The sequence below is a fragment of the Camelus dromedarius genome, chromosome 2 (assembly GCF_036321535.1).
Source record: "Camelus dromedarius isolate mCamDro1 chromosome 2, mCamDro1.pat, whole genome shotgun sequence".
Taxonomy (NCBI): Eukaryota; Metazoa; Chordata; class Mammalia; order Artiodactyla; family Camelidae; genus Camelus; species Camelus dromedarius.
This window is the reverse complement of record NC_087437.1, coordinates 112,908,444-113,052,622: the sequence shown is the minus strand read 5'-3', so window position 1 is coordinate 113,052,622 and position 144,179 is coordinate 112,908,444. Positions and strand designations below refer to the sequence as shown.

The window sequence follows — 144,179 nt, the reverse complement described above, 5'->3', positions numbered from 1 at the left end:
TCCTATATTAATTTCTCTCTCAATTCCATAATCCAGCTACATACATCTGTTACTCAACTCCATTAAAAGCTTTGGTCCAATGACCCCCCAGATATCTCTTTTCCGCTACTTTCATTCTCTTCACCTTCCATTTTATCCTGCTTAGATTCAATACTCTAGTCCTCCAATTACTCTCTTCCAAATACTATATATTCCTTTCCTCTTCTATCCTTACATCCCACTCATCTAGCAAATTCCAGCCCTGGATGAATAGCAACATCCATCTTCTCCATGTCTGCTCCCAGCCAGCAGAGCACTGATGGAGGCAAATCCCACCCCTGCATGAACCCACCTCAGCTGTGCCCTCAGGACTGCATGACCATCAAAGCTTCTATGTGCTCCTCTGGTCAGCTTAGGCTCCAATTTCACACAATTTGTACTCCAAATCTTCTCCAATCTCACCATGTCTGCAACCACCTCTCCTCCCTTCACTCTGTGCAAGAGCCTTGCCTTCTATCTCACTGAGAAAAGAGAGCCAATTGCTTGCCACCAAATCTATAAACATATATTCCTGAGTTTGTCCCTAACTCTCCATCCTCTTGCTAAGTGTCAGTTTCTTCACCGATGCTCTCTGTCTCTCTTGCTGCTCATCTTCTCGGGGTCTTATGCCCTCAATTTTCCTGTCTCTGGACTATTTCTTCCATCTCTTCTCTGCTGTAGATCCTTCCCATCAGTACTTAAATGCCCTAGATTCTGCACCTCTTTAAAAAGAAAGAAAAGAGAAAGGGGGAAAAGGAAAGGAAAAGGAGAGGAGAGGAGAGGAAAGAAGATAAAAAAGAAAGGAAAGGAAAGGGAGAAATGAAATGAAAAGAGAAGAGAAAACAAAAGAAAAGAAAAAAAAGAGGCATCTCCCATCATGGCCACACTTATTGGAAATGTCTGTCTCTCACCTCCCATTTATTCCTCATCTCCTTCCCTGGCTTTCATCCCATCATTTCAATGAAACCATTTCTGATAAAGTCACCAATTACTTCCATTTTAAACAGAATGACCACATTTAGGGCCTCTTCTTTCTTGACCCCAAGCATCACCAGAAGTGGTTGATGACTCCCTCCTTCCTGAAATATAGACTCCCATTGGCTCCTTCACACCATTTTCCTTTCCTGTTTTTCTGGCTTCCCTTCCTTGGTCTCCTTGGGGGTCCTTCTTCCTCTGCATAACTATTATATGTTCTAGTTCTTTAAGGCTCCATTCTAGGTTCTCTTTTTTCCTCCCTCTACTCTCTTTTCCTGGATAATCTCATCTATTTCCACCTCTGTAAATGTCATGTAAGTGCTGATTCATTTTATCTGCAAAGATATAAAACATCAATGGCCATTTCTCTTGCATTATGTAAGCATCCTGGATTGATACAGCAGTGCCATGGTTATGGAGGCCCAGGCTCTTTCTGTCTTGTTGCTCTGCCACTCCCAGTATATTGCATTCATCTGCATAGTCCTAGATAACTCCATGCCTATATTCTAGCCTTCAGGAGGCAGGAAGGGAGCAGGGAGCAGATAGATCCCTTCCTTCTAAAGATATTACTCAGAAGTTGCATGTGTCACTTTTGCAAACATCTCATTGGCCAGAACTTCAACAAATAGCCATGCTTGGATCCAAGGAGGACTGAGAACTATAGGCTTTATTCTGGGTGGCCACATGCCCTTCTAAACCTCTCTCGGTGTGGAAGAAGGCAAAAACCAATACTGAGAGAAAACTAGCAGAATCGGCCACAGGGATCAACTAGATTTGCCAACTTTTTATTTTATCAAATAAGAACATTTTTTAAAAACTACCACTCATTGCCATTGTTTCATAAAAGAGGACACATTTAATGCCAAAACTGGAGAAGATATAATCTCAGAATAGAGAACAGTCTTAAATTAAATGACTTTAGATTTATGGAAGAAAGCACTGTATCAGCCTCATTTTTCTCATTCCCCCTTGAAAGTCATCCATTTTTCTCCTGACTGGAATTGGGAGCCGTGACTGAGGTGTGGCTGGTAAAGCATTGTCAGAATCCTCTTCATCTCCCTAGTTCACCCTTATTTATCAAGACGGCTGTGATTGGCCCCAGTGTGATTTGACTCCCAGCTCCCACCTAGTACTGATATGGAAATCCAAGCTTCCAACTACCCCATCAAGTTCCTTCCCATCGCCAAATGCCCAAGGGGACCCAGGTCCTATGTAGTTGGGTTCACGGCTGTGGCTGAAGAACCTAATCCCATTGCAAGACCCTCCATTATATCAGGGGTCCCCAGGAAGTTCAGCCACTCCTGAAGGGTGCTCCAGGCCAGGGAGTCTCCCCAGCAGAGGCAATGATGTCTGTTTCCTTGTGGCCAATTTTGAAAGGTCACACCTGTCCTAACAGCATGCCCTCTTTCTGCCTCACACCCCTTCCACGTAAAACCAGTCCCCAGGAGACTGGTCCAAGGACTCTTGAGGGACACTGGGCAGTGTCATCTATCAATGGCCATGTCTATCACAAAAAGACTCAATGTTTTGTCTTGATTTCCCTTAAAGTGAGTCTCTCCGGAGACCTCTGCTCCTCTCTTTGGTCAGGAGTTGTCTCCACCCCAGGTCCTCCAAGATTTTTCTAGGAGGCCTGCAAGCCTGTCCCCATATCTCGGAGTCCCCTAGACAGTCATACAGATTAGGTCATGGAACAGAAGGAAAGCTGCAGGGCTGAGAAGTGGCTCCCACTCAGGGAAGTGGTAGAAAGACCCCTGCACCCCTTTTCTGCTCCTGCAATTGCAGGGAATACTCTGAGGGGTTCAGGGCACGCTCTCGGCTGTCTTGTTGGAAAGGAAGCCTTGGAAGAGTTGGTTTTCTGACATTTTTTGTGTGTTCTGCCTTTTGAAAATGAAATACTTCACTCACACACAGAGACCTTCACGGCATATTCCCGAATCTAAAAAACTTACATGATTTTTATCAAGAAATTCCCCCTGCTGCCTTTTTTTTTTTTCATTGGGACATTGATGAGTCTGAATCCCAGAATTTCAGGCAGGAGGAGGCTTAGAGAGTGTAAGATCCTGTGGCTTTGTTTTATGGTTGAGGAAACTGAGGCTCAGAGAGACAGAATGACTGCTGGGTCCGGGTCACACCACTGCACCCTCGGTAGGGTACACCGTGGGAGGGTGGAGGGCTGCTCTGAGAAACAGGGGCCAGGCCTGAAGGATTTGACGCTTCACCCCAGTGCGTTCAAGGTCACCTGCCCGCGGCCCCTGCAGTTCGGAGCCCCTGCTTGCCCTCTGTGCCGAATGGCTCTGACACCCAGAGAGGAACTGCACAGGAAGCTCTCACAGGAGGGCTCTTCGAGCTTCTCCAAGAGGAATTTTCTCCTGTTTACAGCAGGATGCACCCCAGGGGCAACGCCAACAGGGTTTGCTTGTTTGTTTACTTTAACCAAGAAGGGAAATTAGTGGCAGAAGAATATTTTGATAATGAATGGAAAGTTAGTCATGACATTTTTGAGGGGAGAAAATATAAATAAACTTTTTTTTAATGAGAGCTGTCTCAACAGACGGTAGAAGGGATGCGTGAGTCTCAGCCAATTGGAAGAGATGTTTAGGGTGCTTGGGGTGCCGACTGTGGGCTTCTGCTTCCCCTGTGCATGTAGTATAAGCCTCTGAGGGCAGGGAGGGTGAGGCGTGTGTGTGTATGTGTGTGTGTGTGCGCGCGCTGTGTGTGATCTCCTAAGGCAATCATTGTTAATGGAAAGGTTTTTAAATATTTGCAAACGGATCTCAGAACTCTGCAGAACACAAAGGTATCTGTTTCAAAACAACCTGGGAGTATTTGGTGTCTGCTTGGGGCTGGTAAATTTCCACTGTAGGCAACGCTGGCCAGCTTTTCATTCCAGCCCAACTCACTTCAAGTGGCATGATTTGATTAAGCATTTCTTCACTTTTAATTGCGTGCCAAGGCCCCAGGGCATCATCTGTTGGGTGGCCCCGAGTGGGCTGAGTGGGGGCGGAAAGACATGTCCGTCCAGAAAGGCTTGTGCCCTTATTCTCCAGTGTAATTCCACTCGGTACCTGGCAAGACTTCCTGTTATTATGAACGGGCCTGTTTTGGCTGATGGTGGTTCTCTACAGTTCAAGGTGAGGCACATCCAGGGGAGAGCCTGTATCCAAGGAGCTCTTGGCTGCACCAAAAGGTGGGAGGGCATCGCACTGCATTTGGCTGAACTCCACCCACCACCTGGGAAATTACATCCCTGTGCTGCCCACTTGCAAACTCGAATACCACAGTATTTTAGAAAAAGGGTTGTTTAATAATATCAAAAAAAATCTTAACCTCTAAGCACAGTCTACGCCTCTGTAAAATGAGGTAATGATACCACTTCATGGGGTTGAAGTGGGTGTTAGAAACATTGCAGATCAAGTCCTGGAACACGGTGAAATTGCAAATCATATTTATAGGTGGCACCCTTGATTGTCACAGAATCTATTACCCCCATCATCCTTCTTTAAAAAACTCCTGCTTTGTCCATACATCCACCCCACTCCCAGGTACCCCCGGCAGGACCTCAGGGAGACCCTCCATTTCCGATGGCCAGTAATTTCATCAGGATGAGCCTGAGACACAAGGATGGCCAAAAGACATGGACCTGTAGGCGGAGGTAGGGTGAGGCAAGAGTTGGAATGTCCTCTCTCCTAAGAGAAAGCCACCGAAGAGAGTCTCCCTCATTCCCCAGGGTGTTATTTCTCAAGTTGATGCCACCGTCTTGAAACCAAGATGAGGCCGACTTCAAGGATGGCAAGGCATAGAGAAGGAAAGAGACTGGGTCCTGGAGGGCAATATCATTAGGCCAGATGTCTAACCAACCTCAAATCCCATTGCCCCTCGTTTGTCAACACCCCCACCGCCCGGAGTGGTACCCCAGGCTACTTACAGTCCCCAGACAAGGGAGACATTGCAAACCAAAGACACTCAACATGATTGGTCTTCTCTAAATCTTCTCTGGCTGGAAATCTTCTTTGCCACCCGCCTTGTGAGCCATTCCCCCAGGAGCGAGCCATCTGTCTGCTGATGAGCAGTGATTGGTTCATCTTCACAAACCGGAGGCCAAAGGGATGACGTGCACAGGATGGGAGGTTTTTCTGAACTTTCCCGGAAGAGTGGAAGCCATGAGGAATGGAAGTGACAAGGGCAGCAGAGGTGGGGAAGGCTGGCTCAAGAGAGGAGAATGTAAAGGACATTTCATCTCAGAGATGATTTGCACAATAACAACAATGCTTTGAGTCTTCAGATGCTACTCCTGGGGGTCCTAAGAAGCTGTGGGGGTTTGTGGGGCTTTGGCATTATAAGTACTCTACCCACTGGGAGGCTCTGACCGCAAATAACAGAAACCCGAACTGGAACCAGCAGCCTCAATACAGGAATGTACTATCTTCTATAATAAAAACTCCCTGGAGGGGAGCTTTGGGGCCATTTGAATTAGCAGTTCAAGGATGTCAACAAGGACCCAGATCTTTTCCTCTCTCTGCTTCCCATGTAGGCTTCATTCTCTGGTATCAACACGGCTGTAGGAATTCTAAGCATTTTCATAATGACCTCCACCAAGAAAACAGCTGGCTTTGCATTCCATGCCACTCAAGGACTGCTGACTAACGATGGAAGGGCTTTGAAGGAGGATAAAATCCAAGGTCCCAGTACCCAAAGCGACATTTAGGCCCAGGGAGACATTTTAGAGGCCATGAAAAGACAGCCTGCAGCCAGCCACCAAGGACAAAGAAGGAGGCTTGGTCACACGGTGGCCTGCTCGGAATTTGGAAACAATCGTTCCATATTTTGGAGTGTTCACTGTAACCTCTATTCCAGATTACTAGAAAAGTGGCCAGATTTGAGGGGCTCTGATAGCAAGACGCTTTAGAAGCAATGCAGGCAGCCGTAGAGCAAACCTTGCCCGGAGCCCCGGTCTCCCTCAGACTCTGTGGGATGACAGTGGTCCTTGCCTCTGCTGATGGAGCCTTTGGCAAGGAGGCACATCTGCCTTCAGCACTCCGCCAGTGTTTCTCAGCCTCTCTGTCTCAAGACCCTCTGCTGAAAGACACCCACTGGTCAAGGAAAAGACAGGCGTGACTGTAAGTCAAACTGCTTTTTCAAAAAAATTATCCAGAAGTTTCCAGAAAAATTGAGAAGAATATTTGCAACGGCTATGACAAAGGTTTGATACCCTTATTTTATCATGAACAGTTTTATCAATTTTTTTAAACAAACGCGCACAACTTATAGCATATAAAGACATACAAAGCCACTATGCACTGATAATAAAAAAGTAGTTATAAAGCAAGACACATTTGTTTCTCTTTTTTTTTTTTTTCTGTTTTGTTTGGTTTTTTCCTTGATAAAATGGTAAAGAAATAGCACACAGTGGCAAGGGAAGTGCCTTTGGGACTATTATGCACTGCTAATGGCAATAAAACTCAGGCAACCTTTCCAGAGGTCAGTCCAGCAAAATAGAGCAAAAAGATTTAAAAATGTATGTACATGAACTTTGAACCAGCAATTCCACATCCAAAAATATATTCTGAGGATATAGGTGTGTGAGACACTACTGTCTACTCGAGAATATTCAACATAGCATAGCTTTTGACATTCAAATGTTGGAAATTACCAAAATGTCTAATGAAATTTGAATTAGCCAAATGGATAACGGTACATTCATTCCAGAATCCACAGAACCAAAAAATAATACGAAAGAAGAATTCATTAGAGGGGCAATGTCAAGTTAAAAGAGAAAGTTACGAATCATTAAGGTTATTGTAAATTTTCATAAATATTTGCATGGTATAACTTCATGTCATCTTTACTTTCAAGCATTCTGCACACAGTCTGCACACAAGAGAGACAGTCAAAGTATTTAACAACTGGTTTTCATGAATGACGTGCCATCACCCCAAATACAGGCTCTGGGATTATTTTTATTAACTACTTTGTGTATCAACTATCCCCACACAAAGTAGTTTTATCAAATTATTTAAGTACTTAATTAATTACTTTGCATTATTTAATTATAACTAAATCATTCAACTGTTCAAATAAATAGTATTATTTAATTACCCACGTATTAGTAACTTCACTAACTTCTTTGTGTGCTTTCATATTTTCAACTTTTTTATACTGAAAATAATTTACTTATCAAAAAGCAATAATACAGTTAAATTAAAAAGTTCGATGTTTGGGTATTTTTCATCCACTGTCCTTTATGCAGCCCTCCCAGCCTCTGATCCGTGTCTGTTCTCCATTTGGAATCCCAAAAGCTACTCAAGCAACTGTGTTTCTCAAAAGCCATCAGAATCTGAACTTAACATCAGTAACTAGATGTTTGCCCTTGACAGAGTGTCAGACGGTAACATCCCTGCACACCTGGGGGTGCCAAGCAGAGGGGACAAATTTGGAAGCCTCTTAATGTCCTGCTTATTGGGCAATGCTCCCAGCGTTGATAACAGAATAAATCGCGGTCACAGTTCTGAAAAGCAATCCAACCCCGTCCATCAAAAGGTGTTTTGTTTGTTCGTTTGTTTTTCTTGAAGTAGTCAATTTACAATGTTGTGCTAATTTCTGGTATAGAGCATTACAGTATAGGGATTTATTTATACCATAATATATATACATATTCCTTTTCATATTCTTTTTCACTGTAGGCCATACAAGGTATGTGTTACACACTACATCAAAGCTTTAAGTGCACAAAACATGGACTCAGCATTTACCCTGCAGATTGGCTCATACCCTTACAGAATGGTGTCTGCATAATATACTCCCTAGAGTGTTTTTGGAAATAGCAAAAGCATGGGAAATAAATCCAATGTCTATTAATAGAGGCTCATTAATATATGGGAAATCCACTACAGTTGCCAAAAACGTAAAGTAAAACTACATGTATCCAAAATGTATCAATAAATAAAAAATTTAAATCTGCAGAACAGGTATACTTGATCCCATTTGTGTCAAAAGGGGAAAAAAAAAGAAAAAAAAACCTGTATCTGCAAATATAACATCTCTGGAAAGGTCCATAAGAAGTGGGACTTAAGGGACTCCGGGGAGGGAGGGGTGACTGGTTGGGGCTCTTTTTCTTTCCACTTCACAGCCTTTTGCAGTATTTTAACTTTTTGTCATGAGTAACCATAGTTTTTAAAGATCTGCCTCCTGACATCTGAGGACAGGACAGGCATAGACAAAACAGCAGACACAGGCCGCTGAGCCAGGCAAGGGCTCTCAAGTCTGGGTCAGTAATTTACATGTCAGGGTCTTGCCCACAGAGTGATTTCCATTTTAGAAGTCAAGGTCATCTCAGGGCAGTGCTTCTCAAACTTTTCCACAGAAGTACCCCCGATGACAAAACAGAACAAACACGTAACCTCAGGGGATGAAGGAAACTGGCCCAAACCTCTGCCTCAAGCAAAATTTCTTTCATATTCAAACTACCTTAAAATTTCAAGCAAATTTTGACTTGATTTTACTCCACAATAGAGTCATCTTTGGCTTATTGTAAAAATTAATTTTCTCTGTATGACTGAAACATGATGCTAGACCCCAGAAATTGATACAACATTGTAAATTGACTATGCTCAATAAAAAAAAAGAATGCAAGTGTTTTTTTAAAAAAAAGTTTTCTCTTTGAATCTTATTTGTGGAATTCTGGTCACTATCTTGGTAAATTCTTAACTTCCATTTTAAATGGATAAAAATTCTAAATAAAATTTAAGAAGAAAAAAAAAATGTATCCCTAGCCAGGAAAGTGAAATTGCTAATGGGAACTCAAGATGAAGGGCTCATGGAAAAGCAGGCTTTGATAGAGGCTGGGGGATGGGGAGTTTCAAATGTAATGTTCACATGAAAAGAGTCTGGATCTGACTCTAGAGGCCAAGGAGTGAGAACTGATCTAAATCATGGGCCGGGAGTCACAAACACTGCTCTAGACTTGAAATACGAAAAGGATTAGAAACATTCTACCCACCAGTCTGCAAAGTGACGAGGAAGCTGGTCATCTGCTTGGATTTTGGGGGAGAAGATGAGAAAGCAGAAATCCAGGTCAGCACTGGGAGCGGAAGTAAGTTCCCACCCTGCCTAGCCCAGTGGCCTCAAGCCACAACATCAATGTCAAAAGTAGTTGAGCACCAGAGAAATTCGCAAGGGCTCTGGGAGAACAAAACGCGAAACTGTTCGGTGGAGGTGGTCTTCAAACCCAGGAAACTGGGGCTTAAACTATTCAAATATAAGCCACACTGAAGATAAACTGAAATAAAAAAACTGCATGAGAAAATGGACCAGAATGAGGGAAAATCACAGATGCAATAAATGAGAAAAATTGTATATCAAAAACCAAATATAATAGGATGGTATAAATGAGATACTTAACACTTTTAAAAATATAAGAGAGGAAATAAACTATAGGAACAGAACGAAAATAGAACAGAGATATTGCTAAAGGACCAAATGGAAGTTTGAGAAAGGAAACACAAACTTTCTATACGAAAATGCAATTGATATGATCAAAGTTGCTATAGACGAGAGCACTGGTGGACTGGAAGATTAAAGGAAATTACCCAACACCCTTCAAAAAAATTAATAAAGGGATGGAAAATATGAGAGAGAAGTTAAGAAACATGAACAATTGAGTGGGAAAGCACAAAATGTATCTAAAATGAGTTCCAATACAGAAAAGAAAAATTGGGTGATATTCAAAGAGGTAATGGCTGAGAATTTTTCACTATCAAAGTAAGATATGAACCCATAGTTAAAGAACTATATGGAAATCTGGAAAGGATCATTAAAATAGATGCATAGCTATCATAGTGAAACTACAGAATACCAAAGACAAAGAGAAAAATATATCTTCAAAGCTCTGCAGGGCAAGTGGGGAAAAATTTACCAAGGTTAAAGGAGAACTAAAACTATGTAATGCATTCAAAAGAATCGTGAACATCTTCTTTTCAAGTGACCACAGAACCAACCTCAAAATTTCCAAAAAACAAAAACAGAACAGACAACATTCTTTAATGACAATGTAGAAATGAATGTCAAAAATCCAAAAGCCAAAAGCCCTAAGTAGCTGGAAAATGTTAAACATTCTTTCAAATAAATGTTGAATCAAAGAAAAAATACAAACTGATATTGCAGAATGGCAGAAGGTGACACCACAGAAGAGACGTCATCAGTTCCCATGGCGGTATGGTTAAAGCAGTGCTTATAGACTTTTATTAGTACAGAAAAAATAAAAGGAAATGAATGAAGCAACATAAAAATAAGTTACAAAAAATTAAATTGAAGGATACAATAGCTGAAGGAACAAATTAATAAAGTCATAATGTAATGATCATCAAACAAGATTGTAGAACTAATTAACAAAATCAAAAGCTGTTTCTTTGAGAAACAAAGTAACAATAAAGTATATAAGCTTATGGTTAATAACATCAAGAGGAAGGAAGAGCAAATATATAAAATGAGATTAAATGAATCCAAATAACCAGAGAAACCACGGAAATCAAGCAAATCATATTAAAAGTAGTTTGTCCAAGGTTATAAAAATAAATTTTCAAGTACATTTGAAAAGATGAAAAGGGCAGTGTTCTAGAACTGAGAGCTCCAATACAGTAGCTACCAGCTACATGTGGAAATTGAGCATTTAAACGTGGCTAGTTTACGTTGAGATGTCTTGTAAGGGTAAAATGCACACTGGACTTCGGTAATTCAATAGGGATTGCACTGAATCTGTAGATTGCCTTGGGAAGTATGGCCATTTTAACAGTACTGATTCTTCCAATCCAAGAATATGGCACATCTTTCCATCCACATCATCTTCAGTTTCTTTCATCATGTCTTACCGTTTTCGAAGTACATGTCTTTTGCCTCCTTAAGTAGGTTTTTTCTAGGTATTTTATTCTTTTTGGTGTGATGGTAAATGGGATTGTTTCCTTAATTACTCTTTCTGCTATTTCTTTGTTAGTGTATAGAAATGCAACAGATTTATGCATATTAATTTTGTATCCTGCAACTTTACCAAATTCAGTCATGAGCTCTGGTTTTCTGGTAGTATCTTTAGAATTTTCTAGGTATAGTATCATGTCATCTACAAACAGCGACAGTTTTACTATTTCTTTTCCAGCTTGGATTCCTTTTCTTTCTTTTCCTTTTCTGATGGCTGTGACTAGGACTTCCAAAACTATGTTGAATAAAAGTGGTGAGAGTGGGCATCCTTGTCTTGTTCCTGATCTTAGAGGAAATACTTCCAGTTTCTCACTGTTGAGTATGATGTTAGCCATGGGTTTGTCACATATGGCCTTGATTATGTTGAGGTATGTTCTCTCTGTGTCCACTTTCTGGAGAGTTTTATCACAAACGGACACTGAATTTTATCAAAAAGATTTTTCTGCATCTATTGAGATGATCATGTGGTTTTTATTCTTTGATTTGTTGATGTGGTGCATCACACTGATTGATTCTGCAAGGAAAAGTCCTTGCACCCCTTGGATAAATCCCACTTCACTATGGTGTATGAGCTTTTTAATGTATTGTTGGATTCCGTTTGCTAGTATTTTGTTGAGAATTTTTGCATGTATGTTCATCAGTGATATTGGCCTGCAATTTTCCTTTTTGTGATACCTTTGGGGGGGTTGTTTGTTTGTTTGTTTGTTTGTTTTTATCAGGATGCTGCTGGCCTCATAGAATGTGTTCCTTCCTCTGCAATTTTTTGGAATAGTTTCAGAAGGATAGGTATTAACTCCTCTAAATCTTGGGTAGAATTTGCTTGTGAAGCCATCTGGTCCTGAACTTTTGCTTGTAGGGAGTTTTTAAATTACTGATTCAAGTTCAGTACTAGTAATCGATCTTCATATTTTCTATTTCTTCCTGGTTTTGTCTTGGGAGATTGTACTTATGAATTCATCTATTTCTTCTAGTTTGTCCATTTTATCAGTGTATAGTTGCTCATAGTAGTCTCTTAAGATCCTTTCCATTTCTGTGATGTTGGTTGTAACTTGTCCTTTTTCATTTTTGATTTTACTGATTTGGGCCCTCTCTCTTTTCCTCTTGATAAATCTGGTTTATCAATTTCGTTTATCTTTTAAAAAAAAAAACAGCCTTTAGTTTCACTGAGCTTGTCTATTTTTTTGTCTCCATTTCATGTATTTCTGCTCTGATCTTTATGATTTCTTTCCTTCTACTAACTTTGGGTTTTGTTTGTTCTTCTTTCTCTAGTTGCTTTACATATAAGGTTACGTTGCTCTTTGAGATCTTTCTTGTTTCCTGAGGTAAGTTTGTATAGCTATAAAACTGCCTCTTACAACTTATCTTGCTGTATCCCATATGGTTTGGGTCATTGTGTTTTCATTTTCATTTGTCTCTAGGTATTTTTTGAATTTCTCTTTGACTTCTTCAGTGATTCATTGGTTTTTTAGTAGTATATTGTTTAGCTTCCATGTGTTTGTGTTTTTTGCAGTTTTTTTTTCTTGTAGTTGATTTCTAATCTCATAGCATTATGGTGGGAAAAGATGCTTGATGTGATTTCAGTTTTCTTAAATTTACCAAGATTTGTTTTGTGGCCCAGCATTTGATCTGTTCTGGAGAATGTTCTGTGTGCACTTGAAAAGAATGTGTCTTCTGCTACTTTTGGATGGAATGCTCTATAAATATCAGTAAGCCCATCTGGTCTAATGTGTCCTTTAAGGCCTATGTTTCCCTATTGATTTTCTGTCTGGATGATCTGTCCATTGATGTAAGTGGGGTGTTAAAGTCTCCAGTTATTATTGTGTTACTGTGAAATTCTCCTTTTATGTCTGTTAACACCTGCCTTCTATATATATATATAGTGCTCCTATATTGGGTGCATATGTGTTTACAATTATTGTAACTTCTTCCTGGATTGATCCCTTGATCATTATGTGGTATCCTTCTTTGTCTCTTGTAACAGTATTTTAAAGTCTATTTTGTCTAAGTATTGCTATTCTAGCTTTCCTTTGATTTTTATTCGCATGGAGTACCTTTTTCCATCCCTCAACTAGCTTTTTAATTGTACTTTTTTGTGTGCAGATTCTAATGTATATATTGCATATATACACATGCATAAATACATTCATAAATTCATCTACTTGTACAGTTTATGTTTGTGCATTCATATACACTTCAGTTTTGTGCACTTTTACTATCAATAAAAATGTTAACAAATATATTAGCAAACAGAGTTTATCAGGAGATAAAAATTATAATGTACATCATGACCAAATAGAGCCTATTCCAGGAATACAAGGATGATACAGCATTAGGAAATTCACTTAATTCTACGGAGAAAATTATGTAGTCACCTCAATATATATTCAAACAGAATTTTGACAATATTTGACAATTCATTCTTGATTTTTCAAAGCCAATAGCACAGGAATAGACATAGCTTTAAGCTACATATAACCTCAAAACCAAATGTGTGCCTAATTAAGAAATACTAGAAGCTTTTACCCATAAACCAGAAATGAAACAAATATTTGCTCACTATCACACTCATGCTATTTAATTTTGTACCAGCAGTAGTAGCCAATACAATTAGAAATAGTAGAATTGAAGGTATAAAAGTTGAGCAAAAAGACATAAAACTATCACTATTTACAGGTGATTTGCTTTATAATTTGAAACCCCAAAAGAAATGAGTGAAAACTACTGCAGTCAATATGAGAATTCAATTGAATATCTAAAATTAATATACAGAAATCAATAGCTTTTGTTTATACAAGCAAAATCAGTTAGGCAATATAATGGAAGAAAAACCCTCATTTACAGTAAAAAAAAAAATAAAATATTTAAAATAAGCTTAAAAGATACATGCAAGACCTACATAACCTTTTAAATATTCATAAAAGAAAGAGAGGGATTTCATAAATGAGAAGACATACCATGTTCTTGGATAAGTAGACAACTTTATGTCAATTTCCCTTACCTTATAAATGTTAATTAATAAGTATTATCTCAATAAATATATTTTAAAAATTTTTATCTATACAAGGTGATTCTAAGTTTCACATGGAAAAATAAACAAGAATAACCCAGATAATTCTGATTTTAAAAAATAAGAAAGAATAGTTATACTATATATTAAAGTACACTTAAAATCTTCAATAATTAAAACATTGTCAGAGTAGAATATGATTTGTCAGACTGACATAGCACACAATTGAAAATCCTGAAAAATACCCAATTACATATGGAAATGTTGTTCAAGATAAAGGTGACATCTCAGATACATGGGGAAAAGATGGACTATTCAAAAAGTGGTATTGATAAATATTTTTAAGATAGTCTTCATATCTACAGGAGAATAAATTCCAACTGTATCAAACATTTGGACATAAAAAGAAAAAATAAAAATACTAAAGCAGAAATGGGAAATGAGGGATGTCTTGCTATGACTTAAAATCTAGAAGCCACAAAATAAATGGTTCACAATTTCAACTACATGGAAATCAAAAACTTATGCATGGCAGGAACCAAACTAATGTTTAAGAACACCCCAATGCAAAGTTATTAAGTAAAACAAAACTATACATAACTCATACCATAAAGGGCTAATTTCTAGAATATTGTATAAAAAGCTCCTGCAAATTGATGACACAAAAGACCAAAAAACAAATAGAAACATGGGCATGAGTGTGGACAGTTACAGGAAATATACTTGGTTCTTAAACATACAAAATATGCTCAAAGTCAATCACAGTAAGAAATATAAAATTAAAACCACATTGATTTTTTTTTTAAATTTTATCAGAAATGGCAAAAATTCAAAAGTTTGAAAGCAAATGCTGTTGGTGGGCTGTGGAAACACAGGCAGTCTCCCTCCTACGTTGCTCCTGGAAGCAGAAATTGGCATACCCCCCACGGAGAGTAATTTGGCAACATCTGTCCACATTAGAGATGCAGTTACCCTTTGACTCAGCACTTTCACTTTTAGGAATTTACCTTCTGCATAAACATAATCGTGTGCTACATGAAGAACTACAAAGTTCTCCATGGCTACGTTGTTTGAAAGCAAAAGATTGCAAAGACTTAAATGTCCATCTACAAGGGATTGTTTGGGCACATTTTGGATAGTCACCATCAGTGAAGAAGAATGATGACACACTTCATGTACCAAGATAGAAAGATCTCCAAGACATACTGTTAACTGAATAGAACAAGGTAGAAAACGCTGGCTGGATCGTGTACTACCAAGCAAGTGGAAAAGGTGTGGAGAGCTGAGTGAGAGTATACATTCAATTTGCTTGTATGTGCGAAAAGAAGGCAGGAGGAAGAGTGGGGTAGAAGGAGGAGAAGAATCTCTAGAAAGATAAACAAATTAATAACAGCGGCTACCTCTTGATGGGGAGGGCTAAGTTCTGAGCAAATGGGAAAGAACACTTTCCACTGTGTACTGTTTTATAATTGTTGATTTTTTGAACCATATGTTATATCACTTATTCAAAACGTTAAATAAGTAAAACGTTTGCCTCTGAGAAGGAAGTAGAGGACAGTGGCCCCTCTGCCCCTGTCTGGTGGCCGCAGGAGCAGCCAGGCTCCCACTGGGTTGAGGAATGAGCATGCATGGTTGTCTTGGTTTCACAGAGCCAGCCCCGGTGTGTGCAGCTGACTCTCTGGAAGGTTTCAGAACTTGTTCAGACCTGTCCAGGGAGGTCAAGAGTGATTCTAGAGCGAGAAGCCCAGGGTGGAGACACCCTGCAGTGATGAACCTTGCGAATTCAGAATGGAGCCCCTGCCCCCTAAGCTAGGAGGGAAGTGCCTGGGCGGCCTCTGAGGGGCCATCACCAGTGTGTTTTAGAGCTAGCTGCCGGGAAGGAGCGCTGGGCCACCTGGCCAGTTCTGCAGAGGGCTGTGCGTGGCAAGGCATTGTGGCATTTTCTGAACTGGCCTCATCAGATTTCTCTATCCCTGATCACCCTTCTTGCCCGTGAGACGCCTCAGACAAGATTACAAAAGCAAGGAGGGTCAGAGACCTGGAAAGGAGACTGGCCCGTCAGCAGAATGCAGCTGCCCCCAGGCCCTTGGCCCAGGACCCAGCACTGGCCTAGTTAAAGATGTGAGGCTGCAGCCTGGACACCGGATTCCATTTTGTAATTTCCCGAGGGGGCATTCCATCCAGCTGCCAGCATATTCATTTACTACCTTGGGAGGCCTTGTCTCACTGTGTGGCTGGAGGACCGTCCCAGCAGCCCCACCTGTGGGCTGGCAACACTGGCCAGGGTGTGAGGGCTGCCAGGGCCTGCAGGCCTCCCTGACCAGGAGGGAGGGGACTCTCTGCTTCTCAACTTCAGGCAGTCCTTTCATCCACAAAGCATTGCTGGCACCTGCTAAGATCCTGACACAATCCCGGGGTGCCCCTGGGGTTCCAAAGCCCCCAGCTTCCTCCTGTTTCCAGGCCCCTCCGCACAATTTAGCAAGTGTGAGAAACTATCTTGTCTTGGTCACCGCTTCCTTTTTTGCAGCTACACTTCATTCCCAATAAGACTGTGGCCTCCTTGAAGCATGGACCTGTGTTCTACTTGCTTGTGTCCCCCAGAGACCTCAGAATGCTCTCCGACACAGCAAAGCTTTTGATAAATGCTTGCTGGTGGCTTCCCAGCGTCCAAGTTAGAAATAAAGTTGCAATGCAGTCAGTCAAGACTCAAGGTGGCTCCTCAGCACTGCTGTCCCATGACTGTCCAGAATCCTCACCTTCAAAGCCTTACCAGCCTTTCCTAACCCCTGCTCCCCACCTCCACCCCGCGTCCAGCCTGACCTTGTCCACATCACTCACTCCCCTCCAGGGACCATGCCTGTTCCTCCTCCAGGGAGAGCCACTGTCCCACCTCAGGCCCTTAGCACAGTCTGGTACCCCCCCCCCCCCGGAATGTTCTTCCCCCAGAAATCCATAGGGCTCACCCCCTCACCTCCTTGTCAGGCCTCTGCTCAAAGCCCACCTTCTCAATGAAGTCTCTCTTCCTTACTCTGTTCAAAATCGCTTCCCTCTCCCTCTTTCCTGCTTTAGTTTTCTACACATCACTTGTCACCACCTAAAATACTCTTCAGTTCTCTGATTTATTTTATTATCTGTCTCCCTCGTGACAATGGTAGCTTCCCAAGAGCAGGGATTGTTGTGTATCCGCAAGCACGAAGCAGGTGTTCAGTATACCTACTGAATGCAGTATATACATTAATACAGTACATTAATACATGTATTGGTTAACTGATGTAGCCATGACTCTTTGTCAAAGTTAATCCAACTAAAAACCATGTATATTGCTTATGCATGTGGATTAAAAAACACTTCCATATATTTCTTGACAAACAGTTTTATAGACATGATTTCATTTTACTTTAGTCTCAGGAATTGTTATTATTTGGATTTTCCAGAGGTAAAATAAGACTCGGGGAACTTAGGAGATTTTCCAGGACCTTCAGCTGGTCGCTAGCAGACCTGGGACGGCCAGGTCTTTGTCACCTTAAGCTTAGCTTGGCTCACTTATCTCAGGCTTTTGGACCCCGGGTGGCCCCTTCTCTCCTTTCTGTTCTGTGGATATCTCCTTTCAGAACAAAAACCTGTATTTCCTCCTTTCCCCGCTCTTTCCCCCTCCGCCCAGACAGCTGAGGCCCGTCACCCCTCCCCTTCCAGCCCCAGAAGAAGCCACTGTGGCGGGTTTGGGCAGAGGCCTCTTGGGCAAGGTTGCATTCTAATTTTTGGACTCTGTTCACTAGGTCTTTTACATTGCGAGGAGCAGAAACAGATCTGGATCTTCTGAAATAATGGGGATTTATTGCAATAATTCACGTGGAGTTAAGAAAGACAGGGATCTGGTAACACAGTGCAGCTTCATGGAAACGCAGCGGCATGCCCACCACCCTCACCCCGGGGCTGGAACACAGGCTCCCAGGCGCCTCCCCTTTCTCTGTCTGGCTAACTCCTATCCTTCCATCTCGGATCTGCATCCCCGCCTCCCAGGCAGTGGCAGACTAGCAAAATGTCTCTCCTTTTTGGCCCTGGAATTTTCTGTGCATCTCTGGGTCGAGGCTCTGATCCTATTGCAGATCTGGGTCTCCCTCTGCACCTTCATTACACTCACACCTTGCTAACCCCCTAACCCTTTGTTCTCTAGGATCCACCGGTCACTTCTAAAAGGGCACCGTAGTTCACGGGTGGATAGATCTTGAAAGGTGCCCCATTCATTCATTGTACGAACTCTGATGGGGTTGCAAAGCCTGGAGGGATAACTTGGGGGACAATTCCGAACAGGACTTATATCTTGGGTGGGCAGGCCGAGGGCTGGGGACAGCGGTTTACAACACACACACATACACACACACATACACACCCGCAGTAGGGGGAAATGCCATCATAACCCCCTCTCCGAGCAAAGACTCAGACGTGGCTGAAAGTATCTCTCGCAGAGGTGGGAAGAACAAGAGGAAAAAAAGACAGCTCCTGCACGGTGACTCGGGTGCACGCGGCCCGAAGCCGAGCGGCTTTGCGGGGCTCCCGCCGCCGCGGGCTGGGCTCGGGAGCTGGGGACCAGGGCTGCGGAAGGCGGAGCGCGCGCCGCCGCCAGGGGCCGCCGCAGACGCCCGCTCGGCGCGTGGAATTTTCCACCGCCCAGCCGGGCTTGCACAATTGCTTCTCATTGGCCGAGCGGGGGTGTCTGTCCCCGCTTGGGGACGGAGATTAGATTAGCCTGGGAGCCCTCCTCAGTGGGCTTGGCAGGGTTCTGATTAATCAGGTCAGCGGGGCCAGGGAGGGGAGTGGAGGGAGGGTGGGAGCCAGGAGGAGCCCGCGTCTGTTTTCAAACCCAGCTAAGCCCGGCCTTTGGATGTCACCTTTCTACACAGAAAACGCTCCAATGAGCCGGGAACAGTCGAGGGTATAGATTAGAATTTGCCTCTTCATAGTAAAATTCCCCTAGAAACCGTTGGAAAATAAGATTCCTGATGCCCAAGTCCTGCTCCCTCCTCCATTCCTCGTCCCCTCCCCCATTTGGTCTCTCTGTCTGGCCCCTGCATTTAACCCTTTGAGCAGCAATGCCATCCACAGATTCTATTTTGACAGTGACTTTCGCAGACTCCCCAATCCAATCAGAGCTTCAGAACCGAATAGGTTTCCACGCACCCCCTTCCCCAAGAATCAGTCAGAAAATTACCCACAGTGAAATACAGAAACAAGGAGAGTGGCTCTTTTCTGTCTGTTGGAGAATCAGCATAAACTCACACTGACGTTAAAATGCTTAGCAGGACTTGGGAGACAGTCGCTGTGCTCAGAAAGATTGTCCGCATAATGGAATTTATGTGTGAGCTCATCGTGTTGATTTATGATTAAAACACTCCTTTGGTTTTATTTTCTCCTGAAGTTTCTGGCGTTAGGAAGCTCCTTTTTGAGAGTTATTGTTAAATCTGCCACAAAGGCAGGCTCTGGCCCTCAATGGATGTTTGGTGGGTGAATGAATGATGTTCCCTGAGGTCAGGGTCCTTAGAATGACAGTAGGATGAGCTTCTGGGTCCTAGTGCTGGCTCTGTCATTTACTTGTCATGTGACCTCAGACAGCTCAATTTCTTTGAGCCTCAGATTCCTTGTTTTTAAAATGGTGCTAGTAGGTGCCTTAAAAAGTTAAACAGAGAATTATCATATGACTCAGCTCTTCCACTCCAAGGTGCGTACCGAAAAGAAGTGAAAACAGGTACTCAAAACAGATGCTTGTACTAGAACTGCTGTATTAATCACAGCAGGCAAAAGGAAACAACCCAAGTGCCCATCAATGGATGAACACATCAGCAAAATGCAGGGGACTATCCATACAACGAAAAATTACTCTGCCATAAAAAGAAGTTCATCCCTCTACAACAGGGATGAACCTTGAAAACATTACAGTAAGAGAAAGAAGCCAGACACAAAAAGCCACATACTGTACGATTCCATTCATACGACATAGCAGGATAGGTCAATCCAGAGACAGAAAGCAGTCGGTCTCCATGGGCTGGGGGAGCAACGGAAAGGAAACTGCTTAATGAGTACAGGGCTTTCTTGGGGGGGGGGGGGGGGATGAAAATATTATGGAACTAGATAGAAGTAGGTGGTGGTTGTGTGGACCAAAAAAAATGTTGCCTGCCATTTCAGTAAACATTCAGTAATATTGCCCACCATTCTGGTAAACAGGATACTGGCTCTTAGCTAGACAGTTAAGATGCATATCAAAGGGATAATTTGGATGAGCCCAGACTCTTGCATCTTCTCATACATAGAAAAGCACTAAAGTCATTAACCAGAGATGTATTTTTTTTGTGATTTAGCAGTAAGCTTTTGGGGGGGTGGTAATTAGGTTTGTTTGTTTTAATGGAGGTACTGGGGATTGATCCAGGACCTCCTGCATGCTAGGCATGCACTCTACCCCTGAGCTACACACCACACCTTAGCAGTAACCTTTCAATTCTCCACTACTTGTTTTTGTTTTGGGTTTTTTTCAGCAACAACTCCTACATATCCTGGCTCCTCCCTTATCTCTTGAGAACAGCCGCTCATCTGAGAGGCTGTCTCCCGAGCTATAGTCTCAGTAAGTTCCCCAAATAAATCAAAATCTGTAACTTTTAGGTTGCTCTTTTGTTTTTGTCTTTTTTTTTTTTTTTTTTTCATTCCAACAGTTTTGCAACATTGTGAATGTACTAAATGCCATGGAAATATTCACTTCCAGATGGATAGTTTTATGTTATATGAATTTCACCTTAATACAAAAAAACGTGGGGCTAATATAAAAATACCCGACTGGGGATTAAATGTGACCTCTGTGGAGAGATGTTTGAGCAAGTTCAACACTTCTTTTTTGATTCCGTCTCCCTGATTCCCTGGGCCACGTGGACCCTTGAGAACAGGGGACTTCATGATGGTGATCTGAGCCCCAGCGCCAGAGGTCTGTTTTGCAGGCAGGAGAGACTCAAGTGACTATGAAAATCACCAAAAAGCGGAGTGGTAGGATTGGAGTGTTTAAAAATCTTGATACAGATTCCTTGGAGTAACAACCACAGAAACGGTGCTGTGACTTGCCACTCAGACTGGGAGCCAGGCAGCTGGGGTTGCCAGCTCCACCACCCTCCACGCGTGGGACCTCCAGCCAAAATTCTTGCCAAGAGTCAGTTTTCTCATCCAAACAATGGGGTTTATTGAAGTACTTACCGCATAGGGCTGCTGTCATAATTCAGCTAATTGACGCATATGCTGGAAATACAGTATATTCTCAACAAATGTTAGCCAGTGTTTTATTAAGGAGAAGGTAAACAATGACCAAGAAACATTGGCGGCATGGGCTCTGTTGGGGGGCTGATGGGGTGAGGAAGACAAGGGGCCACTGTAAGCATTTAAAGCCAAAGGGGGACTTTGAAGTTGTTTCTGAAGGTGCTTTAAGCAATTTGCAACACTGCAGAGTGGGATGGGGTAGGGGAAATTGGGGGACAGAGGACAATGACAGGAAGGGAGAGAAGTTGCACATCAAAATGATTATTCCGAAAATTAAGAAGGAGGAGCTGTCAGATGCTGGGAGTGGCTCAGAGGAGGAGACAACACAGAAATTCAGCAGTCTCCACAGGGCGTAGGACTGGATTGCTTTTGTAGTAACTGTGAAAGGGGGACAGAAATTTTGTCCCTTGCAACATGGTGTTTGGAAAGTCCAGCTCTCAAAGCAGAATCTGCTGTGCCAAGCAGACACCCTCAGAGGAAAACCGCTAATGAACTAGACTTAGTAGAGACCCACCACGCAGGCGTCCCTGAACCCCGTGTCTCATTTCCACCTGAGTTGAAAGTCCCATCATGAGAGTGAATCTTTCTGCAAATCAGCCTTTAGCAGCAAAAGGGAGGGCTGCACGGTGCAGAATTTAATAGGAATTGAGATATTTGATGATTATCTATGGTGAGCCTGACTTAGTTTCTGAAATATTGGACATCATCCATATCATCCTGCTGCCGTCCCTGTAACTGGAGGCCTCCTGCTCTCTCAGTCCTCGGCGATGTGCCAAGGTGAGATTCCAGGAGCCGCAGATGAAGTGCGGGTTTGTGATACAGCTCTCTGCATGGTCAGCCTGGGTCCCCAAAGCCCAGTTCCCCCCATGGGGTACAGGTTCTCCAGAGAGAACAGGTCCCCAAGCCCCAGAAGTACGTGACATTTGGGCCTTGTTGGAAAGCACTGTCTTCAGACCATCTTCAGTCTTTCATGGGTCGACTGAAAAAAAAAAAAAAATCACAACCTAAAAGTTGAATTATGTTTTATTCGGGAAACTTACTGAGACTACAGCCCGGGAGACAGCCTCTCAGATGGCTCTGAGCGACTGTTTCAAAGAGGTAAGGGAGGAGCCAGGATGTATAGGAGTGGTTGCTGGAAAAAACCAAGTAGTGAAACATCAAAAGATTATTGCTAATCACAAAAAACCAGACATCTCCAGCTAATGATTTTAGTGCTTTTCTATGTGTGGGCAGATGTGAATCTGGGCTCATTCAAATTATCTCTTTGATATGCATCTTAACCAGCAGGGCCAGTATCCTGTTTTTCTCCATCCTGAATCCCCTCAGGGTGCACCACTGGGGGTGGCTGCAGTGGCTGATGGCTTGCTGACTGCCAAAGTTCATTGTTTACCAGAGTGGCAGGCAGCACTCTTTGTTTACTGAAATGGCAGGCAACGTGGTTTTTTTTTTTTTTTTGGTCCACACATTGATAAGAATAGAGATAGAGATAACAAGCGTATCAAATCAATACCACAGCTTAAACTTAAACAATGTTATCTGTCAATTATTTCTCAATAAAGCCAGAACAAAGATGCAGATATAGATATACACAGTTAACTGTTAACAGTACATAGTTACTGGATTCTATGAAGGGCTGAATATAAAAAAGACGAGGTGTCTGCTACTAGAAATCATTCGAAACTACAGTTCTACATGATCATGCTTGTTTTATATCTCCCCTGCCACCACCCAGCCGTCTCCCTTCCCTCTCCACTCCTACCCACACGCCTCTAACATTGATGGTAAAACACTTTGCCTGGGATGGCAGGAAACTCACAGTGAAATGTACTGAGCAATTAAGCATATTCAGTGCTTTGGAGTCATAACTGATTTCAAGCATATCTTATTTTTTAAATATAAGTAATACATGTTTATTGTAGAAATTTAAAAAACACAAGTAAGCAAGAAAAAAATTAAGCCCTCCAATATTGCCACTCAGAAATTATTACCCTTAAAGTTTAAAATTCCAATTTATATTGCTTTAATAGTACTCGCAGGCGTGTACGTGTACACACACGCATCCGGAAGACCAGCTGAGGATGAACTTGGGGCCCCCCATGAGCTCTCGTGGGCGTGGAGAGAGCTAAGGGGTTTACGCTAGGTGCATGGAGGCATAGGGTCAGGCAGCACTGCAGCAAATGAAGAGGTCAGCAGGACCGCTGGCAAGGCAGCCTACCCCTGAACTGCAGCTCAGCCCCCAGGGAACAGCCCCTGTTCATCTTCCCCCTTCTTTGCAGAAAGCAGCTGACCCCGCCCAGCACAGGACCAAGGCAGGTGTTTGCAGCAAAGGGAGGCATGCATCTGGGGCAGAACACTTTGAGGTACCAGCAGCAAGAGTGGAGGCTGGGACCATCCCCACACACCTCAGCACGTGATGGAAACCAAGAGGCCAGAGAGAGAATTTGAGGGCATTATGCAAATAAGGGCCACCAGCCAGGGGAATTTGAGTAATTACAATTAATGTGACTTCATTTTTTCCAAAGACTGGTGAAGCCTGGGAAAATTAGCACATATATATACACACACACATATATATAAGTACTTAAATATAAAATTTGTTCATACCCTAATTTGATAAGTAAACTGTTTTCTTTGCTTAACAAGATCTCATATTTTTTTCATGTAGAGAAAGAACTACGATAATTGTTTTCAACACTAGAGACCAGTGAAGGTGTTTCAGGGCCCCCATGAAAGGGACAGTAGATTTTGCAGATGGGAGAAGGTGTGAGTTGCCACAGAGTCTACTTTTACAGTTCTGTATACTAGGATTCTACAAAAGACTGAATATTAAAAGCAGGAGGTTTCTGCTACTAGAAATAACTTGAAACCACAGTTCGACATGATTTTTTATGCCATGTGAAATCTCACTGTGTGGATAAATGATCGTGTATTAACCAGACCTCTATTTTTGGACATTTAGGTTGCACAGAAGTTAGGAGTTGTGTTCAGATGCAGATATCACACTCCTGAGACACCATGACTTAAACAAATTAGGATTTTATTTTTCTCATACAATGAAAAATCTGGAAAGAGGCAGTGCAAACATCAGATTAGCAGGTAATGGATCTCCAACATCCCATCAGTTCCAGGCAGGATAAAAAGGGAGAGAGGGGGGCAGAGGTCATAGGTCAGAAGGGATCTGGTAACTGAGTTGATTTTCCTCACAAAGAGCTTTCCTGGAGATGCATCTGAATGACTTCTCCTTACATTTCATTGTCCACCCCTTTTTTCAAAGAGTCCAGAAAACATTTTTAGCTAAGTACCTTACTCCTCCCCCAAACTGGGGTTCTGTTACTGTGGAAGAAGGTTAGAACAACAATTAAACCCTTATCTCAAAATCCTTGAAGCTACATCACAACCTAAATTTTAACAAGATCACAGCACAGAAATAAAATTGTTCCTTTAAAGACACCTCAGCAGTATGTAATAAAAAAGTCACAAAAATATTGATATAATCTCTCACTATTTTGGATCTTTGTTATTTTAATAACTAAAATGTTTTCATGATTGTTTTTCTGAATTGCTTAAAAATGTTTTTAAACGATGGAGTCATCTTGTTTCCATTCTTATCAGTGTGACATGAATGCTTTAGAGAAGGGCTTCTTAAATTTTAATGTGTGTACAAATTACCTGGGATCTTATTAAAATGCAGATTCTGATGCAGCAGGATTGGGGTCGGCCTCGAATCTGCATTTCTAAGAGGCTCCCAGATGACACTTGCTAGTCCACAGACCTGGCTTTGAGTAGCAAGTTCCTAGTCGCCCCACCAGTGCGATTTCATCATCAGACAGAACACGTCTGTATTGTTTTTTAAATTTTTTATTGAAGTGTAGTTGATTGACAGTGTTAGTTCCAGGTGTACAGCAAAGTGATTCAGTTATACATATACATGCTTCTTTTTCTTTTCAGATTCTTTTCTGTTATATGTTATTACAAGAAATTGAATATAGTTCCCTGTGCTATACAGTAGGTCCTTGTTGTTTACCTATTTTAAATATAGTAATGTGTGTCGTTAATCCCTGGCCCCTAATTTATCCCTCTCCACCCTTTCCCCTTCGGTAACCATGGTTTGTTTTCTATGTCTGTGAGTCTATTTCTGGTTTGTAAATAGAATTTGTATCATTTTTTTTTTAGATTCCACATAGAAGTGATATCATATAATGTCTTTCTCTCTCTGAAATACTTCACTTAATATGATCATCTCTAGGTCCATCCATGTTGCTGCAAATGGCATTATTTCATTCTTTCTTTTTTATGGCTGAGTAATATTCCTGTGTGTGTGTGTGTGTGTGTGTGTGTGTGTGTGTGTGTGTGTGTGTGTGTGTGTGTGTATTTCACATCTTCTTTACCCAGTCATCTATTGATGGACATTGAGGTTGTTTCCATGTCTTGGCTATTGTAAATAGTGCTGCTATGAACACTGGGGTGCATATCTCTTTTTGAGTTATAGTTTTCTCTAGATATATGTCCAGGAGTAGGATTACTGAATCACAAGATAAGTCTAGTTTTAGTTCTTTAAGGAACCTGTGTACTGTCCTCCATAATGGCTGCACCAATTTACATTCCCACCAACAGTATAGGAGGGTTCCTTTATCTCCACACCCTCTCCAGCATTGATTATTTGTAGACTTCTAAATGATGGCCATTCTGACTGGTGTGAGGTGATACCTCGTTTTAGTTCTGATTTGCATTTCTCTAATGCTTAGCCATACTGAGCTTTTCATATGAGAGCACATCTGCATCGTTGAGTGAGAAGGGCTCTCTTCCCTGAACACAGAGGAGGGTCAGGACCAAACATCCCCAGTGAGGATTTGGTCCCCAAGCCAAATGTATACCCTTATGCTGCTGCAGAGAAATAACTCAATTCAGTGAGACTTCTGAGTGACCTGGGAGGTCCCTGAGAAAAGTGAGGGCTTCCTTATACACATGAAAGTCTGAGCTGCCAGTGGGGAGAGATAAGAAAGTCAGCTCCTCTGCATCTCTTGTCCAAACAGAGACCCAGAGACTGGAACAGCCCAGGTCAGAAACCAGGAGCTGCTCTGGGCCCTTGGGGCCGGTGGCAGGACATGGGGGGCGGGGCTGACTGTTAAAATGCTGATTTGAGCCTGGTTCCCTTCATTCCGCACCCACACCCATTTCCAGCTGGTAGCCAAGCTTCACACTTCCCTGCCTCCGGGATTTGGGCCAGCTGAGATTCTTCCCTGCTTTTGTAAAAGCTAAATCCCTGGATGAGATTATGCCAAGGGCCTGGAGGGTGAGAGAAGGGAGAATAAGTGGGGAGAAGCACTCCAGAGCGGGTAGTGTAAGGAGGAACTGGGGAGTCTGGACCCCAGAGGACCTGTAGGGCCCCCAGAGGCGTGGCCCCAGGCGCCTCTCTCCAGATCGCAGTCCTGCAGATGCAGCTGAACCACAGGGTCTGAAGGACCCCGTGCCCAGGCAGTGCGGGGGTAGGGAGAACGGGGTGGGACCCGGGCATTTGAGGGGAATCACCTCTGTTTATACTCTGTCTCCTGAAGCCTACTTTGCTGGATCCTAAGACAGCCACACCAGCTTTCCATGTATGCTTTGAGTTTGCGTCTTCCATAAATACCCTTTTCATCAATGAGAAACCAGAATATGGGCGAGAAAATCTCCCTAGATTAGAAGTTGAGGTCACGGGACTGCAGTTCCCATGGTTACTGAAAACCTTGAGTGCCCAGCCAGGTGATCGGTGCCGGCAGCCTTTCAACCTGGGAAGAGGGTGTGTGTGTGTGTGTGTGTGTGTGGTGTCCGCTTCCAGGTGGGCTCAGCCCACTCCATGCCCGTTTCCCTAACGGGACAGAAATAGTGAAACCCCATCCCAGGAACGTGAACGCTCTTCAGTGGCCCCCAGCCCACACCGAGGAGTGTCATAGCACCACTCGCAGAGAGAAGAGACCCAGACATCCCAGAAAACACAGCTGAGAGATAGCTTTTGTGTCTCTAGGTCAGGAGTTCCTGGCTCTGGCACCTTAGAAGCACCCACCTGAGAAGACTTTTTAAATGCTAATGCCCAGGCCCCATTCTCAGGTGATTCTATTTCATTGATCTGAAGTGGGACTGGGCATCTGAACTTTTTAAGGTGATTTCCATTTGAATCAATATTTTTGAAGGCCAGCTAAGTTAATCTAATGTTTGATCAGACTGCTTTGCAGACTGCAAATATTCCAGAAGGGAGCCAGGTAGAAAGTCACCAGTTTTATACAGTCAGGTATTTGTCACTCTGTGGCATTACCAATGACACCAGGGTTGGCTGGCTTGAAGGACAACGCTACTAAGATGTCACGTGACCAGGCAGAGCCAGGACGCATCCAGCGCACCCGGCCTCCTTGGGAACAGCATCGATACTGCAGCTCCCTGCGGGAGAAGATCGTGGCTACAAAGCACGGAACAGGAGCCCTGCCTGCCCCTCAGCAAATAATTAGGGCTGACCTGCAGCATTACTTGATATCCACCTCCAAGGTCAATGAGAATGAATAGGTGTCTCTGCTCAGTTTCTTCCCCCAGAGCAAATGTTTCAGTCATCTCCCTTTCACCCTCCATTCAGAGTACACTGTCCGGCACTTCTGAGTCACTCTGAAAACAAGCCTGTATGTGGATATCGTGGAAATAAAGCCATTTCCATGAGACGTAGTATTTCTTGTTCAACACTGCTTACGAGAGCTTACTAAACCGGCAGAGAAAAAAACCGAGCGATTTTCAAAGTATAAAAAACTACCCATTATCCATTGTAGAGACACTGGTGGAAGTCAGGAGCTTTTGGCTTCAGGCAGAACTAGGGACTTTGAGGCTCATTTTTCAAATGGAAAGTGCTCTTTTCTTCTGTGCTGCTCACAGCGCCCAGTTCTTGCTAGGAAGACCGAACCAGACCTTTTGAAAATGATATTGTTCTAGGACTGAATGACTGGGAGAGACAGAGAAGGTTTTCAGTCCAAGGATGAGAACTTTTGTATCCTTAGCCAAACTGAATCCCACCCACTTTTCCAGTCCAAGGATCCCATCCCTGCCTTCACTGTCCCCTGGTGCCAACTTGCTAGGTATCATTAATTAAAACCAAAGCTTCCTGCTTATAGGCACCAGGCCCCACCTGCTGCCCCATCTTTGCAATACTGATCCTAGGCCTTCCTCCCCAGCCATCCTTCTCTGCCACCAACTCCTTGGCTCCCGCAGAATGGAGGCAGGTGTGTGAGGGGTGACAGGCCCCCGGGGGGTGCACCATTCCCCTCTCCATTTTCTGCAGAAGCGTCAACATGAACGTGCTTGGGGTGGGAGGCTGGAGAAAGGGGGAGGGTCAGAGGGTCACGCAGGGGTCGTGCAGCTGCTGAAGCCCAGAAGAAAATTCCCCTCTGCCACTGAGAAATGGCAGTAGAAGGTCACAGCCGCCGCCCCCTGAACTTCTGACCACTTGATAAAGGCGGCTGAAGATGAAGAACATTCCTTCACCAATCTTGCCTTCACTTTTGATGAACAGTTAGGACACAGGTTCAAAATTTAATAGCTCAACTGTTGTCTTGGACTGCCAGCCAGCGTGGACATTGTAAAGGCAAGAGAGGGTGGGAAGAATGTGATTTCTTCTTCACCCCAAGTGGCTTTATAAAACAGAAGGCCTTGAGAGGGAACGGACTGAGTCCTCCCCGAGTACCAGCAGTACTGAGACTTTCAATACACTGAATGGCCCTGGAGACTCCAACCACCAACAAAAGCAGGGGGATTTTGCCCTCGCTTACACAGAAATTCTACGAGTCAGACATCCGTGTTCCGCTCAGGAATCAATTTTTTGGAGGGTAATTTTATTCTCCTGGATCCTTTTCCTGTAGTCACTGTGTCCAGGTGGGAATTGGCAAGGTTCGACTCTGTCCCTGTTGCACTGTTCTCTGTAGCTGAAATTCACCACCTGGAATTTGAAGAACAAACAAGCAGCAGCAGGTCCCTGGTAAGCCTGGGACTCAGAGGCGGACCTTTCTGCATAAAAGGGGGACTAGCTGTCACAGATCTGGAGACTAATGACTCCATAAAGTGGCCTGGCATCACCACCTGTGGCAGTTCTGTGGGTGCCTTGGGGAAGAAGCACTGAAATGACATGAGTGGGCCTGGATTCTGACCTGGGTCTTGAAGTGCATGTGAAGGGTGGTGTGTGCATGTGAAGGGTGGTTTGTACACGTGTGCGCGTACATGTGTGGGGGACTTTGTGTGTGGATATCTGTGCCCCTGCATGTAGTCATATTCATTTTCCAGGTGACAGTACCAGATCCATACCCCTCACAGGATTGCCTGGTAGATCAGATAAGAAATGAGTAGATTAGGGCTTCCCAGAAAAGTAGAACCGATAGGATACAGGGACAGAGATGGAGATAAAGATGGAGACAGAGAGAGAGAGAGAGAGATTTACTACAGGGAATTGGCTCCGGTGATTGTGCAGGCTGAAAGTCCCAAGACCTGCAAGGTGAGTTGGAAAGCTGGGGACCCAAGAGAGCCCAGTGACAGAGTTCCTGTGCAAGTCCAAAGGCCTGAGGAAAAGGAGAGCCAGTGGTGAAGTTCCAGCCCGGAGGCTCAAGACCCAGGAAGACTTGACGTTTCAGTTCAAGTCCAAAGGCAGGAAAGAGCTGATGTCCCAGCTCAAGCAGCTGGGCAGAAGGCATTCTCTCTTACTCAGGGAAGGATCAGATTCTTAGTTCTATTCAGGCCTTCAGCTGATTGGATGAGGCCCACTCGTATGTATGAGGGAGGGCAATCTACCTACTCAATCTACAGATTTAAATGCTGATCTCATGCAAAACCATCCTCACAGAGACACTCAGAATAATGTGTGACCAACTGTCTGGGCACCCCACGAGCCAATCAACTAACACATAAAGTGAACCATCACAGTGGAGTCAAAGGCAGCATCGAGTACTGGAAGAACCCCTGTTTCTGGAGCCCAACAGCCCAAGGTCAAATCTAGCTTTATTACTTGCCAGTCATGGGATTTGTAGGTTACTCAGTCTCTCTGGGGCTGCCTCAGATGCCTCTTTGGTAGGATGAGGATAACAAGAGAGTCAACAATGTACGTACATGACACATAACAGGTACCAAAGCATTCGCTGTCTTGGGTGCAAAAAAGTACGTTTTTTAAGGTGCAATTTGTCTTTTGCATTCAATGTACATCATCATTTAAGGCAAAAGAGACTGCTGGACATAGAACATGTAGGAGGATAAAGAGAAGCATTCATAGCAAGGAAGAAAAGCAAAACACCAGAAGGTGACACAGACCTTGTTAGCACATCTTTACTGTTAAATTAGTAGACCGGGACCTGGGGTTTGGAGGAGACATCAGAACTACCGGACTGCGGGGCTCCTCTGCTCTAGGGGAAACTTCTTTATTTTCCCAGGAGGTGTGCGGGCCAATATTTACCTTGGAACCACAGGGTGGCTGTGCTCTTTGCAGAGTATGTACATGTTTTACATTATATGCATGAGTGTTGGATGATAGCGAAACCTAATACATTTGGGACCTGATACCATCATCCTTCATGAAAGCAAAATATTTTCCCACTCTAGAAATCAAGTTGGAAAACCTCTCTCACAGTTGGTTTGGATTTTAAAGTCACAGTAATGGCTGCAAAGATGGACTGTTGGTCCAGATAAGACTGGAGCCAACCTAACACCTCATTGCAGGATTGGTCCCTCTTCAAAGTCCTGTTAAGCATGTGGGTGGTGTTAACAGCATCCTTCTGGCAAGTAAAATGGACCAAGAGTATGGCCTAATGGTTAGAGAAAACCTAGATGGTACAACAAGGAATGCAGTGGCCGGACAAGCCACATGAGACTGTTGGGGGCCAGCATGACGGCTCTCTCAGAGTGTGAGATATTTGGGGTTTGGCAGATCCTGAGAAGTCAGCTGCCAAGCTCCACTGCCCCCTGTCCCCCTGGTGTATTTCAAAGGAAATTAAATCCACATGTTTCTGATTTGCTGACACTTACAGCTCATCCAAAGGTGGTTTTGCAAGAGTGGTTTGGACATGAGAAGCCTGGAGAAACTTTAATTATTATTGTTTTTTTCATTTTGAAATGCAGACCTGTGCGCTCACATAATAAATGCCAGGCCTACACAATCAGAGCCCAGTTTTGCCTTCTCAAAACTTTTCGTCCTGGGCCCACCAGAGACAGACAATTGAAGTCAACTAGAGAAGACAAACTCTGACTTTAATAGCCAATCTAGAAATTCACCTCGAAAATGGTCGCTCTGAATGGCCCCTTTTGACTGAGCTGTACCTAGACCTGCCAAAGCTAGAATTCAAAAATATAATATGCCCAGCATGGACTGAGTCCATAGGTTCCATTATTGCCTGAGACTCTGGCCAAGAGGATGGAAACCTATATTCAAGATGGCATCCATCGTAGGTTCTGGGAACCTGGGTCCAAGGACATGGGGCAAGAGGCCTCAAGGACAAGAGGCCATCACAAAGGTGTTCTTTGGAATGTTCTGAAATGTCCTGCCGTGTCCCTGAATGAAACTTAGACAAGCAACAATCCAGTTTTGCTTCAGGGCAACTGAATCATGTTATACACTTGGAAAGAATGAGCGCTCTGGATGTGACATGTGACCCCTACAAGTCCAGTCACATGAAAGCTATTGGCCAGAGAGATCAGGGACCAAGGGTCCCTGTCTTCTGAACCAGGGATTAACATTTTTGGTTTCTCCCATCCCTACCTCTAGCCACTGCAGAAAATGTTTTCTGAAGACGCACCTCAGCGGTGACCTCCTCCCCTGCTCTGGGTTCTCCTGACAGAGGCGACAACTTCATTCTCTCCCGCTGCTCCCACCTGTCTTCCCAGCTCTGGGCCAACTACTGCTTGCTTGGCAGTTTACACGTGGGTCTCTGCCACCGGAATCCCCCAGCCCTGAGCTCGGGGTCTGGTACAGGTGAGAGTGCTTTAAATCTGTGATGGCTGAGGCGACAATGGCTGTGATGGAGAACAGGAGACAGCCCTCCCCATCCCTCTGCTCCTGGGTTTCTCTGGGCACCCATGGTACACTTCTCACTCCCTCCACGTGTGCTCCCCTAGCCCCCAGTTTTTAACCCAGGTAACCCTTGCTTCTCAGGTCAGCTCAGATGGTCCTTTCCCGGGGAGCTGTTTTCTTTCCAGCCCCACTTGGAGTGCCTCCCCGCCGGGCTGTGCCTCCCTCGCTCCTCTGCACACTCAATACTCATAGTTAACTAATTAAGTGCAAGGTCGCCTGCATTGCCTCCCTTCCTACCAGACTGCTTGCCCCTGGACGCCAGGAAGCACGTCTGTCTCCCTCGCCCTCTCCCCAGCGTCTGGCCCTGAGAAATCGGCGCCGGTTCACTGACCGACTTCTCACTCTGGAGGGACAGCCAGCCTTTGCCACCAAGACGGCTCATTTCCATGAACTGAACAAACGAAGAGCTAGGAGAGGGTCTCCAGACACTGCGAAACCAGTACCACTCATATTAGTTTGCTAGAGCTGCCATAACACCAAACGGATGGCTTACAACAGCAGACATGTATTAGCTGACAATTCTGGAGGCCAGAAGTCCGAGATCAAGGTGTCCACAGGGTTGGTTCCTTCTGAGGCAGTGAGGAAGGATCTGCCCCAGGCCCTTTCTTAGCTTTGGTGGTTTTCTGGCCGCCTTTGGCACCCCTTGCTTGTCGAAGATCACCCCAGTCTCTGCCTCAATTGTCACACGGCCTTCTCCCTGTGTGCCCGTCCACCTCTGTGTCCAACTTCCCCTTTTTATAAGGACACCAGTCATGTTGGATGACAGTCCACCCGGATGACCTCCTCTTAAGCTGATTATCTACAAAGACCCTCATTTCCAAAGAAGGTCGCTTTCACAGGCACACGGGTTAGGACTTCAACATCTTTGCGGGGAACACGATGCAACTTATAAGGCCACTTTCCTGAGAAAGAACATGGCAGCTTAAAACTGACATTAAAATATAGTAACTAATTTAGAGTCCAAACTGGGACATTTTTGAGAATGAAAGGGGGCACTATTAATAATTTTGCAGGGGCAACAGGCATAAGCCAGGACTGTCCCAGGCGTGCAGTCTGGCACATATGGCCACCGTCCACTGTGAGGCTCACTGCCCAGTCTTTCCCATGAAAGGACGCGTGTACCTTCACCTTCAGATCCCTCTTTGTTTGTGTTCCCAGCGAGTCCGGTCTGTTTTATACACAGACACAGCGATACTGAGGGATTAGCTGTATTCCGGCTGCAGTTAATTCACTGTTTTCAGTTCCCAAATGCAAGCCCCATCTCAGCAATTAATTTGGCCAGATGAAGTCAGGCCCTCTTACACCTGTTCCCCTGTTTAATTAGGCTCTAATCTTCCCGAGGGAACTGGAGGCACCGGGGAACATCACCTAAGCCGTAGATTAGGAGGGCAGCGTCAGACACCCTGCCGTCACCATAATGCACAGGCGACACCCCTGAAACAGCTCCAGCCCTTCAGTCTAGAAATTCGCCCTGACAACTGTGATCCCCCAGCATGGCTGGGGAAAGGATCCTTATTTTTGTTACAGATTCCCTTTCATCTCCTCCCAAGGGGAGGAAGTGTTCCCAGTGGTGCTTCTCTCTGAGGTAATTGTTGGACTGGAGTCACCAGTTAAGGCTGCCCATCTAATTAACAGAGTCTGTTATGATTTTCAGGATAATGAGGTGGGAAACAAAGACATCAATTTTTTTTTTCCGTTCGTGATATTTTGGCCTCTTTTCTTCCTTTTGGAAGATGACCTGACATTAATGAGAAACGAGTACTTATTGTTGGGGTGCAAACAGAGAGATAAATGACATCGGTAATTAAGTCTCAATCCCTCTTTGGTACACAGAGCCATTTGTCAGGCAATATTACTCAATTAATTAATTCCATTAGGGCTACCACATTTTCCCCAATCCAGCCATTCCGCCATCAGCGAGGACAATGGTATGATACAAAAATAGAATGGTTAATAAATGCACAGTGACCCTCCAAAAGAAAGTATTTTAGCCACCCCAGGAAACGTAGCCAGAAGCATTTGATTTGAGAACATGTAAAGTGCTCCCAGCCAGCCATGTACGTCTTCCTATCAGGGACTAAACAACATTTGGGCATTTTTGAGCTCAAATGCCTAGAAGGAAAAAGGGGGACATGGGGCTGGTCCAGCTCATTTTATTATGCTATATCAGCAGTCACTGTCAAGGCCTCTGGTCAGCTGCCTGTCTGTGGCCAGAAAGGGAACAGGATGACATGAAGTGTGGCTGTTAAGGGCCAATTCAAAGGGCAATACGATGGGAAGGAAGGCTTCCAGAACGGCAGCTCCCAAACGGTGTGGTCAGTTTTCTGTCTGCTTTCTTTCCTCTCTTTTGTCAGAGGAGAACCCTGACCCTCTCCCTGCCCATCCGTCTCTCACTGCTCACAGCTCAAGTTAATTCTGCCTCCATTGACGCTCATGTTGATAAAAAACAAACCCACGTTCTCTTCTATTCCTTTCCTTTTTCCGCTTTCCTTTTCAATGCTTGCCAACTTGTCTCAGAATCCTTTACCTCCTTCTTAGTGAGAAATATGACTGCAGAAAAAGATAAAGTGACAGTCCAGAACCACATTTAAGAAAGATCTAAAAAAGGGGTTAGTATCATGACATTCTAAAGAGAAAGGCCAGCCCCTCCTTCATAAACTTGACAAACACCCATTTACCTCTTTATGTCTCCAAATCAACCTTTCCTTCCACCACTAATACTAGCATAAATAAAATACTATCCCTGTGTATCATTCATTGCTTTATTTTGTGTTGATTGGTTTCCGACCCTATGGGAACACTGCGATCTGCTCTATCTCGTTGCGATGCAGCAGTATTTCAGCTGGATTCAGGATGAAATATGCCTTTGTGTGCGGTTGTGGGAACCTACCTCTCATTCCCAGGAAAACAGCTCACTTCCAAGGTCCAGAACATAGTCTGTTTGTAAAGTGGGTAGCTACTACCTATACAGTTCTAGCCCCTTTCTCATCTCTTGGCTAATCAAGGTTTCTTTTGTCCTCTAAGCCCATCCTCTGGGAAGGAATGTGAAATCAACATGGAAGGCCACCAAAGCTCAAAAGCCAGGCTGGGAAGGAAAACGCCCAGGGCAGGGGTTTTCAAACTTGAGCCAGCATCAGAATCACCTGGAAGGCTTGTCTGAACAGACTGCTGGGGTGGGATCCAAAAGTTGGCATTTCTAACCTCCCTCCTGCGGAAAATTTGCTTTCAGAAAAAGACGGTCTCACCCAGGGATCACCCTTTGAGAGCTACTGGACTAGATCATACAGGTACAGAGAGGTACAGGGAGGTAACTAGGTTTTCAGAATCTTGAGCGTCTAGCCAACAACTTGGTTGATGCAAAAGCTGCGTTTCCCTTTGCATCAGCCAGGCATGGATCATGACAGAAGCAAAGAAGCCATCCCTGCCTGAGTCTCCCCCACCTTTACCTGTAGACAGAGACCACGCCTGGAGTGAGATCAACAATTTCCCTGGAATAGGCCAGCATCACTTGCTGTTTTATAATTAGATCTAGAAATAGTGCCGAAGTCTGCGGAGATTGTGGGATTTCTGAATGTTTGTGAAAATGCTCTGGTTTGTTTGCCTCTCTGCTTCTCCTCGGTGTCACACATGCAGAAGTTCAACAGGCTGGAAAGTCTTGGGGATCTTCTGCTGTTCTTCGTGGAAAACTCAGAAACTCATAAACCCATTAGGGCTGGATGGGGACCTGACCACTCTCACTCTTCATGCTATGATCCCAACGGTCATCGGGGCCAGTGCTTCCCAAACATCTTTTTGAACCCCCTTCACAGAGATGGACAACCCTGCCAGTCCCTTAACAACTCATCTTCATGTCTTCATCCTCGTATATCGTTTTAGCGTCTCAGCCGGGATTCCTCACAGAAAGCAGAGCCTATGACAAGGGCTTTTGTAAAGGAAAGTTATTTTGGAGAGTGAGCCCAGCAGACAGGAGTCAAGGGCAGGAGGAGGAGAAGGTGACCACGTGATCCATCACGTCTCCAGTGAAGACCCTCTAGGAAGCTGTGTCCAATGCACATCAGAATTTTCAGCCTGAGGGAAGAGAGAGGGAAGCATTAACCCACAGACTCTTTTTCCCTTTTGGAGGGTTGTCCCATGAAGTGTTGACTCCCTCACAACTACCAGGTTGCACACACATGTATACCAGGATACTGTCCCAGGAAAGCCCAGGGCTCAAAGAGAGACACAATGTCCAGCTGTGTCTGGAAATACGGTGCCATCTGGTTATAGCTGCACAAAGCCGATTGCCCAGCCATGCCTGACATCAAAGGTGGGCCAGAAGGTGAGAGACACACACAGAAGATGTCCAAGACGGTGTTTTATGAAAAAGAAACTGGGGGTAAAAAAAATTTATATTTTATCTACATATATTATAAATCTCATATTAATATAATCTTTTATATCCTACACATTCAAACATTTAATAAAGGTGAGGGTTAACATCGAATTTCAGGAGTAAGTGTCTGAAACCCATAAACCTTACAGTGTGTCTACATGCCCTATTTCTAGAAACTTCTACCATTCCTGTACTCTGAGGTCACTAGCAAACACTGACCAGACATAAACTTCATGATAACGATTGTGAGGCCATCAGATACAGGGAGAAAGTCAATAAAAGAGTTATTCTGTAATAGCTATTTGGTGTTCGTGTTAAAATACAGGTTTGGGGCATCAAAAATCGCTTGCATGACCTCATGTCTGAAATTTTTATATTTGGTGCTTTAAAAAAATCAACTAGCTGCTATTTATAATCACTTTTGTACAATCATTTGTTCGTAATAAATGAAAACCAAATTTAGACATAATTGTCACTGTCTTTTTTTTTCTCCAACACTAAGTTTCTGAAGTCCAGGGGCCTCTTCAAAAGGACAGATTTTTGACGAGAAAAAGACCATCTTAAGATAAAGTGAGCATGAACATCAAGCAATTTACTGAATTATTAACATGAATTTCAGCATCTGTGCTGCTGACGCTTCTAGTCTTTAACAAATGGGCCATTCAGGATACAGACCCAGGAACATATGGCGAAGGAGAAAGGCTATTTGAAGCTGGACTTCGGCGACAAGCGCTGCGGCTCAGCTGTCAGGGAAATCGGCCGAGGCCAAGCCCGCGCATGCTCAGTGCAGCTGCCCGCCCCTCCGCGCATGTGTACCTGACGCCCACTCCGGGGCTCCAGCATCGTTCTGGGATGAAAAATAGAAGTCTTTAAATTCTAAAAACTTTGTCATTGAAATTTTTCAAAAATATACAAAAGTGCTAGAATAATGGGTCTGCAAATACCTCACCCAGCTCAATTATGGCCAATCGTCAATACGGTTCTTTCTTTTCTCTTTTTTTTTTTTTTTTATCCTTTTTAACAGGCATCGTTTTTTGCTTCTAAAGACAGGAAACCCGGGGGAATTTTCGTGACCCCCTGAGGGTTTGTGACCTGCTGGTTCTTTGGTTCACTGACCTTGTTCAATCCTCTCTTTATACAAGGGAATGCTCTGCTTCTCTCATTCTCTCTGGCTATCTCTCACGCTTGCAGCCAATTAAGTGGACTCTGTCTATGATTTCAGCAATGGTGACATATAATCCCAGTGTTAAAGGATGGAATTTTCCAATGCAAGGAGCAGCAGAAAACGAACAGAGGAAACATTGCCATGAGCAAAGGCTTCTCAACACAGTATCTCTGACTGTGCTGCAAAGCAACCCAGCATTTGGATGAAAAGTGAAAGAAAAAAAAAATCTGACAATGGAGTGATTGTTCTCCCTCCACAAGTGATCCGTACTATTTCTAACCCTTTCATGAGCTGTGCTGGCAACAGGCAGACATGGCTTAGGTCTTCCTCAAGTGGTCGGCAACCCCAAAGGCAAAGGGAAGAGAGACCCGTGTTTCCAGGAGACCAAGATCCCACACCAGGATTGCAGCCGCCAGAACCTTTCCTCACCAAACAAAGAGCAGGGCAGCTACTCACCTCCTCTCATCTGTTCAGGGGGAACCCAAACCCAGCCACATGGATCTGCTTCTTGATTTTTGTCCTACCGCTTGCCTACTACTAGAAAAACAACCGAGGTCTGCCAAGAATCTGCAATCTTCTAAATCTCTAAATAATGACTAGCCTATCCAGTGTTTCCATCCAAGGAATTGTTGGTCCCTATACAAGAAAACCCTTTGGGGTGAGAGTCAGGAGTCCAAGAAAGGCATGTGGTTATTTTTTGCTACAATTTGGAAAGAAAGGGAAATCTATTTTTGACATCGGCTATTCAGCTTTCCAATCACATTAGCCCTTAAAGCATACCTAATTGAACTGTTGATTCCAAATTTTACTTAACTTTAAGGCTTTTTGGTTTTCTAGTGTGCTTCAAACACACACACACACACACACACACACACACTCTTTCACTTACATTCTCTTGCCTTGGCAAAAGTTTTGGAGTAAGTTAAGGAAATTAATGCTCCTGTTTCCATCTGACAACTTTCATCTTTAAACAAAATAATAATAAACAGGAGTGATCAAGTGGAGAGTTCATTGCTTCGTTCAGATGACGATGTTAAGACTAGTGGCATTAGGTACAATTAGTCATTAAAGAAGGAGCGATGTGCTCACGGCTTATGAGGGGAAAATGAGATGCAAAGGGCTAAGGGGAGAAGAAGGGACTCCTACAGTGGTTTTGGAATATTCCAGCAGGTGTGTGAGTCATTACATGTCAACCCTGAACTGAAGGCAGAGATCAAACATGAAGTTCACCAAGGGCTTGTGAAAACTAATAAGGGTTGTAATATTGCTGACAACTTAATCAAACCCGTTTGCATACAGACTCGAAAATGATTTCTCCACGTGGGGGCCCCTTGCTGGAAGGGAAAGCCAAGAACACGTGTTTCATTGTTTTAAAGAGAAAGCATATATGTATTTCTCATAGTCATGAAAGCATTTGCAATCCAGAGTTCCGCTCGTCTTTTAGCTGAAAAACAGAAAGCCACACCAAAACGATTCCTAACATGAAAGAATGGAGTTAGTTTTGCCTTCAACTCATATCAAAGGCAAAAAAAATTACTCTTCTACAGAGATGTTGGTTTGTATTGCTTCTCCAAAATAAAATAAAATCACAAAATGAAAGCAGCTTTCCCTGCCCTTCTCACCTCGGCTTTATCAGCCACCCACCTTCTCTGAACCCCTGGAGAATTTGGGGGACTCTCACTTACGCCCCCACCATACCTTCCTCTCGCCATTTGTGGACAAGCCCTCTCAGCGCTGACAACCAGCTGGATCTATCACTGCAGCCCCCACAGGGCTTAAAGCAGGACCTTAGTGTTGTTGAGTGGTTCAGTGCCTTTAGTAATGGTAAGATTTAAGTCATAGCTATCAAATTCACCTCTTTTATGAAAATAGGAGAGACGGAAGTGAAAGAAAATAAAAATCACAGCTGTAGGTTTGGTATCAAGCTTTATTAGACGTGGAAATAGTAATACACATATTAAGCTAAAAAGAAACCGAGTTAGAACCCCTATCGGGTGACCAGCCTTGCCAGTGTGCCTGGGACTGCCGGGCTTAGGACTGAAATTTCCACACCCCAGGAGACCCTTCTGTCCTGAGCAAATTGAGACAGTTGCAGGGATCACTCTGTAAGTTCTCAGTGACTCTCAGAGACCGAGATCCAAATGTTGACTTCGCTGTAATTCAGCAAGATCTGAGAGAGCTCATCAAAGGTGCACAATACACCCTATCTCCACCGCACCGTGAGTCTCCATCTCGGCCCCCTATTTATTTCCTTCGTTCCACTTTAAAAATGTGATTATTTTTCTGTTTATTACTTACTATCTGTTCTCCTTACTCAGTGTGAGCTCCATCTTGTCAAGGGAGTGATCTAGCCTGTCTCCCACTGTAGCCCTAGAACACTCCCTGGCAAACAGAGGACATTCAAGAAATATGTCTTAGAAGCAGAATTCTCCCCCCCCCTCCGCCCCCAAATCATGGACTCTAATAGAATTGCTGTTCTTCGCTGATTCTGAGATACACAATTTTATGAAGTTTAACATCTCTGCAATCCAGAAGCATCTCAATCAGTGTTGTCTTTCAAAAGCCATCAGCCAAGTGGTGTCATGACGTGGTGGTCATTGGCTTTGCCACGCAAGCACTTAGTGGTAGATGCTCACACTGTCCTCCCTTCAGCTGAGGTATGTGTGTCTATTACTTTGACCTGTGAGCTTAACTGACATTTAGAATGGCCTCCAAAAAATTTCACTATGATTCAGCATTGAAATGACAAGCTATTTCATACTCGCAAACGCACAGAAGCCAGGCAGCAGGATGTAAATGTGATATGAGTAAAGAGTATTTGTCACAAAGGAATGATCGCAAGTCCACATCTTCTTGCTAAGAAACAACCAAGTGCCTTAGACACCTCAGAAAGGAAGATAGCCACGAAGTCAGCAAGCTGTGTTACTTTCCTTTACCAAAATATTTGTTTCACCGCCAGCTCTCACAGAGAGATGAAGATTAATTTCAAAGGAATCTGACATGATTGATTCATATGGTGCTCAGGACTGTTGTTAAAGGCACCTGTCACAGTCTGTTGGAAGTGTTTTTCCTTTTTTATCAGTGCATAAAATAATGGTAGATCTTACAATCAACAGCAGCTTAGTCTTGACTTAATGGAATGAGGTATCAGCCTCTCCCAGCCTTTTGTTCAGTTCTGTGGATCACCAAAGAGGTTGTTGGTACATGACAAGGTCAGTAAAGTCTCGCAACTCATCCAACCTGTGCAACTTTTCCAGAAACTTCTGGTGATTGAGTTCTCTGGCTGCTACAGCCTGAGCATGAGAAGGGCTCTCCAGTTCCAATGCCAACTTTAGTTTTCAGGTCTCCATAAATTTCCCATTGGTGCCCCTCATGCAAACTAATGTATTGCGCTGGCTCAATTCTGCCCCACAGTGCAGGTTCTTGCTAAACCTGAATGATGTCATTTACAGAATCTAATTATAGTCTCAGCACTTCACCTACCAAATCCTGTCCTACAGGATATGAGAAATCTCAAACACTAATTCCAATGTGTACTTTCTGGGGGACAGTTATCTACCATCTTTGATGACAACAGCTGCATAATTCTGGAGAAAGGATTTGTATATTTAATTGTGTCTCCTCTACATGATGGAAGCAGGAGATGCTCAGAGACAATGCAGGTACCACAACACAAGACAAGAGACTCATTAGAGAGAGTCCAGTTCATAATTATCAACAGTGAGCATATGTTGGGTTAAACAAAATGTGTCCATTTTTCTTAAAGTCTTTAGAGTCTCTCAATGCATTGTTATATGTTTAAGTCATTTCATAATGTGTTCATTCATTTATTCTTTTACTTGCCAAATAATTGAGGGCCTAAGGGCATAGAAGGATATACAAAAAAGACATTTTCTACACAGCGTGTAGCATAGGATAGGTTTTTAACCTGGGGTCCACAGACCTTCTCCCAAAGTGGTTCATGAACTTGGGTGGGAAAAACTTACAGCATTGTCTTCACCAACCTCACTGATGGAAAGCATTGATTTGTCTCCGTCATTATCATTTTATTTTTTCATGTAAAATTTCTCATAGAAGTTCACATAAATGGGATCATACAATATGTAGAACTTTCGAGACTGGCTTTTTTCACTCAGCATAACACCTTTGAAATTCACCCAAGTTGTGTGTGTCAGTAGTTCACTCCTTTTTATTGCTAAATTGAGTAGCATTCCCGAGGGATGTACCACAGTTTATTTACTGATTCACCCATTGAAAGGCATTTGGATTGTTTCTAGTTATTGATGATTATGAGTAGAGCTGCTGTAGACATTGATGTACAGGTTTTTGTGTGACCATAAGTTTTGCATTTACTTGGGTAAATACCTAGGTGTAGGATTGCTGGGTCATCTGCTAAGTGTGTGTTCAGCTTTAATGAGAAACTGCCAAGTGGTTTCCCAGAGTAGTACAATTTGGCATTTCAAACTGGTAATACATGACAGTTCCAATCGCTTTGCATCGTCATGAGCACTTGGCATTGCCAGTATTTTTTTATTTTCACCATTCTATTTTGCTATTCTAGGTGTGTAGTTATATCTCTTCGGGGTTTGATTTGCATTTCTCTAATGGCCAATGATGTTGAACATTTCTTTGTGTGCTTATGTATTGCTGGATATTTGTCAATATTTTGTCGAAAATTTTTGCGTCTGTGTTCATGAGATATTGTTCGGCACACTTTCTTTTATTGTACCATCTTTGTTTGGTTTTGGCATCAGGGTAATGCTGGACTCATAAAATGAGTTGGGAAATGCCCCATCCGATTCTATTTTCTAGAAGAGACTGTGTAGAATTTATTGTATTTCTTATTTAAATATTTGGTAGAATTTGCTAGTGAAATCATTTGGGCCCAAAGCTTTCTTTTACAGAAGGTTTTAAAGTACAAATTCAATTTTCAGAATAATTTTAGGACTATTCAGTTTATCTATATTTCATCTTGAGTGAGTTTTGATAGTTTGTGGTTTTGGCAGAATTTGTCCACTTTATCTAAATTGTCAAATTTATGAGTAGAGCCTGTAATGATAACCCCTCTTTCATTCCTAATATTCATCATTTTTGCTCTCTCTCTGCCAGTCTCTTTAAAGATTTATCAATTTTATTGAACTTCTCAAAGAAGCAAGTTTTGATTTTATTGATTTTTCTTTATTGTTTTTAAAATTGTATTCCATTTCATTGCTTTATACTCTTACTTCTGTTACTCTCTGTCTTTTGCTTGCTTTGGGTTTATTTTGCTCTTCTGTTTCTAATTTCTCTAGGGAGCAGCTTAGACTATTGGTTTGATATCTTTCTCTTCTCTAATATGAGCATTTTAATTACATAATTTTCCCTCTGAGCACTGCTTTTCCTGCATCCTACAAATTTTGATATGTTACATTTTGATATTTATTCAGTTCAGAATATTTTTCTAATTTCCTTGAGACTTCCTCTTTGACTCACGGATTAGTTAGAAGTATGCTGTTTAATTTCCAAGGGTTTGGAATTTTTCCAATCATTCTGTTATTGATTTCTAGCCTAATTCCATTATAGTCAGAGAACATACTCTGTATGATTTCAACTCTTTAAGTTTTTAAAAAATGTATCTTAGGATGTAAAATCTGGTTTATCTTTGTAAAGATTCCATGTATACTTGAGAAGAATGTGTATTCTGCTGTTTTGGGGTGGAGTGTTCTATAAATGTCAGATAGAACCAGTGGTTTATAGTATTGTTCAGGGGTTTTTTGTTGTTGTTGTTTTGTTTTGGGTTTTTTGGGGTTTTTTTGCTTTTTTGCTTTGGGGTTTTCTGTACTATACCCCTGCTGGTTTTCTGTCTGCCAATTCTATTGATTACTGAGAGAAGAATATTGAAGTTTCCCAATATGATTGTAGGTTTGTCTGTTTTTTATTTCAGATCTGTTCATTTTTGTTTCACACATTTGCAAACTCATTTATTTGGTACATATCCATTTAGGATTGTGTGTCTACTTGATGAATTGACCTTTTTATCATTAAGTATTATCCCTTTTTATCCCTGGTAATTTCCTTTGCTCAAAAATCTGCTTTGTCAGATATTATTCTAGCCACTCCAGTTTTCTTCTGATTAGTGATCTATATTTTCCATCTTTTATTTTTAGCTTACCTAGGTCATTATATTTAAAATGTGTTTCTTGTAAACAGTATATTATTGAGTCATTTTTTAAATATATCCTGACAATCTATCTTTTAATTAGCATGTTTAGTCCACTTATATTTAATGTAATTACTGGTATTTAGGATTTAGGTCTACCATTTTATAATTTGTTTTGTTTGTCTCTCTATTTTAATTTCTATATTTTCTCTTTTCTTGCTTTCTTTTAGATTATATAAACATTTTAAAAATGTCTATTTTAACTTATTTATCACTTTTTTACTATATATCTCTGTGTAACTTTTAACTTATTGTTTTAGGGATTAATGCACACATACTTAACTTTTCATAGTCTATGTAGAATCAGTATTTACAACTTCAAGTGATGTATTACCACTATATAGGTACCATTACCCTCCCTCCTTTATGTTACTGTTGTACTTGTTACATCAACATACATTGAAAATCCTACTAGACACTTTTGTAATTTTTGTCTTTAACCATCAAACATATTTAAAGAACTCAAGAGGAGAACAGTCTATTACATTTACCCAGGTATGTATCATTTCTGTTGTTCTTCCTTCATTTTTGATGTTCCAACTTTCCTTCTGGTGTCATTTCTCATCCTTAAGCAATACAGCTGGTGACAGTGAAGTCTCTTATGTGTCTTTCATCTAAGAGTGTCTTTATTTCATTTTCATTTCTGAAGGATATTTTTACTGGATGTAGAACTGTGGGTTGACAATTCTTTTAAAATGTTATTTAAAGGGGGAGGGTACAGCTCAAGTGGTAAAGTGCATACTTAGCAGGCACGAGGTCCTGGCTTCAATCCCCAGTACCTCCTCTAAAAATAAGTAAAACCTAATTACTCCCCCTCCCCAAAATAAAATAAAATATTCTTTTTAAAAGTTCTATTTTCTTCTGGCGAAAGCTGTGGCTATTTGAATCATGTTCTCCTTATAAGTGTTATTTTTTCTCTGGCTGCTTTAATTTTTTTTTTCTTTAGTTTTCAGCAGTTTGATAATGATGTGTCTGGGCATAGATTTCTTTGGGTTTATCTCGTTTGGGATTTCTTAGAGTTCTTAGTCTGTAGGTCTATGTCTTTCTCCAAATTTGACAAGTTTTCAGCCATTGTTTTCTTCATACATTTTCTATGCGCCACATCCTTTCTTTTTAGGGCTCCTACGACAAGATTGTTACAATATTTGGTACTTTCCCACCAGCTGATGAAACTCTGTTCTTTTTTACTTTTAGTCTTTTTTCTCTGTATTATTCAGATTTTATCAATTCTATTGATCTAAACTGAAGTTCACTGACTCAGCTCCATTCTGCTATTGAATTGCATCCAGTGAGATTTTTTTATTGGCTATAGTATTTCTCCACTCTTGAATTTCCTTTTGGTTCTTCTTTATATCTTTTATTTCTTTTCTGAGACTTTTAATCTCCTTATTCATTTTAAGAATGTTTGCTTTTACATGTTGGGGTATTTTTATAATACTTGTTCTAAATTCTGTGTTATCTAAGCATTGGTCTCTGTTGACTATCTTTTCCCATACAAATTGAGATTATCCCAATTCTTCATAGGTGCTGAGAAATTTTTAATTGCATCTTGATGACCATGTTACCAGACTCTAGATTTTTGTCTAAATCCTATGGAGTATTTTGTTTGTTTGTTTGTATTTTAATTAGAATCTACCGGGTTGAGTTCAGGTCACATGTTCCAACCCGTCTTCCATGGTTTGGGTTCTAATATAAGTCCTGTTTCCCAAGATTTCAGCTCTTTCCTGTGTACACTATCCAGTAGCCAGTCTGAAACCTGGGCAATGGTCTATTTTGTAGTTCAGTTCTCAGAATTTATGGTATGCTATTTGAGGTCAGGTCTATTCTTGTGTTTCTCAGGGGTGAGCCGAGAAGTTCATAAACAACTTTATGGGGTTGCTTTCCCTGGCTCTTCCTTCTCTCTGGTACTTTCCAGTCCCCAGGGGCTCAACTTTTTAGTCCCCTGGCCAAAAAGCTGGGGCTTTACTTAGCCTGCTCTTCTATGCATTTCCCACAACTGCATCTGTGTCCAGGGACACAGTAGTGGAGGACATAAAAGGAAAAAAAAAATTGAGAGTTTGCCCTGCACTCTTGGGACCAAGCTCCCCTGATCAGAGGGAAGATTCTCCTCACTCAATTTTAGGATCCTGTGAGCTCTCATGTCCCTGACACCACAGGATTGCTTGGGGTCTAGGCACAAGAGGATGGAGAAAAGGAAAACAAAACAAAGCAGGGGATTTCTCCACCATTTCTTAGTATTAGGGGACCTCCTTCCTGCTCCCTAGGGCAGGACCTGGGTGGGGCTCTCTTTATAGGCACCAGTGCCCATTCCTGGGTTCAGGGCTGTGCTGGATCTAGGCTGGGGGGTTCTGGAAGGGAAAAAACAGTAACTCACAACATGTTCAGGGATACTTCAGAGTCTGTCTTCTTCACCAGTCTGCCAACTACCATTTGCTTTTCAGACCAGAGTGGAATGCACTTACTCCATTTTGCCTTGAACCAGAACCCAGTGTGGTTTTTTTTCACACACTTAAAAACACAATTTTAAGATAGGATCCATAGGCTACATCAGCTTCCAAGAGGTGCATGACACAGAAGGACTTTTAGTCAAAAGGGAGAGACAGACATAGCAATAGCTGCTTGCAAATCAACGTTATACCTGCTCAGCAGGAGCAGCTGGGAGCTTTGGGAGCCCCTGAAGAGCACGTAGGCTAGTCTGGGATCAGAGAAGGCTTCCCAGTGAGCACAGGAGGAAGAGTGTTCTCAGCAGACAAAAAGTCATGCTCAAGAGCCAGAAAAGAACCAGAGTGTAGAAATGTGGGTCGTAACAAGTAGTTTAGAATGGCCAGGACATGAACTTCTCTTGGCTGCTGAGACCATGCGCAGAAGAGAATCATATTTGTTTCATTAGGCAGCATTGGTAAACTGTTAAATTCAATGAAATTCTAAGTCCTTTGGAAGCTGTCATCTTGTTGGTATCCATGATGGAATCCAATTCCGGATCTCCATCTCAGTTCTGTACGTAGACTCTGCTATGTAGGCATTTAACATTTGATTAAGGAATCCATTCATTTTGTATACTTGGCAACAAATTCGGTCATGGATACATATACCGTAAGATAGCTATTTAAAATCACTATTTCAGAGATCAAAAATTCAGTGAGGAGACTGAAAGCAAAATACAAAAATTAAGAATGCAAAAGAATAAAAATAGCCAAAGGAAAAAAATTTTAATTCCATTTTCCGTTATTATACACTAGAGGAACAACCGCAAATAACAGACACAATCAATATAAGACACTTTTCTGCGCTTTTGGAAAAACTCGAATTTGTCAGAGCTTGAGGCGGAGCATGGAAGGAAACATGATTAAACAGAGAAAGTGTGCTAATATGTAAAAAAGGAACTAAATTCCCAAGGCAGGTAGATCCAGCATGCAATAATACAGATTCAAATCCCCGTAGACCGGAGACAAACACAGGCTTGTTGTGAGAAATTTAGTGGCTTTGCCACAAAGCCTATGGGCTGAATCTGACCTCAGGCATAGAGCTCATTTCATTACCATGCAATAGGAGGCTCTTTGGGGGGAGGAAAAAAGAAAGGATCATGTATTTACACCACTTTAGAGTCGCTTACACAAAATGTGACTGGCTAAGCATAAAATAGACAATAAGGAGTTTGTTCATTTAATTTATCTGAAGAAAGCACTTACAATCTCACGCATCACAACTTGCTCAAAGATCAAATTAGGGAAAGAGAACAAATTGCTTTCATTTAGGCACTCAACAAACCCTTAAGGAGCACCTACAGATCAAGCCTGCACTGCGCTCCAAGGGTGTGTTAAGGACTGCATTGTGGCCCTCAAACTCGTATGTTGTACCCTTAACATCTAGTGCCTCAGAATGTGACTATATTTGGAGACAGGGCCTTTAAAGAGGCAATTCATATTAAATGAGGTGTTAGGGTGGGCCCGAATCCAATCTGATTGGTTCCTTAAAAGAAGAGGAAATTTGGATGCCCACAGAGACACCAGGAATACACACACACGGAGAAAAGACCACATGAGGACGCAGCGGGCAAATGGCCGTCTGCAAGCCAAGGAGAGGGGCCTTGAAAGAAGCCAGCCCTGCCAACACCTTGATCTTGGACTTCCAGCCTCCAGAGCTGTGAGAAATAAATGTCTGTTGTTTAAGCCACCCATTCTGTGGTATTTTGTCATGGCAGCTTGAGCTGACTAACACAGGTGGACAGAGAATGGAGGTCACAGACGCAGGAGAAAGCTGACCAGGGACAAAAGGTAACAATACTCAGAGCACATGGTGGAGGATGAGCAAGTCTGTGGGCCCATAAACAGAGCACAAAGGGAGAAAAGATGTGTTTCCAGGAAATAACCAAGAGGATCAAAGGGTAAACTCAGCTTCAAAACTGTCAACACTGCTATTTCCTCTGGAAACTGGATTCATCCTGGGTTTGGTCAGTCTGAAAACGCCTCAGAATCTGAAGCTGCCCCTTTACTGAGGTAATCTCCCCATCAAGGGGCTTTGGATCCTCTTGCCTTCCAGGTGTAAACCATCCCCAAGCAATTAGGGCAAAAGTTTATATTCCATCCCTCAGCCTTGACCTTTCTTGTGATGGCACCAGTAAACAAGTTGATCTGAATGATCAATGACCTGACTGACCCTGGAACATAGAGCAAAAATTCAATGAAATGAAAAGCATGAATAAAATATGAGAGCAAGGGAGTACATATTCAAGAACACTGCACAGTGGGAGAATATTAGCTGTTAAATATTGAGAGCTCCAGAAAAGGAGAGAAAAACAATATGGAGAAGCAAAGTTGAAAAGCAAATAGAAGAAAACACTCCTTGAACTCAATAAAGACCAATTTTTGAACCAGAAGGCAAATAAACTCCAAGTGCCAAGCAAGATAAATAATAATTTGAATAGCAAAAAATAAAATGAAATTTGAAAAAAAGAGTCACACCTGGACAAAATCTGGTGAATTCCCAAATTCCAGCTACTAGAGAACAAAGAGCAATTATTTACCTAAGGAAGGGAGTTTGAATGGCACCAGAGTCCTTACTGGAAACAGCTGGAACCCTGAAGCAATGGAGCCAGGTTTAAGGCTTTTGAGAGATAAGACTCTGATCCAAGATCCCTCTGCTTGGCCAATATCTTGCATCCGGAAGGCCAGAGGAAGACACTTTGGGACTTTGCAAGGACTTAAATAAATATACTACCCACATCCCATTTTTGAGAAAAGACTAGGAGTTCTCTGGATTAAGAAAAATCAAATTATTTTAAAGAGATAACACAGGTGAACTTCCAGTAACCAACAAGGATGGGGGAAAGATGGGCAGAAAGAATTCTTTTAAAAACTGACTAATCCAGGAAGAATAAAGAAAGTAAAAAAAAAACAGGACACAGAAGAAATTTAATAAATAGTGAAAAAAGAGATAAGGTGAAAAAATAAGACCAAAGATATTGAGACATCTCAATAAATGTGACTAGATTAAATTCCTCCACTGAATGAAAAATATTCTGAAATAGAATTTTAAAGCACTATTTGTTATATGCTATTTATGAGAAGGAGCCAAACAAAATTACAAAGAAAGCTTGAAAAGAGATGGGAAAACATACAAGGCAAGAGAAAACAAAAAAGCAGAGGCAACATGAAGAGGAGATGAAGTGGAATTTGCGACCAATAGCTTTAAATAGGACAAAAGGGGGTATTTTATAATAATAGGTACAACTCCAAATAGAAAAAGAGTCATGAACCATTATCTATTCCTTATGACACTGTTTCTAAATATATAGGGCAGAACTTCTCCAAAGTGAAAGAAACAGATGAATCCACAGTCAGTGTAGGATACTTCAGCAACTCTCTTTGAAATTACCAGGTCAAGAAAAGATCTGGGGAAACCGAGCAACCAATAAGCCACAAGTCATACATCTGTGTAGAACTTCAGGCTAAATTTAGAAAGCAAATTCTCTTCAAACACTTGGAAATGGTTTTGCAAAAATTGACTGACTAATGTCTTAGCTCAGGCTGCTTTAACAGAACACATAGACTAGGAAATCTAAACAACAAATGTTTCTTTCTCACAGTTCCAGGGGCTGAAGTCCAAGGTCAGAGGGCCAGATAGTCAAGCTCTTGGTGAGAGCTCTCTTCTTGGCTTATGGAAGGCTGACTTCTCGTTGTATCTTCACCGGGTGCAGGAAGAGGGAGGTGGGGGAGAGAGAGAGAGAGTTCTCTTATTTCTTCTCATAAGAACACTAATCCCATTCATGAAGGCTTTTTCCGCATGACCTAATCACCTCCCCAAGGCCCCGCCTCCTAATACCATCACACTGGGGAGTAGGGCTTCAGCATGTGAACTGTTGGTGGGGAGTGGCACACAGACATCCAGCCCATCACAATTAGGCCCCAAAGGAAAAGGTAAAAATAAATAGACAGTCTAGTCGATGTGGAAGACTGACATGATGAGAAAGGCCATCCTACCCCAAATGGATGGAAATCCAAAAACAGAATTTTGTTACAGAGCCAATCTCAAAACCAAACAGAGAGAAACCAGAGAAAAGGGGGTGACATAAAGCAGTGAACAGTATCTAAAGTATTAAAAACAGTCTAAAGCCTTACAGAGTCAAACATAGGTCTGGACATCTGGGCAGGGATTGGGGGTCTGGACTGAACAAGGAGCCCAGGCTGCTGGGCCAGGAGAGGCTGGGAGCTAGAAGGAGCCACTGGCATGAAACCAGGAATTACCAAGGGTGACTTGTCTCCAGAAACCAAACTAGAAAAGCTCTCTAGCCATGGATCCAAGAAGCTTGCTTCAGACCCAGACGGAGCCACAGATAGAAAAAGAATTACCCAGGAGTAATTGGAATGAGTGAATGAATTAATGTATTACAAAGTTTCCTCCTGTCCATGAATTCAGAACTGCGCCCACAGTCCTTCTCAGGATACAGGAGCAAAACTACTTGCTGGTGCCTGAATCTGTTACCTAATTACCACCCGGAACTGTACCAATCAGAACTACAGAAAATTGCACGTATCTGTGGGCCCTGCCTCTTCCAAAATATTTGTCTAAAAACATGAGACCACACTGTAACTGGTTCTTTCCACCATTAACCCCACCCTGCTCTGCCAGCCTGAGGTCAAGTGTATCCCACAGAAGATGACACACTTCTGAAGATGCCACCATTGGTGCCTGTTACATGGTGGGCATTGCACGTCAGAAGCTGTAAGGACCAGGCTTTGGAGACAGAAGAGCTGGGAGCTTCAGAAAGTATTCTTTGAACCTTGATTTCCTCATCTGAAAATGGAAATGATAATAGCTATTTTCGAAGGTTATTAGGAAAATCAAATGAGATATGTAAGAATAGTAACTATAAGAAACAAATTATTATTATTATTATTATTATTATTGTTATTGTTATTGTTATTATTATATGTTTAGTTTCCTTGATTTGAAGTAAAAAAATCGCCCCAATGATTTATTTTTATTTTCGGCTTACAGATTTTATTAAAATTCTTTTTTTACTGCCAAATAATAGTCCACTGTATGGATATAGCACATGGTATTTATTCATTCATCAGTTGAAGGATGCTTGGGCTGTATCTCCGTTTCGGCTATTGTGAATAATGCTTCTGTGAACACTTACGTACAAGTTTTTGTGTGGACATAAGTTCTTCAGTTCTCCTGGGTAGATGCCTATGAATAGGACTGCTGAGTTGTGGTAACTCTCTGTCCAGCTTTCTGAGGATCTGCCAGACTCTTACCAAAGCTGCTGCACTGCTTTCCATTCCCACCAGCAGTGCGTGGGGGTTCTGATTTCTCCACGTCGGTAGGATGCTTTTTGAGGTAACCGAGGAACAGGTAAACTACGGGAAACTGGGACTTCGGCATCCCCACCTCCTTCCTGGAGAGCATCTGATTCCCTTTCATTTGTACCAGGGAAACAATAAAGTCGGATCAAAGTCTTTCTCTTAAATTGTGGGGATTTCAGGCAAGGCAAGCCTCCTCCCCTGTGATTCCATTTTCTCTCCTAGAAATGCAGACAGAGGCAGAAGCATCTCCTTAAAGTACCTATTTAGTTCAACATGGTAGAAAACATGGTAAGAACACAGTAGAAAATAGTAAGAAATGTGGATCCAAACCTAATATTTAGAACATGTAATAAAGCTTCAGGTGACGTTCGACCAGCTCTTTTGCAAACCTGCTTGAGCAGTGAAGGAACCTCCTTGGTTCCAAGGAGAGATGTCTTTTCTTATCCTCTTTCCAGGCCTAAGAAAGCAAAGGCCAGCGTGATGGAGAAGTAACCTGGGGAGCCAAGGTGGCTGTAACCAAGAGCGGCAGCAAAATACGTAGTGAAGTAATGCCTTCAGCTGGTTTGCATAGTAAGAAGAGCCAAATAAACAGCATGCTCAAACTTCTCTTTGAAGCTCAAACTTCACGCCCCACAGTCTACTGAATCCTTGGAGAGGATCATCATCAACCAGGGAGGAAGTGGACTTGGGGTGTGATGCCTGGGGCTGGCCAGAATTTGAATCTTATGACCACCCGTGTTGAATTGAAAGTGTTCCTTCAGAGACTTCTTTTGAGTGTAAAATATAATTCTGTTGGTCACAGGCGAAAAGCCATCGTGGTACAGAATGACTAATAGGATGCTACACTTTTTTTCCACAATCAATGGCAAGAGGGAAAAAAAAACACAGTGGCGTATTCTTCCCCCATCCAATTCAAAACACAAGGTGGTAGAGTAATAAAATTAAATAGGCCGTAATGAAAAAAAAAATAATTCCACCATAAATAAGCTTTGTTATTCCATCCAAGAGAAAAAAACAGGGAGCTGGGTCGTGTGTGCCTCTTCCCTTTCAAAACCAAACTGTAATCAAAAGTAAACAGGTTTGAAAACTCAACAGAGATAAAACTGGAATTTGCAGCTGTGAAGAGAGACACCCATGGAGTGGAATGGCCGCCGCACAACGCGGGCACGGAAGGGTGGCCTTTTGGTTTATGTGGGATGTGCCTGTGAGGGCTCGGGCCCCTCGCGTGGGGGCCCCGGGCACTCCACGGGTGGGACCCCGGACAGGGACGGATTAGCCGCCCCGGGGCGCGGGGAGCGGAGTCCCGCAGCGCCCAGCCTGCCGTCCCAGGGTGAACTCCAGCCCCGCAGGTCCGAGGCCGCCAGGGCCATGTGTTGCCTCCTAAGGCATGAGTGGCGGGTCGCCGCCTCCTCCGCTTTCCCGTCCCCGGACCCTTCCTTGCGAGATGGAGGAGCTGTTTTCTGAGAAACGTGCAGGATGAGACGTCAGCAGCATCCCAGGTGGTGTCCGAGGTTTCCCCATGTCTCTGTGCCTTGGGGTAGGGCAGGCAGCGACCTCACTCAGACGCTGCCTGTTTGTCTCCCACGCGACAAACCGCCCTTAGGATGGTTGAGCCTCGCGTGGCTGACTTCCTCCATCGGTGCCTGTCACCAAGGAACTGTTGGGCACAGCCCGAAAAGTTCGCTCCCCTAGTCTCCAGTCCCCTCCTAGAGCCTTGATCTCCCCACAGCTGTGTGGCATCCCTGCCCTCACCCCCTGTCCCGTTCTGTTTAAAGGAGCCTTTCTTTGTCACCCTCGGCCCTTCCGCATCCCTCCACCTTCTGGCCGAGGCTGAGACCTGGCTCCCCTCCTCGCACCCCACTCCCTCCAGCGTCACAGGGCCGGAGTTCCTGTTGCCACCTCCAGGGTCTGTCACCATCAGGGAGGAGTTAACATCCCCACGGGTGGCTCCTCGGGCTCAGGGCCGCTCTCTGCCTCTGTCCTCTACTCCAGGGAGCCCAGCCCCTGCCTCGCTCACCTCCCAAATCACATCAGGACCTTGACGTCCCCTGAACCCCTCTGCCTCTGAAATCTGACTCCCCAGTTTGACGTTTGCATCTGTCAGGGTTCCCATTTCAAAGTCTTAACTATTCGATCACTCAGAACTCACTCCTTTCCATCCTGGAGGCACCAGCTTCACCTAGACCCGGTCCTGCAGACCTCACTCTCAGCTAACTGTTAAGGTTGGAAAAAATTCAGTTACTCACCAAGGATTGGCTAATCATGGATTACACGGGAACAGACGAATCCTTCTCCTTCCAAGAAGGACCGTATAAACATCTATACAGACAGCAATCACTGTCATTCTCCTGATGGTGTCTCTGCTCCTTCCTCTCTCAAAGTATTAAGTTTCAAAAAGTTAAGCCCATGACTCCCACACAGACATAAAATGAACATGTGACATGAGTCCAAGATTTATGTAACTCATGAAAATGGGCAAACCAGTAGGACAGGAAAGATGGTTCAAAGAGCACTTGCAGAATTTACTGGCATTTAGAAACCAAACAGAATGTTAGAATGACTGCGGGGTCGTACGGTAGATACAAAACTGGTTAATGCCCTTCATGGGAATAAAAACATAGCCTTCGTCGTTATCTTTTCATTAGGGACAGAAATTGATGCGTGAACATGGAACTTTACTGTGTCTGGGCTTATCAACCAGCGAATGGTTAAGTCAAACACAGGTAGATTGTCCTCAAGAATTAAGTGATCCTGGGGTGAGCCTGTCAAACAATGGCTCCATGTGACATTCAGAGGACATGACCTTTTGCCTTGTTTCTATGTTTTGGATACTTTTCCTGAAAATTCCTAAAAGAGAGAAACTCTAAACTAGTTATCTCAAAATCTCCACACTCGTTCCTACTTGACCTTAAGAGAAGAAGAAAGAAGCCTGTAAGTGCATCACTCGTGCTCCATCGGGCTCTTGGTGACCAAGCCCGTGATTAGCACCTGGGAGAACTTCAGACAGCATGACTCGGTGGGAGGAATGGTAACTTGGCAGCCCTCTCATTACACAGATGGCCACCGGCTCTCCCCAGACCAACCCTGGCTAAAAACACAGGCACTTCGCATTCCAGGATACGTTGTTCAGGAATAGATTCTGTGAGCTTATACCTTCATCGAGACATCATAGGGTTGGAACTTCAAGGAACCTTCTGGAACGTCTCCCTGGACCTTCCAGAACAGATGGTGTTTCCTATATTTAGTTCTCCTCGGACTGAGCAAGCCCATTGTCTGCCCAGGCTGGCTCTCAACAGCCTCCCTGGCAAGGATCTCTGCTTCAAGCTCTTTCTTAATCAATTTGAGGCCATTTTTTCTTCTGTCCTCTGTGAAAATGGCTTACAATTGATCAGTGTCTTCATCTGAAACCTCTTGACTTACTTCAGGCAATTTTTAGGCCATAATTTCTTTTAGGCTAAATAATCCAAACTGCTATTATCTTCTTAATTCTGTCATTAGCTGTGCTTCGCTGAGCCCTCTTGGGTCTCTCCTAAGACCAGGAAGAGCAGAATAAAGCCCCCAGGGATGATGACTTCACACACCAGGTCCACCATGCCCCGCGCCATGTGAGCTCTCTCTGAATCAGGCATCTGCCAAGTAGGAAGGTTGCTGTGAGGACCCTTTAGGTTGTTTCTCATGCTGTTTTTCTTGCTCAGTCTTTCTTCATTGTTATTGGAAATATTTCTACTATGTTCGTCAGCACGTAGCCCTTTATTTATTTATTTTTTTCATACCCATCATCACAATTCTCAGAGTCAACTACGGCTGGTATGTTGGCACTCAGCATTCCGGTCTTTTTCTCCTGATTTTTTTTTTAAAGACTCACTCAGACTGTCCTGTACCACCGTTAAGCTACTGCTTTCATCCAGTGACAGCCGGGGGCCCCCACTCGCCCCCTGCTCAGGGCTGTCTCACTCTTTCCCAGCATCAGACCGTCACCATCATGACAACCCAAGCAGCTCCTAGTCTGAGAAAAAGTCCTAGCAACACTTCAGACTGGCTTAGGAAGCAAACTAAAATGAATCTACCAACACCGATTTATTCAGCTTGAAGAGAAACCAGCCCGGTGAGTGGGAAACACCAGCAAGCCCTCAAGAGGTGTTCCCAGGAAGACTTGTGGTCAAACCACAGCCTCTCCTCTGTCTCATCTTCTGAGTCCACCCAGGTTTACACCAGGGACCTTCTCCGGGACACTCTGGGCCCCCACGGGGGGTTTGCCAGCAGATCGCCGGCGGAAGGGCTGGCTGTCACCCTAGACTCGCCGGCTTGACGCACACCCAGCCCTCCCTCGTGGGTGACCCTCATGCTGGCTGGTTTTCTTGCAAGTTGGTGCCGACCTGATGATGTTTCTGTGTTCAAAATTATGCCAAGAGACACTGATTTTTCTGTTCTATCTGTGAGCTCTCATTGATATACTGACTCATCTCTATATTTTTTGCTATCCTGGTAAAGCCGGTTCTCTTTTTGGGTGCAAACCTTTTTTATTTTCCTATTAAGTCTCTGTATCTAAGACACATTAGGCATTGTTTAAATTTCACGTTGCTCCTATCAATAGATCATAGCCGTTTCCTCGTGCTGCTCTGTAATGGTGGTAAGTCCATGTTAGCAAGTCTGTATGCAATGTATTTCAATTAGTCTCCTACTGTAGAACATTGAGGTGATTTTCAATGTTTTGATTTTCTTAAAGGAATTTGATGACTATCCGCTGTGTGCCAATCATGATTCACGGTAAACGCCCACCAGTGGGACTGCTGGGCCACAGGCCAGGCGTCTTTCACTACCTGCAGCGAACCCAGCCTCGGAAGTTTGTGATTCTACATCTACAGGTACTTCGCTGTACTCATCCTGACTAATCTTCATCCAGTTTTTGACCAATCTGTTCTCCACCCAGGACACGTGGAAGACAGGGCTGTGGAAGCTGGCGCTCTTAGAACGGGGGCTTTCAAAGCCTAGGGCACTAACTTAGATCTGCCATGTTCTCTCCGAAAAGTCCTCTTTGTTCATCTGACTGCAGTGGGTCAGGCACCCTCTACGCTGAGAATGCATCCACGAACCAGCCAGAGAAAATTCATACCCACCGGAGCTTATATTCCCCCTGGGGGGTGGGGGGGAGGACAGACAGTGTAGATGTAAGTAAATAAAATATACATCAGATGGCAAAATAAATGCAGTGAACAGTACAGCAGGGGAAGGAGGTGGGGAAAGCAGGGGGGTCAGGAAAGCCCCCACTGGGAGGGTGACACTTGGCCAAGGCCTGAAGGAGAGGTGGTGCTGTGCCCCTGTTAGGACCGTTAGCTGTGTGGCCTTAGGAGAATTGCTTAACTCCTCTGTACCTGGATTTCCTTCACTGGAAAATGAGGGGTGTTAGCACCCATGGCATAAGGTTGTTGAGAAAACTAAAAGAACTAAGCAAGTAAATGTTCATAAAATACTTAGAACTGGGCCTGGCGTATTAAATGTCAGATGTGTGTCTGTTAGATAAGAAGACTGCAGGCAGGGCTCAGGCAGGCAGAGGGCACTCCCCGAACAAAAGTCCGGGGCAGATCAGGTGGGAGGTTGACAGGGTGACCAGACCAGCCAGGTTTTATAGGCCATTAGAAGGACATTGGCCATTACTGCAGGTGAAGTAGGAGCCTCTGGAGGGTTTAAGCAGAGGAGCCATGTGCTCAAGCCGTGGGGCTGAAGTCAGAGCAGGGGTTGCCAAGAGAAGGAAGAGGGGGCTCACAAGGGGGTGGAGTGGACTGAATAGTGTCCCCCCAAATTCATGTCCACCTGACACCTCAGAATGTGGCCTTATTTGGAAATAGTCTTTGCAGATGTAATTCATCAAGGATCTGGAGGTGTGATCCTCCTGGACTCCCAGTGGGCTCTGCATCAAAAGCCCAGGACGAGGGGAGGAAACAGACACACAGGGAAGGGGCCGCTGAAGACAGGCAGACACTGGGCGATGCCGCAGCCAGGGAACGTCACGAGCCACTCGAAGCCAGATGGGTCAAGGAAGGATCCTCCTCCAGAGCCTTCGGAGGGCGTGTCAGCCCTGCTGACACCTTGGTTTCAGACTTCCAGCCTCCAGAGCTGTGAGAGAATAAATTTCTGTTGTTTTAAGCCACCCAGTTTCTGGTGCTTTGTTACAGCAGCCCCAGAAAACTAATAAAGAAGTTATTATGGTCTAGGAGAGAGAGGGTGCGGTTTGGACCAGTGGGATTCTAGATACCTACTGAAGGTGAGAAGACAGGAGTTACTGCGGGTACTGGATGGGGGATGTGGAGGAAGGTGAGGGGCCCAGGATGCCTCAAGGTCTACATACAAATATATATTTAGCATCAGAAGAGCGGATGACATCACCTGGGAAGCAAAGGAGTGGGAGCAGACAGAGAGCAGGTCTGGGCTGAGCCTGGAACATCCCAACACTAAGCGTCAGGAAAGTGAGGAGGAACCAGCAAAGAGTCTGCAGAGGAAACCAGAGTCAGGAGCAGAGTCTGTGATGCCCTAGAAACCAAGAGAGGAGGGCGTTTCAAGGGGGAGGATGTGAGCAACTGTATCAGTGTCTCTGATGGCAGAGTGAAATCCGGGCTCAGAGGAGCAGTGGTACAGTGGGGTGGGGGCAGAAGCAAATTCAAGGGGCAGGCGTAGGCGATGGGCTTCAGTACAAAAGGCTGGACCTCTTTTTGTTCCTTTCATTATTATCTTCATTAGGGAGACCGAAAAGAGAAGAAAGGACTAGTAGAGATAACCCTTTTGAGTTTTTTTCCCAGAGAATGAACAGCATGTTTTTGCTGATAAGAACGACCAGAAGTCTGGGAAATTGGATGATGCAGGAGGGAGGGGGTGAAATTTGCTGGGTGATGCCCCAGTAGGCACAAGGAGACAGAACCCTGGGCACAGGGGAGACGTGAGCTCTCTGTAGCATCACGGGCCATCCGCCCAGGATGGGGGTTGAAGGATGCAGTTACAGATGCAAGCAGGATAGTAGGTGTGGTTTGAGCTTTTGTGGAACTTTTCTTATGATTGCCTTAATTTTTTCAGTGAAATAGGGACTGAGGTCATCAGCTGAGAGTGGAACTGGGGCAAAAAGACACTAGAAGTTTGACAAGGGAAAAAGGAAGTATTTACCTGGGAGGTGGGGAGTCAATGGACTAGGGAGGTGGTGCATTGCCAGGCATCAAAGGCCCGTGTGTGGTCTCTCAGAGACCAGGCAGCACAGACGGTTTCTTTCCAGCCACATTCAGCTGTACACATGCAGGCACAGAATGGGTGAAGTATCTGACTGTAATCAGTGAGAGAGGATCTAGAGAGTGAAGGAGTGATCACAGTGATGGAACTTAAACTGGATTAGGAAGGGAAGTGACGGTGTGAGGGAGAAGAGACACCAAGGAAAGGTGGTAGGATTGGTTGGCAGGTCCCAGTGGGGTTGACAGAATGGATTGTGGCAGCCGGGCTACAAGAGGGAGTGAGTTGGAAGGTGGGAGTGGAAAGCTTGAAACTGAGATGCCGGGTGATGTAGTTACTGGTATTAACAAGGTCTAAGGTATAACCAGGGAGCAGCTTACAAAGGGAGGGTGGATGGCATGGCCATCGGAGGGGAGGAGATCAGGTAACGGAGAGGCCAGGGTACTGGAAAGGATCACCTGCATGGATAAAGAAATCACCCAGAATCACACGCAGGTGGGTGGAAAGAGTAACAGTGAGCCAGGAGCTGAAGTCGTCAAAGAACAAGAGGGTGTGGCCAGGGGTCCTTAAGTGAGATTCAAGTCTAGGGGGTTTAGGACAGGAGGGGCAATGGTCTGGATGGGGCAAGCGGCCAAGGAGGACACCTACTCTGCCTCCAGGCCCAGAGGGAAAAATGTTATGGGAGCGAAAACAGCCATGACCAAGAGGGATCCAGGGTGACCCCAGTTTCAGTTGGGGCAACAAGAGGAGGGAAATATTTTAGAACAGCTGAGGAGGGGCACAGAGAGCAGGTTTCAGGGTAGGAGATGGGATGGAAGACAGTTATATTCTGAGTTCAATGGGGATTGGGTTCCTGAGGGTGAGGGACAATGTGGAGATCCTGGCCTTCCCGTGGTGACTCTCATAAAGCAGAGCAATAGCCATCGTCATATTGGTTCCCAGCTCTCCAGGCAGGTCGCAGAGCCAGGCAGGAGGGAGCGGAGAAGGGGGGAAGGCAAGAGTGAAAGAGGGTGTTGCCAGAAGCATGTGGAATCTGGGGCCCCCTCTTCACTCCTGCCAGTGGCAGAGTGAAGCCAGGGCAGGGTCCTAGGCCTTCATTTGAACTGCACTTGTACAGAAAGCATCGCCTTTGTTTTCTTAGATTAGAAAAATGACAGACAACCCAGGATGTAAATTAGCAAAGTATATAAAAAAGCAAATAATGGGGGAAAAACCAGACTGTAAGTTCACGCTTATTAATAGAGAAAATGTAAGTTTAAAACAGAGACAGCTCTTGACACTTGACTGGCAAAGTTTTCTTTCTTTTTTTTTTTTTTAACATGATTAATACCATATATGGGGGCGGGGGGAGTTGAAAGCAGGATCTCTCAGATCTGGCTGTTGGGTGTGTAAATTGGTGCAAAGACTCTGGAGAGAAATTTGTCAGTAACTAGTAAAGATGAAAATGGAAATACCCAATGAACCAGGAATTCGATGCCTAGTGAAACACTCACACCACGCCCCAGGAGTTATCTGCCAACAGGTTCACTTCAGCTTTGCTTGAAACACTGTAAACTTGGACATGCCCATTAAGAGGCAAATGGCCAAAGTGTGCTGCAGTCACACAGGGCACCTTACAGGACAGCAGAAATCAATGCTCTGGATCTATATGACAGATCTCAAGAAGATCGTGTTGGATGGGGGAAAAAAATGTTGTTGAAGCTTCCGTATCATGAATCCAGTTGGTTCATTAAAAATCCACAAAGCAATATTACAAATTATGACCAAATATATATGGAATAAAACATAAAAGATGGATGTAAATGGTGCACACTGACTTGAGAAGGATGGCTCCCTCTTGGGAAGGAAGAAGTATATGTGCTGCCAAAGCAAGCACTTGGGAAGGAAGAAACAGATGAGAAGAGGTACAAAGAAAGGATTTCAACTATAGCTAACATTTTATTTCTTTAAAATAAAAGACCTGAAAGAAGTATGGCAAAAATACAGTTGTCTATTCAATCTGAGTGGTAAGTACCTCAATTTGTTACAGTAGCATCTGTTCCTTTAGGGACGTTTGAATTTTTTTTTAAGGAGAATGTTTTAGTGTATCTATCCATGTGCAAGTTTTAAGAAAGCAAGCAGAGTATGAATAACGCTGTAAGGTGAGGACAGTCATTGTTACAGCATCATATTTCACCACAATGAGATGAACCCAGAACCATTTCATGATTAGGAGGGACAAGGGAGTACTGGGCAAACAGAGATTTCCTTAACATTTTGCTTAACCACACTAAGTAACTTACTCCATCCTATTTATTTAGATCTGGTAAGAGATATGAAAAGGAACATGCTTTCAAAACATTGGTCATAACTGCTAACTTCATAAAATCTGCACCTTAAATTCCTCGTGATTTTGCTCTGTGAACAACTTTTTGCTGTTGTTTTAAAGGTAATTAAAATATATTTGATTTGGAGAGTGTTACGAAAACCCTTGAGATATCACAGAGTCCTGAGGGGGGCTCCTCCACTATGTAGCTAATTATCCTTTTCCGCGGCCTTAACTAAACCCTCTTGAGTCTCCTGTTCGAAGGCTGGGAGATAGACGGACACGGCGTCCAGGCTCTCCTCTTACAGTCTGGCTCTTTCTGGCCACATCACCAAGCCCTTCTGCTGCCATACCTTCTAAGTGTTCCTTTCAAACAGAAGGCCCCTGGCTCTCTAGCAGACAGGAGAGGGTGGGAGAGGGAAGGCAGGATGGTGGGAGACAAACCAGACAAGCAGAGTAAGAACATTGGTGGGAATAAAAATCTCCTTTGCTGCAGATAAAAGTTGAAGAATTACTGGAAGATGCCAACGAGGTGCTCAACAGAAAAACAAAGCACAAACCCGAGTCAAATACAGTTCAGTTCTCGTCTTGCGTGCTAGTTCTGTCATATAAAGTTGCTGCGAACACTGATTTAGATCATACAAAACCACTGCTTCCAGGGGAAGTACAGGGTCAGGTTCCTGCAAGCCTCTGGTCACAACATCCGTGTCAGTTCATCAATACATCATCTTGCTTTATGTGTGGAGACACCTTATTTAATACACATTGTTGATCCACTAACATTGAACAAGGCCAAAAGCACCACAACTGGTATCTGAACCCAGCTACCCTCACACACATATTTTCTCCATCAGGCACATCCCAGCCTTCCTACACTTCGGGACAGTAGACAGCATTTCAGTGTTATGCTTGGAGGACATTTTAATCAGCAAAATCACCAACAAAAACCACACAAGTGCAAAAAACATGACACTAAACTGAGCGAGAAAATTTTAGGCACTTGTTTACAGTACAAGAGCTGAAACAAGAAGTCGCCTTGTTCAACTTTGGCTGGGAACAGACTCATCAGAGACTCAAAATTTCTGCCATTCTATCTATGAATAACTGTGAAGACACTGTACTGATTTGGGGGTTGCAAACAAATTTTTGCAAGTAGGCAAATCCACAGAAACAGAATCTTTGAATAATGAGAATTGGCTGTACCAGTTAACAGTACCAGGTAATCTCTGTCCAAAAAGCAGTATCTAACCTTCCACAAAGAGGTACTTGGGATCCACATGGACAAACAGTGCCACAGCCAAGTCCCAGGTCACATCACTTAGCCTGATATGAGTTTATGGAAACTCCACTGAGTCTCCCCCTTATTTGGAATGGAAAGGTCAGGAGCCCATTTTGCACAGTCCTTACTTCTGACACTGTCCACCGAACAACCTTGCCTTTTCCACTCCCAGTGCAATCAACCCGGGGCAAATCTCCTCTGGGAAATGAAGTGAAATCACATTTCCTTCCACAGAGGGGGCACAGCATAGCGCTGGTTAGTTCTGGGGGAAAGGGTTCAATCGCAGTATGCAGACAACTCTGCTCCCTTGCAGCCGTCCAAAGGTCTGGCTTCAGCAGTCTGACTTTTGCTAAGCTCCCCGTTGGGTTGTGGGGAGCTGGGAGACTGTAAAGTGTTACTGTTACTATAAATATAGGGGTTGATCTTTGGGCTCATGTCACAGTTTCCAAAACCCAGACTTCACCACCACCCAGGGACTCCCTGGTCGCCACACCCTTTTTCTCCTGGGGACGAATAGAATGCCTCGTGCCTGTGTTTGGGTCTAAGTCCACGTCTCTTAAAGCTTTGTTCTCAGAGCAAAAAGAATGCTGGCAATCAAGCCCAGCGAGTGAGCGTGCTGGCCTCTGGGGCTCCCTTTGCTGCTTGCTTGTGATCGAGTACAGCGCCTGTTCCGTTTAGACCCCCACCCCCACCCCCACCTCCAGCTACCCATCAGCAGGCCGTGAAGACAACAGCTATTCTATCAGAAGATGAAGAGTGTGCGAAGAAGCAGCCTCTGAGAAATTCTCTTAACCTTTCCCCACCTCCCTACCCCGCCAGGTACCAGGTCCTCGAACCACTGACAACCCCTCAGCACACCAGGCAGTGGGACTCAGTCCAGGGCCTTACAGAATGGGGAGGGTCCTTCAAGTCCAGCTCGTTCACGGAGGCTGAGAGAAGATAAGGACTTGTCCGTGACCGCGTGGCCCATTGAGGAGGCTTCTGACCCCAAATTCTGTGCTCATCCCACTGCTACGTTGTTTTCGAGGTGACCAAGAATCTCACAAATTGCCCTGGAAACTTTCCACCATCAGCACCATACTGGCCTGTTCCCAGATGCAGGAGACAAGCAGGGGTTGGCAGGTGACCTTCCAGGTGGATTCCAGGTGCAGCCACCTCTCACTGAGCTCTCCAAATGCAAATGGCAACAGACCAGACCACAGGGAGAGAATGGTACATACTTTTCAAACGCACCCCCACCGAATTTGAGAGCACACCCCGGTCAGCCAGGAGTCACTGGGCAAGCATGACACTGTCCAGTCCACCCTGTCCACCACTGGTAGACATCTGACCTTGCCTCGGCCCTCTGTGTACTTCTCCACGGTGAATTTGCATAATCATTTCTTTCTCACAAACATGTGGGCAGCATGGGGCAGCTGGTCCATTAGGAGGCACATTTCATAACAAGTTAATATGCACAGTACGTTCTTGGCTCTTCGAAATGGTCCCTGCAGTTCAAGAAAGCCTTAGCAGCCATGAAATGCCTCCTCACCAGTAGATGGCAATTTGGTCCCTCCCTGAACTCCCCTACACCCCAGGCCCTTTCCCACCATCACACTGTACTTGCCCGCTCCTAGGTGTTCCCAAAACACACTGTGTACTTTGGCCACCTCCCATCTCCCACCACCCGAGCTCCGCACTAGTTGCTCCCATGCCAGCTTAAACACAACCTCTGCTGGAAACCCCCCCTCTGTCCCCCGGAACTCCAAGAATCCAGCTCTCCGTTTCCATAGCACTTGGTTTGGATCTCAACGATTATTTTCTTTTATTATGGTGTGTTTTCAGAAGGCTGCATATTTCCAACTCCTCTATCTGTGAGAGCCTTGAGGTCAGGGACACAGCCCACTCATCTTTGTATCCTGCCCAGGGCAGCACCTGGCATGTGTGTGCCCTATAAACACACCCCTGGAGTAATGTGGGGAGAAAAAAGCTCTGTGGGAAATTATGGAGCAGTTTGGAAAAACATGACAAAAGCAGGCCTGGCCTCCAGGGTACACTGAGGTTTCTTCCGTTGTTCTCAGGACTTCCCTTTGAAGACCTGAGATTAAACACACTCCCGAGGAATCCCAGACCCACTCCCTCTCCTCCTGGAGTGAAGCCTGGGGCTTTGGTCTAGGTGTGGGACAGGAAGGGCCCAGGGAGAGGTCCCTCCGAGCATGGCCTGGGCCGCAGGCACTGGCAGTGTCCACCTCTAGAAGGGTGCAGCGGGCCCAAAGTGGACTTGCGAGTCACCAATCCCAACTCCCCCCTTTGCAGCCTGGGAAGGGTCACTTATTTTCTCCTAGCCCTTGGGCACCCCATCTGTAAAATGGGTATAAGACTTGCCTAGTGGACTCGTGAGGAGGGGTCAAACCAAGCATTTGCTGACAGCATGTGCCGCCGCCCTCGGGTGCGCCCGGGCAGACAACTACTCTTTCAGGCTCGCCCAGCAGCATGGACACAGCTCGTGCTTTCAACATCTAAGCCTTTCATCAAATTTTTCTTCTCAATCAATACAAATGTGGTCTTTCAAACATCCACATGGCTCGCTTGGCTTGACGGTCCTCCCTTGTGGGCTCAGTCATACAGGACTTAATCACCTCCGACCCGGCTGCTTGCCGAACGCCTCCACGACTGCAAGTGTCTCCAGGAAACAGCTTCCAAGGCATGCCTGGGACGAGCTTCTTGGGCCCACAGCCTCAACCTCATTTTCTACCTTCCTCAGCCCACTTCATGCAAAAAACAAAGTACTTCTGGAAGCTCAATCCTGTTGGAACTGGACCACAAGCAGTCAAGGTAACAAACCCGAAGGGAGTGCTCAGCAGTTGCAGCTCCACCGAGACCTGGCCTCCTGTGCTGCTTCGAGTCATCTCATTTCGGCAGACTCCTATCTATTTATTCTCGGGGTTTCCAGTCTCCCAGATGTGCCCCCCGTCCTGACTCCCTGTCATGCCCCCTCCATTCTCTGGTCTCCAGGTCAGGGCCTCGGGGCATCAGCGTGCGCTGTGCCCTCTGCCGACAGCTTCATGTCACATGACTGGCTCTGCATCCTTCAGGTCTCAGCTTCCCTGTCTCCCACCCTCTACCCAACATCCTCTGCTCTTTCCCTTTGCAGCAACCCCCCTGCCCCCGATATTGGCAGCACCCGCACCTCCCTGCCTTCCCCACATCAGCACACGAGGACAGGGGCCATCTTTGCTCACGGACCTAGGACTCTGCTCACTTCCAGGACTTCACTCGTAATCGGCGCCTCTGACCCCCCCCCCCCCCCCCGGGCAAGAGGATCTGATGCTCTTGGCTCTGACGGCGAACATGCAGCCTGGAGGTAACCCCCACACAGGCCCTACTCAAACACCCGCAACTGACAGGCTGCAAGGGGGCAAGAACCCCTTCGTGGCTGAGGGTCCAGCTATGAATCAGCGCCTCAGGGGGAAGGGACAGTGGCTTCATTTGGTCCAAGGAGCTTCCAAGGAGGGGAACTGGCACACCGCACAGCTGTCCTACTTAGCCAGCCTCCTTCCTAACGCTCTAAACTGTGCCACAGGGTTCCGAACACTCCATGACCTGGGAAGCCCAAGAGCATCACCTGATTTCCCCGGGACGAGCAAGTGTAGGAAAAGAAAGTGCGTGCACCACTCAGGCCACGAGGACAATTGCTACGACCCCGGCGGCAGTGGCTCACCTCAGACACTCAGGTGCCTCGTTTACCAGAAGACAGAGACCTCAGTGTTATGGATGGAAAAGACCACATGGCATCAGGGTCCCTAGTTCAAGGTCCCAGTTGTCACCTGGTAGTTGTGGGGTCAAGGGCAAATCTCAGAGTCTGTTTCTTCAGCCAAAATTACATCCGGCTATGAGGGATGTAACACTCCCTCACAGAGCTGCTGAGAGGACTAAATCAGGTAACAGCCTCAATGTATGCAACACAGCCTACAGCCTGCAGCACACACGTAACATACTTTAAGGAAAATGGAAAACTCCCCCCAGATAGCACCTGAGTGAACGTACATCAGGACGCAAACCATTTGACAGAAGAGGCTGTGTTCCCGCCAGCCCTGGCTGAGCGCCTGCACTTGCAGGAAACTCCTAATGAAACAGGAAGTAGCATATTTTCCCAGATAATCTCCACTTTATCCCTTTTATTTCCAGTGCACAGTTCCTAATGACCCTCTTTACTTAATACTGCTCTTCAAAGAGACTTTTTATAGCCTTGTGCCTCTGGAGGAAGTTGAAGATGGATGCTGTCCCGGCTCTTAAGATAAGCAAAGTTGAGGAATCGGACCATCCAGGGTGGGGACAGGCAGCACTACAGAGAGGGAAGCCCTGGACCAGCTGGGCTGGGCTCCTCCTGGCTCCTGGGCACCTGGCTTGCACATCTGTCTGTGCTTCCATCTCACCACCGTTAAAAAGTGGTAGAAGCCAGACCTCTGAGTCCCCTTCTATTTCAACATGGTCTGAGCGTACAAATTAGCATAACCAGAGGCTTGACTTAGTAAATGGCACTTTCCATCCTCTGGGCTGCTGACAGACACCCTGGGCGGGGCCCCGCTTGGGGAAGATGGAAAGGCTGCTCAATTTCTTCCAATTCACCAACTCTGAGGGGCCCAAGGAGATGCCAGGGACGATTCCAGGAAAAAGCCTCATTGTCACCCACCACGGAAGCCATCCGGCAGCCCGGGACCCTGGGTCCTCAGCTTCCCAGGCCTGGGGCAGAGACCACATACGGAACTGTCTAAAGGAGAATTCTCTGACTGTGGTGTCAGGTCAGGCCCACAGAGCAGATTATCTGGAGCTAAGCAGAAATGAAATTTCAGTTAGTTTCTAGATCAGTTTTCTGGTGTGAGAGGATAAGGGTCTGAGGCAAATTAGAGCACGCCAGCTGTGCTCTCTTCTGCAACTCCTGATGGTCTCCGGCCTTGCCGGGCTGCCGCTGCTGTCAGTTGAAAATCCAGGATGCTGGATGCTGATTTCATTTCTTTCTCAGTTTGGCAGTCTCTGGCTTGGTATTGCTTATTCTTTTATGTGAGTTACACTAAAGTTACTACATTAAACACAGGATGGCCAGGTAAAACTGAATGTCAAATAATGCATCATTTTTTGCTACAAGTATTATTTCATGCAATATTTGGAGCATATTTATGTGAAAAAATGACATTATTTATCTGAAATTCAAATTTAATTGACCATTCTGCACTTTCATTTGCTAAATATGATAACCATAAATCATATCCAAATACAATCTCAAAATACAACATCTCAAACCCAACTCCTGCCCCGCCAAGACAGAAAACTCTCAAAATTTGTCTTATTTGCAGAATGTTAAAAAAAAAAAAGACCTATCAGTAGTAAATCAAAACAACAAAAAGAAAGATGCATCTTCTTACAAGTCCCCCTAAATTACGAGCTCAGCACGCCACTGGCCAAAGCACTGGCGCCGCTGGCTCTGTGGGCTCCCCCAACTCAACAGCAACTGGCTTCCGACTCATCAGGGGAGTGGGAAAAAGGGGGGGGTGCAGAACTCAAAGGTGGCTACTTCCCCACAACAGGTCTGCCGGGGCTGAGGGACAGTGAGGAGGCAGGTGCTGATGGCAGAGGAACGACAGGAAACAGGGCCAGACCTCAATGGCCACAGAACACTCAGGTCCCGCACCAAGGGTGGCGCCCACCACAATGACAACCATGAGAAGACGGGAAAAGCGACTGCCCAGGAGTCAAGGGTCAGACACATCCCACCCACCCTCACCCCAGCGTCTCCAAGTCTTGAACTTGGGCTGATAACCGGGTAGCCTGACTCCCAGACACTGCTGCCATTCTGGACAGACTGAGCTGTGAGGCCGGCGACAGTGCCCAGTGTTGGGGTACGTGAAGAGACAAAAACACATCCCCCCAAGTTTTTGAAAATCACGCTTTCACTCTGATCAAAAGTTACTCATAAAATACGATGGTCTTAAAATTTTATTTTGCATGGTTGTATACAGTCTGAATGACTAGCTTGCAACCCAAGGCAGTTTTTACAAGCTTTGCTCTTCAAAATAGTGTTAGTGTTGTTGCAGGGCAAAAGTCCTGACAAATTACATTCAGGAAACAGAATCGAGGAAGCCAAGCGGGGACCACAGATCACAAAGAGGCTCTAAGCAAGCCATGCCCCTACTTCCCACAGCAACGAGGATCAAGAGCTAAAAATATCTCAGAAAAATCAAGTGGCGCCTGCAGCACCCTCTTATATAAAGGTCAAGCTTGTAAATTATTAATCCCCGGTGCTCAAAAGTGAGAGAATTAAATATAAGGCTAAGATCTGGCGAATCTTCTCACTTCCTCCTCTTCGTGGAATACAGCTTCTCTTCAAGTGGGACTGGGACGATCCCTTCACACTTTTTCACTTCCTGAGTCAGAGGGTGTTTTACAATATTCGGTCTAATCACATCAGTGTCTCGAGACAGATACTCCATTATGCCGTCAACAGTTGTTGTTGGCGCATAAAAATCCACCAAGAAATACCTGCAATAAAATAAAAATTTGTGAATATCCTGCATTCTGAAACACAGCGGTTTCACTACTTTGGTCAGTGTTTTCACTTTACTCCTCCCCAGATAAAGACATCAACCACACACACACACACAACACATCTCTGTCAAAACAGAAACCGCCGGCGGACCCGCTGACCCCCAGTGCCGCAGCGCGCCCACCTCCCTTTGTGACGGCCTTCCCCCTTACACTCTTGTGAAAATCTGGACCCAAACAAGCTCAGTGGTAGAAAAAAAGCAATGTGACGTTACATGCAGTAGGAAATACTAGAAAGATGGTAAAATTATGGTACAAGAACAGAATTTGCTATTCAGCAAAGCCTGAATTTTCTAAACCATTAGCTGATTTTTTTGAGTGTGGAAACACCTACTAATCTTCTAATTTTCCAAAGGATTTTACAAGTGACTAAATGCACCAAAGAGATACAGAAGGAACCACCGGCCGTACTTCACAAACAAGGAAAAAGAAAAGGCCTGGGACTTGTCTAAGACTACCTTGCATGGTCAAGAACTGACAGAAAACAACAACAAAATTACCTGAGTTTTGGGTAAGAGAAAGAATTTCATATTCATCCACCCAGACCAGACTAGTACAGACAGGCACCTCATACAGCTCCCTGGTCTTAAAAAAGGAAAACAACTTCACAGCGGTCTGCGGGAGGACGGCACACAGGAGGAAGCATCTCTGGTCCCTGCCCCCACTCCGCTCAGTTCTGAAAGTTTAAGCCTCCCTTGTCCTGTTTAGTTTGTTGTTAAACAACACTGTTGTTAACAACAGTGTTGTTAAAGGACAGTTTTCAGTGCAGTATTTCAGAATTCTACAACGTTCCAGCTGGTTAGGATGACCTCTGACACCCCTCATTTTGTTCCAGCCACACTCTTCTCCCAAGCCTAGTCCCATCCTCGGTCTTCACTGTGCCTCTGCCAGAAGTGGTCTTCACCCACGCCCACACAGCTCCTCCCTCGCTTCCATCACGTCTCCGTCCAAAAGTCAACTGGTGAGAGAGGCCTTCTGTCCCACCCACCCAGCCATCACTCTTATCTCCCTTACTTACGCTTTGCTTTTCTCCCCCACAGCACTTTATCACCCCTGACACAGCACACGCTTGTTTACAGTCTGTCTCGCTCCACTAACAGATAGCTGCCCTAGGAAGGGCCGTGTCGCTACAGCCCCAGCACCCTGCGCAGAGGCTGACGTCCCTCCGTCAGGCCCGCAGTAAATACCTGACAGCGGTGGTGCAGCATAAAAGGCGGGATTCTCATAGAAAGTAGGAAAGACAAGCTTAAAATGGACAAATTCAGCAAGAAAGTTACGACAAAAAGTATGGCATTTTGTTAATTCCATACAAAGAGGGTTCAAAACTTGAAAGAAAATTTGCCGTGCGACCATTCACAAGCCTAGTGGGAAACTCAATCTAGTAAAAATAATTAAAAGGATAGAAAAACATGTATCACGCAAAAATACCAATCAAAAGACAGTCCCAGTGGCTACAGTAATACCAGACAAAGTAGACTTTTGAGCAAAGAGAATTATCAGGGGAAAAAGAAACACTACATAGTGATGAGTTCACCAAGAAGACACAACAACCCTGACTGTGTGTGACAGATAGCAGAGTTTCAACACACAGGAAGTACACGCCAACAGAACTGAAAAGAGAAAGACACAAATCCACAATTAGAGTTGGAAACCTTCAACATTCCTTTCAGTAATCAACAGACCTGGTACACAGAAAATCAGCAAGGCTATGGAAAAAGCAAACACCACCTTCAACCATCTGGATCTGATACTTGTAGAACCCTCCACCCAACAACAGCAGGATACGTATTTGTTCTCAGGGGCACGTAGAACATTTGCCAAGGTTGACCATATTCTGGGCTATAAAACGAGTCACAATAAATCTAAAAGGGATTCGAGCCACACAGAAAAATCTCAGGAAAATCACCAAATACTTAGAAATTAAACATACATCTCAACAACCTATGGGTCAAAGAAGAAATCAAAAGAGAAATTACAAAATACTTTAAATTGAATAAAAATGAAAACACATCAAAATTTGAAGAATGCCACTAAAGCAGGACTTAGCAGTAAATTTACAACACTAAACGTCTATGGAAAAAAAAGAAAAAAGGCCTCAAATAAATTACCTCAGCCTCCACCCTAAGAAACCAGAAAAAGGAGAGAAAATTAAATGTAAAGTAAGACAAAAGAAAATAATAAAATCAGAGCAGAAATCCCCGAAGCAGGATACAGAAAAACAGAGCACATCAATGAAACCAAACACTAGTTCACTGAGAAGACCAACAAAAGTGATACACCTCTAATCAGACTGACCAGTAAAGAGAGAGAAAACAGAAATCACTGATACTGGGGACAAGACAGGTGCAATGACTACAAAAGTTTACAGATATTAAAAGGATAGTAAGGGAATATTATACAAAGTTTTTGCAATATATTTGACAACGTAGCTGTAATTCCCTGAAAAACACAAACTGTCAAAACTCACTCAAGAAGAAACAGATAACCTGAACAGCCCTATATCTATCAAAGAAATTAAATCTGTAGCTAAAAAATCTTCCCACAAAGAGAACTACAGGCCCAGTCAGCTTCACTGGGGAACTCTACTAACTGCTTATGAAAAAAAAGCCAATTCTGATACAAACTGGTCTGAAAAATAGGAAAACACTTTTCAACTTGTTCTATGAGGTCAGCGTTACCCTGATACCAAGACAAGACAAAGACACTACAAGAAGAAAGACCTATATCCCCCATAAACATAAATGAAAAAATTCTAAGCAAAATTTTAGCAAACTGACTATTATAATATATAAAAAGGACAGTATATCCTGACCAAGTAAGATTTAGTCCAAGAATGTAAGATTTGTTTAACATTTGAAAATCAATGAAAATCCACCATATTGACACACTAAAAAAAAAAATCTTTTGATCATTCCAGTGGATGCAAAAAGAAGCATTTAGCAAAATCTCACATCCAATCTTGATTAAAAAAAAATCTTAGCAAACTATAGAAAGAAGGAATCTTCTTCAATCTTATAAAGACCGTATTGGAAAAACCCACAACAGCATACTAACCGACCAAAGTCCGAATGCTTTCCCCCTAAGAGTGGGAACAAACAAGAATGCCTGTTATCACCACTTCCACTCAGCATTTTACTGAAGTGTCTTCCCAGTGCGATAAGTATGAAAAAAAGAAATAAAAGGCATCCAGATAGGTAAGGAAAAAGTAAAACTGTCTTTATTTTACAGATGTCACCATCATGTACACAAAAAAATATGAAGAAACTTATAAGATACTAGGACTCTTTAAGTTTAGCAAGGTTGCAAGATACAAGGTCAACAAAAATTAACTATATTTCTATACACTAGCAACAAATAATCAGACCTTGAAATTGAATATGAAATACTTAAAGATAAATCTGACAAAAGATGTGTAAGACTTGTACGCTAAAAACTACAAAACATTGTTGAAGGAAACTAAAGAAAACCTACATAAATGAAGAGGTATACCTTGTTCACAGGGAGGAAGATTCAATTTATTTAGATGTCAGTTCTCTCAAATTGATCTATAAATTCAAGAGAATCCCAATCAAAATCCTAACAGACCTTTTTGCCAGAAACTGACAAACTGATTCTTAAGTTCATATGGAAAGTCAAAGGATGAAGAACAGCCAAGACAATTTGATAAAGTTGAAGGACTAATACTACCTGATTTCAAGACTTATTGTAAAGGTATGGTAATCGAGGTAGTACAGTACTTGTATAAAGATACGCAAGTAGATCTACAGAACAGAATAGAGTTCAGAAATGGATCCATACACATTCGCACAACTGATTTTTGACAAAGGTACAAAGACAATTCAGTGGAGAAAGGATACTTCTTTTAACGAATGGTGTTGAAACAATTTGATATCCATATGCAAAAAAATGAACTTTGATCCATATTTGTACTATATACAAAAATTAACTCAAACTGGAACATGAATCTAAACATAAAACATAAAGCTATAAACGTAGAATAAAACACAGGAGAAAATCTTTGTGACCTTGAGTTAATTAGGCGAAGGTTCCTTAGACATGACACCAGAAGCACAATCCGTAAAAGAAAAATCTGATCATTTAGACTTCATCAAAACCAAAAACTGCTCTTTGAAAGATATTGTTAAGATAACAAAAAGACAAGCCATATACTGGGCCTCGCACATCTCATATTTGATAAAGGACTTATTCCTGGAATATTAACAACTCAAAATTTAATTAAAAACAATTTTTTAAATGGGCATAGAATTTGAAAAGGTATTTCCTGAAGATATACAATGGTGAAGAAGCAGGTGATGAGATGCTTAATACTGTTAGTCATGAGAGAAATGTGAATTAAAACCAGAGATGTCTACTAGAATGGCTAAACAATGACCATACCAAATGTTGGTGAGGATAGAGAGGAAATGACACTTCCACACACTGCTAGGAAATGCAAGATGACACCACAACTTTGGAAAACAGTTTGGCATTCTCTTAAAAAGTTAAACATATACCTGCCATTATGATCAAGCCATCCCATTCCTAGATTTACTCCCAAAACCAAAGTATATGCCCATAAACAACTTGCACATCAATGTCGACAGCAGCTTTCTTTGTAACAACCCAAAACTGAAAGTAGCACAAATATCCATTAACATGTAAACTAATAAGCAAACTATGGTACATCAACTAAATAGCATACTACTCAGGAATAAAAGGGAAAAAACTATTAATACAGACCACTAATGAATCTCATAATAATAATTTTGCTGAGTGAAAGACACTAGAGCAAAAAAGAGTGCATACTACTTCTATCCAAATAAGACTTTAGAAAATATAAGCTAATCTAGAGTGAAAGAAGGCAGATCAGTGGTTGCTAGGTGTGGGAACAAGTGGAAGGAAGGCTCAGAAGAGGCAGGAGGAAACTTTGGGGGTGACCAATTTGTTTCTCATCTTGACTGTGGTGATTTCATGGGTTTATACATCTGTGCAGTTTATTGTGTGGCACATATCTCTGTAAAGCTGTTGATTTTTAAATGCTCTATAGGAAGCTGAGAGGCCAGGACTTGGTAAATGACTTGCTGTGGGCGGTGGTGATGAGGGAGCAAGTACAGCTTGATGAAGACCCCCAGGGTTTTCCAAGAAATGAAATAAAAATGATATAAATTCCTCCACTAACTGGCAAACTTCTTGAGGGAGTGACTTGTACCTCTGCTCACGGATGAGACCACTGTTTGGGCTTACTCTGAAAATTACGCACCAACCGGGCCAAATTTTCCTAGGTTTCATTCTACTTGTTTATTTCTACTCCACGTAGCCCATGCTAGGATTGCAACCACCCAACTTAAGAACCGCTCGTTTGTTCAACATTTAATTATTGATTACTTATCCTGAGTAAGGCTCTGGAACAGAACCTAAAAAGTAAGTGTAATCGACCTTAAATTATCTTCTCCTTGCCAACCCCCAGCCCTTTACCCACTCCTCCAGCCCCCAAATAATTATGGCCACCTGGTGGCCAGGGCACGGAACTCTCACTCAACATAGCCTCCAGTGTCTTTCTTCCCTTTTTATCCATTTGTTTTTTCATCATATTTTCGTCATTCATCAAATGTATTGCCCGGCTACTGTGGACAAGTTATGACCTCACCCTCTGTCGGCCAACATCCCACCATACTTAATTCTATAGCAGGTAGTGGTTCCTTAAACATATGCACATCCTCTCTGAGCTCCTTCCTCCTCCCTTGCCTTTGGCTAGTTTCCCAAGAAGAGTCTTCCTATTTGCCTTATTACACTTAAAGCCCTGTGCTGACGGCTGGAGGGAGGGAACATGAAATGCCTTCTATTAACAGAGGGTAAGATGGAGGGAAATGCTGAGGCCCGACACGCTCAGGGCACTCAGCAACCCAGGCCACTACCACTGCCAGCCCTGGAAGTGCTCCAAGTCCCCTCCCTCCAGAAAGTCCACAGGTGTCACCTGCTCTAGTGAGGTAAGCCTGCCCTTCTTTATACTCAAGTATTCAGGTTACTCAAGTATTGTATCTGGGGTTCAGCGAGCATTGTTTCCTTTCATTTTCCATTCAACCACACCACAGAGGCATTTTTGTGGGCTAGCCTCCAAGTCTAAACATATTTCTAAGAGAGAGGGTGCTTACGGTAGCCAACAACCAGCTCAACTGCCCACAAACCAACTTCCCTGCAGTCTTCCTGAGCAGCAGCAGCCTCTCTACACTGGCTCTCACGAAACGATGCTAAGAAATACACCCAAGGCTTCTGGATATCATTTTCTGATAAGGGTAAAAAGGATACTCAAGGATGGAAACTAGAGGCCAGATATACCAGAAACCTCTTATTTCAGAAATTAAAAGAGAGTGTCTTGGAAATCTCTTTTAAACAGCTCCTGAGGAAGAGAACGAAGAGGTGGAAGCCCCACACCACGCGGCAACCCAGCAAATGGAAGCAGAGGAAGCGGGGCTGGGTGCAGGGCTGGGTCCAGCAGCCCTCTCCCCAGCAACTACTACTGCTCTAGCAGCTTTCAAAGTGGCTTCCTGCACATTACCTCCTCTGACTTTTATAATAATTAAGTCACTGATTCAAGGTCACTCAGCTACAAAGTGGTCAGTTAGGATTCTAACAGAGTGGTCTTTGACTCCAAGACAATAGAAGCCACAGAGAGCTCTGGGGCCAAAGGCTTACAGAATCACAGCATGCAAGTGCTGGAGCGGACCATGAAGACGACACAGTCCAGCTGATCTGCAACGGGCCACAAGTGAGAGGCAGGCTCCAGACCCCACAGATCCCCACTCCGTCAACCACATCTCTTGCTACTTAGCAGCCAGCATTCTGGAGGTTTCTCAAGGATAAAGAGAAGTCCTAGACAAAGGCCTGAAAAGGCCTCCCGGAGATTCTCTGTTACCATCACCCCCCTTCCCCCCGACCCCGCTAGCCTTTACCTTCTTTTACCTACCCTGCCTTCCCTGTACCGTGATGCTCATCTGGCAACCAAACCCAAACAGGACCACTGGCCAAAATGCAAATGGGCTTGTTCTCACAGCCACAGCTGCGACAGTCATTTCATGCTTATCACCCTGCTGATCTATGCCTGGGGCTCGTGTGGGCAAAGACTGCTTCTACTCCCAGGCTCCTTATTACACTGTGGAAATTTCCACAAAAAGGAAGTACCATCAAAACAGAGGAGAGGAGCAGCTCAGAGGCGGGCAGATCTTGCTGTATTCGACACTCCTGGTTGAGAGCTGAATCTCCTTCCTCTGCCTTAGTGACCCAAGCACACAGGTCAGTACCCCTTTACAGCTTTCCCACACAGGAATGCCATGACCAATTCCTGGCTGCTGCCAGCACCTACTCTTTTTCTCACCTACATATCTCAGGCAAACCCAGTCAATCAATGAACATTTACTGTGGGCAAACCTCAGAAGGAGGCTAAAAAGATGAGGTACACAGAGCCTTGATCTCCTGGAACTTCAGTCCAGCTGGGGAGAGGAAGTCACCAGGGCTGCTGTGCTAGCAGAAACCGGCGTCCAGGACCTGCACACACCTCCCAGTCCTGAAGGAGACGGTGGGACTGACGTGGTGGCTGTGGACACCCGATTCCTAGCTGCTGGGCTTTTCTAACCACAGGTGACCTGAGGAAGGATGATGACGCTTTTTACAGATGTGAGAGACTGAATGGGGCACATCCCTGCGTCTCCATCTGAACCAGTGAAGACATGAGGCTTAGAGCAGCCTACTTGGAGCTGTAGGCTGGAGCAGCTTCAGAGGCCTGCAAGGATCCCTTTCCCTTGACAGCACAGGTCCGTGACAGACCTGTAAAAACTGGGAATTAGGTTGACAGAATGACCTTGGAATGCCCTACATCCCACTGAAAGCTGCCATGGAAAAGCCATTCTGAAATTCAGAAGAGCTGCTGTTCAAAGGAAGGGGGCCAGAAGAGGGGCTCAACGCCCCAGAGGGATCTGCCCCACTTTCGCCCCAGCCCTGAGCGAGGCGAGGACCGAGAGGATTCAACAGCCACAGTGAGGTACCAGCGTTTGCTTCTTGCCCCAACCTAGCTAGGGAGAATCCAAACACAAGCCCCAAAGTCACAACACACGTAGACGATTTCTTATCTTCATCCTCATGACAAGCTCCTCACTCAAGGTAGAAGAGTTTAGGGTTATGACTATAATCGCTACTGCCTAGCCATGGCCAAAAGCTGACATTCCAATAAAAAGTAACCAAGTTCTCCAAATAGCTAGTTTCCACTCTCCACTTTTACTCTAATCAACGATCAAATCAGTAAACGGGCAGATCATTTTGGAAAAATCCAGTTTAGCAATCTGAACTCTAATTATAGTATACACTCCCAGCCTCTTCAGCCACGTGTTTGCTGGCACCAGTGAGATGGTTCTGCACACCAGGTAGCCAGGGTTGAATGTAAGCACTGTCATCGCCTTCAACACAAAACCCAGTGGTGGTGACATTTCAAGGTGTGTTTTCCCACACGTGGTTCTAATTATAGAATCACTTCATCCACAAGGCAGACACCAGCTTCACCCAAGCATCTCTCTTTTCTATAGAAAAGCACTCAGGTTTTATGCAGCCCCAACTGTGCACAAGCAGAAGTAAGGAGATGACTGATACCAGGGAAAGAGAGAAACAAAAAACGCTCAGCACACTAATACATTTCTCATCACAGAGTCCCATGTTCAAAAGTTGGAGGAACAGGGAACCATCTCATACGCAGAACTGCCCACGTGGTCTTGAAGGTGATAATTAACCCTCCTTTGTATTTCTTAAGACATTCACTACAAACTCTCCACTACCATGACTGAAACCCCACAGAGATTTGAGAAGACCCAGAGAAAGGGCTTCCCCAGGACAGACCGAGCCCAGTGTCACCAGGACCACACCATCCCCAGCGCGGGCTCCCGAGGGAGCCAGCAGCCCTCAGCGTCCTTTCTGCTCCTCCTCTCTCGGGCCCGAGCCTCAGTACCACTCAGGCCCCTCCTGGCACAAGGCTACGCGGGCTGCCAGCCCCCACCCCACCTGAGTGGCTGAGGGAGGAAACATGTCTTCTTGCAGCACTCCTAAATGTAAAGGCTGTATTTGGTTTTTATTCCACTTTTGTCTTAACCCTGTATTTACAAGTTTTCCATAAAAAGTGCTTGGCTGAATTTGAGTTATATTCTTTGTCTGTCTCTCTCAGACACAGTCACACACTCACTCACAGCCTCCCCTTCCCCCTAGCAGACGAGTGGAAATTTCCACTGAAGCGCTCAGTGGCTCCAGTGAGCAGGGTGGGGGAGGGGGAGAAGAGGGATTTGCAGCCATGAAGCATCTTCAAGCCTTTTTGAAGACAGGAAACAGATCCGTCTGAATGCCAGTTCCTAGCCTGTATCGGTTAAATCTTGCTGGATTCAGGCTTTGCTGAGGCAGTGAATTATTCCCCTTAAAACGAAGACACCCTCTGCATGGAAAAGCCCCATTTCTTTTTATATCTGTTGGGTCTCATACATTTTAAAAACCACTAAACCTGCTGCAGAATCCTTACAAATCTTGGGACACTGCCACCAAAAAGAAACCTGCAAGGCCATGGCAGCCTTGCCTTGAAACCCTGTCACGAAGCACCTACACACAAGAATGGGGTCAGGATGCTGGCCTGGCCTTAACGCTGGCAGGAAAGCACAAGAACATGGAAATGTTAGCTAACGGGAAAACCACAGAGGAGAATCAGTCTCCTCTAGAGAGGGTGCCAGCGCTCCCGGAGTGAGCTGCAGACACACTCGGGGAGCGAGTCAGTAAAATTCCACTGATTCACCACAGAGCCAGTTATTTTTATCATTCTGCTTACCCGTAAATAGAAGGGCATCTTATATGTAGGCCAGCAGATCTCTGCTATAAGTACCTATCCACATTTTAAAGCAGATGAGAAAAGAGAAAGAAGGGACAAAACAGGCAAGAAAAACCTCCCTCATGTCTTAAGAGCTCTTATACACACGCATTCTGAAGTCAGCCCAGTCTCACTGCAGTAAAATCAGGCATGGTAAAAATAGTCAAAGCCAATCTGGGGCATCCTTTTACAAACAAGCACAAGCCCAACACTGAAATATGGACCACGGTTTCTTTTATAGTTCCCTCCCCTGCACCAGAAATCACTCTCAGTCTCAGTCCAGCCCCATCTAGTGGAAAGAGAGCCTTAAACCAGCCTGTGCAGCCCTGGAGGAAGACAAAGACGCCGACGTAGTTCTGGCAGAATCTGCTACTATGATTCAGTAAACTGCCCATCCCTTTTTAGCAAGGGTCTAAATGAGCACTTACTCCTGCTGCTCCCTTCTGCACATGTGACACTGTCCCCTTTTAGACTCCAAGGAATACAGTAAGAATCTTCCAAGACACCAACCTTCCCTTTCCCACAGAGTCAATCAAGGTGCCAAGATGAGCATGTGACTATACAAAGGAAAGCTAATTGGGGGCCCCCAAGAGACTAGAGCAAATCCAGAGCTGAGAATGAATCCCAGGCCTTCTAAGACCACACCACTCCCCCTCCCCTCAGCTCCAAATAACGCTCCAGCGGTTGCCAGGCGCTGCCTGGTGAAAGGGGTGGCGAGTGAGGCCAGAAGCCTCCACCTGGAAAGCTGGTCTAGAGGATCCAAACTTCTCAACCAGCCCAGCCTGGCCCAGACAGCAACAGGGGCATCTGGTCAGCTCCTCCCTATTCCTAAATGCACATCACCGGAGGGACAACTGACAAGGGAACTGACTTCCCCTGGAAAAATACTCTTAATAAGTTACAGGTATCTGAGATACTATCCCCACCCCTGATAAATAAAGGTGACTCAACCCAGGCTCTACTCTGCTGCCAGAAGGAACTCAGAGCAGCATTTTAAATCTAAGTTTTAGAAAGGTGCTCCAGCTGTACATATATAACTTCTCCAGTTCTACTGACCCTCAGAGATTCTGAGCTCAAGCAAGTTTCTGTGGATCAAAACTTAACCATTAAGTTTTTCTAATGGGAAAATAGGTTCCCAGTTATAAACATCAAACTTACAAATCCCGTATGTAACCTGGAATGTAACCTGTTTCCAAAGTCAGGACTGACCAAGTTAATATCTGGACTATAATGATTGTATTTTGGGGGCATAAACCAGTAACAGACTTGATATAATAAACACTAGGTACCACTTTCAAGGTACCCCCTCCTCTTTCTGGAAGACTTCCCAAATAACCCTAAAGTAACAGGATCTCTCCTACCTAAGCATTTTTCTACCCTCATCCTTCATTCAGGCCTACTTGCCATGTGTGTAGCCAGGGAACGGATCTGGGGGGAGGAGGTGAGGTGGTCAGCCTGGGGGGTGCTGAGCTCCAGCCTGTATACCCCCTTGGCTGCTGCCCCGGTGCCTGGGTTAGTCATACACATGCAAGCCCCTGATTCAAGTGAAAACTTCTTGAGATCAGGAACCACAATAATCACAAGAACCATCCTGAGACCTAGGAGTACCACTGGGATATGCCATTTCTTCCTGTAAAATGTAAAAGCAACAAATATGTATGACCAACAGCACCACAACGCAACGTGGGTTCTTAGAGGGCATCTCGAGCCCACTAGTTAGCCAGCTGAAAAGTTGGCTCTCACACACCAACCTAAGGATTCAAGTCAGTACCCCACCAAAATTACAGACACCTGTCATGGCCTCCACGGCTGTTCAAAAGAGTCAAAACCTTCCGAATGCTAATAAATGCATGACAAACAAGTCCACTCTGCTTCTTCTCAACCACTTTGTAAAAGTGAGCCTTCCCAGCACCTGGCACACGCTGGGCACATCTGCTTAATACATGTTTGTAATGCCTTCTGTGGCTACATCAGTGCACAAAAAGAGCTAGCCATGTGAACAAAAGGCCTAGCACAAATGTCACTGGGGTTAGTGACTATGGGAGGACTAGTGGCAGCCAATATCAGAGTAAACTTAAGCTCCACACTGCAGACATCCGACACACCACTCAACTCTAAATCTCTAACCCCCGGAGGTAACTCCCAACTACCCTAGCCCCTCACCTCCTCATTGACCAAAAGCCACTGTGAGGAATATTAGTGAGTGTTACAAAACTAAAAGTTACATGGTCAAAGGACACTGACAAACAAAGGCATCTTACTGCAGGGTGTCTCACCATTTACACTCTACAGCGTGCGGTGAATCTCTAAAAGGAGCAGAACGTGCAAGGCTTCCCACATCTAACTGATCACAAGCACATCCCAGTTTTCGGTGGAGTATCACCACACTTTGGAAAACATTATCTCAAACAAATAAATACCAGATATTGATTTATCCCCAGAAAAGCAAGCTTAAAACATGAACCTCCCAGCCTGGGACTGGGAATTGCCTTTCTGTGTCAATGCACAATATACACAACATAATGCACTTTAACAATGTGGCTTCTCCTTTGCTGAGAAGTCTGAAAGTAAAAACAACAACACAACAAAAATAAAATCCTTAGCTACGGAGGAACTAAGTGCCTACAACACAGTCTTTGGTGGGGCACAGGTACCTTGTCAGGAATCCAGGACGTAGGGCCAGCGTTGTCAGCAGTTCTGCCTTAATTCCAGGTGGGCACTTCCTGGATCTGAATTTATTCTCTCCGTAAGAGAGAAAGAGCACCACTCCACCCCAGCATATGCACACAGAGGCCTGAAAACTAGATGAATTAACGCAGCAGTTCTCCAAGTGTGGGCCTCAGACAGCAGGAGCAGCGGCACTGCCCACACCGTGAGAAGCGGTAAGTTCTAGGATGCTGGTCACACCAGCCGCCAATAAGGTCAAATCCTGTACTTGGAAAGAGGGCAGAAGAAAGCACTCCTACTGACCTCCCTGAAAGCTGACTTCTCTCCCTGTTCAGTGCCTTACATCACGGAACCTGGCTAATAATTCTTGGCCAAATTTTACATACTCCTCTTTAAAAAAGAAAAAGAGGCAAAAGGATTCATAGCCTTGCTATTATAACCAAACCTCTTTGTGGTTAAGTTAAAAAAAAAATGTTACACACACAATCGGCATGGCTCACTGTTGTTATGATTGTGGAGAGGGAATAAGCCACCGTGCATTTCATGTTGCCTAGCAACACCTCAGGCACGCTCTGCAGAGGTGCTCTCAAGAAGCTGAACACTAGCACAAAACAAGGTGAAGCAATCAAAAGATGCAATGTGCAGTCTGTGCCACACCTCGGCAGAAGGTTTACAGGCAGTAAGAAAGCCCAGTGTGACGCAGGACTTCACTTGAGTGCATCACTTGTATCAAAACTGCATAAGAGTGCTCGCTCCGTGTGCCTAAAAGCAGCTCACACAACACCCAGTGCTGTCCACAGAGCACATCTTCAGAGAACATCTCATTTGATCTCTGTGACAAAGCAGATGGGAGGTCATCTGAGTTCAGTACCCAAGGAAGCGGGAAACAGAGAAGCTAAGTGACTTGGTCTAGGCCACACAGCTGGGAACACAAGAGGGAGAATCCAGTCTCCGAGTCCGGGCCTCTCCCACTATGCTAAAAACTGATTCCCATCTTCCCTGTCACCTACTTCTAAGGAAGCCTAACAATGTAAGATTCTTCCTCCAAACCAGAAACGATGGGGTAAGCAAGCTACCATGAGAGCTTACAAAGCTTCAAATCAACTTGACAAACTGGCCTCAAAGAATTTCTACAAGGATAATTATCTACAAGGTACTATAAAAATCAAACCTTTGACAAATGTGAGAAAAAAAATCCCACTACAGAAATTTTGATTAAAATTGATTGGAGCAGATAAAAACATTTTCTATTATGGGTTTTAGGCTCTGGTTATATACGGCTGTAAAAGAAGTACATTCGGCTTATTATCTCAACCTACATTCTTAAAAGGACGCACTGAGTAGGCGGACAATACATTGCTCAATGAGGTGTTTAAAGGCAAAAGTGAAAGAAATGCCAGGAGAAAACAGTGCTTAAGTTGACAAGAAACGTTTCCCACAATCAAAAACTTATAAATGTGTTGCTCCTGGCATGACCAGTTTTTGTACCCTGATTACAGATGATTACGGGTCAGCACAAATGCATCCCATTTGCAACACAACACTGCTGGGGTACATACCTGCACACCACCTGGTAGGATGGGGATCTGACTGTTAAGAGTACAGTAACTTCTGAGCTGAAATACACAGTGTTCCCCACTGAGCCCATCAAAGGCAGCTGTCAAGTGACTCATGAAGAGACTTACCCTCCTCGGGTGTGCCGCTGACTATGCGAGGACATCTTGTAAGGAAGCGCCTGTTCGCCCAGGTTCTCCAGGTTCCTCACTACTGCCCCTCTGTCCATCAGGGCTTCTAGAGTACGTTTCAAAGCAGCAGCAGTCTCTGGCTGTTTGGGGGGTTTTGTTTTTAAAAAGAAGAAAAAACAGATCAGAATCATTATTAGAACTGGAATGATTAAGTGTGGTCAGTTCCAATCATAACAGCTCTATTGGGAGGGATCTTTGGGGAAAAACAACAGAAATTATCTTTGGCTAAGAAAGTTTAAAAAAGAGAGAGAGGTATTTATTGTAAGGATATGAGATAGCTCACAGATACGAAGGAAAATCTGAAGAAGCAGGCCTCGGAGAGTCCAGGGACCAGAGCAGCTCCAGGGATCTGGGAGGCAGGAACTAACTGAGTGGCTTCTTCAGAGCACCTTGGCCAGGATGAATCAGCGCCAGTCACTGCCAGTTCTTGTAGCCCAGGGCTCAAAATTCAAATTCCAGGGGAAGAGCATCCTATTGGCAGGACACTTTGATTGACCATCTCACCAAAACCATATACAGACAGTGGGAAAAGGGGTTGTCCCCCAAAGAAAAATAGGGAGATTGTAGCCAAAAGGGGGAAAGGATGAGTAAGACCCAACCTCTGCCCTCATGGGGCTTACAATCTAATAAAGACATGAACACAAAAACTCATGTAAGAAGACCAGAAGGCAGAGTGCAGGAAGTGACACAGGGACCAGAGAGCTCATGAAAAGAGAAAGCAGATTCAGTTGGAAGAAGGGTTTCATTAGGAGAGCTGACTTATAAGGAGCCCTGGAAAATGACAATGGGAGATGCAAAGAACAAATGAGCCAGGCACTGAGTAAAGAAGCAAAGACAAGAAAGTATTGAGGAAATAGCTAGGAGTCCCATCGGTGACGTTCAGGACAAGGGAGGACTGAGAAGTAAGACTATAGGTTGGGTGCAAGTATATAAATAATAAATATCTGTTATGAAAAACAAAATTCAAACAAAATAGAGTCCCATCATCCAGAGATAAAATTCGTTAAACATTCTGATGAACTGCTTTCCAGATATCTCTCTATGCATATGTTTACACCAAAAACTTTAGGAAGAAAAGACACTTTACAATGGTAAACAGGAAGACACAACTAATGAAATGTAGAAAATGAGGAAGAGGTGTGGCAAAGGGGGCACTAAATATGGGGTTGTTATTAACAGCTAAAAAGAAATCTGGAGTAGCTGGCCAGGGACCACAGAAGATGAATCTGGTTTAGGACATGCTGAGTCTGAGATACCCACAGCTTCTCCAAGTTAACCTCTCAAGATGTAAACCTTAAGCTCAAAACAACAGGGCAGGTTAGTCATCTGCCGAGAGGGGCTACCTGAAACCTTGGCAGTAGGTGAGATCACTGAGGGGAATGTGGAGATCACTGAGGATGAGATCCACAGAAGCTTGGGGAGCACAAACACTTGGCGGACTGACAAGAGGACTTGAAGTAAGAGAAGCAAACAGCAGAAGGTAAATCAGATCTGCCCTGTCACAGAAACTAAGGGAAGAGGCAGCCTCCAAAACGACAGGATACAGGGTGGAGATGAAGAAAAAGCCACAGCGTGGTGACCACATGGTCACTTAGCAAGATAGGGCTAGAAGTCAGATTGCAAAGACATCCATGGTAGAGGTGTGATGGCAACGACGACCAAAAGAAAGTTCCAGAGCCTGAGGGGCAAACATATTCAAGCAAAGTGTTTGAGGAGAGAGAAAACTTAAGCAAGTTACTAGTTAAAGGGGGAATGAATCAGTCAGAAGATAAAATGTAAGATGCTTTAAACAACGTCATCAATGGCCAACATGATTTGCTGCGTGACTGCTATATGCCCAATGCTAGTCTAGTGTTCTAATGTCACATAGTTAATCTTCACACACACACACACACACACACACACACACACACACACACACACACACACACACACAAAACAGAGTAAAGAAGGTTTACAGATTTGGAAACTGGGACCCTGAGAGATGCCATAACTTTGAGATCACGTGGCAGTTAGCAGGTGGTAGGGCCTGAGGCAAAAAAAAAAGGAACACTGACAAAAGTCAAGTCAGGGAAAGGAGGCCAGAGGACACCTGGGCAAGCAAAAGGGAACTTCTCAAAGACATAAATGAAGAAATGCAAGTAAAGAAATCGTGAAGTGCAGGGGTGAACTTACGAAAAGCCTACCTTCCAGTGGCTCATTTTAGATCAAATGAAAAGAAAACTGCAGAACAAATTTTAAGTATGCATTCCAGTAGCCCAAGAAGAATCCACGATATAGCTGTATATTTTCTTTCTGACAAATACTGCTGAAATGCTGTGAATATACTAAGTATTAGTTTAAGGTTCAGAAATAAAATTTCTCCTTTCATTCCTATTGTAGCCCACCATAGACTTCAAAAATACCTAATGAAAATTATGTGAATTTATATATTTAATCACCCTTATGATAAACGGAAATTTCATGAAAATAAAAACAGGAGCCAACTATCTCTTTGCATTAACACTAACTAGGTAAAAGTCTACAGCAATTTCTCCTTATGATTGCAAACAAACATTCTTATATAGTTCCAACAAAATGGAGACTAAATTCTCCTCATATTTCACTAGCAGGTATTTACAAATTTTGCAGAAACCTCATTCCTAACAACAGTTAATATTTCATTTCATTTAAAATACTATTTACTGATACAATTAACTGATAAGGTGGATGAACAGTCTATCCAAATAAAGAATGGGTAAAAAAAACATACTTTGATTGATTATAGTCTTCTGATTAGCTACTCAAAGCATTAATTTTAATTTCAGTTTTGCCTGATTAAAAAGGAATATATCTCAATACCTCTTGTTTAAATTCCAAGTGAAGTGTTTACAGTGTGAAAAACGGAGCACCCTCTTCTGAAGTAAGAGCTTGTAAAATAAAAGATTTTCTTCTGTCCAAAAAAGGGTAAAGGCTACCTAACAAGAATGCAACTTAGGAAAATATCAGAACACATTTCGACCTCAGTAATGTCAAGGTCAAACTGTAGACTGCTTGAATGACCAAATTCATTTCACTGTAACTTCAGAATACCCAGAAGTGTAAAAAGAAGAAGGGGCTAAAAGAGTCCCTGTTTATTAAGGGAGCTCAACTTGTACCTTACACCATATACCTCACCTCATCACTCTAAATCAAGGGTCAGCAAACAAAGCCTGTGGCCCAAATCTCGCTCACAACTTGTTTCTGCAAATAAAGTTTTATTGGAGCGCAGCCAGCTTATGCATTTATGTAGTGTCCGCGGCAGCTCTCGTGGTAAAAGCAGACCTGCAGTTACAGCAGAGACTGTATGGCCCACAAGCCTGAATTACTTACTATCTGGCCAGCTTCTGCTCTACCTTCTAACGGGCTGAGGGAAGCTGGCAAAGCCTCAATCCACTCACCTTAAAATGCACCATGCGAACCTGGGCCCCTGGGGTACAGACAGTGCACTCCCATGGGATCAGTCCTCAGGGAGACACGCAGGGCACCAGCCTAATAAGGAATATCAGCCTGACTGTTCAGATCATCACAGGACTCAGAAGGGATTCTGCAAAATCAGCGCTCCATCCACCAAGCTCCTAATATATCAATACAGGCTTTCAAATTGCCTCATTTGGTGAAACCTACATATTTATTAATATAAAATTTTAGGCTTCAAAAAAAAAAGTTCTGCTCAATACAGCACAATGTTCAATTTGTAAAAACATATGGTCTACAGGAAGCACATGATCTTGCTGCCGTAATTCTCATTTACAAGGTCTCTGAACCACTTAATTCCAACTATTCTAAGAGAGGTTGTGCACACGCGCTCCTTATAGGCTTCTCTCACCCCATCTGAAAGCAGCTCCCTCAGACTTTCCTCCAATCCACCATATGTCAATGAAACACAATTTTGTTACAGCACAGATTGGAGGGCGGAAATCGCTCACTTGAAAAAAATATGGAAAAGAAACAGTGAATGAATGTGAATGGGAGCTAGGAAAACTGGACTGCAGTCCCTGCTCCTCCACTAATGTCAGACAACCCTGGATAAACTATTAAAATTTATCCATTTTAAATTGTGCCTCACTTTCCTCGTGTGCTACATTAGTGATTCTCAACAAATTTTCTGTTTCTGTAAGCTTCACGTATACATTTATGTCACAATTCTCAAAATATCCTGGAGTCACCCAATGTTTTTTAAAAGTCTCTCTTTTCTTTCTGTGTTCCTCATTCTGACCTCCTCATCACCCAGAAGTGCCCCAAACCCCAACCCCAGGGACTCCTTGTGTCACCCCGTTTACTTCCACACAGCAACACTCTTTCATCACTAGAATGGAAGCTTCAGGAGAGCAAGGACTTTTGTCTATCTGGTACACAACTGTACTCCTTAAGTCCATATCACGAAGCTGGCACTAGAAATGGTTGTTGAATAAATTAATGCATCAATTGTACCTCCCAAAGAGGGTCTCTTGCTTACGTACTCCAGTTTCCCTGCTCCACCAGGAATCTGAAGCTTCCTCCTTTCTCTAATACAATTTGAAGCTACTTTTCATAAACACAAAGCTCACTATCAGGGTAGTGACTGCAATACTGAAGCAAAATTATAGTACTAGTGTTTTTATGTTTACTTCACGTAGCGCCAAAATTTTTTTTTTTTTTAAATACAAATTTGCAGTTTAAAAGAATCTAACAGAAGGAGCTCAGTGGCAGAGTGCATGCTTAGCATGCACGAGGTCTTGGGTTCAATCCTTGGTACTGACATTAAATAAATAAATAAGCCCAATTACCTACCCCCAAAAAACTTAAAAATATGTATGTATAACTAAATCACTATGCTGTACACCAGAAATTAACAAAACATTGTAAACCAACTATATTTCAATTAAAAAAAAAGAATCCAGAATTCATCCAATAGAAGTGAAACTAAATATATTTCAAAAATATAAAGTTCAAATATATATAAACATAAATGTTAAACTTAGATTGTTCTGATTATTTGCTGATAACATAAGAATTTACACTAAACAATACTTCAAGAAAATTCACCCTAAGAGAAAATTAAAACCAAATTTTGATCTTATTATTAATGATTACTCGAACTACTGGTATCCAGGCCACAAAAGCCCACCTTAGGGAAACCTCAACAGCTGACTTCAAATACTTTCAGGGCTACTATGCAAACGACAGATATGTCTTATTTTGATTGGACCCTGAGAGTTTGACTGGAATCAATGGGTAAAAATTACAGAGAAACAGAGCCTTGACATATAAAGGACACATTTCTGAAAATGACAGCTCCATGGACGTGAAATAGGCTGCCCTGTGAAGCAATGACCTTTCCGTCACTCGAAGTGCAAAGACTGGGATGACCATCGGATCAATCTTTCCACTGGGTGGGAGGTTAGACTTGCCAACTTCTAAAGCCTCTGCCAAGATTAAATTCTAATACTATTCCGGCACCATTCTGAAGGACGTTCTGAAGTGAAACTGCCTTTTAAAAAACACTACGATTGCATGGTGGTGAGAAATACACTGACTACTAATAAAGTTTGGTGCTGGTGCCTAGATTTATACTAAGACACCAGCTGTTTTACACACTACTGCTTTTGCAGTGATCCCCTGAAAAGGTCTCTGAGAAGTCCAAGGCTTTTCAGGTCACTTTTTATTTTAATTGAAGTATAGCCAGCTTACAATGTTGTGTTAGTTTCTGGTATAGAGCAGAGTGATTCAGTTATACATATATATATATTCTTTTCATATTCTTTTTCATTACAGGTTATTACAAGTTTTGAATGTAGTTCCCTGTGCTGCACAGTAGGACCTTGTTTTTCATCTATTCTATATACAGTAGTTGGAATCTGCTAATCCCACTCAGATCACATTTTGAAAACTGCAGTTCTAGGAATTCTAATGGGCAAAGTTTCTATGACAACAAGGAGACAAGGAAAATAAAAGGAAGTACATCTCCCCTTGCCCCCCAAATAAAATTCCCAATTCAGTAAGGTTATTACTAAGCTAATAATTCACAGAAGTACCACAAACATCACCATAGGTCAATGACCAGTATTTAATCTAATTCAACATATTTTCATCCCAGAAGAGAAGCATGTCAACAAAATTATCTTGTAAATTAGATTCTCTGGCCAAGACAGTTTTGAGCCAGTGGCCCTAGGGTGCACCCGGCTATCACTACAAAACCGTCACAGCCTACCAGGAAATGAAAATGACACAGAATCCACAACACTTAGTGGCATGTAGCATCTACCTACCTACACCCTGCCTTTCTCATGTTACAAAGGGCTGTGCAGCAACCAGGAGCAAGTCTAAGATTTAGGAAAGCAGGAGCCAGGTCATAAAACTGTTAAAATCTGTGAAAATGTAAATGTAAAAGCCTTTCCCACTCTTTGTTGCATCTTAATTCCAAGGTTTAGCTCCTTAAGAAAATATCCTTGAAATTTGCATTTCCAAATACAGAGAAAGTCCCAGGAAAGTCTGCATTGAGATTCTCACAGCAGTTTGGAAGAGAAAATCTGTGAGTATCTTTCAACAGTAGTATTAGCTTCCAGGGAAGTTCTGTCACTAGCAGACCTTGGTGGGAAGAACAGAATGGACACCATCTACCTCAAAATGTGTGAAGTGCCGGCCCTGCCTAACACCATCTACGGTGCCCAACTCTGAGAATGATTCCATGGGAACTGTTTTATCAAATATTTTTATGACTCAAGAGAACCCCTTTACCCCACAATTTATTGAATCAAGAGCTGTAGTTCTCCTGGTAATTAAGGGCAAAAATTACTAAGCACAGAAGCTATTTTAAAAATTAGAATAAAATTCACTAAGGGCAAGTCTAGAACAGTAAAAAAAAAAAAAAAACACAAAGCTAAACAAATACATGCTGGAACATGATTATACTTACCTACAGTGGACTATTATACACTCTGTAACTTGTAGGTAAGTGACTAGAAGATTAACTTACAGACTCTTTGAAGGTAAAAGATAGAAAACACTTTTAAGAACTAACTGCTATACTACTTTGCCCATGAATCATATTTAACAGATCATTTACCAGAAAGAGAGAATAATCATGAACAAAGACTTTACAGACTTTAAAAAGCGGGGGAGAGAATGAGGGAAGAAGAGAAGGGAACCCATCGATACACATCAAGTGTACTAGGAAAGTAACAAATACTGTAATTCAGTGAAAAACTGCTTCTTTTTATAAGCCACTGCTGTGTGCTCTGCAAAATGAAAAATACCTCAAAAATTTTAAATAATGCTAAATACTGCAGATTTACAGCTCAGATATATCAAGTGGTCATTTAACCATTAAAGCAACAGAGCTCTAAGAGTTCCTTAAGTATGTACTAAGTGAAAAGCACTCATGAATATGATATTCAACTTACACAATCACCTTTTTGAGACACAGTTATGGGAGGGGGGCACCTATAAATCCCCACTGGGGAATGATTTTAAAATAATCTTAATGGCATAAATCAGCTGTAAAAAAGAAGGTGCATACATCCACACCTGGAAATGGAGTGACAGCAAACTGAATGATCTCTTATAAACACACCAAACTCTGTGGGTATCAGAAATATAGGTTGTACTTTAAGAAACTGCCATTTGGGGGGATCAAGAACAGTCCAAATATTGACCATTTCTTAAGGCTTAACCTAATATTTATCCACAAACATTCCTTTCAAAGTGTGTCCCTCAAGACAAGTATTTCCAAGTTTCTCACTATGAAATCCACCTCTAATAGGGTAGCCATGGGGATATGAAATACAAATTCCCTGCCCTTTAGAAGTCTGTGATGTAGATATGCAGACACACGTAAGTCACTAATAAAAAGGAGGGTGAAATATTTCTGACTGGTGAGTTAGAGATGGCAGACTTCAGCCAGATCCAAAAGACTGAGCATCTCTGTAAGAGGTGGAAGGACAGTCAGTCAGCATCCTCTCAGAACAGGTTGCACTAACAGGATGACAGGAAGACGGTTCTGATAGAATTTATATTTGGGGTGGAATCGATGTGGGCATTGTGCTGGGTATAGGTAGAATCCACTGCTTTTTTCCACTCATGGCAATTTTTTGCCTACATTAAGATTTCAGTGTCTTCAAACACACTTTTGGTAAAAATGTCAACTTTCTGGAGATCAAATACGGCAATCTATATTAGTTTAAAATGTGTATACCTTCAATCCTATGGCCATTTTTAGGAAATTAAGAAAACGGCCATACCGAAGTATAAGGATTTAGCTATGAAAACATTCACCACAAAGCTACCAGGACAGTGAATAGATGGAAAAGTATTTGTCCACTAACAGGAGTCTGGTTCAATAAAGTATTTTCACTGATTGAACAACTACTATGCAGCCATTAAAAAACAAGATGTTGATCCTTATACATGGACATGAAAATATTTTAAAAATAAAATTAAAAAAAATCAGCATGTAGGGTCAATCCAGTTTTTTTCTAAAAGAAAAAAAAGTACTAACGTACATGTACATTTAGAAAGTCTGCATGAACATACAGCTGAATGACATTAGTTTTCCACAGGTAGTAAGATGAGAGGTGTATTCTATTCTCCTCTTTGCTTTATTATCTGATTTCTCTTACAATGAGCAATGAAAGATGTTTTAAAAATTAAACCTGGGGAGGGGAAGGGCGGATTCAGTTTTATTTTGTTTTAAGAATTTCTTCCCCTAAGTCTATGACAATGTGCCATAACTTGTGAATTCTGTGTCAAAGCCCTGAAACTATGCCTCAACGTTTACAACTCATTCACTGACTCCACATCATTTACGTTTTAAATAATGTAATAAGCAGAGAGGTACAGATGGAAAGCTTTCAGTGGTTCCTGAAAGAGCCGTGCAAGCTATACTTCCAGCATCATGAGCTATTACAACTGGCTGCTCTGCCCCTTGGGAATCAGAGGGAAAACGAATCTAGTCGAAGACAGAAGCCCAGAGATCTCTGTTTCTAGAATCAGGGCAACCAAAGAGATGTTATGGGACAGGGCCAAGTTTGGCCTTGAGAACACAGCAGCCAATAAAAGCAAGATGGTAAGAAAAACAAGAAAGAGGAGCCTGCCTATTCTATGGTCATGCAACCAGGACTGAGGTTCTGGCGATCTGGGAAATGTAACAGAAAAACATATTCTCTGAACAATGTGATGAAAATAAAAAGAACCCAGGGAAGAATGGAAGAAAAGAAATCAGAGGAGTAAGGATCCAACAATTACCAAGTTTGGCAAAGATCAACGCCATGCCAAAAGCAAAGTGCAAGAAATAAAAGAGTCATAGTTCACAGCATTGCTGAATTTGTAACTAGAAAAGCGGTAGGATGGTTGGTAAAGCACTTCAGCTGCAAGGCAGATGGAATGCCTTTAAATCATAAACTGGACTTACTTTAAATGTAGTGGGCATCCAAGGGACCCCCTGAAACTAGTCTGTGCTGAGACATCAATATCAGTATTGATATCAAAAGATTACAAATGAATAAATTTAAATCCACTGGTTTTCAAGGTCTCAAGTCAAAGAATGTCATTCAGAGGCCATTTAAGGCCATTTAAGGGGGCTCGTCAAGGCGTTCCTCTAGAGTACATTAGAATCACCTAGGGAGTTTTAAAAGTGAGATGTCTATGTCTCACCCTCAGATATTTTTATTCAGTTGGCCTGGGGATTCATAAATCTTGGGCACTAGGATTTTTTTAAAGCTCCCCAGGTGTGGACGAAGGTGAGAACCACATTCTAGTAGGAAGTTGGCTGGCTTCTTTCTTATCACCCCTAAGATGAATGATTCTGGCTGAACTGCAGTTTATAAAGGATTTTCAGCAATGATCTCCTCCAACTCTAATTTAAGGAACATAAAAGCTCCACTTTTCTCACAGTAATAATGTAGCCCCCCGAATATGAAATGACAGTCCCCAAAGGTCACTACTTGTGGTTAATACTACCTGAACAGCTGGAAAAATACCAAAAATAAGGTACCCAGGTTCACTGTTCTGAGAACATTCCAAAATTCACAGTCTTTTTACTGGGAAATTTCCATTTCTATCCTCCTCATTCCCTTCCAGATGCACTTACGGATGAATAAAAGATGGGAAACAGGAAGACTGGCAGGAGTCCTGGTTACTATGGCAGCAAGTGAATGAAATGCCACAGCTCATGAAACTGATAGTGAGAGCAGGCATCAGGTAGACATCATCAAGCCGTGCCTGTCCTGCTGATCGCTCTCCTTCATGCACAATTCAGTTCCCTGCCTTCACCTTATATTTCAACCTGTTCAGAGAGGAGGGGTGGAATGGAATGACAGGAAGATCAGGAAAGGTGAGAATCAGCAAAGGATTCTGATGTAGAGACAAAAGGGTTAGAAGAAATCTCTATTTAGATCATGTGAATCTTCTAAGCATTGGTGTACGGGTTTAGCAAAAGTATCAGTAAGTTGACTGGGTTAAGAGAAATTTTTTAAAACATGCCTTGATACAGTCAGAAACTTGGGCTTTGGCAAGAGAGTCAGATTTGCATACCTTGCTGAACAACAGACCAAAAGTGTGTCCACCACCAAGCCACTACAGTGGTGCTCAGTGCAAGTGATAGGATGAAGGTACCACTCTGAAAAGCAGGGAGGAGAAAGGGTATAAAAGCACAGAGGAATTAAAGGAATAAGACATCCTTCAAGATTCAGCTACCTCCTAGGAAAGTGTGCCTTTCCTCCATAACCCCATGTGTATCTCTCTCAATCCACATACATCTTGCAAGTGTAATTATGTAGAAGTACATCCCCTTCCCTAACTAAGCCTCTTCAAGGTTGCTTCTTACTCATCTTAGTAAAGATGCTGGAGATGCAAAGAATCTGGCACATATTCAATAAATGTTTGATGAACATGTATGTCAAAAGAATAAATGGAAAGATGAGAGATGGAAGTTGCCAGTTGTACTTTATTCAACTGAAAAGAGGATTAAACCAAGTAATAAAATTCAAGGAGAAATAAGACCTTCATTGCAAAAAGGAAAACAGCACCTTACATGTAAATTTTTTTCTTTTAAAGGCGAAGATGCCTAACAAATTTAAGCATATCCTGTTAGTCAAACACAGAGATGTACGATGTACAGTCAAGGAGCTAGGAGCAGGTGAAAGATGGAAACAAAGATCCAGTCAGAAACTCAAAAAGGTGCCTCCAAACTTCTAAAGATTCTTGGGACATAATTAAAAACAAAAACAAAAACAAAAACAAAAACAAAAACAAAAACAAAAAACAATGGACATTAGACTCCTACTGTGTACAGAAAATATCAAAGCAAAACTCAGACTATAAAAACCTCTGGAAGTGGAGTCAGCAAGTCCCATATAGATACAACAGTATTTTAGAGGGTATGACAATAAAAATTCATATTAGAATTGGAAGAAGAATAAAACCCAAAGGAATGGTAGCTCCCATTCTGTTTTATTTATTTCTCATTCCAGTCTTACATCAGTAACATCTCCCCTGGTGTACTGTATTCAACATGGAGGCCACACATAAAAAGGGACATCAATTGCCTCAAAGTTGCCCAGGAGAAAAAAAAAAAAAGATGGTAAAGTATCTGAAATCCATGTCCTGTGATGCACACACCAGAGAATGGAGATTAAGCCTGATTCTGAGACTGAAAATTGAAGACTGTATTTATCTTGAATATTTATCATCAGATACTCAAAGAGAAAGAAAGCTACACTTCAGGGGCATAACTTGGACTACCGAATGAAAGTCAGAGGCGAATTTGAGGTCATAAGAAAACTCTTTAAAATCAGAGTTTAAACTCTTTAAAAACTCTTTACAAAATGAAATGAACATTCAGGAGTGGGGACTGATAAAGTTCTAGTTCTCATGGGTGGTGGCTGCATAGATGTCTGCTTCACAGTTACAGTGGATGCTCATTATTCGTGGATTTCAAATATGCCAATTCACCTACCAAAATGTCTGTAACCTCCAAACCAACACTCCCACTGCAGAGTGGTGAACAGTACGCACATTCCCAGCTCAGGTCCAACGTGATGCTCTCTCTTCTTGTTTCAGCCCCCACTATGAATAAGAGTTCTTTTCACGGTCTATGTAGTGCCATGTTTTTCACACTTTTCTGCTTTTTTTGCTGATTTCACTGTTTAAAGTGGCCCAAGTGCAGTACTGAAGTACTTACTGTCTAGTGTTTCCAAATGCAATAATATATGATGTCCCTTATGGAGGAAATACGTGTATTAAGTAAGCTTTGTTCAGGCATGAGTTAGGGTGCTGCTGGCCTTGAGATCAATGTTTATGAACCAACAATATATTTTAAATATGATGTCTTTAAACCAAGACACATGAAACACAATTATGTACTGACTGGTTGACCAAAATGTGGTGACCAGCCAGAGACTGGCAGGAACCTAACCATGCATTTCCCCAGGGGGCAACGACTTCATATTCACTAATTCAAGTGTTAGGCGCAACTTTATGGACTGTAACTACCACAAATAACAATAATCAATCGCATTCACTACTTTGTACACCTGTTCATGTTTCATGGACTGAGAATGTATGCCAAATTTCACAAAAATATTTTGATAGGTGGGATTTGTGCTTGGTACAGAAAAATCAAATAGACAACTTCTAAGGCCCCTTCAAAATGGGAGTAACCATTAACTTTGCACTTAAAGAGATAAACAGAATTTTGAAACTCCCGTTGTGCTTCTGGTTGTCAACATGTTCTTTTAAGATAAGACAGAAATGGGCAATAGACTCTGAAATATCAAGTTTCAAATGCTAAGTGGAGAATGGATGTCAGGATTTCCTAGTAAGTTAGAGGATTCAACACAAGCATATACAAAAGAGTTGGAAGTCTTAAAAACTAAAAACCTGATAGAAATTTAAAAGAAATTCTTTTTCAACAGAAGGGTTGGAAAATAAAGTTTAGACACACCTCTACAAAAACCAAATAAACAAAGATGTAAATTAAAAGACAAAAGACTGAAACCAACTGGACCAGTCCAGAAAGTCCAAGAGCTGGACAAAGGAGGTTCCAAAAGGGAGAAAACAGAAGAGAAAAATTATGCCTAGACTGAAGGACACAGGAATATCAAGCTGAAAGAGGCCACTGACAGCCCATACAATGAAAGAAAAGCTTTCATCAAGGCACATAATCGTGAAATTTGAGAACACAGGAATTAGAAGTGAAAAGGTGTTATGCTTAACAAATTTCTGAAGGAAAATACTCCTCAATCCAGAATTTTATATTCAGCCAACTTTCAAACAAATGAGTAGAATAATCACATTTTTAGACACACAAAACTTTTTGATTCTAAGAGACTATGAAATTGTTAAAAATGAGTAACAGTGTTAGTACTATCAGATTTCTTGCTGTTGGACAAAGGAGATACCAACACAGAAGGGGGAAGGCCAAAAAGAAATCTCTAGTGCTGGTTTACAATTGGAAGCATCAGTAGATGTGCACACTGAAAAGGGCCCAGAAGCAGTGAACATGTTTACCTCTAAGAATGAGCACACCCAGACCTTGGTTTCTAAATACCATTCCCTAAGTAAATGCCTGATCCTGAATGGGGCAAGGAAATTCCATGTGAGCCTAGAACCCCTTGTTGTGCTGGAAAATAAGAAGTACTCAAAAAATAATGGAAACATGTTACAAACAACACAAACTAGCCAGAAGGGAGACCTGCTAAATAAATCTGGAAATGTTTGAGCAAAATAATGACAGTAATGAATTATAGCCCACTAAATAAAATAATACATGAGTTCAAACTAACATATAAATGGGGAAGTGGGGAAACTCATTTCAGTAAAGTTAGAAAAAAAAAGTTAGAAAAATCACTGCTATACACCACTGTAGTAATAACTTACTCAAGCAAGAATTATCAATGGATGCTAAAAGTAGGGGTTCAAGTCTGATGAGGAATAAGTTACTTACGTAGTCTCAAATTATCTTCCCACAAATTACTTATTACCAAAGGGGCAAGTGTTAACAATACAGTGGAGAAACCTGGTATATACCACTTCAATCAAGTATCAAAGTTAATGTCAACAATTATGGGACAACACAACATCACAGGCCTCCCAACGTGAAGTTCTGGGGACATATTATTGCTTAATGTTGTAGTCCCACCAAAAACACAGTGTGAATCTAATCACAAGGAAACAGATAACAGTAAATTGTGGAGGGGCATTCACAAAATGACTGGCCTCTAAACTTCAAAAATGTCAATACCACAAAAGACAAAGAAAAGCTAAGGAACTATTTCAGATTAAAGGAAACAGAAAAGCTAAATGCAATGGACTGGGTTCTGAACTTTAAAAAAAAGAGAGAGAATGGTTGCCATAAAAGAACATTTTGGAACAGCAACATTTGAATAAAGACTTTAGATTAAAATATTGCACTACTGTTACCTTCCAGATTTTGATAATCATATTGTGATTATATGGGTGATTGTCTTTGTCTTAAGAAATATACCTCTAAGTACTAAAAGAGTAAAGAAGAATAACGCATGCAACTTAGGTTTTCAAATGGCTCAGGAAAGCATCTGATAAGAGAGAATGCCAAAGCCAACATGACAAACTGTTAACTACCATGAATCTGGGTGAAGGTGATTTCTGGGTTCATACTATTCTTACAACTTTCCTACAATTTGAAATTATTTCAAAAGTAGAAGTGAAAAAACTTAAGGATATTTTTATTTATCAATGTTATATATACAACTCAATTCTCAGTCATTACCTGCTAGTCCATGTTAACCAAGGTAAATAACAATAATCAGCAGGGTTCTCATTGGAACTATTCATGAGATGAGAGAAAAGAAACAGATACAATCTCTTGAGGGTAGACGTGTTCATACTGAAAATACTTAGTCACAGAAATGTAAATTTTTCCTTTTATTCAAAGTTGGTACAGAAGTGCTAACATTTCCATAAAATAATTAACTATACTTCAATTACAGGACAAAATACCACAGAAAGGAATATACTTTGCAAGAAATGTAGTTCATCTTAAGTTTCCAAATACTTGTAAAGGCTAATGCAGCAGCTGGCAAAATAACACACAGTACACAAAGAACAGTGTATTTTACAGAGTCAGTAATGAAAACTGACAGCTCTTTAGCAGATTTGCTTCATTTTTTTTTCATTTTTTAAACAATAACACTTTTAAAAACACATTAAACCAAGATCATACATGTCTACAATTTTAAAAATCAGGTTGTATACAATAGGTTAGAATAGTCAAGTTAGAATTGTCACGTATGGTTAACAATCTTAAATCTACAATTTCAACTGTACTCCTTTCAATATGGAAGTAACTTGGTTTATATTCTACTTTCTGCTTGCAACTAAAACATTGTACAATGAGATGGACCTGATCAAACCTTAAAAAAAAAAAAAAAGCCGTGGACAATGAAGAGTACACCAGAAATTAGTTTACAATTCAAAAAACTCACCAATAACGCAACAACTTCATTTATAATCACATTTGGTCTACAAGGCATAACTGACAAAACGATCCATGTACACAATACAAACCCCCAGTGCACAGACTGGTCTCTCACAGAGCATCTGAACAAGCTTAAGAGGCAGGACACTGGGAGGAACATTTTTCAATGTAGACATCTTTTAAAAATGCTTTAATACATACATATCAAAATTACTAGATAAAAGCAGCAGTACTCTGCTGACATTTGGCTTAAAAATAAAGAAATGAATGAAGCAATTTCACAGGATATTAGAAAAGGAATTGATTTTCTTCTTGAAGAAGACTACTAACTTTTGCACAGCAACTATTTTTGATATCCACCTTATTAAAAAAAAAAGAAGAAGAAGCACGGAGAAGCATAACATAGTTCATATGTGACTGCCAACACAGGTCTGAGCAACAGAAAACGGGATGTCCAAGCAAAGAATGGGTAAATCCCCGCTCTATTTCTGAACTCTGTTGGCAATCTATAAACTAAAGCAATATTGGTGGGGGAAAGAAGGGCAACAGATTCCACACCATCATCTGACACTAACGTAATATGTCATTATTAAAAAAAATAAAGCTTTTGCATTTTAACAACCCCACAGAAAAGTCCATGAGCAAAAAGACTTTGTTGATCTGTTTGCCACTCAAGTTAGAGATCTCACAGTGAAATTAGAAAATTCTAATTATACATATTTACATTACTAGGACTACTTTCACCTAGACTAATTAAAGCAATTTTCCGTGGAATTATAGATGAAAGATACTCTGCCAAAGGAATCTTGAAAAGCGTTCTTTAAGGTCTTAAAAACTATTTTAAATTTAAAAACAACATTTAAAGGTACAGAACACATTCTATACAGGCCTAACAGGTTACACGGCTTTGCTTTATCACATATTGCTAAGTCAAAGATGTTCCTCAAACCTCTCCATTTTCCGGCATGTCTGGTACTCCCCTCTCCCCTCGTCCTGCCAAAGCCTGAGGTTTCACATTCTAAAAGAATGCCGTAGGTACACACCTGGTGACTTCTTGCTAGAGCGGGGAATCTCTCCCTCCAAGTGCTCAGATTAATTCTTCTAAACCATGTCCCATTAGTCTACACCAGCTATAATCTTCATTCCATATATTATTAGAGTTGATTATCCCTACGAAGATAAATATACAAAACAGAGGAGAGTGGGAACAAAGGTTCTTCTCTCCCATTTTGAGAGTTCTATCTTTCGACATATGGGCAAAATTCAAGACACAGATACACTTATTCCTTGTTGATAAACAGGGACTATACAGGTGAAGAAAAGTGGGGAGTAAAATAAAGGCAATGCTGAGTACAAGAAAACACATTATGTCCTTCTTTTGCACTCACATTCACAGACTTCATCTAACCTAGTCTCGAAGTGGGTATTGGGACAGGCAAACGAATCCTTTAGGCTCTTACGATCATTGTGGAATGCAAAGTATAGATCATTCGGCAGATCTGTCTCAATTAGTTAGATACTCAGTACGCTTGGATCAAATTCTGCTCTATTAAAAATGAAGGGCAATCAAGCATATGAAAAAAATAACTTCATTAAGTTTAGATTTACACAAAGATTAAAGATTAGTATTTGCTCTATTAAAAAGTGAGATTTCTCCATATTTACAGGATACTACTGACAAGAGGTAAAGTTTCCTAAAGATTTAAGATTAAAAAAACAACTACAGACTCCAATGGCCCTACAGCTTAAAACAGGAGCTTGTCACAATGTCCCACCCACCAAAGCCTCGAAGTCTGCTCCTGCTTCTTTAGTTCCAGCCCACAGACCCCGTCATAGCCAGTCACCCCCCACTATGACTGCAGCATTCTTGACACTGGTGTTCTCTCCTCCATCAAAGCAACACAAATGTACTCGGATTAGCACACTGAATCACTTAGGATTTAGGACCCCCGTCCTGGGTACCTCGCTGTCTGGGGATCTTAGTACTGCGGTCCTCAGCCTAACAACTCCGGAGACAAACACGTGGTGGGCTTTCTATGCCTGGCACTTGTGGGATACTGAGAATACTGTTAGTCTTGTGCTTTCTACATGTGGAGACACACACATGAGGGAACACGGTTTTGTGCTTTCTACAGGCCTTTAAGCTTTTTCCTTATCATGGAATGTGAAACGGTTGTCACATATATGTTCTCAGATATGCCTATCAAACCTACACTGGAAAAATGATAAAGTTAAAACATACTCACAGAATAAGCAACCTTATACTTTTAATTAAAGATAAAAAAGAAACAAATACAGATGAATAAATAACATTTAAGCTGCAACACAAAGTAGAACTACCTGGTTTCCTTGAACCTAAATAAAGGCTGCATATAAAGTATGTAAATATAAATGTATTTTCTTCACTAGTTATAACAAAATTTAAAAAGAGAAATTGTAACAAGTAAGAGTTATCTATCAAGAAAGGGAAAGGTGTAAACTAGCATATTCAATATTGGCAACAGGAAGGCACTAATCAAAACACAAATTTCAGAAGCTGATTATATTATGGAACACCCTATAAAATGGCCTTTGCTAATTTGGGATTTCAGTAATATAGATAGCAATGAGCTTAGTTTCAGTTTCCAACTATTATAACAAAAAAGTAAGCTATTAAGGAACATTCCACTTATAGACGTATAAGCTACTTTGATATATTGAAAAATTATCCAGACTGGTTTGTCCAGAGGCAATTTAAAAAAGTAAACACTCCTTTATCCAGCAGCACTAGCACTAGGGTACAAGGTGAATTTACCAAGATAAACATGTCTCCAATAAAGGTGTTGGTATCTACTATCAACTTGTGCTGTTGCTGAAGTCACTGCAAAATGTATTTCCCTTATCGATAAAGTTCACTGACTGTAAACTGTTTTGAACTGGGGGCGGGGCTCCATTATCCCGGGCAACAATTACATACAGTACAGTGCTTCTCCTCTGAGGATAGCGAAGCCACTGCTCCTACACTAACAAGAAACCGAGACCACTGTGCTTTGTCTTGACTTGCTCTCCAGTTGCTTATTTATTCTCACATCACTTTCTTCAAACATGCTATAAATCTAGGTAACCAAACCAAACTTTAAAAGTCATTACATAAATTAAGGTTATTGGTTAAGTCAACAGTCTCAGATTACGTCCTCCCCAAAAAAGTAAAGTGCACGAGATGAGTAATGATCCAGATACAACCAACCATTTTTGTTTACTTTTGAGTAAAAGACTATAATGCTAATGTTTAGGGCTGTTAGTTATCAGATAAATGGGGTGCTTAACACAAAACAAAAAGCTAAATCCTATCTTTTATAAAGGATTTGAGATGGAAACAGAAACATAAATTATATCAATTCTCACAACATTCCTTTAAAGGTGAATCAGTAGTTTAAAGCCTTAATTCCCAGCTCTGGAGAGAATTTTAAATAAAAACATTTATATGACTGTGAATAATGGTGTGGGACTCAGCACTAGTAAAGCCTATTAATTATTTTGAACCTTAGCTAAATCCTGTTCTGGAGTCAAAGTAGCTGAATATCTATCTACTCTTCCAAGAGAGGTGAGTGTGACAAAAAGCATGCCAAATTAAGAGAAGTTACCTTAATGGAGGCAAAGGGGTTTGCAGCCCTGAGTTATGTCAACCAAGTCTAACCAACTGTAGTAATCAAAAGATCACTTTGTAACTTAATCCAGCTTCATATCTAACTAGTACAAAGGATTTCTCTAAATGCCAACTGACTAGTTCCAACTTTTTACCTTTAATTACTGCGAGAACAAGGCTTTTTGGCATCAAAACAAACTCCATTCCTCTCTGCACTGTGATATCATCATTTCAAAGGGGCTGGTGTGAATTTTAATTATTGTTGCCTCCTCTCTAATTTTGAAAAAGGAGTTTTGAGAATAAAATATTAATGAATTATTAGGGCTCTTATCATTAGTGAAAACAAAGTCTGAGAAAATAATTCTGGAGAATAAATGGTTTAAACTAATAGAAATTTAGTATATTTAAACACAACTATATTTAATGAATCATTATTTGGATCCAAGTCTTCAAAACTGAGGCAAAGCAGCACTTTCGCACACCATGGCAGTAAGTCTGAAAGTGAATTAAGCTGACAAAAGATCAAAATGGGAATTTGATAAGTATTGAAAGACAGAACAGGTGAATAATTAAAGCAATGTTTGAGGGCAGACAAATAAAGGGGAAGACCAGTCTCTCTGAATAGCAGGTGGACATACATACAAATAGGAATATATCGTATTTGTAAAGTCTGCTCAGGCTAACATCAACACTGAAATGACTTAAGCAATTTAAAACCTAGCTAATAAGAAATTTTATTAGCTAAAGTATCAGTATGGAATATTGTCATTTTAACCTCAAATATGTTAATAAACTCATACTTTACAATATTTAATATCAAACCAGGGTTTAACAGGCTGGATCTTATTCATTGGTACCCTAGTCTATACGGGGAGGGGTTTAAACTAGCTGATAGCAAAGATACTTCAAGTTCTAGAGTTCAATGAATATGATTCTACATCTAACACATATTAAGCTAATTTTGTCCTTTACCAACTTGTTAAGTGTGTATCACCCAGGTACTTCTCAGTATCTCTCTTAATAGTTTTTATGACTTTTTAGGACAGTTTTGTCCTGGCAAGTCTCTGTAATCACATAATTTAACGGGACTGGTACTTATATATCTCTCAACCCAAACTCAGGGAATGGTGAGGTGTAACTACTAGATACCCACGTGGTCATTTCCAGCCATAATACCTCAGAGAAAAACAATATAAGGGAGTAAAGTATAAGAAAAGCAAGTAAGGGGGGAGAGTTTAGCTCAAGTGGTAGAGTGCATGCTTAATATACACAAGGTCCTGGGTTCAATCCCCAGTGTCTCCTCTAAAAATAAATAAGTAAACCTAATTTACTGCCCCCCATAATACAAAAACAAAAACAAACCAAAAAAATTAGAAAAGCAAGTAAGCCGAACACTGCCAAATGGGAACATTGATGGGTCTAACCTTTTAGTAGCTAATAATACAGCCAGTCTACAGGGTAGCAAAAGAATGAGAATAACCTATACGCTGCATTAAATTATATGTAAAGAGAAAGGGAAAGATCCACACACCCCAAGCAGGGAAGACAGCAATGGACTGAGAAATGTAGAGGCTAACCACCCTGCCCTGGACTTTCAAGCTCTGCCTTAGGCTCAGGTTAGAGAATTGAGTAACAATCTTCCCACTCAATTCTCAAAATGTGAAGTTTCATGAAGTGATAGGTCCCTGCAAATTACTTAAAGTGCCATTCCTAAGAGCTAGGATTTTGTGACCCTGGCCAGCCTTTTTTATTCAAAAAGACAAATGATCCTTTGAGCCAAGTGAAAAGGAAGCCTTGGGGATCAAATCTGCTGGATTTAGGCCAAAGGACACAGCACCATTCCTACTGCTTGATGCTTCTCCAACCTGAAGATAAGAGTGATAACCTCACCATGAAAGAAAGGCTGGGAGGAAAGATTGGCTCAGCCGTTTCAAAAGCACTTACTATCCCAGGGTGGGAGGACAAAATATTCTACATGAACAGGGAAATTAAAGGTCCCACAAAGGAATCAATAATCATTCTGCATGTCAGGGTAATAATCTCTTCTCATCAGTTCTTAGGACAAAGATTGCCTAACAGGACAAAAATTTAAGTCCTGGGGATACCACTAACAGCAGGTAAGAATGTATTTCTCCACTTCTGAACACCAGTGTCCCCACTTCATTTTGACTCTTTTCATCAATATTATTCTTAGCCAATTCTGAACCTTAACTTGAGCCAATATGTAAATATATACATGTTAATGTCTAGATATCAATGTCATCATCTAGGACCCATTTATTGATGTAAAGTATCACTACTTTGCTAGCTTTAAGACAGATCATGTATCACTCCATGAACAATCATTCTTATGAAACACGGACTTCAGAATGGTCCCCTGAAATTAAGTTGCAATCAGGAATTCACATACTTATTCAAGCACATTATCTATTACTGGAAAGCAGTAAAAGGGCAAGCTTCAGGGACTTCAGTCTAAATAAAGTGATGTTTATACTGGCAAGAATAAACAATCCTAATGGATATGCTAATAATCATTCCTTATTTACAAACATTAGTGCTCTAAACTTGACCTAATGCTATATACACACAAATAGACATGAGATGACGTATTTTATGCATCATACTAAACAAGAGCAGAGAGAAGGCAGGGGGACGCTAGCGCTCCAAACTATTAGGGCTCAACATTAAATAAAGGGGGGGAAAATCCACTTAAACACCACCTACTTTTTTATGCTTTTAATAGAAGGGGTAAGAAAGCTGCCCAGTCATTATGTCAATTCTCCCTGTTGAGTTACACAGCAATGTGTTCAGAGTCAAAGGAAATTTTAATTCCTATAACTTAACGCCAATTTGAAAAGTCTAAGATCCTATTATTTCCCCAAATACCAAAGGTTGTCTCAAAGGAAGGACAGTTCCTTTGAGAAAAGAAGAGGACAAACCAGGAGTCCAGATTTGGACACCTGATTTTCTGCTCTTCCCAATAACCTTGTAGCCTTGGATATGTCACAGCTTCAGCCTCCACACAAGAAAAGGATGGTCCCTATTTATTTGGCCCCCAGCTTATAAACCTTAAGAATGAAACTGAGAAAAAAAATTCTACAAGGCACTCACTCTAAGCTCTCAGAAATCATGCTATTCATATATGAATTTTTAATTTTTTTTCATATACAGACTCAGTCCATCAGAAAGCCTCCTGGAGATGGGAAGACATTATGCTACCTGATAATTTCTAAAATCAACTTTGGACAAATCAAGTCTATCATAATGAAACTAGTTTACAGAATACAAAAAAAATGTAAAGTCATTAGGACTGAGTTTTGATTCAAAATCTACAAAAGTATCTAAAAAAGTAATAATTTTCCCTAAAGAATACAAGATTAATAAAATCATGCAATTTAAAAAAATATCAGAGATTATGGAAAAGTCAAAGAAAGTAGATACACAAATAGTTTCCTTCATCTGTCATGGAGGAAGAAGGACAGTGAAGAGCACACACAAAGAACTACATATCTGTTGCGCTTTTCTCAAACATCTTTTGTACGTACCCTGTCCTCACAAAGGGGAATCAGTCTGTGAAAAACAGACTCTCATCCACAAAGGCTGCAACTGGGTACCAAGCCATGTCAAGACAGAGGGTCTTACAATTACACAAGTCCTGTAATCTCCACAAGACACACTACTAAACCCAGAAGTTCTTGTTCATGGCACCTTCTGAACATACTATCCATTCTACAGAAAGACCATCTGACAAGCTACCAATGGCAAAGCATGCACTCTTGAGTTTTCTGCTACTAATGGCCAGTTTGCACTGAAATATCCTCATGTTCTATGTCACTAGGTTTTTAAACAAAAATGTAGAGGCTGTGTACAGATGGCAAGCCTTTTGAAAAAAAGTAAATTAGGGAAAAATAACTCATCAAGGATACAATATGATCTTAAAATTAAATTTTCACTCTAAAAACTCAACCTCAATATATCATGATACAATTAAGTAGGGCAACCCAGCCAAAGGGCAGCGTTAATTTTTCTTCAAATTTCTGTACACATCTTCCAAATGGATCCACTTGGGAAAGTACCTGGCTAGTAAAGTATGTAAGTATGTTACCAATGACAAGAACAAAGCTAGAGAATTAATGGAGTATGAGTAATCACCTGTTCAGCTTAAGCTGCCTGAACACTGCTTAGGGGCTGCTAATTCCCAAACTATATAAACAATCTTAATTTGGTCAGTATTTTAAATTTGGGGGTCATCAGCAACGCTTACTTCATTTTCTCCCCCATAATCATTTCACAATACAGTCATGACACATAACTTTATAAAGACAGACTTGGTGGTCATTTGGGTATGGTTCACTTAAACTTCAAAGAAAAAAGAAAAACAAAATAACCAGAACAAAACTGTTTCCCAACATTCTATACACTGGTGGTACAAGAATAGCTACAGGAAAACATTCTTCTTTTCTTTCAGCATTCCGAATCCATAGGCTCATGCTAACAAAATAAACCTGGCAAACTAACTTGTCCTGAAACAAGTTCCCCACAAGCACAAGTTAGATTTTCAGTACATAATTGATTATACAATGTCTACAAATTCACTTTTTTTGTTTTTAATGATAGTAGGGATTATAGAGACAGAAAAAACTTCAAAATGAGCAAGTCTTCTACTTCAGGGTAAGAAGGTCTACCAAGATTTGGCAGTGCAGACAGTATACCTTATTCATGACATCTTAGCATATATTCTGCTCTAAGTGATCTATGAGAATAATTGGTCTCTCCTTACTTTGGTATGAAAAATTTTAAACCACATGTGCACAATTCAGTCTGTTAAACAAGTTTTACTTCATTTAAGCTGAAATTTTACTTTCATCCATCTCTGGGAAAATAAAGTCTTGCAAATAGATGATTTTCTGCTAAGTAAAATTTGGCTAAAACCTACAGCGTAAACAATGCCTGAGAGATGCAACAGTTACATAAGGTGTTTTTTTTTTCAAAGACCAGTATTTTCTTTAAGTTAGTGTCTCATCATATCCTTTAAAGTTCATAAGGAAAAATAAACAAACATGAAAATTCCAAGGGAACACACAGCAAAAAGTCCAATATTTAGTATTAGTTTAACTTGTGGAGGTTCTTCCAACATTTGTAAACAAACAGCCTCCTCCTCCATCAGGTCTCTGAGACTCCTCTTGCTGAGGCTCTTACTCTTAAAGCCACAGAACCAATCTATGAACTTCCAGTACCGGCCTCCATCCTCTGTTTCTTTCTTTCTTTCTTTCTCACCCATGAGAGCTGCTTGCCCATTGGAATAAGCATCAACTGGTGTTTCCGCTTCTGAATGACCTAAGGAAGCCACTGGGTTGCCCTCCTCTCTGCAAGTCACCAACAAATTAACATCTTCAGGCTGCAGGCCCTTAATACTATCTTCAGATTTCCCATTGGGAATGACATTGTTGATGGCCTCACTATTCTCACTGCATCTCAGAATGCTCTTCTCTTGCATTTTGTATGGTTCGTCTTTCGGGGAGCAGCTCTCCTTCGTCACCAGGATCTTCTTAGACCAAAAGGTGGTGGTACGAATCTGTTCCTTCGTGGGAGGTGGTGTGAGAAGGCTAACAATTACAGTAATAAGTCCTGTGACCCAAAACAATGCTGTGGCCACATACATGTAATGGATGTCTTTGATGAAGCCTGGCCTGTTATCAGGTTGGTCACATTCTGGGGCACGGTAGGCAAAGGCCAGTGTCAAACGGACTGCTCCAAGAATAAAGCCAGCCATTCCACCATAGAAAGCCCCTTGTTCATTGCAGCGCTTCCAGAAAATCGCCAGAAGGAACAGGGCCGCAACTGGGGGCGTCAGGTAATCTGCTACCTCCTGAATATAAAGGTACATCTGGCCTCCTTGCATCTCCACGATGATGGGCACCCACGCAATGCTGATCACCACCATAAAAGCTACAAATATCCTCCCCACAATCATTAGTTCTCGGGAGCTTGCGCTTTTGCGTATGAGTTTGTACACATCGAGGGTGAATATGGTACTGGCACTGTTAAAGATAGAGTCCAAGTCACTCATCAGAGCTGCAATCATCACCGCCATCATTAAGCCCCGGAGGCCCACAGGAACCAGCTTCATCACCAGACGTGGGTAAGCAATATTAGAGCACCCAGCTCTGCTTCCACACACTTGCATGCAGTGCTCTGGGTTGATGCAAGCTATATCATCAGCAAACAGTATCCTGGAAATCATTCCTGGGACAACTATGATAAACATTGGCAGAAGCTTCAAGAAGCCAGCCATTAGAGTAGAGCCTTTGGCATGAGCAATGTTTTTAGCCGCTAGGACCCTTTGCACGATGACTTGGTCAGCACACCAGTACCATACTGAAGCTGGGGTCTGTCCAAGAATGAATCCAGGCCAAGGAACATCTTCATCTGTTGGATTCCGCAACATTTTCAGTGCATCTTTCTTAGGGTGGACATTACAAGAATTTGTGTTGGAAAGGTTGTACGTCAACAAGATGGAGGTGACATTGGGTGAAGCCAACATGTACCTTCTCTTAACTTCCTCAAACCCGCCAATCTCCATCATGCTAATAATCATAAGTGTGAGTGCCCCCACGATCATGAGCAGAGCCTGCAGAGTGTCTGTGTAGATTACTGCAACAAGGCCTCCGGTGACAGTCAGCAAAGCAGTCATGCCAATGAGCAGGATGACAGACACATAAAGGTTCCAACCCAAAGACTCCTGGATAAAGAGGGCACCCGAATACAAATCCACTGAGAGCTTGGTGAAGATATAGAGAATCAGAGACAAGGCTGCAAAATATACCTGAATCCTATGGCCACCAAATCGCTTGGACAAGTATTCAGGCATGGTGTATACCCCTGACCGGATGTAAATCGGGATAAAAACCCATCCCAGAAGTTGCAAAAGCAGTAAGGCATTGAATTCCCATGCGCCCACTGCAAATCCACTTGCAGCTCCAGATCCTGCCAGACCAATGAAGTGCTCACTCCCAATATTGCTCACAAACAGAGAGGCACCAATTGCTACCCAGGTCATAGAGCGCCCCGCCAGGAAGTATCCACTCACGGTGCTTCTATTAGATTTCCACATGGCAAAAAAACCAATGCACATGACCAGGATAAAATACAGGGCCACTATGGCAATGTCTGCCGTCTCCAGCACAGCCCTCATTTTGGAAACTTTGTGAATAAAAGTGTCCAATGACAGAAGTGTCCAACTTTTTATTTACTCATTAGTAACCCCAGTCAAGTCCGTAAACCATACGTGAACCGGACTATACAGAGTGACACAGCAGGTCAAAGTCTTTGTCCTTTGGTTTGCTGTCTTGATGGTGGTGGTTGTGATAAACTTTGAAGGAGACAGTTTAAATTTTCCTCCGCTTCTTAATTGGGATTGAGAACTTAGCTCGTACTCTTAATCCACTCTCCACAAGACCATCAGCATTTACTCAGGTGCTGGAGGAGAAATTCTGAGTTGCAGCTAAGTCTAGTGAAGCCTACTGTACCAACCCTGCAAGGCAGCAAAGACAAAAGACAAAGATTGAATTAGCGGAGGGGCTCACCAGGCGATGAGGAAACTTTCAGTCTAGCAAAACGGCGCAACAAGACATTCTTTATAAAAAGAAAAAAAATTTAAAAACATACGTACTTTAGTTCCACAGGAAAGAGCAATCTATACCATCACATCTGATACTTAAAGTCAGTGAGAATACTTAATATTTTTAACTAAGAACAAAAATTCATCAACCTCCTAACTAAGTGGCCTAACTTCTCTAGCAACTAAGAACCCACCATGACATTGCCCTTTCTTGTCTTACTGTGGTAGTCTCAGACTGGGGGTGGGAAAAGGGAGCGGCGACACTAATCATTCATAATAAGGGCACCAAAACGAATCTTCAAGTACTGTGACTCCTAAGAGTAATGCACTTTATAGCCAGTTAGGGGCCTGGATAGATACCAGGACAGTGGTATTCTCAGGTGTTATCATTTACCCCCAAACACAACACCAAGTTATCACTTGGTCTATGCAGACCACTGCTACAAAATTTTCCTAAATTCCTACTACAAATGTCCATCTGTGTTAGTCATTGTACAGCAACCTAGAAATTGTGAAATGACTCTTGGCCTAAAGGGAAACGAGATTCAACACAAAAAAACTAGGAACATACAACTTATAAACAATCCTAAAATTTTATTCTATTAGCTTGAAGTAAGACATTGAAAAAAAGATTTTTTAGTGTTAAAGAAAGTAACTTCCTTCCTTTCCTTTTCATCAGCCATTATTTCCAAAAGACTCCCCAAGAGGATAAAGGCACTGACTCAAGGTTTGATTTTGTTGAATATTTTTTCCTTTTAATACTTTCTTGTTGAAGGGTACATAGAAAGCAAGGAGAGGAGAGAGGAGAAAAATTTTCTGGAAGACTGAAAAATAATGTGATTATTATCACATCTTCCAAAATTAAATGAAACAGACATTTGTAAGCCATTAGATAATAAATTATCTTCAATAAATCAATCAGATTGTTTCAGTCCTAGATTAAGAAAATCAGTGACAAACAGACATTTAAATTTACCTAAAACTGAGTTTATGAATATGACAGTTTTTCTCCTGGAAGAAGACAAATTCTGAATCTTCAAAGTTAATTGTAATTGTAGCTGGAAGATCAATATGAAAAACACTTTGTTACTCAACCTAATGCCTTCCACATGGTAACTTCTAAAGCGATTTCTCCTTTTATAAGGCATCCTCAGAGTGCAATGTTTTCTATGCTTGGCAAAGCAGATGCTTTTTGATGAATCTAGACATTTTCCTTTGAGAATTAGGAGCAAACTTTTTAAGTCCTACAAATGATACTAAAAGTTACCTCTTTTCAAAACTGTTCAAAATGGACCACAGTACTAATCTCACTGGCAAAGAGCTAAAAGTAATGCCTAAAGATAAATGCTCTACCGAATGAGGTTATTAGGTCTATGTAACAATGCTATCATGTAGAAGTGACTCGAACCCATCTTTATGTCTTTTTCAAGTGTAAAGAGCTACAACAATTATACTAAAAAAGCTAAAATCCTTTCTCTTAAAAGCCAGTGTCAGTAATAACTGGCTTGAGTAAAACTGCCGCACACAAAAGCATAAAATACACTGAAAGCTGGGATTTGTATCACTTCCTATTTGCCAAATACTGAAGCTGGTCATATGTCTATGACTACTTTCCCTGCCCTCCAAAACATTCAAGTTATTAAAGAAATACTTTGGACATTATTTAGGAAGAATTGCCTAAATTTTTTATAAAATCTAATCAGATGATTAATAAACATTATTTTAAAGGATGTTTTTAATCTTTCAGTATAAGAGTCAGGTCCTCAACTACAAAGAAACCTGTACTTGGCAGTTAACGTGAGCCCTGCCTTCAACAGAGCTCTCTGCCATCCAGCACCCAAGCCATACTCTTGCCATTTTGTTCCAATTTACACAGATCTAGCTGTGTAAGCCAAGCTCAATGGTCTGAAGGACCATTTCAGGTTTCACTCTTCCCACTGGCAGTAGTTGACTATGTGTGTCCTCAAGAAGGGACAAATATGGAGTGTTTTTGTTTCTGTGTGGAGAGAAGGTGAAGTGGGATATGTGTTGTAGCGGCTGCTGCAGCAGCTTATTTGTTCAAAGAACAAAGTGCTCAGAAACAAAACCAGCCCTCCTTTCTCCAATCACTAGGAGGCACTGCCAAAATCAGTAACACTGCTCTTCATTGTCAAATACAATGCAAGTCAGATACCTAAGCCATATCCTGCTCCCGGATGAACACGCAGAGTGGTCTAACCCCTAACTTCTCTAAAACAGCAGGCAAGCTTGAGAGAAAAGATGTTCTGCCCACAGGAAAGGTAGCAGAGAGTGGCCAAAAACTAGCTCAAGGCCAAGTTCTCAACTCTTTCTGCCTCTTCAGACCCTTCAAAAGCCACTGCTGGCAATCCCCATGTCTCACTGGATACCATACCAGTCTGTGGGCGGATTTAAGATTTTTTTTCAATTTAAACAAAAAATATCCAGAGACCAGCACCTGGTAAAGACTGGAAAAGGAAAAAAAAAAAAAAAAACAAAACCAAAAATAGGTCAAATTAGTTTGCAGAAAGACATAAAAACACAATTCAGCCAAATTTCACATTCTAGTCATTAGTAGATTTGTCACAGCTTTGAACTTTAAGGAGAAAAACTGTGTGATTCCTAAAAATGGTTCCAAATAAAATATACAATATAAGTTTGGCATATTTTTCCTCATTTTTCTATAGAAGTAAACATTTTGACAACAAAAATAAAATGAACATTATCCACAGTTTATTTTTAGGAAGAATATACATGGGAAAAATTTTTCTTCAGCTAAAAATGAAGCTTTTTAATTTATGTTTTTGTATTTCTAGGACTAAGCTGGTTCAAGTTAATGAGTGAGAAATGTGGGACAAGTAATAAAGTAGGCATAGTAATGATAAGTATGTGACTCAGTTCCACAGTAGTGTATTTTTAAGAAAACAATTATTTCTACAATGAGAATAATACCTGTAGAATGTATAAAGAAATGGTGCCCTGGTTGTGATGGCTAGTGTAATAAATTTAGCCAATTTCAAACACAAGGATGGTGAAACAGAGAGACTCCCCCAACATGAAAGGTCTTCCTTCTCAGAAAGTAATGTTTTGTTGATAGTTCTGCACAAAATTAGAATACAATTTTGGTACCATTTGCATGTACTTGGATGAATTAAATTACAACTGTAGAATTAATCCAAACTGTAGAAGTGTACATGAATATTGGCTGTGTTTGAACAACTAGAAAGAGTAAAATAGAAGACCAAATTTAAATCAGCTATTAAACTCCTTCAGGTAATATAATCAAAATATAATTAGTTATAATCACTAAATCTAACATCTCTCTTCTATTATCTAGGGAAGTAACTAGGAAGTTACTCTGGGACAATCTGTAACATCCAGCATCACTCTAAAAAGAAGTCATCTGCCATTAAAATTCAAAAAAAAGGACAAGAAAAACAATCCCTAAAGCCATCAGGGCTCCAAGTCATAATTCACTCTATGAAGGCACGTGGACTAACAAAGGGTAGAACACAGTGACCCTCATAAAGTGACCAAACCATAATGTTTTTAGCTTTGGGGTCGACTTAGAGACCACATGACCACACACTCAAAAGGACAAGCTGAACAGGCAGAGCTTAGTACTGTCAATAGTAGGCTTGCCAAGTCTTGCTCATTTTCTGATCCAATGGAAAATACTCCCTTTACCAACTAACAATTTAAGGGTTACAGAACATACGGACACCTCCGAAAACTTATTTGGGTAGGTGATGTGATCAAGAAAGCAGACAAGCCTTGAAGGGCTGGGATCCAAGCTCTGTCACTTGTTAGCTTCAGAATCTTAGGCAAGTAACAATCTCTATGAGCCTCAATTCTCTCATTTGTAAAATGAAACCACCACCTAGCTCTTAATGATTTATTAAGGAACAACACACAGTGTGTAATATTGCCTACTGCTACAGGCAGGTGCTCAGTAAATGTCACTTTACCTTCCACAACTTGGATAGACCGGAAGTCAAGGTACTGGCTTCTTTCAAATTAAACTGTCAACTATACACCAGGCATTTTAGGATCCTCATAAATGTTATTTATAGATAAAAGAACTAAAAAAAATACTGTATTAAATACGCAGTTCTCTCACAAATATTTTAAACAGGCTCCCAACCACCTCATCAACCATTAGCTTCAATTTACATCACTTCAAGTACAATACAACCCTTTCTCCAGCCCCAAGTTCACAGAAAATTCTACTTACAGACTTTTCATACTCATTTTTACTTTTGTCATCTTGATTCAAGATTCGGTAAAGCAAATTCCACTAATGGAATAGGTTGATGGTGCTTGGTATGTAGTATATACATACTCATATAAGACCTTCCTCAAACCTCACTTTAAAAATGTAGAGCTTGGTTATGCTAGCAGTGTATCAGTGACACCTGAAAGTGTTTCTAATACAACTGATATGAATTCCAGCCAATTTTAAATTACAAGCGGGCTGAAAACAACATTGTATATAATCATATGAGAAAGCAATCCTTAAAACATTTCAAGGAGTTTGCCCTTAAATCTCTTTGGCAAAATATTTCTATTATACCTCCAACCTCGACTATTCAAGTTTTCAAAAGTACGTAAGAAATGTATGAAACCTTAATTGAACTCAAACGGCATCCAAACTATATTCTGAGGGTTTCTAGTCCCCATGTACCATCACAGGGGTGAGAGTCAAGGCAGAGTGGGCAGGATAACTCCAGCATCACCCTACCAACCAGAACAGTTCTACTTTTAGCAAATCATTGCAGCAGGTGGTTGGGAGGGATAGTTTCCCATGTAAGCAAACCAGATAAAATCTTATTCACCTAGAAAAGTTCATAAACCACCAGATTTATTTTATATATATACACACACATATATATATGTGTGTGTATATATATATTCCCCAAGATATCTTCACTTTAATTTGTTTCTATGAATGTAGAAGTGTGGCTCACAATGTTGTGTTTTTGTTTTCTTTGTTTCATTTTTTACTTTTTAAAGATGTCTCAGAGAATGAAGACCCTTTGGCTATGGGGGCAACTTTGGAACTCCCACTGGTTTCAACCTTCATGTGGGTATCAAAACATGTGCGTGGAGCAAACTCCAATTATCTATTTTTTTTGAGAGAGGTGAAAATGTGAAATAATAGAACAGTAATGCCTATGATACCGTATATTGTAATCCCAATGACTAAACATTTGTGTTAACTTTTAACGAGAAGAATTTAAGAGGCTCAGCTTCTTGAACTTTATTTGCTTCCAAAAGACTGATTATCAAAGATAAGTGAGTTATAGATAATGGAGATTAAAAAATAAAAACCTGACAGTAACCAGATCCTAACATCCTGTAGGTACTGTCCCTAGAGTGTAGAGTGCATTAATTTAATCTTCACAACAATTATGGAGTAAGTACAGTTATTATGATCATTTTACAGATGAGAAAAGTGAAACCAAGGAGGTAGTATAAGGTCCTGGACACAGTTATTTGCATTATATCAGGATTTGTACTCCCATCTATTTCTAAATAGCTTCTCTCCTTAATTGCTAGGCAATACTACCTTCCATGAAAAGGAAGTTTATTGATAGAAACATAAACAATACTAACTAATAAAGGACCATGCAACATCATCCATGTTTCAAATGTCTGTGCTTGCAGAGAAAACACCTGAGATGTATATATAACAAATTTTAACAAAACAGACTGCAAACAGTGCATGTGCATAGGATAAAATCCAACTGAAGTATTTACATATGATTATATGTGAAGAATATATTTAAGAAGAATATGAAGAGATTTAAAAGAAAAGTCCCAGGCACAGGCTTCTTAAGTAAGTGAAAACACACAGAGCAGAAAATTCAGGGCTTAGCCAGCTTCTCACCATCCAAGTCCAAGCCTTTTGCCTTCATTCTCTTTATCAGTGTGAATTAGCCCTCCCAGAGATTAAAAAAAAAAAAGTCTCAAAGTCTGTTCTACACCTGACCTTGTTACCATGGGCTATATGAATCTTAGTCAATCTTCCTTCATCTGCTAACTCTCACATCTTTTTAAGACATTAGCTAAAAGAATCGGCTGTATGATGTACAGATACGAATTATAGTAAAATCCATAGACCACTGTTCTTACTGAATCAAGTGTTTGTAACCACCTATCCTTTTCTTTGAGAGTATGAGTAATTTGGCTCATCCCCCTTAAAGCTGTTCTACTCTCAATCTTTGTCGTCTCAGAGAATGGCAACTCCATCCTCACTATTGCTCAGGCCAAAAATGATCAGTCATCCTTGAAGGCTTGTTCACTTTTTCTCTCAACCCACACAGAATCAATTCATTAGCAAAGTCTGTTGGCTTTACCTCAAAAACAGATCCAGAATCAGACCCCTTAACATCTCAACTGCTAGCACCCTGGTCCAAATCACCATTCCATCTTGTCCAGTTAACTGCCCCAGCCTATCAACTTGTTTCCTAGCTCTGGCCCTTGGCGCACTACAGGGCAATAACACAGTAAGCAATCACCTCTTCACTCACAACACACAACATACCAAACACGCCTCTGGGCCTTGACACTGCCACTCCCTAGGCAGGGTACACCCTGCACCCCCAGACTTTCCCAAGACTTGCTCTCCTCTCATTGCTATCTTTGCTCAAAAGTAATTTTCCTAGCCATCTCAATCCTTCCATATCCTGTTTTACTTTTTTCCATACCACACAACAGCTTGTAACATATTACAAAACTCCCTCATGTTTACTGTCCCCTCACTACCAGAATGTAAACTCCATGAGGGCAAAGACTCTTGTCTGTGTTATTCACTGATGTGGTCTGTGTCTAGAACCCTGTCTTGAACATTTCAGAAGCTCAAGTGTTTGTTAAACGAATGAATATTAATGACTAAGTACCTGATTAAGAGTGTTAAATTTCCAATATCCTATATAATCATCAATAAAAAAGTCAGGGTTTTTTAAGCAATAAGAGATGGCAGATGAAAAGGCCAAGAAGGAGTAGAGCATTTCCTCCCCTGCCACAGTGATTAGGAGTCCCCATCAGCTCTAATTGAGAGTGTGCAGAATAGCAAAAGGCAAATCAGACTAGGCAAGAATGCTGCCCTTTATTCAGATAAAAATCTCAATCGGTCACAACACAGTAAAAACCTGTGTCTGGAGTCACTTCATCCTACCTACCAAACTACTTCCCTTCACTGTACTAATTCCATTCCAGAATGTGCTCCAGATTTTACCTCTACAATTGTGAACATCCAGTTCACAATGTGCAGTGTTACACACAGACGGTCCATACACAAGTGCTTCTTGTACTATGGCTGTTCCCATGCAGACAGAAAAGGAAAGGCTGTTTTGGGCAAGCAGCACTACCCTTCGGTTCACTCTAAACAAGTCCAAGACTCCTGCTGATGTCAACACAGGAAGACCCTCTCTCATCTCTGTCCCTCTACTACACTTGAAGAGTTAAATGTTCCCACAAAACTGAAAACATTATATTAATAACTAGCACTTACCAACACGAGTGCCAGGTACCATTTTTACACTACATGTACCAGCTCATTTAATCCTCACAAAAATCCAAAAGGTAGGCATGATAATCATCCTCAATTTACAGATAAGAAAGTTGAGGACATATCAGAGTTACTAAGAGAGTCCAGAAACATCGTCTGTGAAGTAAAGATGAAAAATGTTATCGTTTACAACACTCCCTAGGAAGAGATATATTAAAAAGTAGAAATAAACGTAAGTCAGAAAAAAATCTAGCTCATCAATACAGAAGGAATGATGCAATTAGAAAATCACCATTTGTAATCCCTACAAAAAGAAATAACATCCCCAGGCAATGATATAGTGGATGCTAGAACTCTTAGGTGAAAGGTTGATGTGGGAACTTTAGAATGGATGGATGAGGCTGACAGTATTTGCACCCACCAAGACTTACTCTTATCTCTAGAAGGCAGACATATGTGTCTCCTCATGTGATGCTACACCCAGGAACACTTGTAAAACAAAATACAACCTGAATTTAATCAAATGTCTACCTGCCAGTTCACAGAAAATACCCGCAACAGAACCACACATAAAACATCAGAAAGTGATCAACCAAATTCAAAGGGAGGAAGGGTAGAAAAGCTATTATAGAGTAAGACTTAAGAGGTCATCAAGTAATTATAACCTGTGAACCTGATCTGCATTCAGATTCAAGCAAACCAAATGCAGAGAAACATGTGAGACAATTCAAGGCACTTGAACATGGATATTAGATGTTCAGGAATTACAGTTAGAGTTAGGTGTCATAAAGGCATTGTGGTTGTTTTTAAAGCCCTTACCTTTTAGGTACATACTAAATATTTACAGGTGAATTTTTATATTTGCATTTGCTTTAAAGTACTTCAGCAATTACTGATTCAGAAATATCAACAGATGCCAAAACCAGTGGAAGACTGCTGGAGAAAATATTCGGTCTCAAGTTTGTCACTCCATAAATCACTTAATAATTACTAAAGGAAAAAAGGTACATTTATAATGGAGCAATCTGGTGGATATCACCTAAACCAAATGACTACCTGACATTCCCAACAGTGGGACAAATCGACATGCCTCCTGACATGGGATACTGACATCCCTATTTAACATTCCGGCCAACAATGTTTAACCTATCTTTAATCATGAGAAAGCAACCAGACAAATCCAAATTGAGGGATGCTGCAAAGCAGCAGGACTGAATACTTCAAAGTGCCACTGTCGTTAATGACAATGGCTTGAAAACTGCTCTAGATCAAGGAGACTAAACAACTAAATGCAGGATCCTTGATTGAATACTGGATTAAAGAACTAAAGAATATCACTGGAATAACAAAGGTAAATTTGAACACAAGTTGAACATTCCATAATTATACTGTATTGATGTCAAATGCGTGTAATGGTTATGCATGCTGTAGTTAGGAACAAAGCCTTTATTCCTAAGAAAGGCACATCAACCATGCCTGCAACTCCCAAATGGTACAGATTTTTTAAAAAGAACCAAAAGGGGGGGGGGGGGGGCACAAATAAATTCAAACAATTAGTAATCTAGGTGAAAAGTATACAGGTGTTAACTGAACAGTTCTTATAACTCTTCTTAAGGTTTAAAATTTTAAGTTAAAGTTAATATAAAATACTCCAGCATAAATAAATGAACGAATGAATGAGAAAGGTGGTGGAGATAAAGGAAGAGTGGTAAATGTTCATTAACTGTTGAAGCTGGGTGATGGGTACAATACAGAGATTCACTAAACTAGTCAGTTTTATGTATGCTCAAGTCCATGTCTAATTCTCACTTCTACAAAATGGGAAAAACGCATACTTCAAGTCATCATCATCAAAGTAAGATTATTAAATAAAAGTCCTGTAGGAAAAAAGGAGGCATTAAACAACTGTCATATACTGCCAATTCTTTCAGGCAAGACTTGAAGACGACCTATAAAACAAAAGCCTGCTGAACTGAATGCATGTTAATTTAACTGCTCCAAGACATCTGCACCGGTCCTGCCCTTCTGCCCCCAGTTAACAGCCGTGGCACAGTCCCTCACTGAAGTCTCAGCCTTGCCTGAACACTATAACGAAAACAGAATTTGCCGTTTTGTCCCCTTATCCTGCTGTTTTTCTCTTCAGAGCATTGCCAGTGTGTCTCCCTTACTCGAATGTAAGCCCCACAAAAGCTGGAACTGTCCTAGTTTACCACTGTGTTCCCCAAACACATGGTAGTGCTGGTACCTAGTAGGCACTCAAAATAGATGTGAAATACTTCCTTCAGTCTAAAGGGATCGTTAGCTCCACTACCAGTATTCTGTGCACTCTTTTTCACAGATGCAGTGATCAGTTTGAGACTGCCTTTAGACTTGGCCACTTGCTGAACCGTGTGGTCCCAGGTACTTTTCTGCTTCAGTTTTTTCATATGTAAAGTGGAGATCACACTATCTACACTTCAGATGGCTGCATGTTCAAGGAAGGAAAAAATACACACACACACACCCTGCTTATTAAACCAGCCACTAAGAATTAGGTATTACAAACCGTAAGATTTATAGAGGTAGAATATCTAACCAGGTCAACTTGGTGGTTTACCTTCATGTTTTCTGTTCTCATCCTACTTGGTTTCAATTTTATGTTCCTAGAAAAACTGTTCCTAGAAGAACAGAGGCCAAAAAAGTTTTTCATTTTCCCATGTGACTGAGGCCAGAAAATGTAAACACAAGAGTCTTCCTGGTAGACCAGATTCTAATTCTCCCAAGAGGCCAAGTCATAAATTAGAAGATTCTGAAATTGGGATGTTTCCTCAGGCAGATATTTTTTAGAAAATTTTAAAACTGTCTAATTTTCCTTAAGGTTGGGGAGTATAAGATTTTCAAGAAGTGAAAAATAAGACCATAAACAGGATAACTTAATAAAATTTTGAAGGACTGGTAGAAATTATGTCCTGAATTGAACCTAAGAAGTGAACATAAAACTGAGGCATGGTGCTGTAGATTCCAAATGCAGCTGGATTGTTCTCTTGCATTTCCAAGAGAGAACAAGTAGACTGGTATGAAAATCCAGAGAAGTAAGATCAGAACTACTTTCCTTGCATGTCAGAAAGTGGAAGATCTTGAAATTACAAGTGGCTTCCAATTATTTCATCCTAATCAGATAAAACATTTAATAAAGGAAATGACATTAGGAGGGATTTTTCACTTTAATCTTACACTGAATTTGCACAAGCTCCTGGCCCTCAGGCCATATAAAGAATGGCATTCCTGAGACCAACAGCACTGCTAGAGTCTGCTGGACTAAAGACCATCCCTGATGGAAATCTGGTGTCTAAGGTTTTCAAGATACTATACTTCACATAACTGCTTTCTCATATAACTGCTAACAAAACAGAAGGCAAGTAGTACACCAGCAGCAAAAGGATGACAATCAAGACAACCTATAACTGGATCATAAGTTTGCTTAATAACAGTTGAAAAGATTTTTAAAAAGGACACAAGTATAACTTCTCTGTAACATATGCCTAGCAAAGATCTTACCCTCAAATTCAGCTTTTCATTCAGCAGCAGAAACTCACCTTAAATCCTAATCAAAACCAGTACTGAACAATGTCTTATATTCATAATTTGCACATAAGATATCTGAACACAAACTGAAAACAAAGCAGGTATCTGGGACTCTGGTCCACCATCCTTCTAACAGAAGCAAATACTGCCTACTGGTTCCACACAAGGACCCTCCCAGCACCTGAAATCCAAACTGAGCTAAGGCCTGACCACCAGGCAGTGTACTTTTCATACAGAACTACATCCACAGCACTCTGGCTGTTATAGTGGCACCTGGGTTTCTTCACCTGACAAAATTAAAACATTTTAACAGCCAAGGTAGGTGTCAAGAAGACGTTTTAAACACTGAAGTCTAAACAAAGACAAAACCAGGAATTCCTGAGGCTGGGGCAGAAGCAGGCAAATGTCAGTCTATGAGCACTGAGAACTCCAGGTTGAGGTTTTGTTAGTAAGTCCCTGCTTTCACTTGCAATCCCATTTTTAAACTCTCATCAACACCAACCTCTACTGAAGTATTCCCAAAGTGGGTAGGACTCCCTTAACTAGGGCACTGTAATTATAGCAAAAATGATGGGTGGGGAGTTGGGGGAGGATGGTAGTGTACCAAACCAGATCAACTGTACCCTGGGCTTGAAAGCTAGGGAAGAACAAACTGGACCTGAGTTTATTTCCAATTTGCTGTTAGATCTGGAGTGGGAGTGGGGAAGTAACAAAGACAAAAAGGGAAAGTCAGTCAAGGTAATAACTTGGCTTCCATTCTATGGAAACATGAAGCCTGGCCAAAAATAAAAATATTGTATCATCCTCTTACTCCATACTCTGACTAGAAGAGCAACTAGTTTTTTTCATAGTAATATTATATTCCAAGGATTATAGGTCATATAAGCTCATGTGAACTTCACAGACATACCCTGAGCAAAAATGTCATTTTCTAGATAAAAGTAGTCTTTTCCAGGAAGCAGTATTTCATACCTCTAAGACTTCAGTACAATGGGTATAAACCAAGCTACACTAATGCCTGCTTAAAGTGAGCAATCACCCAGACACGCAAAGTGGACTATGAAGACCAATTTCCGACAGCTTACACCAAGTCATGCTTCAGTCTTTGTGCAACTCTCTGAAATCTACACGTGTACTTTAGCCTAAATGGGCATACATAGTCCACTAGTCCAAAGCTAGAAATTGATACTACTTTTAAGAATTAAACATGTTTACAATTTACTAAGTAATTACCAGTCATACTGTAAACCAATAGCCAATTAACAAGGTGGGTTTTGTCAATGTGTAAGCAGCAATTTTTGAAACCTAAAATGCTAAAGGAGGTCTAAAGGTAACTAAGCATGTCTTTAAAGAACCTCAAAAGCCCTGCATCTAAATGAGAAATTACAAGATGATAGCCATATCTGACCAACAGATACATTTCATTAGGTCCATGGTGCTTAAATATTTTTAGTTACCAACATCTTAAAAATTAGACTTCTTGTAAAATCTGGATTTCTGGCTAGGAACAGAATAAGAAAAGGACAAGCTGGCAAAAACTAGGCCCACACTCCCCATGGCAATTGGACTGTAGCAGCAAGCACCAGTACCACCAGCACACACAGGCACCCTCAGCAGCTCTTCCATTTTGCCACAGGCCCACTCAACCCCTTCCAATCTTGAATTACAATACTCCAAACAATGACACAGTTATCTAAGGCTAATTCATACTTACCCATAGTATAAGAATTCAACATACAACCTGTCTATTCCTTAGACAACTTTATTAAACAGCTTGTATTAACCTATGAATACAATCATACTTCACACTGCCATCTCCAAACACAATGAAAATGATTTAAAAAGTTACCACCATTACTATTCTTCTTGGTCACATTCTTGTTTCTTCATTATACAGTCACACACACATTTCTCAACTCTGCTTCATACAGTGCCCAATACCCTATACCACCCAGTATCTCATTATGGAGCTTCAGAGTAAAATAATCAGGAACCAAAAAAGTCACAAATTAAGTCTGAAACAAAGTTGGTTTAAAAGACTAACAGTTACATACACATGAAAAAAATGTCTCTTTTAAATGGTCTTACTTTGGACTTGGTCACAAGTACCCCTGGCTTATAAAACAATTACTAAAAAAACAATCAAGCATGTTAATGACATATATACATTCCAGCCAACATTTGCTATAATGCAAAATAATACTATTTTATTTTAATTCTAGGAATGGAAAGAATCTTAAAATCAATTAAAAGAAAGATATAATGTTTCAATACATTGCTGCATCAAAAAATGAAAAGTAAAATACTAACTGAAAATACCCTGTAGCAGCAGAAATCGATGGGCTATAATCCATCTGCTTCATGTGTTGATTCTATCGAGAATGGGTCATCCCTAAAGCTTCAGCAGTTTGGCAGTTAGCAATCAAACATTTACTGAATAGATTAAAATACTAAGTTTTCCCCCTACTTGCCTCAAATCACCTTGATACAGCCTATCAAAAGTAATTCTTTTTAGAGTCTTCCCATTCTTCACTTTTCCCAATCATCTCACTTAAATAATACACTAAGTCTTAACTAAGTACTACTTACACAGGGTCAGATAGGAAATGAACACAAAGCCCAGATGCAAAGAGTTTAGTTCCTGATGAGGAATCCCAGTGCACACAGCCTGGCAAAGGCTGGTAGCTGCTGAATAAACACTACTTATCTGTCTAACAGAGAATCTGTTCTAAGAGGTGAGTTCATGGGATCCCTCACAAATACATTCTACATCTCACAGTTGCAAAACCTCGACCTTGTTCATTACTGTGCAAGTTATTATGCAGTATGCCTCCTGTCCACTGATTCAAAAATTTTTAAGCAAGCACTGTATTCCAGGTTTGACTCAGTCTTGGATTCTGGCAACTTACATGTAGTAAATTTCTTTTGGAGTCTCTTCATCAATAAAGTGGGAATAATGGAAAACTGGACCAAAAAGTTTGATAACTTGCCTGAGATCACAAAGCTACTTTAATGACATACTGAACACCTACTACTTCCAAGATCATGTTACCATTTTATCTTCAAACACTCCCCAACTGAGGAATTGCTCCCATTTTACAGATAAAGAAATGAGGATCCAGAAGTGTTAAGATTCCTAGGAGGTAGGTGCCAGGAACCAAAACCAGGTTCACTGTCTCTAAAGCTCTTTCTACTCTCCCAGTGCCAGTTCTTTGTTTATTCCAACGTAACACAGCCAGTATCTTCATTTCAGATCTTATGTTCTTCTATTCATTAAAAAAACAAAAATCAGAGCATGTACTGAAGCAGAAGCCTGTGTAGCCAAAACAATCATATCCAAAAGTAATAAGTAAAAAGGGATTAAAGCTAAAGTAAGAAATCAAGAAAATCATACATACATACCTTAAACATTTTATTTAAGTTAAACACATAAATGTATATTCATCTGCCAATCATAACATTGGGTCAAGCACTTGGAGAATGGGGTCGATGATGTGGCGCTCCTTGCTGACTGACGTTCCTTCTGCTTGATCTAAACCATATCTAAAAATGCATCATCTACAATCTCCATTCCAGCTTCATTAGAGTGGAAAGCTTTAAGAAATCCTTGTAAAGCAGTTTACATGTAGAATCATCCTGGACTACTGTTGTTATTCTTCCTCCAAAACTTTTAGTTATTGCAGCCATATCTAATTCTACAGCCATTATTTTAGTGACTCACCTTTATCAAGGTTTTCCAGAGAATCCAACTCAGTTTTCAGGGGAAAAAAAAAGTTTGCACTCATTTCTTCAGTTTACATGATATTTAAGTTATTATAAAAGCGAAATGACCTGCCATGAAATAGTCTTGGAAACCAACATAACTTCTGGTAAGCACACAACTCCCCCAAAGGGCACTGACTTGAAAGCAACTTACTAACACAAGAGACCAGCAGGCTACCTCGTATCTGAGAACTGTCTGAGAGAGATAAGAATAGTGACCCCCGTAAGGCAGGTAAGTGAGCATTGACCTATGTGCAAAGCAGAACAGAGGACAGAAATGAAAGACCTGACCCTCAAGAATATGTAACCTTGCAAAAGGAGATACGGAACATTCACTGATTAACTGTAATATAAAATAGAAAGTGGTCCCTGTGATCAGACACAGAAACACACCATGCAAGTCCAAAGGAAAGATGATGCTCCTAACAGTGCAAGTCCTCAATATTTGTTTCATGTACTAAATAGTTAAAACATGAACTTGAGGCACATTATCATGGAGATGATGGGGTAACACTGGAAAGCATTCCAAGAAAAGCAGTGTGACACAGGCAGCAAATAAAAGGGAATGGTATTTACAGGGATCTGCAGCAGCTTTCTTTACTCAGTACTATATGAAATGGAGAATGAAATAGATAGGGTTTAATAAAAAAAAAAAAAGGTTGGCATCATATTACAGGTGGCCTTGGATGCCATACTTTGATCTGAATTATCTTTGAAAAAGAGCATTATTTCTGAATGTGCTGTAATTTGGCAATGATGTTGACACAATCAAGTGATAGGAGAAAGTAATGAAATAATCAGAAATGGTCGCTATACAATGCTTTGTATTACTTCCTTACTAAAAACACATCCCAATTCAATAATTCAAGAACTTATATTTTTGCACCCTAAAAAGTATATTTACAGACATTAATTATCCTCCCCCTCAGTAGTATGTTAGAGAGACCAGCTAAGAAACTGCAAGAATCCAAGAAACATGAGTGGTTCAACTAGGGCAGAGAAGAGACTATACGGTATTGAGAGGGCAGCAATAAAAGAGCTGGATTTGTTCAGCCCCAGGTACCAGAAAACAGAGAAGCCATAAACAGAAGTAAGTTAGATGAAGTTTTGGAGTAGGCCACTCATTCAGTTTGAACCGCACTAAGTTTGCAGTGCCAAGGGAACATCCCGGAAGCTACCGGCAGCACAGGCGAGTACAAAGTGCCAGAGTTCTTGGCTTATTACCAAAAAAAGGCAAATCACGTGAAGGTCAAACTATATGAAGGTCAAAGGCATAGGTACTACATAAAGAAGAGTGAAAGAAGGAATCAAAGCAGCAATCTCAGAAAACAGCAGCATAAGAAGCTAAGAGAAATACTGAACCTGAGAAACCATGTGTCTCTATATACTAAATCAGGGGTCAGCAAATTTCCTCTGTAAAGGACCAGATAGTAAATACAAATAAATGAACAGGGTTATGTTCTGACACATCTATATTTATGGACTCTGATATCTGCATTGCATATAATTATCATATCATAAAATATTACTCTTCTTTTAATTTTTTTTCCTGACTAGAAGTGTAAAATCCTTAAGTTCACAGGCCATACAAATGCAGGTGACAGGGTGGATCTGGTGCCAACCTGTCCAAGTTAAAGTAACAACAAGGAAATAGGACTGAATTAACTGTCTTTTTCCAAATTTCTAAGGGTATTTTTTTTTTAGCTAAATTGACAACATACCACATTCGTTAAAGTTGAATGATTTCCTTAAATCTAACTAATTCCTTAAATGTGATTCCCCTAAGAGATTAATTACATGTGTTGATAACAATCCCTGTTGGTTTAGAATTGCCTTCCACTAAAAAATATGAAAACAAATATATGTATGTATATGCATGACTGTGACATTGTGCTGTACACCAGAGATTGACACATTGTAATTGACTGTACTTCAGTAAAATAATAATAAATAAAAGAATTGCTTTCCACTAAAAAGATGTATACCGTATTTTGAACAGAAATTCTACCTGTACTATAAATACAATGAAGGTACTAGATGAAAAACATTACTTTAGAATTCCCTAATTGCTTTCAAACTCTTGGTTTTCTTTTAAATTATTTTATAATCTAAAGGTGAGAAGATTCAATATCAATCTGCATATGAAACATCTAGATTTTAAAAACCAATAAACACTGTTTTGAATGTGTGAGTTACGATTAACAGGAAAAAATATTTAGTGCAGAATGTCAAACTTCTGACAAGCAGTCTTCATACATACAAACCATGTCTGGTAAGGAAGGACTCCTTACCCCCAAGCCACTCCTGGTACCTTAGCTGTAGCTCAGGGGCAGGAACAGGACTCCTTCTTCAACCACTTGCTGCGGCAATAAGCTGTAACCCAAGAAAACTTTAGTACCAAGTGAAAGTACAACAAGGCTCAAGTCTTTCATTTCAGGATAACTATTTTAAGTTGCCTGATTTCAAGCAGACAAAACACAAAGGGTGACTATTAAAGATACAAGCTAAGCTGTTAAGGGAGGGCCCACGAGAAGGGAAAAAAAGACTAACTTAGCCAGCTGACAGCTAGAACAAAGACGTCTCCATTTGAACTTTTGTCTGCCACCACCTGAACAGAAATATCACTGGTTCCTAGTTATCGAATGTTGCCAAGCAAGCCAAGCTACATCACCTAAGGGTGGCCAGTCCCATACCTGAGTTCATTAGCGCTCTATGCCTCCGAAGAGTATCTAAAATGCAAACTTTTTTTGGTATTTCTTCCACAAGATTGTAAACTTGGATACAACTCTAGAATACACAACTATTGCCAGTTTATCTAAACAAAATGGCTTGACTGAGAAGAAATAGAAAAGACTCTTCACTGCATAATCAGAAAACCTACTGCTTTGTACGTTTTTAGGAACTAGAACTACACTTCTATTTCTAAACGTATAAAACCCAACTCATAAATTATGCTCAGTACATCGTAAAACTCTTTACTTACAAAAAACTATTTCAATGAATTAGAATTAAAAATATGATTTTCAGTGAAATTAATAATTAGAGATACTGAACATAAAATAACTTGTGAAATCTGTTTTAATGAGAAAGAATTTAAGATGTGCGAAGTAGCTATCTACTTTTATTTCTATTACAAAAATATATACAAGATATATAAATGGTATTTTATTTTATACACCTGCATTCACTTAGAATGAAACTATTATTTACATCATTAACCTTTAATTCTTCATGTAAAAATTCCTGAGTAACAATGAGAAGATTTCAGGAAAAAAATATCTTCCCAGGGCTTTCACAACTCTAAATATGCCAACTGTGATCATCCTCTGGGCAAACATAAGACATGATAATTAAAGTGCTCCTAAAGTGAGTAACCAAAGAATATAAATGTTCTGCATAAATCTTTTTTTATCCTCAAAATTCCTCTTCCTGATCCCATCCCAAACGTAAAAATTTTCTACAACGTTTACACAGCTTTTTCTAGGCTTCTCAACACAGTATGTGGCTTTAAAATTCATAAATTGGCAATTCAGTTCTATCTTCTACCTTGATAAACTAAATATCAATCTTTCAAATCTAACTTCAGAGTGAAATCAATGGACTATAAGCCATTTCTCAGACTCTGGAGAGAAGGAACCTCAGTAATCAGTGTCAGATCCCACCCCTCAAATGCATGACCCTTCCTCTATCTACCAGAACATTCTCACTGCACGAGGTCAAGAGGTGGAGAGAAAACTCGCCATCTCACAGGCAACTGGCTTAGTTTTCAGCTGTTAGGAAAGGTCTACCAACGCTGAATTGACGCCGCCTGGAACCTGCAGCTTGTGGTCTCTCCTCTGTAGCCTATGTCCTTCCATACTACAGCATTGAATACTGTGTTTGCCAGAATGAATAAAACTCTTCTGATACAGGCACAAGACTTCCAAAATCTTTTTAATCTGGAAACTCTTCTATAAATGGTCTAAGACTGGTCTAAGCAACCACCTTTTCAAATGGCTTTAGTCATCACCTTTAAAGGCCTAATTTTGCAACATCCACTACTTCACTGAATCAATTTTCAGAATTTAACCTCATTTTTACCTACTTTTCATGCTAAATTACAAGAAGGGGGAATACCAAAATAAGACAACTGTATATATACACATTACAATAAAAGTCAAGCTAAATGGTACCTGCAAATAAATTTCTTTTTGGGAGGACTGATATCTACACTCATAAGAGCACAAACTTGAAAGTGCAACAAAAGCAGATACCCATTATAACTGACTCCCAGTTGTAAACCGAGAAAGAAATAGCACTGGAACTTCTCAGTGACTAACACACAACTGTATAGTTCAATAAGGACTCATTCTACATACTATACCCTGAAGTCTTTCAGTAGGGACTCCCACACGAGACGCTGGTACAACACAGTGGGTCTCCAACACGAAACGCTGTGAGAGCCTCAAAACAGCATCTGCATCTTAAACTTTAATACTCTTGTATGCTCAATGTTAAAGAATCAAGCTTGGAGTCAAATAAAATAAAACAGTAGGGAAGGGGAAATAATACACTTTAAAGAGACTAGAAATGCTCTTCAGGCTTATAGAGTATCACAGGAAAAAAAGACAGGAAAACCTTTCCGGACATCCAAGAAAAGGCTGCAAAAACTACCATCTCTCAATTTCTCAATGTCTGTTCTAAAGCTGTCTAACATAGTGCATTTCCTCAATTCCAAGATACATAAATGATTTGGGAGAGGAGGAAAAGGACAATAAGCCCTTAAAGGGGTAAACTTTAAGAGGTACACATTTTAGAATCTAAAAATATAAAAAATATGCGATTTGAAATTGAGGAGTTATGTACAATAGGCAACCTGCAGCAGAGCTACAAACCGCCGCATATTAGAAGGGAGAGGCTTCCCTAGCGCCTGCCAAAGCTCATGGTGGCATTTTTCATTCATTTTCCCTAAAGTATTGATCTTACTTTAGAATCCAATTTTCCTAAATTGAAAGCAACCAAAACTATTCAAAACCAAGTCTTTGTGATTGTTACACATTGACAACCTACTCAAAAACAAGTTTTGTCAACAATAAATTTAAAAAAAAAAGTTTATTTGTTGTTTAGTCTTACTTTATTTAGGTCAAGGGGCTCTTCAACACAACTTCATCGTTGTTACAATGTCCTATCTGCAGCCATGGAGGCCTCTGCCTCCAGGGAGGATTTCACCTTGATTATCTGTAAAGGTTTCTTTTTTCCCCCTGCCCTCTTGCCAGGATTTCAAGGAAAATGAACTGAATTATTATTTTAACCAAACCGCATTTCTGTGGCTTAATTCGAGTAAAAAGTATATGCTCCACACCAAAGTTTGTGAATCCTACTTGTAACAGGATAAAAAAACAAAAACAAGAAACATAGTGGAAATACATGTAACTAATACACTTAAAGCCTTGTTAACAAATGTACAGTACTTGGCAGCTATGCTAAACACAAAGAAGAGTTCAGAGTCTTCATTTCAAAGGTTCATGGATACACTGACTCTTCAATGATACCTGTTTCATCCCTAAAACAAGGTGAAACAAAAGAAATTTCAAAAACTGCATTTCCCAGATTCTGGTATCTCCTAAAATGTGTAAGTTAAAGGGAGGGCTTAAACAATTACCACGTAATTTAAACTGTTTCCTTTTTAGTAACGTGCACTACTTCTCTTCATTGTTCCTATTCTCTCTAAGCAGTGTCCTAACATAGAGAAGAAGGGCCAAGCTGGGGGTAATACTCAAGAGGCTAAACAATGCAGTCTTCTCCTAAATTAGAGGAGAAACAAGCTTGAGGACACAGTGGCATACCAGACCAGACTCCCAAACCTGATCAAGAGGCACTGGTGTCCTCTCCCACAACACAATGTACAAAAAAGTAAGGATTTTCCAATGTTCTGTGATTGTTAGTTTCTCAACAGCGCTTGAACCGAGACCCTAGGCTTAAGTTCAACCAAACTTCCTACACAGCTCTTCTTCAGAATTGACCCAAAGTATAAAATGTGTCCAAGCCTCTGGCGCTGTAGGAAGCCATGCATCCAAAGTTCGAACATAGGTTTTTTTGTTTTTGTTTTTGTTTTTAATACCTGCAAGAGGAGTTAAAAAAATAAAATAAAATAAAATCATACACCACGCTCTACGTTACCCAATTCACGGAAGAACGGGGATTTCGGCGACGGCTTGAGGAGTACCTGACCCAGAACAGAGAACGAAGGGCTGCCTCCGGGCCGCGGGTCCCTGTCCTCGGCCACACCATTACCTGAAGTGAAAGGGCTGCAGGATCGCTTATCATCCCTCCAAACCTGAAATCCCCTACCTCAAGAGCAATCAAAAGCAGGGGGAGCAAAGTTTCTTCCGGAAGGCGCAAAAAAGGCCACAACTTGGATGAATGAAACTGGGCTAAGGGCACTCGGAGCAGGATTTTCGCTGAAGTCAGAAAAAGAGAAGTCAAAGATTTTTTTAACGTGAGCCGGTTATACGCGGCCGTGGTCCAGACAACTGCACAAACACGCTTGGAAGAAGGTTTTATTGAGCGCGGACGGTTCCGGAGCGGCCGGCGGGCGCTAGAGTGGAGGCGGGCGGCGGAGGCGGAGGCGGGTGGGCGGCGGAGCGGGGCCGGAGCGGGCGGCGGCGGCGGCGGCGGCGGCGGCGGGGCCGGCGACGAGGCAGCTTCGCGACGGCAGGGACGGGGCCGGGGCCGGGCGCTGGCGCGTGTCCTCCCGCGGACCTTCCACTGGACTCCCGCGGGCCGCCCCGCCCCCCGTCCCCCGCCCGCCCGCCCGCCCGGCGGCCGCGTGCGAGGCACACCCTCCCGCGGCCGCGCTCCCGCGCCGGCACACCCCCGCCTCCCGCGCGCACGCGGCCTCGCCGGGCCAGCCGGCCCCACGCGCGCCCCCTCAGCCTGGACGCCCGCCGCCCGCCCGCCCGCGACCCCGGCTCCCTCCCGGCCGCGCGGGGAGGGCGGGAGGCGGCGGCCTAGAGGCTTCGGGAGCGCCCGCGCGGGAAGGCGGGCTCTGAGGGGAAGGTCACTTACCCGCTGCATGGCTTTCAGAATCAAAGCCAGCTCGTAGCGGGGCATACCCGAATGCACAGCGCGCAGCTCCGAACCGAGCCGGCTCCGGGGACGTACGAGGTCGGGGACCGCGGGGACCAGGCTGGGGACTGCGCCGGAAGGCTCCCAAGCGGCGAAAGCACGCTCCGGCCGCGCGAGCCCGGGCTTAAAGGCTCTGGCAGCTGCGCAGACGGCCCGCCACGCCCCCTCGGCTAGCCACGCCCCCGCGCCCCACGCCACGCCCCCTCCTTAAGGCGGCAGTGCCGCGCCCCCTCGACAGCCCTGCCGCCCCCGCCGGGACCCCAAGCTCTGCCCAACCCGGCAGCCACTGCGTGTGGGAGGCAATGTGGGTTCGGGCGGGAGGGAGGCCAGCCGGAGCTACACGCCCCCTCCGACCCCACCGCCGCCGCCCCTGCCGCTGCGCTACGTACGGTTCTCGAACCAGCTGGAACTTTCCATGCCTTCCGTTTCATCCTGGGCGGCGGGCGAGCGTGCGCCCCCATGTGCGCGTGCGCTGCGGTGCGGTCTGGTCTGTGCGCGCACCCCTACCCCGCGATTCCGCGGCGGTGGGGGATTTCTAGGCGGCCGAGCTGCTGGGTGCGGGGTCTCGGCCGGACTGGGGGCTCTCTCCGCCTACCACTGCACACCAGGATTTCGGAACGTTCTCGCTTGGGTCTACGCCCCCCGCGCTGGGGAGTCAGGGCTGGCGGGGGATACCCGGGACGGCCTAACCCTCGCGCCCCCAGCCCACAGCTCGTCGTCTTAGCGCGGCCGCGGGCGCAGCTTCCGGGTGCCCCCTCCCTAGCGAAGTGGGCGCAAGGCGAAGGCTGTGGGCCGCTACGTGCAGATCGGGTTGTGCCCCATCCCTGGCTGGCTGCCTGACCTTGGGCAGCCTCCCGTGAAAAGAATGTGAAGGGCACCTACTTCCCAGTGATGTGATGTCTTTGAGTGAGCTGATGCTCATAAACCGCTGAGAACGATGCCTGCACGGACGTAATGAGGGCGCAGCATGGGCATTTGTTGTACGAGCTGGGCCTTACCCACGTGTTGTTGCCAAGGGTAGGCTAATACTTTGGCTCAAACCAATATTCTTTAAATGTTTACTGGGCATTCATTTAGAGGATCAGCTGAATGCTTGGAAAGTCATTTAATAACCGTCTGGGATCGTGCGCGTGCCCTGGAAGGAGGGTAGTCTCGTCCTGCCTTTTCCTGACTCACCCGCACCCCTCGCGCGCCCTCCCCAAACATGCACACAGGGCTCACCTCTCCCTCCAGCCTTTGGCTGTACTCTCCCTGACAGTTGTACTAAATGCATTTTTCTCCAACTCCACTCTTGAAACTGTCGCCCCTGCCCATGCTTAGCCCATTCAAAGGGTCTGTAGGTGAAATGTTTGTCAGCTTTAAAGTGCTTTAATAATAGATAAAACTTACTGAGCACTTACTGTGTATCGGGCACCACGCTCCAGCTTTTACATGTGTCTCGTAAAAATCTCACAACAGCGCTATGAGGCAAGAACTATTATTAACCCCACTTTAGGGATTTAGAAATACAGGCACGCAGAGGTTATGTAACTAGCCCCAGGTCAAATAGTAATAGGACAAAATTTGGATCCAGACTATATGGAGGCTGAGCTCACACTCTTAAGTAGATTTACCATATACTCTATGTAAACCAAGAATAAAGAGTCCCTTTGTCACCTTATCCGGACACCTTACTATTTTTCATTCCTTACCACCCAGCCACCACCAAGGATAAGGATGGTTTGAACACCACCCCTTCTGTGATATCTGGGTTTTGATATTTTCTATTCTTGGACTTCTCCACCACCCATATCGTTTCAAAGAAAGCTATACAGATATTAACACAAATTACCTGGTTAGTGTAATTTCACCTTTGGTTAAAAAGTGTAGAATATTATAAATAAATAACAGAAAGAAAAAGGAATTTCTGGACTTTCAGAAGTGAGCTACAGGTTTTCCAGGACGATCCCTACTTCAGCTGTCCCTCCTGTCATCAACCACATTTCCCAGGTTGGGAATGAGAACATAAGGACCTGGAAAAAATATGCCAAAGACCAGAGCAATATCAGGAGCTGACATCAACTTTTAGCATTTCCTCTTGGAAGTGCCATAGTTCCCCCTAATGCCCAGGGGTTAGTGAGAATCTGGCTTCTTCCTCTACTTCTAACCTGACATGTAGTGTAAGGAAATTAGCCTGATTGCACAATGCCTCAACACAGCGCGTGTGTGCGTGAGCATGTGCGCGCGCACATGCTCTCACTCACACACACACACACACACACACACCTCTTCCAGTCTGGTGACTGCCCTTGGGCTCATTCCATTTCTTATAAAAAGGAGAAAAAGGAAAATTATACTCCTTTAATTATCTGAAATTCTGATTAAAACATGTCACCTGCAATGAAACTTGCAAGTAACGAACTAGCCCGTATTCAGTAGCTGTTTACTGTTCCACATTTTGGGGCAAGGGGTGAGGGGGGAAGGTTGTTAATAAACCTTATACCCTTTCAATTTTTTTTTTAAACACAGCAACAAAATACTGGTGGGTTCATGAAAACATAATAATAAAGTCATAAAGAATGCTGCTGCAAATTTAGTGTCTTCCTACTATAACTACAAATCTATATTCACCGAAAAGGTTTTTTGAATTTTGTACTATGTATGGTCAGCATTTAGAATTATAAAACATTTTTGTGGCATTAATGTATTAATTTTTAAAAATTACTCTGATACTTAGGAATGTTTAACCAAGGAGTGAAATATCTGTATACTGAAAACTACAAAAATAAATAAATAAATAAATAAAAATTAAAGCAGAGACAAATTAATGGATGGATATCCATGTTCACAAATTGGAAGAATTAATATTGTTTAAATGCCAGTATTACCCAAAGTAATCTACAGATTCATTGCTAACCCCTATCAAAATCCCAATGACATTTTTTAGAGAAACAGAAAAAAAATCCTAAGATTCATATGGAATTACAAAAAACCTAAATAGCCAAAGGAATTTTAAGCAAGAAAACAAAGCTGAAGGCATCATACGTTGCGATTTCAAACTATATTACAAAGTTATAATAATCAAAACAGTATGGTACTGGCATAAAAACTGACATATAGACCACAGGAACAGAACAGAAAACCCAGAAACAAACCCACACATATAAGGGCAACAGATGATCAGCTGATCTTTGACAAATGTCCGAGAATACAGAATGGAGAAAGGATAGTCTCTTTAATATATGATGTGAGGGAAATTGGATATTTACTTACAAATGAATGAAACTGGACTCTTACAACACATACACAAATCAACTTAAAATGGATTAAAGACTTATAAGACTTGAAACCATAAAACTCCTAGAAGAAAACCACTGGGGGAAGAAGGGAAGAAGCTTAACATTGGCCTTGGTAATAATTTCTGATATGACACCAAAAGCACAGGCAACAAAAGCAAAAATAGACAAAGGGGATTGCATCAAACTAAAATCCAAAGCAAAGGAAATAATGAACAAAATGAAAAGACAACCTATGGGATGGGAGCAAATATTTGCAAACTATATATCTGATAAGGGGTTAGTATGCAAAATATATAAGGAATTCATACAACTCAATAACAATAAACAAACAAACAAACAGATTTACCCACGGGCAAAGGACCTAAACAGACATTTCTCCAAAGAAGACGTACAAATAACCAACAGATGCATGAAAAGGTGCTCAGCATCACTAATTTTCTGGGAAATTCAAATCAAAGGCACAATGAGCTATCACCTCTCACACCTGTTAGAATGACTATTACCAAAAAGTCAAGGGATAATGAGTGTTGGCAAAGATGTGGAGAAAAGGCAACCCTGTACGATATGGATGAGAATGTAAATTGGTGCAGCCACTATGGAAAACAGGATGAAGGCTCCTCAAAAAATTAAAAATAGAACTACCATATGATCCAGTAATTCTTCTTCTGGTTATATATCTAAAGGAATTAGAATCAAAATCTTGAAGAGATTAGCCAAGACATGAAAGCAATCTGAATGTCCATGACTGGATAAAGAAAATGTGGTAAATGGAACATTATTTAGCCTTTCAAAAAGGAAATTTTGCCATTTATGACAACATGGATAAACGTAAAGGGCATTCTGTTAGTGAAATAAACCAAACACAGAAAGACAAATACTATATGATACCACTTATATGAGGCATCAAAAAATAGTCAAACTCATAGAAGCAGAGAGTCGAATGGTGGTTGCGAGGAGCTGGGAGGAGGGGGAAACAGTCAAAGAGCACAAAGTCTCAGTTCTACAAGAAAAAAAATTACTCTGGAACTTTGGGTTTTTAAAACATACAATATGGTACGTGTAAGATTTGATTAACCTGAAATTGTAATTCATTTTTAAGTAAGTGTTTATGAGAGAGAATAGAAAAGTAAAAATAAGAACAGAAGTCGAAATATAATCCTATTTCAAGTAACGTCAGTGTATGCCCTGGGTCAGTTTGATCACAATTACCTTCTTATTTTATATTACTGTAAATGTGACTTGACCTTGAGCTCACACAAGATCATCAATTCTCAAAGATATCTCAAAGATAGACCTGTGTCTCTAATTACAGCCCTCAGAAAGTGAATAAGCATGAATGTTTTCAATGAACAGAGAAAATAATCTTAGGGTTGAAAGAAGTAGTATTTAGAGCTGTCAATCATCACTCTCACCAGCCTATCATCTTCTCCCTGATGAAATGAGCTACCATTTCTGGCAAATGTGAGCTCCTGGTCCTAAATCCCACCTCACAAAGACCTGGGATTGTGCCACAGCTAATTGCTCCCAGAACTTGGACCTGTGAAATCCTGTGTCTCTGCCTGGCTGCTCAGTATGTGCCTTTGTTCCTCAGCTGGTGGCGCACATCTAAGTCACATTTCAAACTTCTTTTGTTTTTCAATGTTTTACCAGTGAACCAGTGGTATTTCTTAATACCCCTCCACACACCCTTGCCCCCATCTTAGATCCTTTTGACCATGTTGATTTGCCTGTGATTCTTTCTGTCTTCTCAGCAAGTCTCCAGGAAATATCTAGCCTAAGCATTACCCCCTCACTCTGTCAGTCTGTGGGTGCCGTTGGTTGTGCGTCTTGCAGAAGGATATACTAGACGCAGTATATATTATTAATTCAGGATTTGGGGAGCTCCTTAAACATTTTCTTTTCTTTTAATCTACCAATTTCAAATTATTTTTTTTAATTTTGAATAAGTAAGTTTTTGGGGGGTTTTTTGTTTGTTTTTCGGTGAGTGGGGTTCAAATTTGGGCTCCACTTATAGGGAAAAAAGAAGATAAAGCAAAGTTTGCTTAAATGAGATGTTCCCTTCCTTTCACCCCTGACTCCCCCGCAAATAAATTACGGGATGTTTGTGGGAGATGTTCTCCTGACTATAGTATCTTTTTTCAGGAAAGAAATGCTTAATGTATTTTTTAATGTTATGACTTTAAAAAGACAAAATATTTCCTGCATCTCCACTTATTGAAGCAGTTAGGTTTTCTTCTAGCATTATTATAAAGTGTCCCCGTCTGCCTATTGCGGGCCCACAACAGTTCTTAACTGTTCAATGTCTATAATGTTGGTGGTATTAAATAGCTTTGTGTTCTTTCTGCACAAGTGCAAAGTCCAGAAGAACACACTTGGAAGGATCTTAGATTTAGAAAAACGAACAAAGGCCATGAGCTGGAGAAGGTCCCCATCTACAGGGGTCTTGGAGGGACGAAGCTCCCTGGGCGTAGCGCTAAGCAAAGGCCGGCTGGAGCACCTGACAGGTAAACCAGAGGGCAGTCACTCAGGGTGAGGCTTAGGAGTTTTAAGGCTGGAGGTGAAAGGGCACAATGTCATCAGAGCCGAAAGGATTCAAAGGGGGCAAGTGTGCCCATGGCAAGCGGGGACAAGCTCAGAGGGCATGGTGCAGGGCAAAAAGGGGGCGGGGGGCTGGTGGAGGTCGTAGGAAGGAGTGTTAGGGATAGAATCTGTAGGATCTGGAGACTGGATATTTGAAGGGCAGCTAGAGAGTCAAGTGTCAACAGTGCAACAAACATTCTGGACTGACTGTCCTTTGTTCTGGTCACACCCATGTGTGGTATTTCCTCAGCTCCTAACTCATAAAGCTTGTATTACAATTCAATGTATTGGTACTTTTTTTTAACGATGTCTTATCTTCATAAGTTTTCATAGCAAGATTGTAATCTTCTGAAGAACCTAGGTGATATCTTTTATTGCTCTAAATAGTCTCCCTATTCTGGACTTTAACCAAAAGAAGGAAGGTGACAGTCCTGAAGCCTGCATAAGATGCACCACTGAAATGATCTGGCCACCCAAGGGATGCTGAAAGGTGGGTGTAATGACACCACCAGTCAACACTTCCTAGTAAGAAGGTCAACATACAAGTATCATCTCAAAGTCCAGGCGTCTATGAGGACCATCCCATGTGTTGCTGGCGCTCTGCTGATGCACATGGGGGAGAATGTCCACATTATCATCAGACAGAGTCGAATAGAGATTTAGTAATAGGAGCAAATCCCATAGGCACGAGATTACGCCCAATACCTTTGCAGCCCCACCTTGACTCAGGGTCAAGTTTGCCTTGGCAAAACAGTGTTGTGCCCTTGATCAGAATTCCATTGACTTTCCTTTTATGAAGAAAAAAGATGACAGGTAGGTAAAAGAGTTTCAGAGGCAGAGGGGATTCCGACAGAGAATATATTCAGGAGGTAAATATTTTCACTGGAGAAGCTATCTAGTAGGTAACCAAATTCCTCAAAGCAGCTATAAGATTTTATACTTAAATACATCAAATTTAGGTATAATATTTTAGTATCAGTATCCATTTTTTCAAATTGCCCATATTTTAAAAAACATAGTGGCAACAATAGCAGCTATCTAGTAGGTAACCAAATTCCTCAAAGCAGCTATAAGATTTTATACTTAAATACATCAAATTTAGGTATAATATTTTAGTATCAGTATCCATTTTTTCAAATTGCCCATATTTTAAAAAACATAGTGGCAACAATAGCAGCTATCTAGAAAGAAGGAAAAAATTGTCCTTACATGCAATTAAAATTACAAGATAATTGGGAGCCCTCAAGTGGTTCCTCCCACAATAAATCATCTTGAACTTTCAACCTACGTTTTCTGAGACCTTAGGAGAACTTGCAGGAAGTATCTTGGGAAATTGGTTCCTGAACTGAATAAAGAAGTCCACAACTGACCTTAATATTAAATACATAATCACTAAGAACACTTTAAATAACCATGTTAACCAAATGTTCATCTATAGTATTATTGCAAAGGGAACAGGTCATTTTAGTGATATAGAATCACTACGTATAGTGCTATAATTAAGTGACTTCTACAAAGGGTTAACTTTTGCAATGATCAGTTATTTACAAATCCTTTTGTTTTTTTCTTTTCCCTTCTGCACCAAAAAGTTTAGGATCTAAAAGTTCATAATTACCTAAATGAGATGGCCTTTGGGAACAAAAATGACACTTTCACCTCGATCAGTAATATGCCTGGTTGACATTAGAGGGCAACCAGATAGCAGAATCTCTTCTGGTTACTAATGAATGCTTCAGTGATTAAGAAATGACAAGTTCCCAGATGCAGCATAGCAGGGCAGTTAGTCTGATGGTGAGGAAGACCAGCCACGGGCAACACCTAGGACCAGGAACCCTTCCTCCCCCTACCTCACTGCCACTCACCTGGGTACTGAAAGGCAGATGCTCACACTGGGGCTGGTGGAAGGCTCTTTCTGAAAATGCAAATCTGATTCAGCCTCTTCACAGCTTAAATATTTCAGTGCCTCCTTATTGCCCTCAGGATAAAGTCCAAACTCCTCAACGGGGGTTTATGAGGCTCTTCCTTCTGTAGGGGCCTCCTGTATGCCTCCATCACCCTCGCCACTCCTCACCACGTCACTCCATTGCGTTTGCAAGTCCCTGAGCTCTTCATGCACTTCCCCTCCTGTCCTTTGCCCTCTGCCTGGAACACACTCCACTCCATCCACTCCCACTCCTATCCCCACCGCCTTTTTAAAAGTTATGAGATATACAGAGATTGCATGAAACACATAAGGAGAATTTAAAGAAAAATTATTTAACAAGCATCCCAGCATCCCAGATCCTAGAATCCTCTTCTATGCCTCTCCAGAAACACAACCCCACTGCTCCCCTACTTTCCTTGCTTTTCATTATGGCCTTAGCATCTACATACGCATTCCCTAAGCTGTAGCTTATTTCTGCCTGTTTTTGAATTGTATGAGTGTCTTGATTTTCCCCCTCAACATTGTGTTTATGAGATTCAGCCAAGTCATTGAGTGTAGCTGTAAATGTATTTATTTTTGTCATTGATACTATCCCACTGTACCACAATTCATCTATTCTGTGGATGGACATGGGTTATTGCCTCTGTGGGTGGCTATTACAAGTAATACTGCTGGGAACATGTGCATATCAGTACATATATGTACGTGTGCAAAGAGTCCCTCTAAGAGCTGTCCCTATGAGTGGAATGCAAAACTTCAGCTTTTCTACATAATGCCAAATGGTTTTCCACAGTGGTAGTACCAGTTTGCGCCTCCATCAGCAGCATGTGTAAATTTGCTAATTCCCCTTCTCTGCTCAGCTCTCAGTCTTGACCACTGCGCTGCAGAATGCCTGCCGGAACCCTGAAAGTCTGGATTAGGTGCATCTCATTTGTATTCCTTTAGCATCACACTAATCATACCTTGTAGCAGGCACATGACAGATGTGAAATGACACTGCTCAGATCCACAGCTGCTATCCCTCTGGATCCACTGCTCCATTAGTGCTGTGGCCACATGTCCCTCAGGCTGCTCCTAGTCAAGGACTGAGCACAGTGGAGGTACAAATCCAGGCTCACTTCTATGACACACAGGACTCCTCTGATGGGAGACTTGGGCTCAAGGACTTCCCAGTGACCTAGAAAATTATTTCTTGGAATTGCACTGCAATGTAAAACTCTCCCTACCCACCCCTCCTGCACAAATGTCAGATCCGTAATACAGTCTGAAATCTCTCCCCATCTTCTCTGGTTCCCTCCCTTTGTCCTTCATAGGCATTTCTTCCAAGAAATCTCTTGCATATCTAATCCTATCTTGGTAACTGCTTCTTCGAGAACATGAATTAACACAACGTAATTTCCTCTTTGTTTTGTGACCTTAGCAATTAATACATAAATTATGAGAAAATAACTCTTTTGCCCCCATTGCCTGACAGAGAAACTGGCACATGGTAGATGCTGAGTAAATACAGGTGAATGAACATTTACTTAGGAGATGCCCACTTCTGTGCTTCATATGAACATGTTCCTAGTGTCATCTCAAAGGCAGAAGAAAACTGCTTAGCCCAACCTTGAAATCTCCTTGATTTCCATGGGCCTGGCCTCAGAGTATACTTCCTGCTTAAAAGGTGTGGCCAGTGTGCAATGGTGAACAAAGGAGCTAAGATTCACTTTCTTTCCATGAGGGAAAGGCAAAGTCTCCTGTTAGGTCATTGGCTCAGGAATACTCTCCCTGGCTTCACATCCCATACTTCAGAAGCCTCTGATCATGACTCCTCTTGTGAGAGTCCTAGAAAAGGGAAGGGTTTGTCATAAGTAGCTTCTCAGATGGTCTCTTATGATCCCCACCTACTGGTATTATACTTTATACGATTCCTTGTTCTCGAGTGTGAACTGGATTTAAAGACCAGCTTCTAAGGTATTGAATACAGCAGAAATAGCAGAAATGATAGATGATAACTTCAGAGATTAGGTTAAAAAAGACTTGGGCTTCCATGATAGTCTCAGAGTTGGAGTGGAGAAGACACAGGGTTTAAAGTCAGAAGACCTTGTATAGTCTTTATCTGTGTGATGTTGGCCAAGTCATTGAATCTCTTTTCATCTTAAGTTCTCTATCTGTTAAAAGGGAATGGTAATATCTAACTAACACCTATGATTGTTATATACAGGAAATTATATGAGACAACTTTTACTGAGTGTTGCTCTACATACTTTTTTTTTTTGTATCAACACGATGCTGGCAGCAATCCAATGAGTCATCATCCCCATTTTATAGATGAGTAAACTGAGGCACATAAATATCAAAAAACTTGTCCAAAGTAATACATCTAACAAGTGATAGAGCCAGGATTTGCACACAAGCAATCTGGCTCCAGAGCCTACATCATGAACACAATTCTGTTTCTATGGGTAAAAGCACTTTCTCCAAAATATTATAGGACTATAAATCATGCAGTGATATATTGGTGTAAAGACAGACACAACAATCATTAGAGCAGAATAGACAGTCTATAAATAGACTGACACACATGTGGTCAACTGATTTGCAAAAAAGTTGCAAAAGCAATCCAGTGGAGAAAGGATAGTCTTTTCAACAAATGAATCTGGAACAACTTAATGTCTCTATGAGAAAAAATGAACCTTGACCAATATCTCACATCATGCGCAAAAATTAACTCAAAATCTACCATAAACCTATTTAGGTAAGACATAAAGCTATAAAACTTTTAGAAGAAGAGAATCTCTGCTACCTGTAGTTAAAGATTGCTTAGTCGCAATACCAAAAGCACAATTCATAGAAGAAAATGTGGATAAATTGGACCTCATCAAAATTAAAACTTGTACTCTTGAAAAGACACAGTTAAGAAACAAGTCAGAGACTGTGAGAAAATATTTATAAATCATGTATCTGATGAATAATTTGTGTCCAGAATATACAGAGAAAATTTGAAATTCAAAACTTGACACTAAGAAGACAACTCAATTTTAAGAAGGGGGAAAGGATATAAACAGACACTTCATCAAAGAAAATGACAAATAAGCACATGAAAAGATGCTCAACATCATTAGTCATTAGGAAAATTCAGCTTAAAACCACAGTGAGATACCACTAGATTAGAATGGTTAAAATGAAAAAGACGAGAGCAAATATTGGTGAGGAGATGGAGCAACTGCAACTCTTATACACTTCTGGTGGGAATGTAAAATGGTACAATCATTTGGTAATTCCTCAAAATGATATACATAGCCTACCATATGACCCAGTCATTCCACTGCTAGGTAATTACCTAAGATAAATTAAAGCACATGTCCATACAAAGTCTTGTACACAGATGTTCATAACAGCTTAATTTGTAATAGTCAAAAACTGGAAATGACTCAAGTGAGCATCAACAGATAAACGAAATGTGATAAGTCCATGCAGAGGAATACTACTCAGCAATAAAAAGGAGTAAATGATTGGCATATTCAACAATGTGGGTGAATCTCAAAAAAAATTATGCTGAGTGAAAGAAGCCAGAAGCAAAACAAAAAAAGAAAGAAAGAAAAAAGAAAAAATATACACTGAATGATTCCACTCACACAAAATTCTAGAAAATTCAAACTCTAGTGACAGAAAAAGAATCAGTGATTGCTTGGGGTGGAAGTGATGAGAGAGGTTACAAAAGGGTGTGAGGAGATAATTTTTAAAAAATACTCTTGATAAAAATAGATGGTGAATCCTATAGAGTATGTGTGGACTCCATCCAGGCAGTATTGATGTGAGTATTTACAAAAATCTATAGGTAGAATAAATACTCAAACCTACTCCACATGGTTATTTTTGACCTATAAAACATATTAGGTGTGGCAAAGGTATGAAAGACACTACTAAGATGTTGGCGCCAAATTATGAAATTTTTACTGAGTAATAAAGTGACATAGCTTTCTTGCCTTAGAAGAACTGGCCAATAAAGTTACTTTCAGATCTTACAACCTAAAAAATGTGGGGGTGAAGAAACTTTGGGAGGTGTGATACATACATTTATTTTCTTAGAGTAATGATTCACAGATCTCTATATATATATATGTCAATGTTTATCAAATATGTGCCATTATTTTGTATCAATTATGACTCAGAAAACTATAAAAATATAAATCATTCACTTTATTATGCTCTGAGGGAAGTTATTTTAAATCACTGTCCA

The 144,179-nt window shown here is 42.0% G+C and overlaps 2 protein-coding genes and 1 long non-coding RNA gene across 4 annotated transcripts; all 3 read right to left on the bottom strand.

Annotated features, from left to right (window-relative positions):
* Nucleotides 1-24,898: 24,898 nt before the first annotated feature.
* LOC116155034 (uncharacterized) lies at nucleotides 24,899-50,508 on the bottom strand. Its single transcript, XR_010376611.1, has 3 exons — nucleotides 50,135-50,508; nucleotides 35,762-36,383; nucleotides 24,899-29,207 (listed from the first exon to the last, which is right to left on the bottom strand). It is a non-coding gene; the product is annotated as an uncharacterized LOC116155034 (long non-coding RNA).
* An 18,099-nt stretch (nucleotides 50,509-68,607) lies between these two features.
* On the bottom strand, nucleotides 68,608-132,589 carry MRPS6 (mitochondrial ribosomal protein S6). The gene is made up of 4 exons (XM_031450089.2): nucleotides 132,562-132,589; nucleotides 132,113-132,378; nucleotides 83,470-83,609; nucleotides 68,608-69,168 (listed from the first exon to the last, which is right to left on the bottom strand). The coding sequence occupies exons 1-4, from the start codon at nucleotides 132,587-132,589 to the stop codon at nucleotides 68,979-68,981; spliced, it is 624 nt and encodes a 207-aa protein (XP_031305949.2). The 3' UTR covers nucleotides 68,608-68,978.
* SLC5A3 (solute carrier family 5 member 3) lies at nucleotides 98,205-132,251 on the bottom strand. Of its 2 annotated transcripts, none has more exons than XM_031459278.2 (2): nucleotides 132,113-132,251; nucleotides 98,205-110,142 (listed from the first exon to the last, which is right to left on the bottom strand). In XM_031459278.2, the coding sequence occupies exon 2, from the start codon at nucleotides 109,801-109,803 to the stop codon at nucleotides 107,647-107,649; it is 2,157 nt and encodes a 718-aa protein (XP_031315138.1). In that variant the 5' UTR covers nucleotides 109,804-110,142; nucleotides 132,113-132,251; the 3' UTR covers nucleotides 98,205-107,646. The 2 variants fall into 2 exon arrangements, with proteins under 2 accessions (XP_031315138.1, XP_064331723.1); XM_064475653.1 differs by lacking the exon at nucleotides 132,113-132,251 and adding an exon at nucleotides 111,206-131,681.
* Nucleotides 132,590-144,179: the final 11,590 nt, after the last annotated feature.

Bases quoted from the DNA above. Each gene is read 5' to 3' on its own strand.
- MRPS6 (XM_031450089.2), bottom strand. From the start codon at position 132,589: ATGGAAAGTTCCAGCTGGTTCGAGAACC. The intron at 83,610-132,112 runs GTAAGTGACCTT...CCCCCCAAACAG, and splicing joins TTCTGAAAGCCATGCAGCGG to CCAGAGACTGCTGCTGCTTT. The intron at 69,169-83,469 runs GTAAGTCTCTTC...ATTTTATTGCAG, and splicing joins CAGCGGCACACCCGAGGAGG to GTATTTCTTGGTGGATTTTT.
- SLC5A3 (XM_031459278.2), bottom strand. From the start codon at position 109,803: ATGAGGGCTGTGCTGGAGACGGCAGACATTGCCATAGTGGCCCTGTAT.